Source organism: Opisthocomus hoazin, chromosome Z, assembly GCF_030867145.1.
Source record: "Opisthocomus hoazin isolate bOpiHoa1 chromosome Z, bOpiHoa1.hap1, whole genome shotgun sequence".
NCBI classification, from domain to species: Eukaryota; Metazoa; Chordata; class Aves; order Opisthocomiformes; family Opisthocomidae; genus Opisthocomus; species Opisthocomus hoazin.
The window spans coordinates 10445407-10588329 of record NC_134454.1 but is presented as its reverse complement, the minus strand read 5'-3'; the positions used below and the strand labels follow the sequence as shown (position 1 = coordinate 10588329).

General features: G+C 43.0%; 4 protein-coding genes across 12 annotated transcripts; 2 read left to right on the top strand and 2 right to left on the bottom strand.

Annotated features, from left to right (window-relative positions):
* The first annotated feature begins 50482 nt into the window (after nucleotides 1-50482).
* FAM169A (family with sequence similarity 169 member A) lies at nucleotides 50483-93660 on the top strand. 5 transcript variants are annotated; one of them, XM_075411609.1, is made up of 13 exons: nucleotides 50483-50534; nucleotides 72751-72888; nucleotides 74370-74469; nucleotides 76830-76915; nucleotides 78308-78479; nucleotides 80726-80905; nucleotides 82377-82505; nucleotides 82725-82834; nucleotides 85169-85223; nucleotides 85648-85780; nucleotides 87118-87283; nucleotides 88383-88589; nucleotides 89352-93660. In XM_075411609.1, exons 2-13 carry the CDS (start codon nucleotides 72754-72756, stop codon nucleotides 89895-89897), a joined length of 2019 nt encoding a protein of 672 aa, XP_075267724.1. In that variant the 5' UTR covers nucleotides 50483-50534; nucleotides 72751-72753; the 3' UTR covers nucleotides 89898-93660. The 5 variants fall into 5 exon arrangements, with proteins under 5 accessions (XP_075267724.1, XP_075267722.1, XP_075267725.1 ...); XM_075411607.1 differs by lacking the exon at nucleotides 50483-50534 and adding an exon at nucleotides 50735-50816; XM_075411610.1 differs by lacking the exon at nucleotides 50483-50534 and adding an exon at nucleotides 51304-51374.
* A 2305-nt stretch (nucleotides 93661-95965) lies between these two features.
* NSA2 (NSA2 ribosome biogenesis factor) lies at nucleotides 95966-100310 on the bottom strand. The gene is made up of 6 exons (XM_075411613.1): nucleotides 100124-100310; nucleotides 99709-99896; nucleotides 98736-98886; nucleotides 98214-98393; nucleotides 96889-97081; nucleotides 95966-96246 (listed from the first exon to the last, which is right to left on the bottom strand). Exons 1-6 carry the CDS (start codon nucleotides 100124-100126, stop codon nucleotides 96179-96181), a joined length of 783 nt encoding a protein of 260 aa, XP_075267728.1. The 5' UTR covers nucleotides 100127-100310; the 3' UTR covers nucleotides 95966-96178.
* Nucleotides 100311-100458: 148 nt separating this feature from the next.
* On the top strand, nucleotides 100459-118965 carry GFM2 (GTP dependent ribosome recycling factor mitochondrial 2). Of its 5 annotated transcripts, none has more exons than XM_075446833.1 (21): nucleotides 100459-100602; nucleotides 101017-101249; nucleotides 101921-102005; nucleotides 102963-103008; nucleotides 103985-104082; nucleotides 105165-105290; nucleotides 105574-105662; nucleotides 107022-107110; nucleotides 107360-107420; nucleotides 107516-107701; nucleotides 110487-110567; nucleotides 111323-111471; nucleotides 111985-112125; nucleotides 112207-112306; nucleotides 113106-113295; nucleotides 114610-114686; nucleotides 115191-115329; nucleotides 115457-115642; nucleotides 117030-117145; nucleotides 117402-117584; nucleotides 118045-118965. In XM_075446833.1, exons 2-21 carry the CDS (start codon nucleotides 101106-101108, stop codon nucleotides 118171-118173), a joined length of 2415 nt encoding a protein of 804 aa, XP_075302948.1. In that variant the 5' UTR covers nucleotides 100459-100602; nucleotides 101017-101105; the 3' UTR covers nucleotides 118174-118965. The 5 variants fall into 5 exon arrangements, with proteins under 5 accessions (XP_075302948.1, XP_075302949.1, XP_075302950.1 ...); XM_075446834.1 differs by having other exon boundaries at nucleotides 100994-101249; XM_075446835.1 differs by lacking the exon at nucleotides 100459-100602 and adding an exon at nucleotides 100620-100690.
* Nucleotides 118966-119105: 140 nt separating this feature from the next.
* HEXB (hexosaminidase subunit beta) lies at nucleotides 119106-137381 on the bottom strand. The gene is made up of 14 exons (XM_075446838.1): nucleotides 137050-137381; nucleotides 136802-136953; nucleotides 134062-134127; nucleotides 133248-133294; nucleotides 132923-133033; nucleotides 130483-130584; nucleotides 128753-128882; nucleotides 126767-126947; nucleotides 124887-124973; nucleotides 124218-124290; nucleotides 123402-123576; nucleotides 122493-122583; nucleotides 122175-122279; nucleotides 119106-119295 (listed from the first exon to the last, which is right to left on the bottom strand). The coding sequence occupies exons 1-14, from the start codon at nucleotides 137379-137381 to the stop codon at nucleotides 119232-119234; spliced, it is 1716 nt and encodes a 571-aa protein (XP_075302953.1). The 3' UTR covers nucleotides 119106-119231.
* Between the last annotated feature and the right edge of the window lie 5542 nt (nucleotides 137382-142923).

Below are 142923 nucleotides of genomic sequence, written 5' to 3'. Positions count from 1 at the left end.
CAGCAGGGAAGACAGGCAGGGTGATGTTAATGTTAAGGATGCTGTTCTCTGGAGGGATGTATCTCCTTCTAGCAGTGGATCCTCAAGCAAGTGCCACTGTGCTGCTGTTCCTCTGAGGAGTATAGGGAGGATAGAGGAGACACTGCAAACCTGCAGAGTGGAGAGGGTGCTTCTGCATATTCCCCAAGAGACTTCATGTTGCTCAGCTCCTTTAATGTGTTGCCGACTGCTCACAGCTTCAAATACTTCCCTTTTAGTTCCCTAAATAGATGCAGGTGCTCAAAAGCACATCGGCTATAGCCACAGCATTGCATGATGCAGTCTTCTGTGCTCGGCTAGTGCTTCTCCTTCCAGATGAGTGTGGTTTTTGCTCAGACCTCACAGCAGCACCGGGCAAGGGACTCAGCTGTGTTTTACAGGGTGAAGAGTGTTCTTTAAGACAGTAGAAAAATAGAAGAGAGGAGGCAAAAGGTCTTTGATTTGAACTCAATGAGTTAATTTTATCGCATGTGAATGTTCTACACAGAAGAAGGTGATAAAAAAACTTAGAATCTGGGCAGCAAAGTCACAGATGATCCTGAGTGCTGTCTCCTCTCAGCTGTGCGCATAGCGCTGAAGAGACTTGAGGATGGTGAAGAGACCCTGTCTTGACAGGCAAAAATATTTTATTTTGAAGCCACGTTCAGGTGGATGCACATGACTGAGAACTGTATCTTTTGGGCTATGAAGGCAACGGGGTTGCTTCTGAGCTGTGAGTGACAGGGTCACAGGCTGCATGCTAAGAAGTGGAAGGCTGCTCGAGCCCCTAGATGAGCCCCAGGGATGCTGCGAGCTCAAAGGCTAAAATCTGAAGAAAGAGATAAGGACGGGTGTTTGTGCTGCAGCCTGAGGAGGAAGAATTAATGTAAATATCAGGTACATTTTCAAAAAAATCCCCCAACAGAAAACCCACTTGTGCTTTTTGAATTAACAGCCTCTAGGGGAAAAAAGGAAGTTTGCAAAGGCTGGCTTTTTTGCAGGGTTTCCCTCAAACGGCAGAGCAAATCTGATATGCTGTGGGTGGGGAAAATGAGGGAGGCTGCAAGAGCTGCCAGCTGTAATCAGCTGCCTCTCCTATTTCCTTCTAGTAATTTTTTAGATAGCATTGCTTCTGTGTTACAGAGAATGATCCCTGAGGAAGCCTATTATGAAGGGGGCTCTAACAGTTTAAGGGAAAACAGGAAACTTCCTTTCAGCGAGCAAAATTTTTGCACAGCAGAAAGTTCTGCTGCTCCCCTTGGCTTGGTGGGCTCTGCCAGTTGGCAAGCTGTGACAGGTGCGCAGTGAGCAGGGCATCAGGTGCTCTTCTGTGATGACCATTGTAAGGAGAACTTCAGGTTTCTGCTCCAGCCGGCACTAGGTTCAAAGCAAGTTGTGTTTCTGCAGCAGGATTTTTTGCATCCCGTCACTCGGTGGTGGTGGAATTTAGCAGGGCTGCCTCTGGTTGCTCCCTGTGCCAGAGGCAGCAAGAACAGCATCCCTGTGCAAGCATGTGTATGTGCACATATTTCTGTGTGCATTTATGTAGGTGTACGTGTATAAATACACACTTTTATGCAGATACATACTCTAAATGAAAGGCTTTCCGGATTCACAGGTAATTATGCTGTTGTACCTTTCAAAATGCAAATACTGCAGACAGCATGTACAATTTGTGTCTTCCTCTTTGGCCTCTGCTTAAGGCCTGTCTTCTTGCTCTCTGTACTTAGGTAGACGTTTTTGTGAATACAAAGTGCAGATTAATGACTTCGTCCTGCCAAGTTCCTTCCTGTTTTAGTAACGTGGCCTCTAGCACATTTTATGGTAGTTTGCTCTGATATGAATTAACTCGACCTTTCCACTATTCCCTCAATCCTACTGGCTTTAGATTTGATCTTTGGGATTTCCCTTTGGTGATCCCCAGAGCTCTTCCTGGGAATTTTGCAAATGTGTTAAAAAGAGACGAATGAGGGGTGTGAATTAGGTCACTTTACCCTGACTGTAACAGCAGTATTTGGCCCAGTCACTAGGCAGAGCATATCACTTCATGTCCTTCTAGGTTGTTCCAGTCCAGCACAGCTCAGGGCTTTTGCTGCTCCCCCATCCATCCTTTCAGGATTAAAAATATCTCCATGCCAGAGCTAGGACATGGAAATAACACAGGCTGCATAAAATGCAGGGAGGATTTTCTGGCAGCTGGGAGATCAGCATTCAGAATCTGCTCCTTTGTGCTTCTGCTGGTCACGCACGACCCATATCCACAGTGCTTTGCCCCTGCTCCTCTTTGTTTTGCTCTGGTTTAATGCGTCAAAAATACTCAATTATTTCTTCCCCTTCTTTCTTCACATTTGCTTTTACTGTGTCCCAGATAGCAGAGGCCTAGTTCCTCGTGTCTCTAAAATAAAACATTTCTTCCATGAAGTACTGATCATCTCCTCAGACGATAAAAGTAAATCTCTCAGAACCTTCAAAAGGTTGTCATTACCTGGCACAACATCTATAAGCTCTTGTTGCTGCCTATGTCCCCGTTTCCTAGCAAATGCTTTCCTGCCACAGTGTTTGTTCCTGCCACTCACCCAATATTAGTTTAATGTAAAGTGTTGTGGGTCTTGTGGATGTGAGCAGGCTTTATGTGTGAATTAGCTGAAGAGAAATTGGTGATTCAGATTGTATTTTACAGCAAAGAAATCTACAGTAACTCTTTTCACTCTATTGGACGTGCTGTTTTTCATAGTATGAGAGATAAGAAACTGGCCAAAAGCAGTTAATTCTTCAGAAAAGGATGGGAGGAGCACAAAAATGCAGCTGTTGGATTGTAAGATCATAGATGCATAAATACCTACAAAATACCTTGGAAAATTCATCATCTCCTCATGTGTACGAGAAGGTGAAAGATCACAAAACATTCATTTCAGTGCTTTAAACAGATTTGTTGTTTGGAGTGTGTGCAAGTGTGTATATGGGTAGCAGTAATACTAGGAAGTACGCAGAATAAAGAAGAAACTATTTGATTATAATGCTATTACATATGAGAAAATGTAGAAGAGGAAAATCAATAGATTAGATTATCGATGAGGCATTTGTAGGTCATGTCCTATTAAAAGCCCAGGCTGTCTATTTGACAGAACAGGAAACTTAAGCTGCTGTATGAATGTGAGCAGTTCTGTCCATGGAGATGTAACTACAGGTTGTAATCGATCTGCTGTGAGTAGGGCAGACAAATTGTTTTCCAGGCGTATGTTTTGCAGACCTGTCTGTGAATGTTGCATAGGAAACAATTTTTCCACAGCCCTTTTAGATCTTTACAGAAAAGGATTGTCAGCTATATCAGGCATTTGGAGCTCCATTCTTGGTGCATTCGTTGATGCTGGAGTTTATGCCAGTTGTTTGCAAGACCCAAGAGAGTACTGAAACAAGGTAAGGAAGTAGAAAATTAGGATGTATAATTTATCAGCCTCCAGAACTTGTATATCTGTCTGATTGCATAGTCATAAACTTCCGAAATACATCTTGACTCTTGATTGGGCAGCAAGCTCATTACCATACTCACTCTCAGGCAATTGTCATTGGGAAAAATACTAATTACCTGCAATACTTGAATATGCTAATATTAAGGGCTACAGTTGCAGCGAGCTCCATGCTCAAAGGAGTTCTGCATTTAGCTGCCTCCCTGAGGTCCTGTCTGACTTCTGCTGAAAGCTGTCAGACTAACATAACTGGTGAAAGCAACAAGTACAACAAAATCTGTCTCTCTCGATGACTGTATTCAGCGAGAGGCCACCAAAGTGACCAGACTGTGTCTGCTGGTTGTGACCCTTTGCTGTCAAGCCTCTCCATAGAGTATCACCCCAGTTCACATTTATCATGGTTTTGTAGGAAGCGCACAGCAGGTGGAAATCAGACAGAAAGGGGAGAGAGGATTTTCCACACTTCTGCCTGCGGCTCAGGACACGTGCAAGGACAACATCAGTCAGATGAAGAGGCACTGCAGCACTGGAACCGTGTACTGCATAGCACCACCTGCATCACTGACCCGGGCGTATGAGAAAACAGGGCTAGCTGTAGTCAAGTCAAAGAAAGAAATTACTCAGGGCAGCACAGTGGCAATGGTCTCATTTTACCCTGTGCCAGTCAGTTGGGAAGCTGGGTGGGGGTGCTGCTTCTGCCAAGATAAGGGGTTGAGGCACGCAGAGCTTGCTCCTCCCGGTGGCAGCACACCTCTTCCCAAAATCTCTCGCAGCTGATGGTAAAGGAACATCAAGATTAACTCTCCACAATCCCTTTTCCACTACGTTTTCCCTTATTAGGTGCACAGCAGCATGACTTTGGTCCAGTCCTGGCCCTTCTTGCTGATGTGGCCAGGCAAGCCGTGAGGCAGCTCTGCAGCAAAAATGCACAGCTGAAGCTGCAGCCCTGGTTCTCTCAGGCATGGACTGGGGTAAGTTTGTGGTCTCTGAAGCAAAAAAAAAGAAGTGAAATGTAGCTCTGTTGTGTTTGGACACAACACAGAGTAATTCTGAGACTCTTCTCTCCATCCATGTCACTCCAGGTCAAAGGCAGGCAGAAACATCTTCATAGTTCCTGGGCCACTGAGTTAATCAGAAAGGCTGAATTTACATATTATTATTAATGTTCTATGTTGCTGAAGTGTCCAAAGCACTTTGCAATGCCTGCTGCAATCCAACCGCACAGGCGTTAGCACAGCAGGCTCAAAGCAAGCAGGTAGCCAAGGAGATGGCTGCATCCAGGAAAGCAGGGCCATGTTTGGTTTCGAACTGTCTAGCATGCCCTGTATTACACTGTGGTGCAAAACAGGGCAATCAGCTCTACCATTGCCAAGAAATAAAACCTACCCACCTAACTGGGACCCTTTTGGCTTAGTGACCAAATGAGCCAAATCGAAACACTTGGGATTACTGGATCCTGTTTAGACAGACAGTCTTGGGCAGGCTGGTCTGTCTCTGTGTCTTGTCACTCGCTCTATAGGGAACACAGGCTTTCATTTTAGGATGATGGCTTTACTATATACCTAGAATTAAGGTATGACTTGAGTGCTTCAGGCACGCAGAGTAAGGCCTACCCTGGGATCCAACAGAAAGTTGGTCTCTTCCGGCCGGTGCCCAGACCAAACAAAAATGTGTTTGATGGAGCTTCTGTACTGACTTGTAGAGAAGACAGTGCTCGCTAACAACCAGCAATGAAAGTGAATGAGGAGAGACAGCAATCTGGAATTATTTGGTTTTATTGACAGATATGTCCTGGATACAAAGTAAGTTCCTTCTCAAAGCATTTACAAGTAGCCTTATTTTACCTGCCCTTAGGTGAGAATTGCCACTCAAATACGCTGCAGACTGATATCATCGCAACATGCTTTGTGATCTACAAACACCTGCGGTCCCTTCTCATCAGATCATGCACCAGTTTTGTTATGTATAACCCTAATACTCGGTAGGTCTCGAGAGAGTTTTCCCACTTCTAGTGCTTTACTCTTCACTTTCGTTGCTGGCTTTCTTAGAGTAGTGCAAGACACAGGATCATCTGGCTTGGGCTGATTCTCAGTATTTTCTGCACTGGTTCCAACAAAGTGATACCATTATACAGTGGTCTCCAGTGAGCAGGGCAGAATTTTCTGTTATGAGTGTTATCAACTAGATTCTGGTGAGAAAAACTACGTTAGGGTGATATTTTATTGCTTTTTGTTTTTTTGAATTTCCTGCTTACTGATGATTGAAGTGATAGTTTAACATGTGACCAAGGTGTGGGCAGATCTGTTCAGAAGAGCTGGAGACAGAAAGCAGTTAGAACATGTGCAAGGTAGAAATTGCAGTTGTTATTTCTCAGGAATTAAGGAAGCATATTGCTGTGACTCTAGCTACAAAAGCCACAGAGTTAGATTACATTAAAAGGTTTCGCACCATATAAAACACTGAATTGCTTCTGGAGGGACCTCCTTGGACTAACCGGAGAGCATAATACTCCTTACTTAAGCAGCAGTATTAGTTGCCAAAAATTAAATGGTGTGGCTCTTCTGCTGGCTTCTGCAGCAGCCAGATGGGAACCAGTCATACGTGCTTTGTGAGGCCTGGTGCCCTGGAGCAAATGAGCAAGCATAGCTGTGCCAGCTGCTTACAAGCCATGGAATCCTCCTGCTGCTTCCACCACTTCTTGCCATCCTTTCTGTGGTCCTCCTGCAAAAAGAGATTATAATTTCTTCATGGATGCACTGACAAAACCAGAAGACACCAGACGTCCTAATCTGACGCAGAAGTTCAGGCTCCTCAGCATACAGATATTAATGTATATTAATATCTGTGTCTGATAAATCAGTTTCCAGTGGACCCTGATTAACTATAAGAAAGAGCCTGCCCTACTGCTGAGGCTGCAGGCAGATGTAAGCATTGGACAACATGTAACTTGATTAGGGAATATGATTCACCAAGCAAGTTTCAGGTTTCTGCAGCAATGCAGACAAAATGAAAGCAAACCACCCCCCACCTTCACCCTCAGTTTTCGCCTGCTGGAGAAAGCCGGGTGTGTATCTCTCCCTGAGGGCAACAATGTAAAAAGGAAAGAATTTTCATCATTTGTCAGATTTCCTCTCCTCAGAAGCTGGTTGCTCAGGTCTCTGCTTCCCCCAGGTCTTTCCCAGCCCTGGTGGAGAAGCTGCCCTATGAACTTGTGTGTTTTATGTGGTGTGTTTTGGGATTGACTAATGAAGGTTATTAACTCTGCTGTAATCTGTAAATCCTAGGCAGCTCAGCAGAACAGAACAAAGCTCAGAACTCTACTGGACTGGCATCTCTGTCAGACAAGCAGGGCAAGACGACACCAAGCTTGTATGGGGTTTTTGTCTCTTGCCGTCTTAGCCCACTGGGTCTGACATTCTGCTCAGACAATCACTTTCATTAACTATTGCTGAAAGAACACACGGGAGCCAAGCTTAATATGGCGAACAGCCACTGTAGTTTATTAAGGAGCAGCTCATTTGATAGATGAAATATTTTCCAGCAGTATTATTTTTCTAAGGGGGGAAATACTCAAAGATGTTCACACTTAATTGATCTTGACTTCTTCTAAAAAGACAGTAAGACTTTACTCATGTTTTATCAGCTCTCTTCTTTTTCTCCCTGGCGTCTGTGTCCGTTACCACCAGGAGACAGGCACAGAATTTTCCCAATGCTGAGTACCTCTGCAAATCCTGCTTTTGATCTCCTGTCTCTGGGTAGGGATCTAGGAACCAGATCTTGAACTTTAATTACTGTTACTTTATACATGTTACTTGATCTCTGTGTGCCTCTAGTCTAACTATCTCTATGGCTAAATTAAATGAAAAAAACAGTTCTCATGAAGTACAGCTCCCCACCTGCTTTTCTAACGAACTTCTTGCCTACAGTAAAGCACAGCAGCTGTGGGAGAGAATCAGCTGAAAAGGTAGACATCTGTCACTTGAACTAAAAGAGAGAATCATTAGCTGTGAGTAGCAGGGTGCTATAGCTGCTAAGATCAGGCAAGACAGGGACAAAAGATCAAATACAAAGCCAGGATACAGCACTTGGCAATCAGAAATTTGGTGGTGGTTGTGAGGATTGTGAAGTGGACCTGTTGAGTTTAGTGATGAGGGTTTCATTGAACTTGATGGAAACAACATCTAGAAAACAAGGGCAAGAAGCAAGCAAGAGTACAAAAGTAGTTAAAATCAGCTTTAAAATACACATGAAATTGATTAAATCAAAATTTCCTCTGAAATATTTTCTCCTTGATGACAGGATTGTGAGATTTTGGGGCCCCACTGCAGCAGAGCAGAGCAGCTGTGTGCTCTGCAGCGCCAGCCGGCAATCCCACCCTTGCACAGGCAGCGCCCACAGGTGCCTTGCCCTGATGTGCACTCAGGGCACTTGCCACTTGCCACGGCCAAAGGTTGCAAGGCACTCCAGGCACCTGGCTGCAAAGCTCCTCCATCCCCTATCTCATTTCAGGGATCAACACTCACAAAGAACAGACAGGGACAGAACTGCATCTGTGGGGGAATTCCCTCTCCGTGCAAACATTTGGAGTCTCTTCCTTCAGCTCATTACTCCGAGTTTGGGAAGGGACGCTGCTGATGCCAGGCAAGACAGGGCTTGAGGCAGAAAGACAGACTAAGGCTGTGGCTCTTCTAGGGTGTGGTGCAGAGTGCAGATGGACAAAGCCATAGATATTTATTGTTTGTGTATAAGGAGTCACATCTGAGTCCTAGTACAGAAACGATCCTCTGACTTCAATAGGGTATTGCTGATGTTGCCTTTACAAGCAATGTTTATGTTGGGCTGAGACTTTGTTAACACATGCTTTCAGTTCCAGTGGAAACTTCTGCTTTGCTAAATTACCATCAATATGCAAGAGTGATTTTAACATTAGAGCTTACACGTACTTCCCTTTGAAAGGCATATTTATATTCAGGTGCTGCCACTCACTGCAATTCATTGGAAGAGTCTCTCTAGTTTAGATGAAACACCTGTCTACTTTTTCAGTTCATCTGATATTCACCTGGCATTTCTCAGAGCTCCAAGCTGGGAATTTTTAATTATATATTCCAAATATGAAACCTCAAATGCACATTTTAGAAGGTCAAACTCCACTGGGTTTATTTTTTTTTTAAAGCCAAGCAGTCAGAAAAAGAAGGGATAAGTTACCATTTAGTCTTGTTTGTGGAACAGTAGTGACTGCATAGCCCTCTGGGAGAGATTGACTAAAGAGAAAGATTAAGCCAATGTCTGGAAGGCAGTATTAATTTTAGGAGGGGACTAGCAAAGGAAACTAGAGAAGGGTTGGTACAAAGTCATAATGTGAGATACAGACAAAGCTCTGTGGTCTATATGTGAAGTCTTTTGCTCTTGTCTTAGAAACGAGGATGGGAGATGTCAGCATGCCTGCTTCTTAGTGCAAATGAAAGCAGACAAAGATAGCGCTTGTGATTCTTGAACTGTGAACTGCCTCATTTTCTAATTGCTGGGATTTTTAAATAACTCTAACTCTGCACTGTGCTGTGCTTTATATTAAGAAACTTTTTAAAAAAATTACTTTAGCTATATCTTTTTTCATCTGGGACTCACTATTTTTCCATTTGTTAGAATTAGTTTTTCTTTACATGCAAATTCTATGTTTTGTTTACTCACATATTCCATGTTCCACTGAAACAAAGGAAAACTTCACATGCTTGAAAACTACTTCTGCTGGTGGTAATGAAGCATGCCAATTCCGACTAAGCACGCAGCTGTGGCACTGCTTTCTGCTCTGTGTCTGTTATGTCATACAGGTCTACTCCCCATCCCAAAGCATGCACACAACTTTTCTCTGTGCTATTGGAACCTCCTGCTACCATTTTCCCTCTGCAGGGAAGATCATGTGAAGTTATTCAGCTGGATTTCTTTTTCCTCTCATTTCTGTCTCCTGTGTCACACGCCTGACATGACTATATAGCATGTTGTGAAAAAAATGCGTATGGTCCTCTCGAGGGGTTTGCTCTCTTATATAACACTGTGCTATGTACTGTAAATACATAGATGCTTTTGACCTTATTAGTAGCTTACCCTTGTGTTCAGCCAAATCAAATCCTCCTTAAGCATCTGCTGAAGCGATGCATAAATTGTTAAATATTTGGGTTTCCAAGCATCTTTCCAAATATACTGAATATTTCAGCTGTCTTGTCGTATTATTGCTATTTGCCTTTCATTGGGTTCAGCAGAATGTATTTGGTCCAGATTTACAGCAGCTTAATATTAAAGCATCTCTGTGCCAACACTGTGATTTGCTGACTTTATAAATTATTAAAGCATCTGCGTGCAGGAATATACTTCGGGGAAAGCTTTGCAGGCCTTTGGCATTGGCAATATTACGACACGATTATCTGGGAGCTTTTGGGTACCTTGAGGAACGCAGCTTGCTTGCGGAACACAAATGTGTCCATTAACTGAATTGCAGTGAGCAGAAGCCCTGAAGGATATACAGGAATGGGGTATGGAAACATACTGATGGAGAGAAGTCCAAGAAAGGTTTAGGAGAGAGAGTTGCTACTTCCAGAACCTCTGTTCCAGTGGTGACAGGCTCACTAGAGCCTGCTGCCGTGCCCAGTTGCCTTGGGGCTGCGTGGTCACCGTCAGCAGGGCTAAGGGGAGCGGAGAGCATGAGGGAGGGTTCCACATGAGATGGGGGGTGCTCCCAAAGCACGGAGATGGCTGAAGTGAGGAACGAGATACAGCAGCATTCAGGGGAGGGGACACAAAGGTATTGTAGAAAAAACTAGTCAAAATGTAAGAAGATTTGCTGTTTCATGTAATGGTATACTACTCATATATATAGAGATATATGTTTGTATAACTTGCTGAGCCTTAGTAGCCAACTTCACTGAAGCCTTAGGCTGTGTGTTGTGAATTTGCCAGCTGAATACCATGAACTTTCACTGAAGCCCTGCCAAGCTCAGGGAAGGAAGGCCCCAAGGACTCAGTTGCAGCTAGAAGATAAGGAAGCTCAGTCATCCAGTGACAGCAGCAGGGCCTGTTTGAAGATAAGGGAAGAATCTCCAGCCTGCCCAGAGACAACGGAGGGCCCCAGTGAGGGACAGAAGCCCCCAGACCCAGATAACACCATTGGGTCAGCTGCCGCTTGGACACCACATGGAGAATTCGTGCAGGGCAGGAACTGAGATTGTCAGGCTGTAAGTGCCCAGGGATTTCTTTGTTTGGGGTCCCTCTCCGGAGGCATCCAGCTCGAGCTGTTTTACACCGCTGCACCGCTCAGTCAACTCGTCTGGCATACGTTGTGTCGGAGACTCTGCTTGGGGAAACCTCGGGTCGAGCCTGATGGATGAGGAAGCTCCCGAGGGTCAGTGTGTGTGCGTGGGGGGAGTCGGAAAGGGGCACCCGGCGGCTCGCTGAGAAGGGGTCCCGGTCCCAGCAGAGAAAGTCTCGAGTGGTGTGTGTGAGGACTGCTCGAATGGTGCATGAATGCTCAGGCAGCAGCTTGTCCTCTAACAAAAGGCAGCTCCCTGGCTAAGAGTCACTGTTCTTCGAGCGCTTCTTGGGGTGGTGTAAGGTCTTCAGTTACCTAATTTGCTGTTTGCAGTAGACGTCTGTGGGAGAACGAGTCGGCGGTAGCAGGTAAGCAAAGAGTAAGTCCCCTCGACAGAGCGGCAGCTGTTCTGGAGAGATTTAGATTTAAATCAGCATGGAGCAGCTCACGCCAGGCGGCAACCTGCTGCTGGCCTGGCAGCGGTTTTGCTTTTGCAGTGCCTCCCCAGACGATTTACAGCCAGTGGGGTCCTGCTGTGCCAGGTGTTGTAGATGCCAAAAGAGACCCAGCAGCAGATCTTCAGCTGGGCTGTGGCCAAGCCTTCCAGTTTTAAATAACTGTTTTGTCTGGTAAGGTGTATGGAGGGAATTATAGGCATCTAAGCAAAAACTGATACAGACCTTAAGAGTCAGACTCCAGGCTGGAAATTATTGCACGTTCTATTTTCTGTTTCATATTTTGAAACAAGATCCCATTAGTATAATGATTAAATGCCACATTAGATATTTAACTTCAATATTAAAATTTTAATTCAATCTAGATTAACTATGCAGGCTATTTAATTTCTATATTTAGTGTCTTGCCTCTGCCACATACCCCAGAAGGGGTTGTAGATGCGACGTGCAAGTTAATTTCCATCTTGCTCTCATACAGTTGGACTACATTTTTGAATGATGCTTGTAGTCAAGAAATAAATCAGTGCAATGGAGAGGGAATAGATTTTTCCCTTTTATATTTAAAAAATAATGAAGTTAGATGAGATTTTAATAGAAGAGGCTGAATACCAGGAGGCCTGGAAAAGGGGTATTAGGGGGAGAACATGTCTGTCCACCACAGGGTTATGAAAAAGAAGAAGGAAATGCAAGTGAGAGATAGATAATGTGCAACCAGACAAAAAAAACCTGGAAAGCCAGCCAACTGCAGAGAGGATGTTTTTGTGCTTTGGAGAGAAACATCTCAGTTTAAGTACTATCCAGAGAGTTACGGAAATCCTTCTGAACTGCGTACCGCAGCAGGCTTATCGTCCTATGCCTTTTCGTAGTAAGCCTGTTTTAGTACATCATTTTTGTTGCTCATTTCCTCAAAAGTGATACTGGAAGACACTTCACTACTCAGCTGTTCAAACAATGAGCTCTACTCCTGTGTCCAAAGGGCAGCTACTGGCTCAGTGTGGACCATCACAATAACATTGTGGTGCATTTCGTGGAAAACACTAAAAGGCTGGGTCTCTGCTCAACTTCTTTGTGACTTGAACTAAAGCCTATTGAAGTCACTGAGGGCCTATGATGTCTACAGTAACAGAAACCACAGGCCAGTCTGCCTTCACTTGATTCCTGGGCAGGTAATGGGCAGGAACAAGTAGTCCTGGAAACCATTTTCAGGCACATGAGGGACAAGAACTTCATCATGAGTAGTCAGCATGGATTCACCAAGGGAGGATTCACAAATTGAAACACAGAAGCTTCTGTCTGAACATTAGGAAACACATTTTTACTGTGAGGGTGACTGAGCACTGGCACAGATCGCCCAGAAAGGTTGTGGAGTCTTCGTCCCTGGAGATACTCAAAAGCTGTTTGGATTTGGTCCTGGGCAGCTGGCTCTAGGTGGTCCTGCTTGAGCAGGGGGGTTGGGCAAGATGACCTCAAGAGGTCCGTTCCAACCCCAACCATGCTGTGATTCTATGAATCATGGTATGATCTGTCACAGACAAATGACTTAGCATGTCAGTGTCTCAACTCAAATATTTATTTTCAAAATAAACATATTACCCACTTTGCAGAAGTACTGTATTGGTGCACTGGTGAAGTGTCGTGAGAGTAGGAGTACAAAGTCGCTGATAATAATTTCTGTGCAGCTTTATTAGCACTAAACCAAGATCTCAGTGTGAGAATAAACCCTGCCGACTTTTACACTTCTATGCTTCTGTTCCTTGTAGGCCATCTTTGAGGAGTGTTAGACAGTGTTTGGGACTTTCTGGGAATGGGTATAATGGATGTCTGGCATTCCTTCTGAATGAGTTGTGTCATAAATTTGCCCAAGCTTGTGGGGCACTGTCTTGATGACCCTGACAGTCTCCTCCTGTCTTTTGTTCTTCTGTGGTTTCCCTGAGGAGAAAGCAGAGCTCTTGCACCCCTCCCTCATGATGCCTTTGCATCTCAGCTCAATGTCCTCTGTCGGCAGAGGTGACACGCCCCTTCTGGGAAGCACATCCATAGGTGTGATGCCCAGACAGAATGAACTAGGGGGCAGATATTTTTAGAAATCAGTATTTCAGTGTTCTTCCATAGGACCGGAGGAAATGGTAGGCACTACCATTCAAAGACAAGTCAGAGACAAGGAGCTGGGTATGAGGAGCTGGGAACTACATGTTTAAGTATGTTTGGGGCCTCACCGTTGACCTGACTTTTTCTGATGTCAGCACTACTCCGGACTAAGTGCATTAGTTCACTGTTTCAGACACGGAGAAATTGTGTGCTGGGAGACTTTCAGAAGCATCTGGAGGATTTATGATCAGAACATAAGGTCTCCTGAAAGTCAGTAGGACTTCTGTTCCTAAATCTTTCAACTGGCTTTTAAACTCACTCCTGTAAACTGCAAATGGCCAGGGTAAAAGGAATTAGCTTCTTGGCAGTTGTGTTAGAAGGTCAGCAACTGTGCCACTTAGAGGGAGAAGCTACATTGATCGGTTGCATGCAGAAACCTCTGAATACTTTGAGGCCTTTGCAGCTGTGTTGCTGCAGATTGCATCTCAGGAATTCACTCAGTGCCAACCCACCGACCCTGTTAATTATTCAATAAGTTACATGACTAGCAAGGACCATATTTCTTTGATTGCTGTTACATACGAATTCCCCAAAGTCAGTCTCTGTTGAGACAGAAAAAAGTTACCTGTCTCTTCCCTATGAGTACCTGTGCTATGGTCAGGGCAACACGCATTGTGAGTAAGGCTCGGAGTGGCTACTGTATATCTTGTTAGATGGAGAAACACAGCTTCTCATCTTAGAATTTATCTCCTGGCAACCTCAGATGACTGACTGATCGCAGGTAAGATAATCATACACAACTGCTGGCAATGGTGAAGATCTTGTGTGATTGTGTCAGAACAGCCAACCCAAAATTATTGTGTCTGACGTAGCAAAGGTTAAAGTTGCCTGGCCCAAACCATCTGCCACCAGTTCAAAGCTGCATGGAGGTTTTATTTGATTTGGAGCCACATTTTCCTCTCTATTTGTTTTCTAAATTATTTTCATTCATTCCATTTCTCTTCATCGTAAGTATGACCAGAACTGGCTCTTGAACAGAGACAGTAACTAACTGTGCCTCCTGAGCCCGGATAAATCCAGTGCGATCGCAATGACCTGTGAAATTCAATTGAATAAGAATAAGCTTCATAATCAGTTAAGTCATAATAAAACGTCAGGTCCATTTGAAATAGAGATTATAGTTACTGCAAAATATTTAATAGAGACCTTCCTTTCTTAGTCCTTGGAAATGAACAATTTTGACTATTTCACAAGAACTGTTATTTAGACACTAGGACAGGCAGACCTCTGTTGAGTAATGACTAATGTTTTGAGGACATTGAAAAATTAATTTTGAAATGTAGAGAGGCAGAAGACGAGTCACAAGTCTTTAAAGATCTCATGCCAGTTTTTTAAGGAAATGTACTCTCTTTTCATAAGGAGGTTTCTGTTTGTTGTTTAGAAAAAAAATTCAGCAAAGCTCTGTAATACATCGCGTGAACAGAAATAGATTGGTGTAAACAGATTTGTCTAAAAATTACATCAGGGTAAGGGTTTAACAGCTAACTTGTAACAAGGGCTGAAAGAGGGGGTCAAAGAAATTCGAGGTGTGGAGAGATAAGGGAGGGCTGCCAGCTTGCTCTTACCAGTGAGAACAATCAGCTATTTTAACAATGCAATGTAATCTTTTTCTCTCCTGGATGAATTTTTTATCCCCATTTGTGGGCATCACACTGAGATGGGAAATGTTTTTAAAAAATATGCTGTAATTGAGTGAGGAATTTTTGGTTTGCTAGCTACTTGTGGAACCTTGTATTGCAGAAGAGATCATACTGTAGTAATCTTTCAATCTGTGAATTTGCTTAAAGTCTCTGCTAAGAGGTTGAAAATGAGAGATTAAAAGCAGTCTCCTTTTTCTTGGATCTTCCACAAAATTTCATCTGGTATGGTCACCTGACATAAGTTTTTGCCAAGAAGGTAAAAGACAAAGACAAATTTCTTTAAAGAATTGGTCTGTTTGGAATTTGCATGGCTTGCAGGCATTAGATCAGAAGGCAGGAAATTTGGAATTAGATTTTGGAAGCAGATGCAGTAGAAAATATAGGAAGAGTGAGGAATGTATGTACCACTGTGATATGGCTGACTGTATCTCATAGGTTGTGCCACAGAGCATGGAAGAGATTTTGTGTCTATTTATTTCCATTTGTGTAAGTCAAATCAAAGCCTAAAGGAAAGCATATCTGGGCTTTACACTGTCTTTAATCCTAAAATATCTTGACATATTCCACTTAATATTTTAAGTATTTTTCTAATCCTTTAAGTACTTTTCTAGTATCATTCATACTATATTCCCTATAAAGAAATAGTAAAGTGAAATAGATAACCCAAATGTTAACTTGAAAGAAAGTTGAGATCTCACATTAGCCCAAAATAGGACGAAGTTTATTTGTACAACCATTATATTTAGGATTGGGGCTTTTACCACAATGAAGGTCATTCTTCCTATTGATTCTTTCAGACCAAGGCTTAATGGTTGACTCACAGAATATACAGTAAAGTCTTAAGCACCCTAACAAAAGAATGATGCTTCATTGCTCAAATGAGACTGGTTGCTAGGAACTCTTTAAAGCATCTTAAATATACATCATGATGTTCACAGCTGAAGGTAAATTAATTCTGAGCAGTTCGAAATTCAGTAGCGTTCAGATGCCAAACGATAGTCAAGCATCAGAGATTTCCTCTAGGCTTTGTCTTCTAGGCATTTTCTTCTTGTCTTAGAGGAAAAGCTCTCAGCATAAGTATCTGAAAAAAACATGAAGAATGCTGGCACTGTTCCAACACATTCATCACTGTCCTAATTTGGCAGGGTGGTCTAGGATAGCCTGGGATCTCATGCTCTACAGAAGGGGCACAGCCAGGGTTCCCTCGTGCCCTTGGTCCCCTTTTCATCCCACTGCCTCCATTCCTCCTCACCTGTATACACCCCTTGCCTCCCAATACCTCAGGGCATATACAGTCCCCTCACTTCCTTTAGATGTTTCTGGTACCCAACTTGTATACCCCTCCCATCTGTACAGAGCGTATCCAGTTGCTGACTGCATCTTTAGGGTTAGATTGTGTGGAACAAGAGAACTTGTGACAGCACTTCACTTGTAGCCTGCGCATCTGAATTACCATTGTCTTTTCCAAATACAATGAAACAGGGCTGCCTAATATTCTCAGAGCTAGGGAATCTTCTTCCTGTTCTTATTTTCTGGAGTGTCAGGAAGCCAATTTCACACTTTTTCTCATGGCATCTGACATCACTGCACATTGTAGCAGGTGTATAGAAATACTGGGACGACATGCAGAAAGTACAAAAAAAAAGAAAGAACATTAATTTCCATCAATCTTCATCTATGTTGCATAAACAATGGTAAACTCTGCGGCCTTTGTAGGGATGAAATAAAATAACTTTAAAATGGTGCAGGCATTACTGTTGTATAGTTGAATTTAATGTGTTTGTATCTCCAGGTATCTCTCTGAGAATCCCAGAAAGTCAATTAGTCTCTCTAAGGATGGCCTAACAAGTTTTCAAATAGTTGTATTTGTATGAAGGGATCGCATGAGCAGAGGAATTAGTGAGGACTGGTTTCCCAGTTTCTGTCTCTTTCTCCAGCTCTCCTCATGTCCCCACAATCCTGTCCCCAGGGCAGTGTGAGGTCCTTCCCATGCTCCTAGACTTTCTCACCACCCCCAGCACCTCCATTTTCTCCCAGAGCAGCTTCAGCTTCTTCCCCACTTCCCACTGCACCCCACTGTAACTCCTTCATTTTCTTCTCACGTCCCTTTCTGACTTGCCTATGGCTACTTTGAAAACTGCTGCACAAGTAGACAGTATCTACATACATGACTGATTCAACAGTGCTTTTCTGAGTTCTGTTAATTTTGGGGAAACGTGTAAGAACTTCATAGAGCTATGCCCCTTTTAAATCTTGGATGAAATTGGCATATAGGTTTAAAATAGAGTTAGGAGAGGACGTTAAGGGGACACTGAGGCAAACGGGCTATATGAAGTGGAGGTTTTCAAAAGCACAGGGGAATTTAGGAACATTCTCTGTTTGTAGGGCACAACACATAGAAAGTCCAGACCTTTACTAGATTGAAATGTTGGCTAGGAGGATTATTTCACTTCATATTTAAACATGTTTATTCCAGTGGAAGCAACTTGCATGCACACTGGCAACAAAAGTCTTGCCAGTACAATTTCTTTTATTCAGAAACAATACTGACCCAGGCAATTTTTTATATTTTGCCGTATAAATTTTCTACAGTAGGAGAGCCTACCAGTACCTCTACACCAGTAAATCTTCTCTGGTGTGCGCCTGTGCTCCTGAACTTTTTCAGTATTTCTAGACCATTCCATGCTCCTGTTTTTAGCATCACCCTGGGCCTCTGTGAAAGCGTCGAAGATCAATTGTTGTGGCATCTAAGTTTCATTTTCAAGATGAAGCATTTCAGTGAGATAAGCATTGTATCATATGTAATGATGAGTTTTAAGTAGCAGCAGCTCTCAGATGAGTGTGGGGTATTTATAGAGAACTGATTGCTGGGGAGCTGCTGGGGCTGGAACAAGGGAGGTGGCCAGGAAATTGCTGTCACCTGCCAACGCCCTGCCTTCAAAAATGTCTTCAGTATCACAGTGTCATATGGGGACTCCAGGAGAGATTCCCTGCTCATTAGCATTTGCCTCATAAGGTTAAGCTTGTATCGTACAACTATGGTTATAACAAAAAGTAAGCTCTCTTTTTAACATATTCCATGCCAAATTTAAGACTTAATTTAATTACATATCAGCATACACGCTGAACAAAAAGGCACCTTATGATTTTCAAAGAACTTTTGCAATGTCATTAATTTACAGTTAAACTGATGGCAAAAGTGAGCATTTGGTGCTGTCCTTAAAGCCTCAGATACACCTCCTCACTTGTGGGGGAGGATGTGAAATGCCAGAGGCTGAAGGCCCCCAGGCCATAAGCAGGCATAAGTGTTCCTTTATTGTTGTTATCTTCCAATACAATTTTTTTAAGCCACTCTTCTCATGACCAGGAGGGCCCAGATGGGCATTTGCTCTTGAACCCGCTGGTGGCCACAGCGCTTTGTGTTTGTTCACTCTGTCTTGCTGATGTGTTTGAATGTTGCATGGTGGGTGTGCACGACAGTCCCTTTCATCAAGAGCCGCCCCCCTCCAGTCAGACCGACCAGCTAAACTTCCTTGATACAGAAGAAGCTGTCGAGACCAGACGATCCCTGTTCCTTCATTTTGCACAGTGCCTCTTTCCTGGGGCTAAATGAACAGCTAGCAAGTCTAATGGGAAACTGTAAAAGCTATTAGGTTGCAAGCCAATATCTGATAACGGGAGCAGCAATAGATTATTTATCCTCTGTTGGTTTCAGACTATGTTTGTGGTAGTGTCTTGGCATTGATCTTAGTATGCAGCTGCAAAGTGCATTAGCAAAGACTCCATTGTTTAAACGTCCATTACAGAGCAATGAAACATTTCACCAATTGAGATGCCAATTGCAGATGACACCAAGCTGGGCGGGAGTGTTGATCTGCTCAAGGGTAGGAAGGCTCTGCAGAGGGATCTGGACAGACTGGATCGATGGGCCAAAGCCAACTGTATGAGATTCAACAGGGCCAAGTGCCGGGTCCTGCACTTGGGTCACAACAACTCCACACAGCGCTGCAGGCTTGGGGAGGAGTGGCTGGAAAGCTGACCAGTGGAAAAGGTCCTGGGGGTGCTGGCTGACAGCTGGCTGAATATGAGCCAGCAGTGTGCCCAGGTGGCCAAGAAGGCCAGCGGCATCCTGGCTTGGATCAGGAATGGTGTGGCCAGCAGCAGTAGGGAGGGGATCGTGCCCCTGTACTGGGCACTGGTGAGGCCGCACCTCGAGTGCTGTGTTCAGTTTTGGGCCCCTCACTACAAGAAGGACATTGAGGGGCTGGGGCGTGTCCAGAGAAGGGCAACGAGGCTGGTGAGGGGTCTAGAGAACAAGTCTCACAAGGAGCGGCTGAGGGAACTGGGGCTGTTTAGTCTGGAGAAGAGGAGGCTGAGGGGAGATCTCATCGCTCTCTACAACTACCTGAAAAGAAGTTGTAGTGAGGCAGGTGTTGGTCTCTTCTCCCAGGTAACTAGTGATAGGACAAGAGGCAAGGGCCTCACAAAAGTTGCATCAGGGGAGGTTTAGTTTAGATATTATGAAAATTTTCTTTACTGAAAGAGCAGTCAGGCATTGGAACAGGCTGTCCAGGGAGGTGGTGGAGTCACCATCCCTGGAGGTGTGTAAAAAATGTGTAGATGTGGCACTTTGGGATATGGTTCAGCAGGAATGGTGGTGTTGGGTTGGCGGTTGGACTTGATGATCTTAGAGGTCTTTTCCAACCTATGATTCTATGAATTAATGCAAACCTTGGTCAAAGCATGTCTATTGGAAGAGCCTTGAACAGCCTTGGACCAATTCCTTCCTGGAGGAAGGGATCTGTGCAGCAGAGGGTAGGCAGGTTCATATTAGCTGGAGAATCAGAGCTCAGAGCATAACACTACCCTCCAACAGTGCTTGTGATGCATCTCTTTGAGCTGCATTTGTCCACGTGTGACCTTTTTAGGTTTTCTGCTCTGATGGAGAAAAATACATTTCAATTCTGAACACAGAATCAGCTCAGCTTACCAGAATTTTTTATCAGGACATTATTACTTCCTTTGTATTCCACTAACAACAGCATGACACTTACATGAATAGTTTAGAAGAACGGTTCCTCTAAAAGCCCTTGTGTCCACAAACATCTTCAGACTATTCTGTTTAAAGCTATGCAAAATTTTCAGTCTCTGTGGATACTGTCAATTTATTTTCTGCAAATCAAACACTAGATCCCACGTCCAGGGATTTCTCCACCAGATTAATTTCTCTCTGTCTGTTGAGGTGGCACAGAAGGAAGGATTTTGTCTCTGATAAAATTAAGCACAGGACAACAACTTATTTTTGTAAAGATTTGTAACATTCATTATTTCATTTTTATTGCAACATCTCAAACAATTCTTAGTTATACCACCCGACTAACTAAATCTGATGGGCTGCTCCCCAGTGAAAACCGAGACATCTTAGTCCAGAGAGATATCATAATATATTTGGGTTTGACCACTATTAGCTGTGTTATAGCCGAATGTTACTTATTATGCGTCATAACAGGAGGATTTCTGCCGTCCCCTAGTGGCTAGTTCATTTTCTGAGTTCGGTACCTCCATTACCATTTCTGTCATTTTACCAGAAATTATAAACTGGTTTACAGTTTGATTTACACTAGAGAAAGCACACAAACTCAAAAAACTCAGTAAAAACAGCTTCCAGCATAAAAGCTGACTGCCTAATAAAAGCCTTATGATATAACCAGCAATTGTGTATCTTTAACTTTCCAGCAACATGCCAGAGACTTTGTGGTGCGCTTTCACATAAGCTTATGGTGAAAGATAAAAGTGATGAAACCTAGGAACAGCTAGAGAAAGCAGATTTAGTTTTTATTGAAGCAATTAGTGATGTTTTTGACACTGTGTTGAATTTGCTTAACTTGTTGATAGAGTGAGATACATCAGACAATGTTTTGCAAGGACAGGAGTGGCATGGAGCAACTCATTCTCTTCTGCATCCAGATGTCAAACGCTGCTTGTGCACCCAGACCCCGTAACCATGTGGTTTAAAATCATTTTGCACCAGCAGAGCTGAACAGATGGCAGCACTGCCTGACATGTGGCATGAAGACTGCAGTAACCTCATAATATGAGATTAAACAGAGCTTTATGAGCAAGCCCCATGTCATGTTACTGGTCCCAACCCGTACAACTAGTCCCCCTGCCACTGCAGCGAGAGCAGGCCTCTGCCTGGCTTCAGCAGACTAAAGATGGGGATAACGTGTAAAGTCTGTAAACTGGCTGCAGAACAGAAATGGTTGCGAAAATGTAGTTCATGCATTAAAACTCATTGCAAACCGCTCATGTAGCATGACCAAGTCTTTCTGTAAGACTCTATAGCGTGAATCTAAGAGGAGCATAGCATGCCCTGCCTGTCTTAGCATGTTTTGTCTCCATCAGTTAATTATAAAAATAAAGAATATTCCGCTTAAAGAATTTTTTGTTACTTCTACCCTGCATAAGGATGCTTTGAGGGTCCTCAAATGCATAGCAGGTGTTCTGGCCTCCAGAAATCATCCATAATACTCTGCTACACTTCCTCCAGTCAGGGAATGGTTTACACCACTTGGAATATGCGGTGTTGGAGCTTCAGCTGATAGGAGCAATAGGCTGTCAGAGCCTATTCAGTATTAAGCTTACGGAACAGAGCTCGGAGCCTGCAGTATGGGTCTTTCATGAGCTCTGCTCTGAGAAGCTGGAAGTACACTCAGCGTTGCCAAAGCTCAGCATTTCAATGCAAGCCTGACAATATTTGGTGTTTTTCATGAAGGCTTCACCTCCTGGCATCACACTGCATTTGGCTGCTGGCCAGCACAAGAGACCACTGGTGTCTGTGCTTATGGAACAGAGGGATTCGAGGTGGGGGTGGCTCCACCTTAGTGAGGACTGGTCTGTGCCCAGGAAGACTGGTTGGACTTTGAGTCCCTTGGAACTGCATCTCCCTCCAGGCCATGAAAGGACCTGTTAGCTCAGACTCTGTGCTGGACTCACACTGGTAAGTGTGTCCAAAATTTGGAGCAAGAGGAGAGCGTGCTTTTTTTCTTCTTAACTACTTTGATTGGAATAAACTGCGCTTCAGGGAATGAGGGTGTGTAGGTGGAAAAGCAGAAAGGTGTTTGGTGTGCGAAGGCGTGTGAAGAGTCTGGCTGGCAGCACAGCAGACAGAGCAAACAGACTTCTTCATCAACGACCTGGATGAAGAGTTAGAATGTACCATCAGCAAGTTTGCTGATGACACAAAACTGGGAGGTGTGGTAGATACACCTGAAGGCTGTGCTGCCATTCAGCGTGACCTGGACAGGCTGGAAAGTTGGGCAGAGAGGAACCTGATGAGGTTCAACAAGGGCAAGTGCAGGGTCCTGCACCTGGGGAGGAACAACCCCATGCACCAGTACAGGCTTGGGGCGGACCTGCTGGAGAGCAGCTCTGCGGAGAGGGACCTGGGTGTCCTGGTGGATGACAGGTTGACCATGAGCCAGCAGTGTGCCCTGGCTGCCAAGAAGGCCAATGGTCTCCTGGGGTGCATTAGGAGGAGTGTGGCCAGCAGGTTGAGGGAGGTTCTCCTTCCCCTCTACACTGCCCTAGGGAGGCCTCATCTGGAGTCCTGTGTCCAGTTCTGGGCTCCCCAGTTCAAGAAAGATGAGGAGCTACTGGAGAGTGTCCAGCGGAGGGCTACGAGGATGGTGAGGGGACTGGAACATGTCTCCTATGAGGAGAGGCTGAGGGAGCTGGGCTTGTTCAGCCTGAAGAAGAGAAGGCTGTGAGGGGACCTAATAAATGCTTACAAATATCTGAAGGATGGGTGTCAGGAGGATGGGGCCAAGCTCTTTTCAGTGATGCCCAGAGACAGGACAAGGGGCAATGGGCACAAACTGAAGCACAGGAAGTTCCATCTGAACATGAGGAAGAACTTCTTCCCTCTGAGGGTGACGGAGCACTGGCACAGGCTGCCCAGGGAGGTGGTGGAGTCTCCTTCTCTGGAGATATTCAAGACCCGCCTGGACAAGGTCCTGTGCAGCCTGCTGTAGGTGACCCTGCTTCGGCAGGAGGGTTGGACTAGATGACCCACAGAGGTCCCTTCCAGCCCCGAACATTCAGGGATTCTGTGATTCTGTGAGATGAAAGGTGGAAAATGGAACCAGTTTTGCAGTTTTTGCCTATTTGCTTGGAGCTGCAGCACATGGCATATGAGGAGGGGCTGAGACATTTAGATCTATTCAGCCTGAAGAAGAGCAGGCAAAGGGGACACCTTTTTCCTCTCTTCAGCTACCCTGTGGGACACTATGGAGAAGGCAGAGACAGATTTTTATTTGATGTGCACAGTGATGGGACAAGAGGCAATGGACACAAGTCAGGTACAGGAAATTCTTGTTCGGTATGACAAAAAATTTTCACCACAAGGGTGGTCAAGCGTAGTAACAGGTTGCCTAAAGAGGTTTTAGTCTCCATCCTCGCACATATTCAAAACTTAAATAAGCCTTACACAGCGTAATCTGCTTGGACATACTTTGAGCAAGGGCTGGGCTAGATGACTCTTAGTGGTCCCTCCCAGCTGAAATCTTCATTTTTCTAATATATTTTGCTGTTATTTATCTAGTCAGTATTTCTGGGTCTGGCTTTGAATCTGTATGTGTAAACCCTGACATAGGGAGCTAACAAGCAGGATGCTGTCAGGACATACTAATGATTAACCATCAAAAATACGGATTTTTTCTGGGCTGACCCTGGTTTCGTTCAGATGCACATGTATTCCAATTACAGTAAGGTTAGGGGAGTAGTGGTTACAGTATAGCTGGATTTCTTGAATGAACCTTTTTTGTACAGCTTGCAAATATATGTGTCATACACACTTTGTATTTTCTTGTTCGTAAATCTGCAGCTCATCAAAGTGTTTCCATTACTAGTGGAAAGCTATTTGCTGGAATTTTCAAAGCCACTTAATCATATTCAAGTTGAATGGAAGTTGCACTTGAATCTCTATGAAACTTCACTGAACACAGGGCCAGTTTTGTAAAGAGGTTCTAGCCTGAAGGATAGTACCTGGCATAAAAGACAAGAGGTCTCAAGACCTCCCACATCAGGGGAAGTCCCGTTCATTTCAACGGATATCTTATCTACTTGTTAGACCAATATGTAAATTGGCATAAAATGCCCAGGCAGGAGGGGAAAGGTGGGGGCCATAATTTGGGCAGGCACCATGTCTTTCCAGTTACCTCCACACTGTCTGTGTGCGGAGGGTCCTGAAAAGTTTGTGCAGGTGCAGTTGTTCCTTTTAATGTTGTGCATTGCAATACTGCAGTTGCAGTGCTTGCATATGAATGCTACTTACAATATTTAAAAGAAGTCTGCTGCAGATTCTTTTTCATATAATTCCTGTTTTTGCTGTAGGTTCTTTGACAGAGAGACTAGCTAATTTTTTTTACTATTTCTTAGCGCCAAAAATTAACTTCATGCAGGGTGGCTATAATGTTTTCAGTCTGGTAGCCACATCAATAATAAACAGCTGCTTTAATTTCCCTGTAATGGCACAGAAAAAATCCCAAAAGCTTTGCTCATTTATCCGCTGCTCTGTTGTTGATACAGAGCCAAATGCAGTCCTTATTTTTAAGTCAATGGAGTGACTACATGCATGAATTTAAGCATACTGAACAAATAACACAAAACCATCTCTTATTTTGTTTGCACATCTGCACATGTGTAAGGAGCAATAGAACAGAATAACAGATGCTTCTGTATTCTTTTTTTTCAGTAAGTCTTCAACCAAGCAGTGAAACTATTTTTTTACAACACTAAAACCCAATGCAAGTAATATATTCATAATGGATTTTTATGATCTACTTTTGTATCCCCAATGGCTCATTTGCAGGGCTTAATGCAATTTTCCAAAAGCTGAAAAATTTAATTCAGAGCAGCTTCCTGGTCTAAAATCACATTGGTTCACTAATACGCTGTTTATAGCTTCTTGTTATAGACAAGGCAGTTTTTTGCAGACAAGACCTTTCTCAGTAAGTAAAATATAAACCAGACAAAGATCCCAATTCTTTAGCTGAAATCACCAAGCAAGCGTTTAACCACAACTGCAACAGGCCTCAAGTATATTTTAAAACTAAAGCATATGCTTAAATATTCTCCCAGAGTAAAAAGGCTTTTCTAATTTAGTGCCAAAAAGAGTCAAGAAGGGCTTGTCTACCAAGAAAATGAAGACAAATTTCAACTCACCTAAATTACAACATGTTTACCTCTTTAGTCAGTTTTTGTTTTAATTAGGAGAACATAAGCCAAGAATCTTTGTGATATATACAAGACAAAGAGCAGCAAAAAATATAATGAGCATAACAGAGAAGTGAGCATGAGAACACCAGACCATCTGTGTGTTTATCTCCTCCAAAAATGCTCAGACATGAGGCTTTACACATCCATGAACTACCTGTGCATACTGCAAAATTTTGTTCTAATGCCTGGGCCTGGTGAAATCTCCTTTTCCAAAAACGATGATTTAACCTGTTTTAAAGGTGATCGTGGGTTAAACTTCTCAGACTTTTTGTGAAAAGCAGCTGTTGGTGTTTGATAGTTGTGGAGTTAAAAATTACAGCTTTTCTTTAAACAAAACTAATGTTTGTGACTTTTTATCTTTAGATGAAACTACATACAGTCCATCCTTCAGAGCATGAATACTGCTGGCAAAATAAAGTCCTGGGGCTCTGTTCCCCACCAAATCAAGAATTTGGATCCAATCTTGTCATCTTTACTTGAGCAGTCCAGTGACTTTGATAGGATTGGTACATTATTCAAGCAGATCTTGCAACACCCTAAGATAAAAATTGCTTTTCTTTTTATAGCTGAAAAACCAAGTCTCAGAGAGATCAGAAGGTTTAGGCAGTGCCATCCAAAGCCTAGCTGCCCCCTTGTCTGCTGTCTGAGCCTGTCAGCACCTGAGATTTTGACATTCAAGTTCCTCTGATGCCTGAAGGACTTCTCCCAGGCACATCTAGAAACTCTTGGTTCCCGCTGCTGCATGGATCAGCTTGCACCTCTAGCCTATGCCTGTCTGGATTCACAAACCTGCCATTCCCTCACCCAGCCTTCTTAAGCACAGTCTCTCATGTGTGCCCAGAGACGCCTGCTGCATTAGCTTCCCTGTAAAATGCAGGTTCTTTCTGCTGAAGCAATGGGTGAGGCAACAGGTTTGTCTTCTTCACGGCTTAAAGGCAAGAGGTTTGGCCTCAGTTCCCACATGTGCCTGGCAGCTTTGCTCTAACCACCAAGCCACAGCCTCTTTGACTTGAAGCACAAGTTGGAGAAAATGCCCTAGCTCTCCACATAAAGCCATGTTGCTGGCAGAAAATAAGTAAGAGAGAGAATGATGTAGCCTGAGAGCAGGAGTAGGATTACAGACAGGTGGTTTGGGATATTCTCTGGGAATGGGCATCAATGCTCCAAAGTCTACCTATGCAGTTTTAATAACTGAGTCTCTAACTGCCAGCTGGTTTCCCCAACCTTTATTTTCAGTCTTTGTCACAACTGTTGCTTGATATAAAATGGAATACAAAACCAGCTTTTATACTGAAAAACAGCCTGTAGTAGGTGTCTAGGACACTTTTTAGAGAGATGTGTGGTTTAGCATCCTCAGGCAGAAGTGAGAATAGGACCTCAGTCTTCTGCAGGCTGTAACTTATTAGAGCAGTAGCCATTTGGCATTGAAAGGAAGGGCATCCTGCTCCCAGGAGCTGTGTTGGAGGCACAAGAGTGACCCATAGCACAGCACAGGCAGTGAAGACTCAGTGTGGGCAAGGTTTTGAGATGCACTCTTTTGGATGGCGTCACCCTTTCAGGCTATTTCCAGCAGCTCCCTGCCCAGCACGCTGCCTGTTGTGCTTTCCAGTTGGAAGCTGTTTCTTCCCACAGATGTTTATTTGGGAATTGAACTGGGAACTGAGGATTTCTCTGTAGAGGTGAGTGATTATATCTTTGGTGCTGTGAGACTGAGTGTCCCACTTCTGTTACCGATCTGGGCTTAAATTTCTTGTTTAGAGTAAGGCACAAGGGTTTGATTCTGGAGAAGAAAAGCAAAGAACGAAAATCCCGAGGGTCATCCCCTTAAGCCTCCCTTTCTGGTGGAGGCTCAGAAGTGATCCCCTGCACATGGGTGCAGGAGGTGTCCTCCACCCCAAGCAGGGACCTCTGCAGGCTGATGGCACAGGGGATCTCTTCAGGCGAGTTCGGCAGCGCGGGCCGTTTAACATGCAGTCTTGCAGTTCAGGAACCCAACAAAATTGGTGGTTATTTTAATGATAAACGATGCAAACCCGCAACTTAAAGGGAACAGCAGGCTGTCCTCTGAGCCTGTTCCCTGACAAGCTGCAAAAAGCTTGAGAACAGCACCATCTCCTGGAAATGCCTCACATACCTCTGTTTTTCCAAGGTGGCTGAATGCACTGCTTCCCCTAAAACTACTGTCATTGAAATCGATAGTTTGGTTAACGTGTGCCCTGCTACTACCCAACAGTGGTTTGGCTATGGTATTCCCATGCTTTGGCAATAATTGAACACCACCCATGCATGTTTTTTCCAGTGTACCCCACGTAACAGTGAACCAAACACCACCTGTACAGGGCACTTTTCTCACTGTAAGTTGTCTACCTAGACTTCAGCAAGGCTTTTGACACAGTCTCCCATAACATCCTCCTAGGGAAGCTCAGGAAGTGTGGGCTGGATGAGTGGTCGGTGAGGTGGATTGGGAACTGGCTGAATGGCAGAACTCAGAGGGTTGTCATCAGCGGCGCTGAGTCTAGTTGGAGGCTGGTAACTAGTGGTGTTCCCCGGGGGTCAGCACTGGGCCCAGTCTTGTTTAACTTCATCAACGACCTGGATGAAGAGTTAGAATGTACCATCAGCAAGCTTGCTGATGACACAAAACTGGGAGGAGTGGTGGATACACCAAAAGGCTGTGCTGCCATTCAGCAAGACATGAACAGGCCGGAGAGTTGGGCAGAGAGGAACCTGATGAACTTCAGTAACAGCAAATGCAGGGTCCTGCTCCTGGGGAGGAACAACCACATGCACCAGTACAGGCTTGGGGCGGACCTGCTGGAGAGCAGCTCTGTGGAGAGGGACCTGGGTGTCCTGGTGGACGACAGGGTGACCATGAGCCAGCAGTGTGCCCTGGCTGCCAAGAAGGCCAATGGTCTCCTGGGGTGCATTAGGAGGAGTGTGGCCAGCAGGTTGAGGGAGGTTCTCCTTCCCCTCTACACTGCCCTAGGGAGGCCTCATCTGGAGTACTGTGTCCAGTTCTGGGCTCCCCAGTTCAAGAAAGATGAGGAGCTACTGGAAAGAGTTCATCAGAGGGCTACGAGGATGGTGAGGGGACTGGAACATGTCTCCTATAAGGAGAGGCTGAGGGAGCTGGGCTTGTTTAGCCTGAAGAAGAGAAGGCTGTGAGGGGACCTAATAAATGCTTACAAATATCTGAAGAGTGGGTGTCAGGAGGATGGGGCCAAGCTCTTTTCAGTGGTGCCCAGTGACAGGACAAGGGGCAATGGGCACAAACTGAAGTTCCGTCTGAACATGAGGAAGAACTTCTTCATTCTGAGGGTGACGGAGCCCTGGAACAGGCTTCCCAGGGAGGTGGTGGAGTCTCCTTCTCTGGAGATATTCAAGACCCACCTGGACAAGGTCCTGTGCAGCCTGCTGTAGGTGACCCTGTTTCGGCAGGAGGGTTGGACTAGATGACCCACAGAGGTCCCTTCCAACCCCTAACATTCTGGGGTTCTTTGATTCTGTGGTTCTGTGAAAAGTTGAGGACACACCGTGTTTGCTACAGGGACATGTCAGGGTGCCTCAGAAGGCTAACTGAAACCCTTTGGGCTAGTTAATCTGCAATCCAAGCTCAACTAACTTTTACATTTTCTCTAAAACCTTCATCTGAAAGCTGATTTTTCTCAATATAACAAAGAAAAGAAAATGAAAATCAAGATGTGTTTGGTTTGCATGGCAAGGTTTTGCTAGCAGGAAGGCTGCAGGGGAGGCTTCTGCGAGAAGATGCCAGAAGATCCCCCCATGTCTGATAGGGCCAGAGCCAGCCGGCTCCAAGACAGAACTGCTGCTGGCCAAGGCCAAGGCCAAGCACAGTAACGACAGTGGTAGCGCCACTGGGATTATATAGTTGAGAAAGGGGATAAAAACTTTAGTAAGTGTAGCTGGGAGAGAGGAATGAGCTGATGTGAGAGAAACAACTCTGCAGGCACCAAGGTCAGTGAAGAAGGAGCAGGAGAAGGTGTTGCAGGTGGCAGAGCTGAGATTCCTCTGCAGCCCGTGGAGAAGACCATGGTGAGGCAGGCTGTGCCCCTGCAGCCCATGGAGGCCCATGGTGCAGCACATATCCACCTGTAGCCCAGGGAGGACCCCACGCCAGAGGAGCCCACGCTGGAGCAAGCTCTTGGCAGGACCTGTGAATCAATGGTGAGAGAGGCCCATGCTGGAGCAGGTTTTCTGGCACATGTGTGACCCCGTGAGGGGATCCATGCTGGAGCAGTCTATTCCTGAAGGACTGCACCCCGTGGGAAGGACCCATGCTGGAGCAGGTGAAGAGTGTGAGGAGGAAGGACTGGCAGAGACAACGTGTGATGAACTGATTGCAACCCCATTCCTCAAACCCCTGCACTGCTGTGGGGGAGGAGGTAGAGAAAATGGGGAATGAAGTTGAGCCTGGGGAGAAGGGAAGGGTGGGGGCAAGGTGCCTGTAGTTTTGTTCTTACTTCTCATTATCCTGTTCTGATTTGATTGGTAATAAACTAAATAAATTTCACCAAGATGAGTCTGTTTTGCCCACAACAGTACTTGCTGATTGACCTCTCCCTGTCCTCACCTCCACCGTGAGCCTTTCATCATATCAGCTCTCCGCTGTGCTCTTGAGGAGGGGGAGTGATACAGCAGCTTGGTGGGCACCTGGTGGCTAGCCAAGGTCATACCACCACATTAACAGTTGATGCCACCCCACAGAGATCTCCCAGGATGGTCCCAGTGTAGCATAATACTTCTCATTCCCTTATTGCTTCCTTATATGTGCTGCTCATGTCACAGCCTAGCACAGTACACAGTCAATGCATCGCACTGCTGAACCACCTAACATCCAGAGTCACATTTTTTTCTCTTGGCAGCTTTCTATTACAGCTACAACAGGTTCAATCCAAGCTAAAACTTTAGAGTATTAATCACATCAAATGGCAAAACCATCTAACAATTAACAACAGATTATAACTTCATGTGGTTTGGAGTCTTAGGTGAAGGTAAGCTGGAAACTATAATTGTTTCCTGTTAGGAACAGATTTAGGATTTTAACAAAGTATTTCTCGTCATAAATACAGCCATAATATGTGTTTTCTCTGTCTATTGAAACTGCTGCAAGAACATGCCCATCTTCTATCACAAGAAGAGATTCTTCTTAAGGAACATCAGTGTTCTCTCACTTAAACAGACATGAAAGTAGATAACGTCTACATAGTCATATATTTTAGATAAAGCCTCTGGCAAAGGTTGCCACACCAGTCCTTTATCACATATAAATTATCCTACAAACACATACAAACCTCTTGAAAATTGACTGACAGCCAGTTAATTATTAATTGCATGGGGATAATTTGCATAATACTGATAGAGGAGATTTTAAGAAAAGTGAAACTATAACAAAGAAGCCTTAATATTTTCTAGTTTTTAGTAGTCTTTAGTACTGCAACCTGTATTCCTGCACGCATAGTGATCGAACGATGTAACTGTTACACTAATCCCTGTTTTCTCATTAAGGAGTGTAGTGGAAGGACATGGGCACAAGCTATCACTTAGTCTTTAGACAAAATAATTAAGTGAAACAAAAGTGGTCTTGGTTCCCAGCAAATAATTGGGATAATTGTGGGATAAAAGAGACTCCTACATAATTCCACTCCAGACAGCTTGGCCTTGGGAAGGCAGGTACACCAAGCTACAGAGAGAAGCAGGCACCAAGAGAGCAACAAGACCAAAGCCAAACAACCTGAAGGACATGATGTACGTGATCCTAGAACTGAGTCTGTGCAGAAACAAATGTCAATCAGCGGACACTGTGATGAAGAGGATGGGCCTTCACCTTGGGACCTCCAAAGACCACCCAAAGATGCTAACAGACATGTGTGAAGTACATTTACATATGCTAATTAGTTCTCAGAGAAGTAATGAATATGCTAAGTAGTTCTCAGAAATATAATGACTATTTACACATGTGATTGTATTTAACCTGAAATGACAGGGTGTTTGTTGTGCATGTTTGGAGGAGAGATCCCCCGTGTGCCCGGCGCCGCAATGAAGAATACCTAATTAACAGTATACGTGGTACTGTTAGGTTCTTTTCTACCGGATCGTCAAATCAATACAATTAGGAATGTTATACTTTGCAACATAAAGAATTTTTCTATTGAAATGTAGAGTTGCCCATTATGTTAATATCAAGTGTTGCATTCTGCCTTTTGTATTTATATGACCTTTATTGAGGGCTAGCTAAATGCACACTTGCTCACCAGGTAAGAGTAATTTTCCTGGTAGTAAGCTAATTTGCTACAGCCTTTTCTTTTGCAGTTGTTTTAATCTTTTGATTTACCATCTTTGCCCACTCTTTGAATTGAATACCATCCCTTACACTACCCACTAGACTTTTTAATGCTGGAGACATGACTGAATCTTTTTCTCTCCAGATGAAACCTATCCTGAAGATGAAGCAGCTGGCTGCACCGATAGGAAAAAATATCCTATTCTGTTAGCTTTAATGTATCAACCAGGCTGTGTTTCAGGTATTGTCACACAGATCCACATGTGGGCTTTGCACGGCCCTAAACAGTACCTTGAAAAAACAGAAGATCCTTCTGTATCTTAGGGCCTATCATTAAATACTGCCAGCTCTTTCCTTCTTCTAAAATAGGTGAGAGAAGAGTGCACAATTCCCAACATAACTTTTTTTTCAAGAGCCATTATTGATAAGTGGGTAGTAGATCATTTGGGATCTCAGTTTATACCTACAACTTTAAATTTCATACTGTGATACTCCATCTACTTTCTGTTTCTCATTCTTCTGAGCCTGTGATTCTCAGCCTGACCCTTCCCTTCTGGGGAAGACTTTCACCTGCTGTGTGTTCTTCACATTTCTGTTCTCTTGCATCTGCCCCATGAATCATTACATTACTGAGGACAAGCAAGGGACTTTCAACAAAAGTTGCTTTTGTTTTCTTTCAGGAACAGTGGAAACACTCCTGTTTAACACTCCAGTCACACTCCTTATTTTGTTTTTTTCCCAAGTCAAGGTCAAACTATCTGTCTTTGTTAAATTCAGTCAAAACTAAACCCAAGGTCAATCCGATTTCAACTAACGTTTTCACCGCTGTCAGTCACAGGTGCTACACTTGCTTCTGCTAATAAGCCATGGCTTACAGCATGAAGAATAGGTTGCTTAATAGAACAACATCCTTCATGTTCCAGTGGTGATGAAACTCAACTTGCCACACTTTACAATACGCAGATGCATAGTGGGTCAAACATGGAGTTTAGACAGCTGTTGGTACAGGACAAGAGAACCAAGCTTAGTTTCACTGTAGCAGAAACAAAAATATTTTAAAGGAAATGTATCCAGCTGCTATGCCCAAAGTCTTTCCAGAAATGAGTGCACTTTCTTGAGAAGGCTAAATGTATATTTAATAAGCAAACAAATATACTTATTAAAAAGAGACAAATTGCAGTGCCTGCCTGGCTCCAGAGCATTGTTAAATAGCAGAAAGTGACCTGTGTGGCCTCTGTGCCCTAGCACCCAGACGAAAAAATTGTCCCTCTGACTGTGTCTGCTTTGCATGTCTTCCCATGCAGCATTTGGCACCCTCCTGCCCAAGCATCCTGATGGCAGTGTGCCCAGGTCAGGTTTAGACAAACCTGAAACGGGGATACTAGTCACCTCAACGTGCATCAAGATATTCAGGGAGCTAATGAGTGCTATCACGTGTTGGTAACTTCTTCCATCATTTTTCATCAGCAGCCACTGCGGCTGTCTCTTCTCAATTAGCAACCCAATTAGGGACCTTTCAGTGTGAGTGATGGTGCATGGAGAGAAGTACACTAGAGATTCCTAGAGGCTGAGCAAGCAGAGGGGCATGATGAGTGGTTCTGGCCATTAACGTCTCTGAATTCTCTTGGTTTCATGAACTCTACTGCAGGCTATGTATGGCTGGCTTACTCTGAGATGGGGGAAGCAGGGAGAAAAGCAGAACGAAGGTTGAAGCTACCTCCTTCTTGTATGATCTAAGCAAAGCTAGTTTATCCAAGGGAACTGAGCACTTACACATTCAAGATCTTTCCCTGGAGCTCCCTCCTCTCCCCAGGCAATGCAATGGGGTGGAAGGTGATTGCTCTTCAGACCAGTCTGAAAAAAGATCATCTCGGTGACAAATGTCAAAGTGTCATGGTTTGACCCAATAGTCAGTAACCAAGCACTAAACAGCCGCTGGCTCACCCCTCCCTTTCCCCCTGCAGCAGAATGAGGAGAAATGGACAAAATCTAAAACTTGTGGGTTGAGATAAAGACAGTTTAATTACAACAAAGGAAATACTAATAATGCTATTACTAATAAAGAAGAATATGCAAAACAAACTACATACAATACAATTTTCTCACTGCCCAAAGAGAGAGTCACATCCAGTCTCCAAGCAACAATCACGGAACCTGAAACTCATGGATTTTGTGAATTTTGTGAACTTCCAAAAAAAGACCAAACTCCTGAAAAAGTCTGAAGTCCCAGAAAAGAGAGGATTCAAATTCCAGGAAAAGAGATTCCTCCCCCCTGGCCAACCCCCATTTATAAACTGAGCACAATATCTGTGGTATGGAATATTTCCATTAGCAGCTTGGGCTGGCTGCCTGTCTGTGCTCCCTCCCAGCTCCTGCACACCTGCCCATTAGCCGAATAAGGGAGACTGAAAACTGTCCTTGATTTCACAGCAGCAACTGAAAACATCAGTGTTATCAACATTCTTCTTGTACTAAATCTGAAACACAGCAGCTACTGGCGGGAAAATTAACTCTATCCCAGCCAAAACCAGGGCACTAAGTACACTGTTAAAGCTGGTGGTACAAATGTAGAACAGTCGTTTCTGCTTGTTGGCTGACCCACAGACTGTGAAGCCACAAGGCTGCCGAGTGAGAAACATGAACAGAACAGGCCTATACCCACAGCACCTGCTGGGGATGGGAAGGAGAAAACAGCAGGGGAAATGTGAAAAAGTAATTTCCTCCTTTCTGTGGCACTTTTCATTTCTCTCTGCGTCTCTACATCATTACTTACATACAGTGTAAAGTGACCTGTATAATCCTGGAGGCTGTTCACCATTCACTGTATTTGTTTTGGTTTTGGTACAGAGGACCACAACGGACCACTGTTGCCTTTTCCAGACGTTGATTAACAATTTCAGCTGTGAAACTGGTCAGATTTACATTGCAGGATCCTTCCTCTTCACCAGCCAAGCTGCTCTAGGGGCAGTGGGAGAGGAGATGGTCAGTGCAGGAGTCAGCTGGGAGAGACAGAGAGAGAGCTCTGGTTGGAGGGCACAGTGTGAGCTTCAGTATAAAGGTAAAGAAACTTGTACAGATTTGATGTTTCTTGTTTAGAAGAGATGGACCAGCAAGCTGTGCCTCAGGAAATTCCCCTGAAAGAGGACGAGGAAGGACCTGGGGGTATGGACAGTAGTAGAGGTTCAGACCCAGGCTCTACAGGGCCAAGTAAACCAAAAAGTCCCCCACCTCAAACCAAACCTCCGATGACCTCAGGAAGACCATCCCAGCACAAGGGTCAGGTTTAAGTGTATGTATAAGTATGTGAGGAAGAACTTCTTCCCTCTGAGGGTGACAGAGCACTGGCACAGGCTGCCCAGGGAGGTGGTGGAGTCTCCCTCTCTGGAGATATTCAAGACCCGCCTGGACAAGGTCCTGTGCAGCCTGCTGTAGGTGACCCTGCTTCGGCAGGGGGGTTGGACTAGATGACCCACAGAGGTCCCTTCCAGCCCGGAACATTCTGGGATTCTGTGAAGTATATCTGCATTCACTAACCTGTTGGTAGGTATTAACCCCCTTTGGGTGGACAGGTCAAATGTTTCCTTTTACTCGAAACAGAGGAGCACAGCAAAACCCTCTAGCCTATGGAAATTGTCTGTATCAGATACTTCAGATACTTTTTGCTAAGCCTTCTGTTCATATATTTTGAGATATAGTAGGTACTCTACATAGCACTGAGATGTATATTTCTAGGAAAGAGCTGTTTGATGCAGATGATAACCTGTTCTCTAGATGTTCCTAATGTAGGTGGCACTTGGCTGTCTTTAATGCGGTTAGTGAGGAAAATTACATTTGTTTAGTAAGTTTTCTTCAGAATATTTTACAGTAACAGGAAAAACAGTGTCTGCTTCTCTTCCCCTTTGCATTTTCTTGTTCATCTATGATCCCTTTCTCAGTGCTGGTGCCTTAAGAGCCTGCCATAAGAGACATGAATTTCGAAAGACCCTCTCCTGAAAGAAGACAGTCATATGGCAACAAACTGTTGTGATTATTGCTGTTTTTTAAAAATGAAAGCAATTATTTCCTTGAAGTATTTTCATTAACTCTTCTTGCTCTATACCATTTAGAGTAATTGGCTTCTGAAAATCATGTACAAGCAAGTGAATTGTGTTTTTTTAAATACCATGGGCAGTCTGTAGGCATTCCCTTCTATGCTAACCACTTCTAGCTTGTTACAATCAGTGGAGAGAAGTGGGCAGTTTGTCCCAAAGCAGAATAATACCTGGGTTTCTCCATTGACTGTAAGATGAGTGTATGGGAAGTTATTCATGTATACACCTCTACACAGTAGACACTTAAGGCTAGATGAGATGATTCCACCAAAAAGAGCACTAGGCTGTGTTTACACAATTTAATAGGACTATTTTCTGAAACGTGAATTAACAATGCGAAGTTTGAGCTCCTTTTCATGTGCTTAAGTTTGATATGCAAAATGAGATGGCCTGAATACGCACCTAAATGACTGACTTCACATCACACCAAAAAATGTACCTCCCTGTTCCAAAGCCTAAGTCTACATCTAACACAGCAATGTTCTTTCCCTCCGCATGAGGAATATCACTTCACAAATATAAGTTGTAGGAATCTGAAATACTGGTAAATTAGAGGAAGTGGAGGATATCTTGCTTTCGTACGTTATTACACTACAGGCATTGGTGTATCCTGAAGCTCTGGCAATTTTTTGGGAGCTCAACTGAAGTCAGGAGTGATCAGTGAAGTACTGAAATCAACAAAAACTGTGTGCAGGCATTATGTCGGATTTACTTGTAAGTATTTGAAAGCCTTGGTTTAGATCTCTGTAGTGTTAAAGACAACTTTACTATGATGTTCAAGCCATAAATATCAATTACGATAATATTGACCTACTTTAAAAGATCACGTTTAGACATGGAGTAAAGCAAGGGTAATATTTTGTATTAATACTTACCTTTCATGTTTTTGAATTTAAGGATTAACTTTGGTCAACATTGAACTTCCCAAGTTAAATTTAAGCATATCACAGAGTTTATCAATTATCAGGTGGTAGACATCTGTTTTGTTACACACTTTATTTTAGTTAAGAAAACGATGATTATCTTCTTGAATCAGTTTCTTTAAACAGCCTGCTGTGACTTGAAAGTCACATGACCTCTAGATGCAGTATTAAATGGTAAACTAAAATTTTTAGTTCCTGTGTTTTACACCTGCATTCATTTTACATTCTATGCGGTATCTCAGAAACCTAAAATAGCCTTTGAAAAATCTAAAATCTACAAGCAGAAACAAAGTTTGGCTTTTTTTGGCAACCTTTACAAAAGCTTTCTGGATGTCTCCAGATCTTCCCTGGAAAAAAATGATGGCTGTTTCTTCTTATTAGTTCACTCTGATACCAGTTTGGATGGCTGAATTCTGCCTATCTAAATTCTGCCCTGCAATTCCAGCTGGATAGGACGTTAGACACTTTGTGTCCTAAACTGCTGCTTGTGTTCACGTTGGCCTGATCCTCCAGCTCCAGCAGCAGCAGGATATTGGGCATCCCACTGTGTATTGGTCCCCCTTCAACAGAAATACAATATCAGAGCAGTCTCTTCCTCATTTATTATAGTACACAAGGGTTGTCACAAATTTTTGATGGGACTAATGAGCAGAGTCTTAATTGCAGTGGAACTAGGACAACAACATTTCAATTGCAGCGTAACTGATTGAGGTAAAATGAGGATATTCTCCTCAGGTCATCCTGGGCCCTTTGAAATGATCAGATATGTGGATGCCAATAATTTATAACTGTATCGTGGGGTTGTTTGAGCTGTTCAATCTACGGCAATTCTTTCTGATTTCAAGTATAACCTAACAAGCATAAACAAAAGCAAAAGCTCTAGTGATTTGTTTACTCTTTCTGGAATTGCCAGAGCCTCCAGAGGTACAAGTGATGAGGAATTATTTTTCCCCATTCAGATTTCCAGATTTGGGATTCTTTTTCTTCTGAAATGGAATGAGAAGCCAAACTCCCTCCCAGCCAAAGCATTTTGAGACTGAGGTAACAATTTATTATTATAAACAAATTAAAAACTCTTTGGTTGAAATGAGATTAAACCAATGTTCATACGATGTCAAAACCTTGTAACAGAGAGGACACATCTGGTAATCCAACAAAGGTGAAGTCACCACAGTTCCACACTCCCACGTCCAACCAGGACCAAGGCTGAGCATGTAGTCCCAATAGGCATGCACAGAGACACAGGTATACAATACACATATAAAAATCCACATAGCTAGCCACATGGATAAACACGGACAGAAATCACACCACTCACACAAACATAAGCTGCAGCAACAGCCTTGTCCTGTTCCCTTCTCTGGCTCATCAGAATGAAGGTCTGTCGGTGGGAAACATATCTATACGTATAAACAAAACATGGGGTGCTCCAGTAACTGACTGGGACCCTCACGAACCGGTCCTGGATCCTCAGTTTCCACAGTTGCTAGCACCTGTGCACACGAAAGTCCCCAGTGCCTGCAGCCCCACTCACAGACATAAGCATGCTATGGATCCCCCAGTAAGTGTCACCCGGATTCTCTTGTCTCCAGCTGCCTCACACAGACACATACAGATGCAAACGAGTCTCTCAGTCAACCCCAGCCATCCTTGTCTGGCCTGGATGCCGGATCCCTCCAGTAGCCGGCTCCTTCTATGGGCTCCAGTTCCCTTGCCACCTCTGCTTGCTGTCTAATCCAGCATGATCTTCGTCAGTGCTCACATACTTCCTCGCTGGCACCACGGATGGATGAGCCCCTGTGACTCATGGTCTCTGCTCCAGCTGCAGGCACTCAGACACCCATGTCCACACATGCACACAGAGCAGAGAGTCCCTCACGCAGGAAATTGCTTAGAAAAGGATTTTAGTGAGAAGACAGGACAGACTGTGGTGACCAGTGCACAGTATGGCCAGACAGGCGTGCTGAGCAGCAACATGTTTACATGTCACCACCTCTTTTATTCCCTTATCCCTCTATTCCCCACACTTGTTCCTCCCCAAATCACCTTGATTCCTCGCTTTCCCCACCCTTGGTTTCTCCCCTAAACGTCAACAAGCCTTAAACAATCCCCAGAAGATCTTCTCAGTATCTATGTTGTGTGTTAACCCTGACTGGAAGCTGAGCCCCGCAGAGCTGCTTGCTCACTCCCCCCCATTGGGATGGTGGAGAGAATCGGAAGGGTAAAAGCGAGAAAACTCGTGGGTTGAGATAAGGACAGTTTCATCGGTAGAGCAAAAGCAGCATGCACAAGCAAAGGAAAACAAGGAATTTATTCACTCCTTCCCATCAGCAGGCAGGTGTTCAGACATCTCCAGGAAAGCATAATGATGACTTGGGAAGACAAACGCCACCACTCCAAATGTCCCTCCTTCCTTCTTCTTCTTCCCCCTGCTTTATATGCTGAGCACAACATCATACGGCATGGAATACTCCTGTGGTCAGTTGGGGTCAGCTGTCCCAGTTGTGTCCCCTCCCAGCTTCTTGTGCACCCCCCAGCCTGCTCACTGGTGGGGTGGTCTGAGGAGCAGAAGCGGCCTGGACTCTGTGTAAGCACTGCTCAGCAGTAACTAAAACGTTCCTTTGTTACTAACGCTGTTTTCAGCACAAATCCAAAACACAGGCCCGTACCTGCTACTACGAAGAAATTCAGTAGCGTATCTGTCTTGCTCTGGATCCTGTTTGGAATTTATCTGGGTAATATCTTTCACAGAGGTATTTCGCCTGTTTTGTAACCGGTAGTATGAATTGAAGCAAAATTGAGAAATATCCAGAAAATGACACTTCTCGGCAAAAACAAAAATCTTGCTGAAGAGCCATTACTTTTCTATCCGGATAATACAACTGTTACTTGTACAAAGTGTAGAAGATGAAAAATTAAAAAAATATAGCTCCTGGTCCTGCAGCAATGTATGCAAGTACTTAACTACGTAATACTATTCACTCTGAACAAATAGAATGCTTAACACAGGTAGTAAATCTCTACTTGCTCCTAGTCATCAAGAAAGAAGTTGATTTTGCCCAGCTTGCCATGAATATCGACTACAGAACAAATATCCCTAAAGATTACCCTTGTTTAAGGAAAAAAACTTTAATTCTTTCTCTGTATACAAATTGAGGTTTAGGATTCTTGACCACAGATGTTCTGCAGTTTCTTGCAGACCACTGCTCTCAGAAAGCTTGGCAGGCAGTGAGATTTGCCTTTTCCCAGGTGAGGAAGTTCTATTCAAAATTTCCTTACGAGTTTGTCCTTCAAAAATGAAGACCTGAATTAAAGTTGCAGGTATTATAGCATTTTAAGGTAAGGCATGTTCAGAGTCACCTACCCAGCAGTTTAATTCCATTCTATATTTACATTTGCTCATCCTCTTGAATATTTGATTTTGCAGGGTAAAAATCTCAGACTGCAAATGTGAAAGGATGTGTGTAATTTGAAGAGAAAGGAACATGAAGATATATTTGAGACAGGAATTCAAGTTGTCACCAAGACTGGATCACTGAGGCCACAGTCCCTGCCTACCTGTGAAGATATTACTGCTTCTTGGGAAACTCCACAGGGCACCCCAGGCTGAAGTATCCCTCCAACATTGTGCTTCAGACCCTTCCACACCCTCTAAGCCGACTTAGCAAAAGGCTTGCAAAGGTGTCACAAGTAATGTGCTGCAAAAGCAGTTGCTCTGCAGTATGGGTGAAAGCGTTTAAAAACTGGTGATCCTTGCAAGGAAAAGATGTAGTAACAACAGAATGGTCACTGGACCTCAGAAAAGCAAAGGTCATCAAACTTAGGAAACGGCAGAGAGAAGCTTTTTCGGAGCAATAGCAAGAGGAACAGGCACTGCATTTGGAAAGGAGAAATGCACACCTATACCACAGGAACTAACAGGGCAAGTAGCAGTCCTTAGAAAAGGATCTGAGTATTATAGCACATTGAAAACTGAATATGGGTCAGCAATGGTACATTACTGACAGGGAAGCAATTCTTTCCACAAGACCATAAGGTAATTCAGGTGGGATCTCCAGAGGTCTCTAGTCCAGCCTCCTGTTTGAAGTGAGGTCACCTAGGAGGTCAGACCAGGTTGCTCTGGGCCTTACCCAGTGTCACCATGAAAACGTCCATGCATGGAAACTGCACAGCCTCTCTGGTCAATCTGTTCCAAAGCCTGACTGTCCTTGTCACTAAAAAAATCTTTCCTTATATCCTGTCAGAATCTCTCTTGTTTCCATTTTCCAGGATGCATTAACAGATGTAATGATGACTATAGCAATTATTTTGGTCTGCTTGCACTGGTGGAGTCTCAGTTTTACAGTTTGTAATTTTTATATTTTTTACAGTTTGGTGTACTACACTTAAAGGTATACTGACAAGCTGCAGTGTTGAGAGAAGTACAATAAAATGCAAAAAAAGGATCGGAAACATGATCCTTGAGGCAAGCATGAAACAATGGGGTGGTTAGTGAAGAAAAGAAAAAACAGTATACAGTACTGCACATAAAAATGTTCTCTTGGGCTGTAAGGGGACTGTGATCAATCATGCTCATGGACACAATGACAAGGGACAAAAAATAATTGACTTACATTGATGTAAAGTTTGGTTAGACATCAAAGAAAGTGGTTTTTTTTAAACTAAAAGGCTGCTTTTGTGGATTCTTCTTCACTAGAGGTTAAAAGAGCAAGTATAGACAAGAATCCACCAGAGCTGTGCCTGGGCTTAGTCCTCCCTCAGTGCAAAGAGATGGTCTGGGGGCCCTGCTAGTCCCGTGTTTCTGCAAGAGAGCTTGCTGTTATTACATGGAGAAGAAAATAAAAGATGTAAAAAGTAATACTAGGTTGTCAGACAGCCTCTCTGTCCCTCTGACACCCCTACAAAGGTCTTAAATGCTTATCTCTGTGACCTTACTATTCCTTGTCCATTATCAGACCGGCAGTGGGTTTCTTCATGCCAGCTGGTGATTTTCTGGCCTTTACTGGAACTTTCCCTTCTGCAAAACAGTTTTCCCTACCTATTGTCATCTAAGCACTTCCTCTTCAGAGTGCGTCTGAAGGAGATTCCCCAGGTTTCCAGATACAACTTGAGAAGCTTTTCCTACCATCTCCCCAACAAGTCCTCCCTCTTCTTTCTCACACAGAATACTATTTGATATGAAGACATCAAATTTGTATTCATCCACTTCAGAAACACACTGAGCAGCAGCTGCTCTCCTCACATGGACACTTCCTCTGAAGTGGGATCGCACAGGCACGGTCACAGAGCAGTAAGTGCCAATGCCACCGCTGTCCTGTTCGTCAGGATGTACAGCCACACCCTCCCCAGACACAGGGGAATCAGCATATAGAAACAAGTGGTATGTGGGAAACCGTATTACTTGAGACAGAACAGCACTGTCTCACGACCCTGAAGGGTGAGCGCATCCTGTGCCTCCCTTCTATGTTCTCTTGAGATAAGCTGTTCACACATCCAGCTGCAAAGATCCTGGAAAACAGCAACCGTGAACTGGCATTCACAAAGCCATGAATCCAAAGCTGATTGGCTCTAGTAATGATTATATTAGTATATAAGTTATTCACCTGAGCAATAAAATTATTCTGATCGAGCACAAGATTGGGGTTCATGAAGTCATTCACCACAGTGGTACACAGGGAGAGCTGCAAGTGAATTTCAAAAGCCATTTATGATGTGAATTTTGGGAATAAAAAAGCAGAAAATAATTTTTTTCTGAAAATGTGACTGTCCGGTAGGTGAGGTCACTGCTTTTCAAGTGAACAAACACATGAACAAATAAAGTGGTAAGAACAAATCAGAACTATTATCAAATTTGTGACTGTAGTAATAAATACAAATAGATATCTAAGGATGAAAGAAAGAGTTTGCTGTTTTCAAGTTCTTTGACATTAAAAATGTGTTCAGGTAGAGCAATTCTTTTCACTCCTCCACATTGCAGACATCTGCTTTGCAATGTTCACTTCTACATAGTAAAATTAAGTCTAAGGACAGCAAACTTGCTTTTTTTTTTTTAGTTATCCTTCAGAAATCCTTTAAAAGTTGTCACATACCCACAGGGATACATAACTGTGCTAAAAATGTGTGAAACACTTTTGCCTGCAAAAGCATAGTATAGGCAACATTCCTGTCACATGCACAACACCCTATGGTTCTTCTGGTTGTATTGAAGCAAAAGGTATAAAACCTGTCTGTCTGTGGTCATTTGTGTGGGGCGTTTTCAGACAAAGGCTGTCCTTCCGTTTTCTCCTCTGCACTAAAATGTTAATCCTGCCATAGACGGGGAATGGTCTTATCTATGGCCAGAAGGTGGTTCCTGTTCAGAGAACAGTCTCATGATAAGAAAGGAAACATGAGGATTTATGGGCTGACAGAAGAAGCACGAGGTAACAGCGACACAGTATTGACCAGCCTGACAAGGAGTGGTTCAAGCCCATCAGTGCTCTGCATCTACCCATCTGCTATCAAGTCTTCGCAGCTATCACAGACAAAAAGAGTTTTAAGACAGGATTTGTCTTAGAACAAATTTTAAGCTGTTGAGAGCTGCTTTGGTATTTCTTGAAAAAAATCTCTAAAACACAAGGCAAGTGTGTGTATTTCTACCAGAAGTTAGGGTAAAAGTGCAGCAGAAATTTGCTTTCTTTCCAAAAAATGGAAGGTGAAACCCCCTTGTAATTACCTTATATTCATCATTGGGTAAAGGTATTCTCATGGGTAGTTACTACAGGTTAGTTAAATCAATACCAAGAATTGCTTCACAGTAACTTATTCTTGTCACTACACATGGAGATAAGATAAATTGAGCTTGCTTGCCTTACCTCTTTCTGCTCTTCACCATTTAAGTACTATCTTGTAAATTTGATTTAAGTTTTTCAGTGTAATTTAACTGCAGATTTTTCCATCTGTGTCTTTTCCCTCTTTCTTCCCAAGTGTGCCCTGCGTGGGGCCTCTCTAACTCCTGAAGACTGCGACTCGTGAATGCCTGGTTGACTTTTTGCTGCACAGACCAGATGGAGCTGCGGCAGTATTTCATTTCACACCAGGAAATCTGTGAGGGGCCATAAGCCTTAGGGCTAGCAGGAGCAGTAACTCATAGGGCCAGTAAGAGGACAGAGGCCACAAGGCCAGGTCTCAAATTAACTGCAGAATAAGGGTATTGTAGAGGGTGGTGGGGGGGCAGGCGATATGCATCCTACAGAGGCCAGACTACTGATTGCAGGCAGTCCTAATAGTGGAAGATGTGGAGGGTGAACCAATACAGAATCTACATGTTTGAGCAAGCAAATTTGGGCAGTTTTAGAATGGTAAAGCTGCTTTTCAGGCTTTGTGAAGTATCTTCTCTTGGGTTACTCTGTGATGGCAGAGCCTTTCTAGAGAACTTTCTAGACCTACAATTTCGCATGGCATCTTCTTCAAACACACTTCAAGGTCTCTGCATTACTAATGTCCTTTTGCTGTGAATAGCAGAGCTGACGTGGTTAAAGGCCTGCAGGCTGTATGCACATTAATATGTCTGCCTGTGTGGCAATCACACAGCTGACTGCAACATCAACACGGCGCAAGAGGAGGTCTATGTTGGTGGTTTACTATGCAGTTCCACTTGAATGATGTCAGAAGATCTCTCCACGTATATGATACGATTCCTCAAAACAATGTAAGGAGGAATTATCCAGATTTTATTCTCACCTTCTCTTTTTTTTACGGGAGAAAACTTTCCATCTGGCTCATTTACAGAACCTTTGGTTTATTGATAAATGTCCATTCCGCACTTGGGGACTAAGGAGATTTTTGTCAAGAAATGGAGGATGCAGATTAAAAAAAGTTTATGAAATAACCACTAAATGGTCCAAAAATCTTCATTGCCTGGTAAAACTTACTGTAACCACATAAAACTGTTTTCTTAGCAGAAGACTGAACACGGAGTCTTTGAGAGAGTAGAGGCTATGTAAAATAACACCACAGTGGGAAAACAAAACTCATACAGTACTTGGAGGGGAAAGGGAGATTTCAGGCTATGAAACTGGAAACTGAAAAGGAGGTGTTAAGTTAGGAACTGTTATTTCTGTTACATGCTGTTGGATAATGAAACTTCAGATGACACAGAAAAATCCTTTCGCATGTGGAACAAGCTGACCAAAAAGGGAGATATTTCTAGCTTTACTACAGGAGTAGCAGCAGAGAGAAACAAACTTTGTTACACAGTTATGGATGTATTGGGTTTGTGTGGCAAGGTTTTGGTAGCAGGGAGCTGCAGGGGTGGCTTCTGTCAGAAGATGCCAGAAGCTGCCCCCATATCTGACAGAGCCAATTCTTGCTGGCTCCAAGACGGAACCGGTGATGGCCAAGGCTAAGCCCATCATCAACAGTGGTAGCACCTCTGTGATAACATACTCAAGATGGATGAAAAAAACCTGCACAACAGCAGCAGTTGGTGAAGAAGGAGGCGGAGGAGGTGCTCCAGGCGCTGGAGCAGAGATTCATCTGCAGCCTGTGGTGAAGACCATGGTGAGGCAGGCTGTGCCCCTGCAGCCCATGGAGGTCCACAGTGGAGCAGATATCCACCTGCAGCCTGTGGAGGCCCATCGTGGACCAGATATTTACCCTGTAGCCCGTGGAGGACTTCATGCCTGAGCATGCTGGAGTAGTTTGTGAAGAACTTCAGCCCAGGGGAAGGACCCACATTGGAGAAGTTTGTGGAGGACTATCTCCAGTGGGTAGGACCCCACACTAGAGCAGGGGAAGAGTATGCGGAGGAAGAAGCAGTAGAGACAATGCATGATGAACTGACCGTAACCCCCGTTCCCTGTCCCCTTGCAACACTCAGGGGGAGGAGTTACAGAAGTCAGGGGTGAAGTTGAGCCCAGGGAGGAGGGAGGGGAGAGGGTAAGGTGCTTTTAGATTTGTTTTTATTTCTCATTATCCTACTCTAATTTGGTTGGCAATAAACTAAATTAACTTCCCTGCGTCAAGTCTGTTTTGCCCACGATGGCAACAGCTGAGTGATTTCCCTGTCCTTACCCCAACCCACAAGCCTTGCATTATGTTTGGTCTCCCCTGTCCATTTGAAGAGGGGGAGTGATGGAGTGGCTTGGCCAGCCAAAGCCAACTCACTGCAGCGGAATACAGAGACTTTTGTTAATAAGTCTCATGGATGGACCAAGTATCTGATCAGTAGAGATGACAAGATGACCAGATGACATCACTTTTCCTGGAGGGAACACTGCTCTGCAAATGACGTCAAGGGTGTATTTGTCCGTGGAGGGTGGTGGGAGAGGTTAAAGATGATAAAGCTGGAGGATAGATGTACTTGACATAGTTGCTTGATGTGCTCTACAAGAACCTGTCAGTGAATGGAACTGACAGATTCGTGTTCTTTCTTGACACCTTTCCTTCTTTACACCTGATTTAATAACTCCCTTACGATTGCTCTTTTCTAGAGTGAAAGGAAAGAAATGCAGCACAATGGTCAGTGGCTGTGTCTTGTATGCTTGGTTTGTTATGCTTTGGTCTCTTATGTAAATCTTGCAAAGAGTTGGTTGTCCCTTTTTCTAGATGGGTTAGGCACTCCTGAGTGATTAGCAATAAATGACTAATTCCTTCTTGTCTGCCAAATCTTGCTGGCCATACCTGTGCACTTCAACAGGGGCGTAGCCTCCAGAGTTCCTCCAGCAAGGTCTGTCACCAGTTCTTTACTCATCAAACCCATGTCTCCCACTGGTAAGTCCCAGTACTTTGCCTGTGAAATTCTTGATTTTCTCCAGTGATAAGTCCCAGGATCACTAGCTGTAACATCTCCTAAAGAGTGTATTTCAACGAAATTTTTTATGATGAGGGTGGTGAGACACTGCAACAGGTTGCCCAGGGAAGTTGTGGATACCCCATGATTAGAAGTGCTCAGGGTCAAGTTGGACAGAGCTTTAAGCCGATCTACTGAGAGATGTAGCTGCATAGCATGCTTGTATTTAGCATGCTGCATAGTGTTCTCGTCATTTAGCATATGATAGTCATGAACATAACACCATAAGAATTTGTTACCCTTTTACTCCTTTTTTGGAAAAAACCTTTAATCTAGAAGGTCACCTAGGCAGGCTGTGGGCATCTCACTTTCTGCAGATTTAAGAAAAATCAGCTTAGATAAACATCTCCCTGTCTTGGTCTTGCCTCACTGGAAGACAATTTGGCCAGACAATTTGCTGAGGTTCCTTCCAATCTGACATTTCTTGGAAAGTATCAACTGCTTTAAGATACCAGATAAGAGAAGATACGAAAATACAGGGTAAGATGCTAGATCCTCCTCTTCTATGTTCCTTCCACTTCTGTGTTCTCTCTTTAATGCAAAGGTTTTACAAAAGTATTTAGTTGTGGGAGAATGTCATTTTCCTGTACTACCACGGTTGTGATGGGGTATGGTCTTTGCTGCAAAAATTATCACGGCAACCCAAAATGGCAAAGGAAAGCTAAAGGCCCCCTGTGGCAGGTGGGAATGTGTGTGTGTATAATCTATTGGACATATATTCAGGGGATCATCCCAGTTCTATGTACTGTAATCTACAAGATTCCCCCACTGCATATATTTAATGTTATTGGTGTGAATAGTCTTATTAGTAAGGTTGAACATGCTTTTAAAAATTCACAATGTAAGCACAATATACGAAAGAGGGAATGGGTACACAAACCCACAGCGAGATTAATATGTCTTCCAGAAAAATCACTAGCCATGACCAAGCATCCTTTGTCGAGATTTCTGTGAGCCTCAAAACCTAAGTTAAAGAGAAAGCAGAAAGTGGGTATTTGCAGGTTTTCAACGGAGGTCCTTCCAGATGCGAAAGCTGGCATGAAAGAAGTAATAAGAAAATGAAATGCAGATTATTTCTAAACAATATTGGAGGTGACCCGTGAAGGCAATAATATACTGGAGTATTTCTGTCTGAATTTGTTTTTCTGCCTTAAGATCATATCTGTCTTTATATTTCTTTTCGTAAAAGACTTTATGACCAGGATTTTAATAGCACATCCATATCCTAAGCAAGGAAGAAATGAAATATTTTTATTAAATTAGATTGCGTATGCTAAAGTCTTCTTATCTCCTTTACAATACCTAGTAAATAACCATGACAAAAAATGGATGAAAAATTTTTCACCAAAGAAAGGCCCGAAGGTTCTTGGCCCTTCCATGAAATTGTCAGCAAATACAAAGATAGAAACCCACAGCCAGTTTCTAGGCACTTTCCTTCATTTGCCACAAAAGCAAAAAATACAGGCAGCAAAGTTACTAATTTTACGAATTTTCTGCATGGTTAAATTCTAATCTTTCTATTGTTACTTCAAACAATACTTAACATGTATTGTTTTCTACTACTACATATCTGGATCTATCTGGATTTTGGTAAAGCCTTTGACACGATCCCCCACAACATCCTTCTCTCTAAATTGGAGAGCCATGGATTTGATGGGTGGACCGTTCAGTGGATAAGGAATTGGTTGGATGGTCGCAGCCAAAGGGTAGTGGTCAACGGCTCAATGTCCAGATGGAGACCAGTGACGAGTGGAGTCCCTCAGGGGTCCGTACTGGGTCCGGTGCTGTTCAATATATTTATCAATGACATGGACAGCGACATCGAGTGTACCCTCAGCAAGTTTGCAGATGACACCAAGCTGAGTGGTACGGTCAAGACAGCAGAAGGACGGGATGCCGTCCAGAGGGACCTGGACAAGCTGGAGAGGTGGGCCTGTGTGAACCTCATGAGGTTCAACAAGGCCAAGTGCAAGGTCCTACACCTGGGTCGGGGTAATCCCCGGTACCAGTACAGGCTGGGGGATGAAAGGATCGAGAGCAGCCCTGCTGAGAGGGACTTGGGGGTACTGATAGACGAAAGGCTGGACATGAGCCGGCAATGTGCGCTGGCAGCCCAGAGGGCCAACTGTGTCCTGGGCTGCATCAGGAGAAGCGTGGCCAGCAGGTCGAGGGAGGTGATTCTGCCCCTCTACTCTGCTCTGGTGAGACCTCACCTGGAGTACTGCGTTCAGCTCTGGAGCCCTCAGCTCAAGAAGGACATGGAACTGTTGGAGCGGGTCCAAAGGAGGGCTACAAAAATGGTCCGAGGGCTGGAGCATCTCTCCTATGAGGACAGGCTGAGAGAGTTGGGCTTGTTCAGCTTGGAGAAGAGAAGGCTGCGGGGAGACCTGATTGCAGCCTTTCAGTACTTAAAGGGAGCCTATAGGAAAGATGGGGACAATCTTTCTAGCAGAGACAGCAGTGACAGGACGAGGGGTAATGGTTTTAAACTAAAACAGGGTAGGTTTAGGCTGGATATAAGGAAGAAATTCTTTACAATGAGGGTGGTGAAGCACTGGAACTGGAACTGCCCAGAGAGGCAGTGGAGGCCCCATTCCTGGAAACATTCAAGACCAGGTTGGACAGGGCTCTGAGCAACCTGATCTAGTTAGTGGTGTCCCTGCTTGCTGTGCGGGGGTTGGACTAGATGACCTCTAGGGGTCCCTTCCAACTCAAAACTTTCTATGATTCTGTGATTCTGTATCGCAGAACAATTTTCGCAATATAACACCGTGTAAATAAAATTTTCTGTCTTTCTTCAAAAGGCAAGTGCAAAATATAATCAGTATTACTCTAATTAGAAGAAGTAGATTAAGGTAGCATAAGCCTTGGTCCCACTACGTGGAGCTGTATGAGTTGATCTTTGAGCTCCTAAGACTTCTTGGTAGAGTGTGTTTTAGTATGACCTAAATGATATTCCCATATTGATCCCTTTTTCTGTAGCCAACAGACCTCTGTCAAAGATCAGTCATAAATGGATTTTGAAGGTAATCACTGTATCTAAAAAAGTTCTGTTCACGCCACCTCCCAAAACCCCTCTTGTAATCTGATAGCTTCAGCAGAGTTAGATTATTTTGGACACACACGTAATCATTATTAATGCACCGAACCCCTGCTCCTCTGGCCCCTGGAGCGACAAACCTATCTTTGGCAGGCAGCACTGAGAAGTCCATGGAATGACCGTGGTCCCCGCATCGGCAGTGACCCCATTTTGCGCCCGGTCCCCTCTGTCCCACTGATGTCACCACGGCGGTGCATCCAGCAGTTCCCCAGCTCGGAGCAAAGGATCACATGCCATGAAGCCTGAGCCAAGGGCACCTGCTGCCCTCTCGCAAGAGCTCTTGTTTGATTTTGTTGTTCTTCAGCTCCCCGGCATGCAGGTCTTCTCGGGGGTGGACACTCCGGTGCGTGGCCAGTGGCGGTCAGTGCTGGGTGACAGGAACGGCCACTTTCCTTTGGGAAACGCGCTCCTGCCGGTACTCCAGCTCAGCTGGCCACCCAGTTCGGTGAGCAGGAGTGGCGGTGAAGCCTTGGGCTGCCCCACGGTGTGGGTGGCTGTCGGAGACAGGGTCGCAGCCTGTACTGGCCGCGGCGGTGAGACCACCATTCTTGCAGATTGGTGTTTCACTCCTTGCTTCACACTGAGCTGACCAGTGCCCGGAGACCACGTGTGGCCGTGCTCCTTCCCCCCCTTGCAGCTACCATCGACCCCCAAGTCAGCCCTGGGCTCCCGCCGTGTGCCGGGGCCACAGGACAGGTACCACCACCCTCACCACGGTGAGAGATGGCATAGCTACCACCACCACCACCGAGGCTGACCACGGCATGGCCAGCATCACGGCCACCGAGGCTGACCACGGCATGGCCAGCACCACGGCCACCGAGGCTGACCACGGCATGGCCAGCACCACGGCCACCGAGGCTGACCACGGAGCCGGCGCCGCGGCTGCCGCCACGGCGAGCGCTGGCCCAGGTACCGCGGCAGGCGCCATGGCGGGCGGAGGGCGGCGGCGAAGGTCCCGCCGATCCAGCCGCGGCGGCGGTGAGCGATGGCGCAGCGACCGCGGTGGGAGCCGCGGCGGCGGCAGCCCCGCCATGGCGGGCGGCGGGGGGCCAGAGGCGGCGGCGGCGGCTCGGGGCGTAGCAGCGGGAGTGCGTCAGCGGCGCGGGGCGGGGAGGCCGCCGGGGGAGGTGATATCAGGCGCCGGGCGGCAGGACCGGGCGAAGCCGGAGGTGAGGCGGAGAACGCTGCGAGCGCTGCCGCCGCTGCCTCCATTCATCCCCGCGCCGCCGTCGCCTGCGTCCTCGCCCGCCGCCGGCCGAGGTGAGGCGGGGCGCGAGGGGTGACCCGCCGAGGCGCCCCGCTTCTCGGCGCAGCGCGGCCGGGGGAGCGGGGGAGGGGCGGGGAGGGAGGCAGGCCCTGGCGCCAGGTATCCGCCGGCACCCCCGCCGCGGGGGCAGCGCCCGGCCCCCGCCGCCCTCCGCGGCCGTCGCAGCGCCGGGCGGGCCGGCCTGGCCGCGCCGAGCGGAGCCCGGCCCGGCCCGGCCCGCCGCCGCGGGGGCGGCTTTGTCAGGCGGCGGGGGGCGGCCCGACCCGGCCCGGGCCCGCCGCCGCTCGCCTCGCCCGGCCCGGCCTCGGCGGGTTGCGGGCCGGGGCTTGCCCAATGCCGGGTTTGGTGTGAGTTTTGCCCAGGCCCCTCCGTGTGGGCCAGGGTCCAGCCATCTTTTGTGGGGGGATCTGTTGCAGCTTTGCGGTTGGCGTTCTCGCAGCAGCAGACGCGTGGGATCTGTTACACAGGCGTACACCTCTGCACATCGGTGGGAAGGGAGTCACTGCGGTGCTACAGGAGCTGCCTCCCGCAAAAGATGGCTCTCTGGGCGTGTATGTGCACATACGTGTGGATGCGCACACTTCTGTTTTCGTGTATGCGATGTGCGAGGTTTTTTTAATTTTGTTTTGACGTGTGGTCGATTCTTCCCCCCCAAAGCAAGGGGAAACGTCTTGCCTGGGGTGTCTGTTGGCGTAGCGTTGCTGCCCTGCTTGTGGAGTGTTAAATCCAGCCTGAGAAAGTGGGTTACTCTGGGCGCTAGAGGAAAAGGTTTTACTGGCATTAATGGAAAACCACATATACTAGCACACTGATTTTATGTACGTATTGATGTCATATTTAGGGGAAACCATTGAAGAGTGATCTTTAAGCTCTTCTGGGCTGTGGAGTTTTCGGTATTAATAATGAGAAATTTGAAAGCCTAGTCTGTGGTGTGGAGACTGTCCGGCTGATACTTTTTTTTGTGTGTCCGCGTGTGTGCAGGAGAGAGGAGGGAACTTCTTCTTTCTGCTTAAGTGCAGATACTCGTTTTGTGTGTTGGGCTGCACCATTGGTCATAGTCTGGTATATCACCCACGAGTTTTTAAGAGGAGCAAGTATTGTGGCAGAGTGATTAGTATGATAAAATCAGTGCTGCATCAGTGGAGGACCTATAAAACATTGCTGCAGATCAGAGGGATCGTGGTCTCGCTTCTTCTTCAGACTCTTCCTATAGAAACTGAGTCGGTCTCCACTCCGTTTCCTTAACCACACTGTTGTCCCGAAAAATTGCTCTGGCATCAACACCAGTGCCTTTCCTGTTTGATTGACTTCTGCTTGATTTAGAGACCAAAGAATTTCTCGCTTGTTGTCTTAATGGTGGCGTGTGAGAAAACATTTTACTACCTGTTCCACAGAGAGAAAACGTCAGAGCAGGGAGAGGTTTATACAATAAATGTTTAAATTCAAGTGTTGTTAACCTCACTGATTATCTCAATTTCAACAGTTTTATGAATTAAAAACTGATGAGGAGTCTGATACAGCAGACAGGTGTTTAAGTTGCTTCCCCATTCCCCTTCCTCTAGTCTGATCTTACTTAGCATCTGCTCTGTGTGGAAGCAAATGATGTACAGTGTCTTTCTTTACTGTTGTGAAAGAAGAGTAATTAAAATAGGATTCTGCCTTACTTATCCAATATACTCTCTCCAGCAGTGCGTGATTAAGACACACAGTACCAAATCTTCTTGGAGAGTTTCATAACTAGCTCCTTTACTAAGAGGTGTTACTCTGAGAAATTACTTGGAAAGTATTCTTTTTCTTCTGTATGCATATTAAGGTAGATAACGTCTCCTGACTTTAGTAATTAAAAACGATGGTTTGTTATTTGGGGATTGGTTGGGTTTTTTTTACCCCTATTAGTTTTGCAGAGATAACACAACTCAGAACAGTCTTAAAACCCTCCTTACTTATCCAAACATCGTATCTGTGCAGGACATTTTAAATAGTTGTAATCGCCTGCCTATTAAAGTGCAGAATCTTTGCCAGTGAAAGATGGAAGAAGTTCACTTAAGTGTTAAGGCTGACACTTATTAGTGCTTTTGTTTTCATTTTTAAACGTGAGAAATGGAGATATCTGATACAAAATCACTATGAGAAGAACATGAAATTTGGTAGTGTTAGAGAAACTCATCAGAGCAGAAGAGCCTTTTACTTGCTTACATTCTTGGGTGTAATAAGGCTTGGTTTATCAATCTCTTTTGTACCAATCAATAAATATCCAGTAGCAGTAATCATTTAAAGGTGTTACCAATTACGTTTATAAACTTCAAATACAAGTAGTATTATTAGAGCTGAAGTAATATGTACTTGTGCTTATTTTCACATTGCTATTCCTGAAATATACCTCTCTTCAAGTTAGTAGCTTCTCATTTCCTCACAGATAAATACCTTCCTCCAGGTTGTAACACAGTCATTAATTGTATCAGCTATACATTCCAGAAAGCCATATTCGTCTTTTGATCTGTGAAACGTAAAGTTTGGGGCAGCTGTGGTATAGGTACATGATTTTTTTTTTGGAATTGCTTTCATCAACAAACGGCTCTTGGGTTATCATTTCCAAAACTCTAAAAATGAAAAAATCTTTTTCATGAAATAGAAATGGGTTTAAAAAAAAAAAAATCACGCAAGCAAAATTCACCCCTCCTCTCAAACTTCTCAAACTCTCTGCTTCCAGTTGGTACAGTATGGATTAGACAATCCTGAGTGGAAAAGCCTTCTTTAATGTGTTTCCTCCACTGCATTGTTTTAAATATGCTTGAAATAGCATGTGCAGCATCTTGATAGCTCTTCTCTAGCATGCTTGCAGTTTTGTCTGCTACTGCTGACTTTTTTTTTTTTGAACAATGGGACGTGACAGCATATATTTGTTTAATCATTGTAAATTTAGTTGGTGTTCTCCATTGAGCCTGAGATTTCAAAGAAGCTTTTAAATATCTCACTAAAATGTGTAAAAGAATCCTGTCCCAAAGAGTGACAGGCTTTCAGATCTTCCCTAAAAGCTCACTAAAATTAGTGAGAATTGTCAGGACTACCATATCTCTTTGTCTTCAAAGTTAACTGGAAAACCTGCTAGTGTTTTGCATGACACATCTATATAGTAAGATGATTCCTTGAGTTCAAAATCTAGGAAGATCCAGTTGTCTGAATTGTGTACCAAACAGTGTGCTGTACAGCTATTCAAAATACCGTTTTAGATTTTTGATTTGTTTTTAAGTCTGAATTGTTCCTCTCTTGGTCCTTCATTTTTGTAGTAGCTAACATCTTATTATTACTGTACAATAATACTGTATTCACTGTGTTCACAGTGCCAGTATCTCTCCCTTCTGCTTATGATTAGAATTTATGGGCCAGGATGAATTGAATTCACAGTTACTCCTTCTTCTAGGCTTCGTCAAAACATGTAAGGGTGGCTAAATAGATTTATTGAATTCTGTGGGTCACTGAAGAGGAAGAATAATCTGTACAGGCGTGGTCTCTGTCGAAGCGGTAGCCCTTGAGGCAGTGTGAGGAGGATACGCCCGTTTCAGAAATTCGAGCATAGCAGTGGTTGTGAGCCTGCTGCTGCGCTGGCCTTTCCCCAGCACTGAGTGTTGATGAACTTCGAATGGTGTGGAATGTTGCGTTAACCTTGTCCTGTGTTCAGCTGGAATAGGGTTAATTTTCATGAGGAGCCAGGAAAGGGACACAGCCAGGCCAGCTGACCCAAACTGGCCAAACAAATAGAGCATGTGATACCACGTGCCCTCATGCTCGGGGCTTAAGTGGGGGAGCTGGCTGGGCGGGAGGTTAATCACTGTTCAGGAGTGCACTGGGCATCGGGCAGTGAGAGAATTGCCCTGTGTATTCCTTTGTCTTGTATGTTCTGTTTATCAGTTGTTATCGTTGTCAGTGTTAGCTTCCTTTGCTGTCCTGTCAAACTGCCCTTATCCTGACCCACGAGTTTTGCCTTTTTCTTCCCATTCTCCTCCCCACCCCAGCGGAGGGAGGGGCGATAGAGCAACTTTGTGGTCCTTTGTTGCCAGCTGGGGCTAAACCATGACAGCCCTTTTTGGTGCCCAGCATGGGACATGAAGGGCTGGGATAAGTACGAGGCTGACCAGAGTGTGTTAAAACAACATTGTTATAAATTAGTTGCTGGTCAAAATGTTGATTTCTTTGGTCAGATGGTTGTGGTATGTAAATCCTTACTTGCTGCATGTATTCCCTGTGGTGCTGTTCATCATCTCTGGGAAGATGATCAGGATTACCGTTTTGTTGTACTGTGTAATGTCGACTTACGATATGATAACATCACTGGGCTTAAGGTTAGGCTTGTATTTGTATGTAGCACTGCAGTCATTTCCGTACTCAGGATGCTATCTCTTGGAATTTATTAATAAATTGAACCCACTCTGTGGGGAAGACCGGAGGGGGTACTTTCCCTTACTCTTTCACCCCTTCTCTCTGCTTCAGGCTAGTCATAACAGCTTTTGAGAATTTTGAGTATCTGTGGGATGCTCAAGCTGGCATGCTCCTATTGCTGTGTCTCCTGAATATCTTTCAGGTCTCTCTGTGGTTGAACAACTTGTTAAAAACATCTCCCAGAGATCTGCCCCGAGGCTGGATAGCTATGAGTGGTGGGGTGTGTGGGGTAGCATGGGCAAATGCCTAGGATGGTGGGCATCGCTGGTGTTTTGGAACTTCACCCCTGAACAGGTGCAGAATTCTGACAAACTGGTAGAATATTTGGAAGAAGTGTGCTGCCTGGGAATTCCAGGGAGACTCAAATTATTGCAATGTGTTGGGGTCTGGCCCACTCCTACTGAGCCCTGTTCAACACTGTTCAGTGCTCTAAAGGGGAAGGGGGGGGGGAAAACAAAGCGGCAGGCACCGTGGCTGCCCCAGTGCCCATCATGGGCACAGCAGCTAAACCAGAAAACCAGCCCATGCCAGTATCAGTCATCTCCATGCAGAAAAAGATATAAGCAAAGAAATCAGTTTGCCCCGTAAGGGATGGTGATGAACCAGGGCCATCACAAGTGCAGGAGAAGGAGGCAGAGCCAGAGATCATCACCTGGTCCGTGCCGCTGAGCGAGCCACAAGATATGCAGAAAGATTCCATCCACCACCCAGGCAAGCACATTGTCACCTGGCTGCTGTGGTGCTGGGATAACGGGGCCAGCAGCTTGGAATTAGAGGGCAGGGAAGCCAAGCAGCTGGGATCCCTGGCCAGGGAAGGGGGCAGTGACAAGGCCATTGGAAAAAGGCACAAGCCCTCAGCATCTGGAGGTGACTTCTGTCAGGTGTGAGGGAAAGGTACCTCTTTGGTGAGGATGTTGTATGTTGACCAGGCAGGTGGGCCAATATGGAGAGGGTTATCCAGTACCTGAGAGGATTAGCTGTGCGGGAGCTGATTTACTATGACCCGGATGATGAGCAGTTACCCACAGACCCAGAGGAAGTCCAGTGCAAACGACCTACGTGGAGGAAGTTTGTACGGAGCGCACCATCTTTGTATGCCAGCTCTCCAGTGGTGGATGAAGTGGCTGGATGACTCCAGGAATATGAAAAAAATGTCTCTTCCTCCCTCATCTTGGCTGTGGATAAATTATCCTGGGGGTTCCATCAACTCGAAGAGGATATGTGCTATTCCCCACCTCTACAGACCTGTATCTCAGCTATTAGGAGTAAGCATTCCTCTGTTCGAGAGATGACACAGAGGCTACACACCATGCGGCACGCTATGTCTTTACCTGTGTGACCGCGGAGAGGACATGAGGAAGTGGGATGGGAAACCTACCTCAACCCTAGAGGCACGAGTGTGTGAGTTGCAAGGAAAAACAATCACAAAAGGGGATTCTTCTAGAAAAAATGCCACTCCAGCTTCCATCAGGAAGCTCTCCAGACAGAGCAGAGAGTCTGATCTTACTTTTGATCCTCTGGAAGAGACCTCTAAATCACTTTTACAGGAAGTGAGTAACAAATTCTCTGACCAGGATTAGAGGGGCCCTACCTTCAGCCAGGTGGACGAAAGGGACAACCAGGTTTGTTGGACTGTGTGGTACTGGTGGCCTGGCACATCAGATCTACAAGAGTACAAGGCTCTAGTGGACACCGGTGCACAATGTGCTTTAATGCCATCAGATTACAAAGGGTCAGAATCCATCTGTATTTTTGGAGTGACAGGGGGATCCCAAGAGCTGGCTCTGTTGGAGGCTGAAGTGAGCCTCACTGGGAATGAGTGGCAAAAGCACCCCATAGTGACTGCCCCCAGGGCTGCATCCTTGGAATCATAGAAACATAGGTTGGAAAAGACCTCTAAGATCATCAGTTCCAACCGTCACCCCTCCACCACCATGTCTACTAAACCATATTGCGAAGTGCTGCATCTACACATTTTTTGAACACCTCCAGGGATAGTGACTCAACAACTTCCCTTGGCATAGGCTATCTCAGGGTATTTCAGGGACCCAAAAGAGTACAGGTGGGCTTTTGGTATAGCTGCCTTGGAGATGAAGGAAATTAATCAGCTGTCTGCTTTGCCTGGTCTCCCAGAGGATCCTTCTGTTGTAGGGTTGCTGAGGGTTGAAGAACAGCAGGTGCTGAATGGTACCACAGCAGTGCACCGGTGGTAGTATCGCATCAACCAGGACTCCCTGATTCCCATCCGTAAGCTGATTCGTCAACTGGAGAGTCCAGGAGTGGTCAGCAAAACTCGCTCACCCTTTTATAGTCCCATATGGCCACTGTGAAAATCTAACAGACAGTGGAGACTGACAATAGACTACCGTGGCCTGAATGAAGTCACACCACTGCTGAGTGCTGCCGTGCCAGACATGCTAGAACTTCAGTATCAGCTGGAGTCAAAGGCAGCCAATGGTACGCTACAATTGACATCACTAATGCATTCTTCTCCATCCCTTTGGCAGCAGAGTGCAGGCCACAGTTTGCTTTCACCTGGAGGGGCATCCAGTACACCTGGAATCGACTGCCCCAGGGGTGGAAACACAGTCCCACCATTTGCCATGGACTAATCCAGACTGCACTTACTGAACAGGGTGAGGCTCTGGAACGTCTACGGTACATCGATGACATCGTTGTGTCGACAGAGCAACAGGCGTTTTTGAGAAGGGGAAGAAAATAACCCAAATCCTTCTGAAAGCTGGTTTTGCTAAAAAACTAACGGTCAAGGGACCTGCACAGGATATCCACTTTTTAGCAGTAAAATGGCAGGATGGGCATTGTCAGATCCCAATGGATGTGGTGAACAAAATAGCAGCAGTGTCTCCACCAACCAACAAAATGGAGGCACAAGCCTTCTTAGGTGTTGTGGGTTTTTGGAGGATGCACATCCCAAATTACAGCCAGATTGTAAGTCCTCTGTACCACGTGACCCGGAAGAGGAATGATTTTGAATGGGGCCCTGAGCAACGACAGGCATTTGAACAGATTAAACGGGAGATAGTTCATGCCGTAGCCCTTGGTCCAGTCCGGTCAGGGCAAGATGTTAAAAACGTGCTCTACACCGCAGCCGGGGAGAATGGCCCAACCTGGAGTCTCTGGCAGAAAGCACCAGGGGAGACTCGAGGTCGACCCCTGGGGTTTTGGAGCCGGGGATACAAAGGATCCGAGGCCCGCTATACTCCCACTGAAAAAGAGATTCTAGCAGCATATGAAGGCGTTCGAGCTGCTTCAGAAGTGGTCGGCACTGAAGCACAGCTCCTCCTAGCTCCACGATTGCCGGTCCTGGGCTGGATGTTCAAAGAGAGGGTCCCCTCTACGCATCATGCCACCGATGCTACGTGGAGTAAGTGGGTCGCGCTGATCACCCAGCGCACCCGAATGGGAAACCCCAGTCGCCCAGGAATTCTGGAGGTAATCATGGACTGGCCAGAAGGCAAAGATTTCTGAGAATTTCCAGAGGAGAAGGTGACACATGCTGAAGAGACCCCACTGTATAATAAACTGCTAGAAAATGAGAAGCAATGTGCCCTGTTCACAGATGGCTCCCGTTGCGTTGTGGGGAAGCAGCGGAGGTGGAAGGCTGCTGTATGGAGCCCTACATGACAAGTCACAGAAACTGCTGAGGGAGAAGGTGAGTCCAGCCAGTTTGCAGAGGTGAAAGCCATCCAGCTGGCTTTAGACATTGCCAGTTGAGAGAAGTGGCCAGTGCTCTCTATCTTTACACTGACTCATGGATAGTGGCCAATGCCTTGTGGGGGTGGCTGCAGCAATGAAAGAAGAACAACTGGCAGCGCAGAGGCAAACCCATCTGGGCTGCCCCATTGTCACAAGATATGGCTGCCCGGCTAGAGCAGTTGGCTGTAAAAGTCCGCCACGTGGACGCCCACGTCCCTAAGAGTCGGGCCACTGAGGAGCATCAAGACAACCAGCAGGTGGGTCAGGCTGCCAAGACTGAAGTATCTCAGGTGGATTTGGACTGGAAACATAAGGGTGAACTGTTTATAGCTCGGTGGGCCCATGACACCTCAGGCCACCAAGGAAGAGACGCGACATACAGATGGGCTCGTGACCAAGGGGTGGATTTGACCATGGACACCATTGCACAGGTTATCCATGAATGTGGAACATGTGCTGCGATCAAGCAAGCCAAGCGGGTAAAGCCTCAGTGGTATGGAGGATGATAGCTGAAATATAAATATGGGGAGGCTTGGCAGACTGATTATGTCACACTCCCACAAACCTGTGAAGGCAAGTGCTATGAGCTCACAATGGTGGAAGCAGCCACCAGATGGCTGGAAACCTATTCTGTGCGCCATGCCACCACCCAGAACACCATCCTGGGCGTTGAAAAATAAGTCCTGGGCAGACATGACACCCCAGAAAGAACCGAATCAGACAACAGAAGTTATTTCTGAAACAACCTTGTAGACACCTGGGCCAAAGAGCATGGCATTGAATGGATGTATTACATTCTCTGTCATGCAGCAGTCTCCAGGAAAATTGAACAATGGAATGGACTGTTAAACTACACTGAAAGTAATGGGACGTGGGACTTTAAACACTGTGATACTCATTTAGCAAAAGCCGCCTGGTTAGTGAACACCAGAGGATATACCAATCGAGCTGACCCTGCCCAGTCAAAACTTCCATATACTGTAGGATGAAGTCCCTGTAGTGCACATGCAGAACACGTTAGGGAAGACCGTCTGGGTTAGTCCTGCCTCAGGCAAAGGCAAACGCATCCGCGGGATTGCTTTTGCTCAAGGACCTGGGTGAACTTAGTGGGTGATGCAGCAAGATGGAGAAGTCCAATGTGTACATCAAGGGGGTTTGATTTTGGGTGAGAATAGTCAATAAATTAAATTGTATGGTGTTAATTGCTAAATAACCATGTCACTGTATGTCATCATGACTGCAGTTGTTTTATGTTATGTCAGTGGTGTTACAGTAAGACTCACCCAGATTAATGAAGGATGGGCTTTGATGAAACCGAGCAAAGTGCAGTGGTGATGGAACTGGACCTGACTTCAACAACTGGCACCCAGCAACTTCCATCAAGATTGACATCTTCAACCTGCAGACCATGGGCATGAGCCACACTATATACACCAGTTGCAAGCTCCAGATGCAGCATGCAACCACCCATCACCACACATCATCTCTCCTGCCCTGAAAGACTGGTACAACAGATGAAGCCCAAATTCATGGATTAAATGAACTCAAATGGACGTTTCAGAGGGATGGTCCATAGACTAAGGGAATGATATCTGTATGTATATATTAAAGATGGGAAAAGTCATGGTGATTAAGAGGAAAATGAGGGCCTGGGCATGATGTAAATGGTATAGAATAAGGAGTGGATAATGTCCTGGGTTTGACTGGGATACAGTTAAGTTTCACAAGAAGCCAGGAGGGGACACAGCCAGGCCAGCTGACACAAAGTGACCGAGCAAATGGGATATTTGATATGATGTGACATCATGCTCAGGACTTCGGTGGGGGAGCTGGCCAGGGGAAGGTTATTCGTTGCTCAGGAGCAGGCTGGGCATCGGGCGGTGAGAGAATGGCCCTGTGTATTCCCTTGTTTTGTATTTGTTTTAATCAGTATAATAGTTGTTACTGCTCGATTCCTTTGCTGCTCTGTTACACTCTCCTTATGCCGACCCACAAGTTTTGCCGCCTTCTTCTGATTCTCCTCCCTGTGCTGAAGGAAGGGGTTAAAGGGATTTTAGTAGAAGCAGCCTTGCCTGATAGTTAAGGAATTTAGTAGAAGAAGCACTGCCTGATAGTTGCTGTGCAGAGAACTGACAGTGCTTATTTATTGTGTAAATTGACTGAGGCAGAGTCTTGCATTTCCTTACAAAGGGGGTAGTTCCTGATAGGGGCTGGGGAGTCGCCTAGGACTGGCTAAGACTGACCTTGCAGTTTGGATGGGAGCCAGAAAAGAACTGAGTTTGCGCAGAAACAAAGGTCAATCAGTGGACACCGTGATGAAGTGGATGGACCTTCATCTTGGGACCCCCGAAGACCACCACCAAGAGGCACTGCGCAAGCATGGTTGGGTCATGCATATGTATAGGCGGACTGGGAAATCTGATGAATATGTAATACTTGACTGTATAAATTGAAGAGGCAAGTTACTGTCCAGCGCATGCATGACTTTGGTGGGACTACCCCCCCGTGCCGCCCAGCACCGAATAAACGTACCTACTTTACAGTCTTACAGATTGTGGAGTCTGTTTTCCGCACATCAGTGCTATCGTGGGGAGGAGCGATAGAGCGGCCACACGGTCCTTTGTTGCTGGCCGAGGCTAAACCATGACAAACCCTAACTGGCTTCATACACATAATACACCAGGTGTAAAGATGTGAAATGTGTTTAGGTTAGCAAATATATCTCTAGAAGACCAATCTTTTATCTAGCTCTTTTGCAAGTAGCAAATCCTGCAAATAGAAAGGCTAATTTCAATAGCATTTCTCCCAGCTTTTGTGAAATTAGCCAGCAGTAATCACAACTTTGAGGAATTTGAATGATTTATGAATTGAAAATGATAAAATAGTTGGGGATTTTAACAATAACAATGTAAATGTACAGCACAGACAACTTAAAAGGATGTTAGTGTATTTTATTTTTTTTTTGATACTGCAGCATTGAGAGTTTGTTGTTAACCTTTACTCTGAAGCTGCAGAACAAAGTTTTCTGAAGAATCAGGAGGTAACAACCTGATTCCTGCAACTACAGCTTAATGCTGAACACTATTTTAGGGTTAATATAATGAGTTAAGAATGCTAATAGTGTTCCCATTCTTTATGCAGTGTGGTATGGTGATATGTTCAGAGGTATGATTAACTTTATCTTTGTTCTAAACCCACCCTTAACAAGCAGTTAAAGTCTGCATTTCTAGAGAAAATCAGTTAATGAAGCTGTTTATTTGAAGCTTTTTAACGCATTATTTCATAAATTCAAGTACATCCATAACAATATAGCTTAGGTACTAGGAGGTGCAGCTTATTGCAAACATGTATTACAGTGAGAAGCAGGGGAAGTGAAGTATATTCACAGAACTGTGCGAATTCTTGGAAGGATGTCAGGATGGCTGAAGATGGAAATAAGGACAGGATGACACCAGGGAGGAGGTTGTGTGTGAATTCCTTTCCGCTATGAGAGGCATTCTTGCTGACATTCTCAGACAGAGAACTTCAGTCCTGTGGTAACAAGTTTACTGATAACTCGTGGATGCGTGTTACGAAATGCTTTTTATCATGCAGCTGTGATAGGTTGAACTGAAACACCAGTGGCTGTACCCAAACAATTGTGGGAAATAAAAATGAACCATCTGCAAGTACGAGACTGCTGAAAGTAAAGGCAAACACAGCGCTGCTCAGGAATGTTCTGCCTGCTAAGGAGTTTGCTAAATACTGGTTCTGATGGCAGTAAGTATGGACAGTGGGGAGACGTGATTCTTTTTGGGGAAGGTGGTGTGCCCTGAGCTGCTGCTTATTTGTGTGGGCCCATTGGAAGGCTTAGAGAAGAGGGATGTAAGTAAGTTGATGTCTGAGCAGATTCTTGAGAGCTCTAAGCAATGAAATACTCTTTTGATGTTTTATTCTCCCTTTGTTTTGGGAACAGGACTTCTATGCAAACAAGAAATACCAGACCTTGCTACTTATTTTTTTTTTTTCTAGCTGGAACAGCCTACAGGGTGCCTGCCTCTTTCCTAGCTTCTTAGTCATATTGATGCTATGTTTGAATTTGTGCTTCTTCAACGCTTATTTTTCAGAGGATGGAGTTTTCTTCTAGTTTCGTAGTTTTAGTTCATATGTGCCTTTTTTCCATCCTTCTGAAGATGGGGTGATGAAGACAAACATACTCACTGCTGAGCCTGTCTGTGAGCTAAGTTGGGGTAGTCTGTTTGTGTTGCTTTTGTAAAGGTGAGGAAGTGTTGGTGCTATTTTGTGTGGACATATGGAAATGCTTACACCTACTGTTGTGTTTGTGAGAGTGGTGTCTGTCACCTGGGATGGTAGCTTGGAATAACTCTTCACAAAATGACTGGGCTCAGACTGACTCAGTAATGACTTCTCATCATGTCTGTGGCCCAAGCATGGTATCTGAAAGCCCTGGGTAATTCCTTTGAACGTTGTTCTTGATGTCCATGGTATTCTTGTCATCTGACTTTCACCCTACCTTTCACTTGAGAAAGGCAAGGTAAGGTTCCTTCTCGTTATCTGTGTCTCTAGCTCTTTTGGTGTTCTTTGATCACACCCTGTTTTGATAAGTCCAGAAACTGCATTGCCTGTGAAGTTCATCATTTTGTTGTAGATTGTCAGGCTGTGTGCATCTGAAACAATTTGCAACTGTAGAATACTGAGTACAAACAGCAGGTAAAATTCAGAATTTGCTTTTATTAAACACCATATTCTTAACCATCTGACATCTTCTGAAGAATATTGTGATAATGGTTGGAGATAGCTGCCTAGTCACTTTCTGGAAAAAATGCAATTCTTAATCTACAGTAAGGTTTAAATTCTTACTGCTCCAAATAGCTTATACTTACTGTAGTGCTGATTTCTGGATTCTGATCCTCAAGCTATTCTAAATGGGCTGTTGGCCCGTATAGTCAGACTCTGAAACATCTCAATTCTGGGTGCTTGCTGGTCTGCAAGAAAATTTTAGAGTTGACTGGCAGGGATCTGTTGTTGCAGTCTTGTTTATTTGCTTTCGCTGCTTCACTTCTTACTCCTACTTCTGGGAAGATCCCGTGTTAATTTCTAACCCCCTTTCTACATTTTCCTTTGAATTGCCCACAAAACCAAGGGGATTGCTGCTTTCTTAGTTATAGGTCTCCTGCTGCAAATTACTTTAAAAACAAAACCACCTACAGATAAGTAGTGTTCAAGCTCCTTCTGCATTTTTTAAATTAATTCTTGAATTTCGTGCAGCTCCTCTGCTGCACAGACTTCATGTGGCATAGCTATAGCTCAGGCAACTGTTTTAGTAACTCCGTGGGTATGGAGGGTATGATTGCAAAGCTGAATGACCTGCTGCTCACCGTTAGTAACCATGGTCACCATCACATTTAAATTTGCATGTGGAATATTCTCAGAGCAGCCATAAAGAGAGGTGCTGTTTGGCTGATGAGCAGTAACTCATTAGACTGTACTAACATGCATCTGCAATTGCCTGACCTAATCTGCACAGCTTTGAAGTCCGCCCCAATTGTGGGAATAGGGGAGAGTGCAGCGTGACCAAGAATTTTAAGATGCAAATGCATATATAGGGTTACTGCAAAACCAGTCTCACTGCGGTGTTAGGTTAGTTATGTTAGGCTTGATAGTCTGCCTGCAGTCTAACCAGATTTAGTGGGGTTTTTGCAAGTGTGGTCAAGAGAAGATCTTTCTCTATTGTTCTCATCTCTGAAATCATGAAATGTGTTTGAGATGGCCCTTCCAAACCAAAGGGATAATGTTAGAGGAATGTGTGAAGGTCTGAAAACTGAACAAGTTGCTAAGAAACGTGGGCACCGAGTGGGAGCAGGAGAAGCTGCAGAAAATCAGAGAGGAGGCAGATCTTACTGCCTTGTTGAAGAGACGCCTAGAAAAGCAGGAGGTGAACCTAGGGATGCAGAATTGTGGAAGGTGAGCAGGGGTAAGAGCAGCATGGCTGGCTGTGTTCCAGGTGGCTGGCCAGCTGCTTGAGGAGGGGGCTGAATGTGGGCTACAAGTGCGGAGCTGTAGGAAGGACTTTAAGATCTTTAAGAGCAGATGGTGTGGGGATAAAGTGCAGAAGCAAAATTGGAGGGAGCTGAGGGTGGAGCTGGAGAACTGCAAAACAGCTGCCCTAAACTGCTGAGGCAAGAGAGAAAGAGCAGTGACCAGAAAGGAAAGGTGGGTCATTAAGGCTGTCTGTGTGAGGTTTGGTATTATTTTTTAAGGCACTAAGCAGGCTTGTCTTGTGTAGTGAAGGGGAGCTAGTGGAAAGTGGGAAATTAGAAGAGCGAGTGCTGAGCACAGGAGAAATCAGATGTGTGTCAGAGAGGCTGATCTGGGAAGCAGTAATTCCACTTAGGACTATCTTTCTGTCTTTTAGATGTTCATTATTTTCAAACATAACTGGAATGGATTTAATTTTGTATATGGATATATTCACCTTGAATCTGAGAATTTGAAAGGCAAGGCAAGAAAGGTTTCTTTAAGAAAAACTCACAGTTTAGTTTTATTAATTGTGGCTATTTTGAGTAGTCTCAAACACAGAGTTTTAGCTGAGTTGATCTCTGGCATGGTTTCCTCGTAGGAAACACTTGTGCATATTAATTTCCCAAAATGCTCTACTGAAGAAAGTGCTCTTTAAGAAGCCAGATTATAATCTTATTAAAATGTGAGAATATGTAGAAAAATGAATAGTAGGTTAGTAATTTGTATATGTAAGAACTTAGTCTTTGGTTAAATAGGCTGCCTAATCAAATACCTGATTTTAATCACTTGAGCAAGATGCCAGTGGTGTTACACAGGTGCTTAATCAGGCATATTCTTAAGAACCTTACCTACCTAAGGTGGGTTTGAGAGTGGAATTGCATATGTATTCTCCTAGTATTACTCTGTCACCTCAGTTTTGAAAACTGGTAAGTTTTCTGTCCTGTTTTCACTAAAGCTATGTATTTTTGTAGTTGTTAGCAGAGTTCACGTTTTCTGCAAATCTAACCACCAATTGATTAAAAGTACTCTTCAGTGTCATTGCTTATCCTTTAATTAAGGGTATCTAGTTTTGTGTTAGTATGTTTTGGTTGCGGTTTAGTCTTTTAGAGCTACTAGATGTTAATTTTTTATTACAGGTTACAAATGCTGGTTATGTTTAACTGTAGAATGACCTTTTAGATACCTTTTTTAAGACTGTGTTGTGTTTTAATGAAAATAACATATGTTTTTCAAACTTTTAATTGAAAAGAAATCATTTGCAAATACTGTTTTAATATGGAGGACTTTTTCCTTGTTCATGTTTCATTTGACGAGGGACTGTTTGAACCCAGTCACGTAGACCTTTCAACTATAATTCTTGCTGATCTCCACTGCCATTGTGTTTTATAGCAGGACTGGGGAGTTGGATCCTTTATGTAGATTTCACAAGACAATTAAAGTTAAATTGTGTTGGCTAATTAATGAATGGAAAGGATTGATTGTTTTTGTTTGTTTATTTGCATTCAGACTGACAGCTTTGATTTGTGTCTCTGATAGAAAACCAGAACTGCAGAAGCTGCTTCAAATTACAGCTAATGTGTTTGGCATATTAATCCAGAGCTCTTGGTGGATGTTGACAACAATTTCTAGACCACTGTCTTGTGTTTCCTTAAGAACTTTATATATGGGATTTTATAGGGTATGAGTAGATGTTACATGGGGTTTTATGTTCCTTTCCTCCCACCCCTTCACCTCCAAAAAAAGATTTCTTTTTCTTTTCAGTAAAAAATAAAACCCTAAACCAGAGCAAATTTATTGAGTTGGCAAGAACTTGTATTTAAATTGATGTGTCTGTATTCTCCAAGAACGTGAACAAAAGCCACACTGCAGGAAATAGTATTTATATGACATAGTACTATAGTGCAGATAATGGTTTGAAGATCATTAAGGAATATACAAAACCAAGCTTTTTTAATTAAAACTGAAGAAAACCTAGCTTTAAATATGCAATTATTTGAGTGAGGAGGGTTTGTGTCTTCAGTGTGGCAGATCAAACAGTGTATTATTGTTGCTTCTTCAAACCTGTAAGGTTTTCAAGAAATCCCAATATATATTCTAGTGTTTAAAAAACAACTTCCCCATCCTGAAATGTTTTCCTCTTCCTGCAGTCAACATACGTCACATTACAAATTAAAATGAATAGAGTTTTAGAAAAGAGATTAGGATATTTATAAAACATAAAACCTTGGTTACGGTAGTGGTCTAAATTGCTAATTATGGGAACAGGTTTTTCCAGGTATTTCAAACTGCAAGACCCATAATAAACCAGATAGGTACTTTCTATACGTATTTAAATGGTTAATTATCTTGTCCTAGGTTTAAAATTTAGTTATTTTTACATTAAAAAAGGATGATCAACCTTTTTACTTTTTTAAATGTTTCATGCTGTATGTGGATAGAAACATGAGAAAACAACATTTAAAAACAACGCCTCCCAATTTAAAGTATTTGATGTAGAATAAAGAAGAAACAAAAGCAATGAAAATGTTTTGTGTGTGAGACAGCTGGTAGTCTAAGCAAAGAAACATTTATGTAATATGTCTCTTAGAACTGTTAAGTTCTACTAGTACTATTAGAAGTGGCAGACATGATGCTTTTTTTTTTTTGTAGTTGAAGCTAGAAGACTTTTCTTTTTCTCCCAACTTTTATGTAGTTTCACAGCTTTCGCCAAACCAGCAACTGGACATTGCAAGGTGGGAAACTAACACAGCAAAACAGAAATGATGTTTCTGATGCTCTGATTGAGAAGGTGGTTGCTGGTTTGCTGTATCATCAGATGTGTTTCTGGTGCATGGCACAGGACTTCCGCAGTTCTGACTTGGTTTTTTCTGGAACATCAGCAGCAAGTGTATTTATGGAGATATATATAGTTTGTTATTTAGGTCTCTTCTCGTGATGCTACCCCAGATGTAGTTTGTTGCTAGTCTGGGAGATCATGGTGGGATTATGTTTTTAAAATAGAACTTCGCTGAAGGTGCATGATGATTCATAAGAAATGCATGGCAGTCCTCTAGGAGTTCTGTGATCCGATACTTAAGTACTTGTTTAAACAGATTAAATCTTAGATTAGGCACTACCATGGTTTACTTTTTGCCTGAGTAAGCCAATACTTCATCACAGGAGTGGACCTGGTGTGTGTCCTGCGGGCTGGGGCTGGATTAGTTGCCTTGGTTTAGCAGAAAAATTCTGCAGGTTATAGCTTTAGCAGCTTGTTGTCTATTCTCTAAACTTAAAATTTTAATGAACACCTCCCCCCAATTAAATTATAATTAGTTATTGTTAAATTTAAATCTGAAGATTGTTCACCTGCTATGTACACTGTTGATTTAGTTTTGCACATATTTGTTATACCAGGCATGTTTATGTGTCCCAGTTATTCTATGTTGAAAAGTCCTTGGTGAATTGTGGTGGGTTTTTTTCTCTAAAGGAAGATAAGCTGTGCACTTAAGTTGTGCTGTGTAAGTAATTGTCTACTTCCAGTACTTGTTTTGATTACAGTTTTGGTACAATTTCTATTCAAATATTTTGTGCTTTTGCTATAGTATTTCTCATACTGGTCTCTGAGGTTTTGAAGGTGGGGAGTTCAGGCAGATCAAGTAACATGTCTGTGCTCACAGGAAGTCTGTGCTAGAGCTGGAAATTCATCCTGATTCCTCTAAATCCTTGGCTGGCAGCCTATCCACTTAAACCTTGGTTCCCCTAAGATAAAGGCACCCAAAATGAGTTTTAAGCTGTATTTAAGCCCTCTGACCTGCTGTAGGAAACAATATAGCTTTTGGCTTATTATCTTCCTGCTATTTCATGGCACTCGGTTTTGAGGGTCTGCAAAGGGATGAACAGATCTCTTCATTACAGCTGAAATCCATGTGTGAGCTGGAAGCTGCATATGTCATGTGCGTCTCCTTTAAGTACTTCTCAGATGAAATTGGAGTTGCAACTGTAGTTGTAATTAAATCAATTTGCAATGTTGCCTGCTTATTCTACATGTAAGGTTTTTTTGAACATTAATGCTTATAGTAATAAAGATTTTGTGCATAAGAAACTGCCTCACTTGCACAGAAATGTGCTTACTTATCCTGTTAAATGTGGTTTTTGTTGGTGTTCCTTGAATTGATCTGTGGTACCCTCTGGTGCTGCAGCTGTGCCTAAAAAAGTACGTGCCTTTTCTCATGTAGTAGCTTGCATAATGTTGACAATCACAAAAAGTGATAGAATTCCACATTAAAGCAAATGTTGCTCATGTGAGTTTATGCATATGATCTTTAATGCTATGATGTGAAATGATATGGTTATGAAGAGAGTAAGATTTATTTTCTTTTACTTGAAACATGAAGAGCGTAAGTTGCCTCATTTAAAAAAAAAAATTATCTCCCTCCTCCAAACACATATTTCTAGTACTAATGGTCATAATGAGTTTGGTTGCTTAAGGCTAAATCGCATGTGCTGGGTCAGCCTGACGGCGTGCTGACCAATTGGAGTGGTGCCGCATGAGCAGAGCACGGTCCTGCAACGTGTGACAAGGATTTGACCTGACAGTTTTACAGTCGTGCAGCACATGAAAGCTTAGAGCAACAAAAAAGGGACACGAGGGACTGCGTGGCAGAGGCCAGTGCTGTTCCTGCTGCCTCTGCGGAGAAAAATATGTAATGCTCTTGTCAAGAAAAACTGAAAAGCTATTTTCTCTTTACCTTTTTCTCTCTCCTGCATTACTTGAGACTGGCTGGATGTGGAGCCATCTGTATTTTTACTTTGTGAAAGGCACTGACAAACCAATTGTGGTTTTGTGAGGGAAATATATTAATTTATTACTATCGGAAGCCATTTGGTTTGTCTTTGGTAGGGTGTTTTGACTTTCAAAATGAAGGTACTTTTATGTTGGACTGCTGAACTACTTCCTTATGGTCTGCGGTAGGTCAGCGTGGGACACTCTGCTTTCATCACCTGTTTAATACTTTTAATGTAATTTGATTACTTTCTGTGTGTAGTTGTGGATTTCTTCAGGGAGGTAGTGAACTTGTGCAATATTCCTGATCTCATCAATGCTGAGCCAAATTACATCCCACAAATGTTTGATAGCTTGTCACCTTACATGTCTGATATGCTGCACGGTACAAATGATAGATGGTTATTTAGCAGGGATACTGGGGAGGTTTTCTTTGGTTCAGTCGTCAACATTGCTCTGTATTGTTTGGGGTTTTTTTCTGCATAACCCGTTTTCTTTAAATGATAAAAGATGAAAAGTCAAACGTGACTAATACAAGTGAGATGGGAGTGGATTAAACATATGCTGTATCAAAGTGCTAAGCAGCCCAAAGATCTAAACAGAAACGAGGTGTCTGAATGATTTTGAGAGTAATTCAATGAATGTATGAATTAGCAGAAAAGAGGTTTTTTTGTCTTTTTTGCTTATGGGCATAGATGTGGTGGTTGCTTTTATTGTAATAGTGCTGTAGTGGTTGGAACTTGAATAATCTACTGAATTTTTTATTGCATTTTTCTGCTTTGGTCCTGCATGATTTTATTATTTTAAAAATGTCAGGAATTATTACCTAGAGGCTTTCAGTTATAGCTTGTGGCTTGCTTGTGTCTTTGTCATGTAATAAGGAAAGCTCAGCTCAGTTTGTCTGTTATTCTCAGTTACCCCAGCAGTTAGGTATTTCTTTAATAGTGGAGGGGGGTTTCTCCTTTCTGCTAGCATACAGAAAATTAACTTTTGTGACTTTCATGTGTTTGTATTCCCTTGTATTCCCCTAAGCAGAATTTACCTGTCCTGTTGCATCTAACGGGGTGCTAAAGCCCCATCCTATTGTAGAATCAGTGACAGGCAATCTCACACTTCACCTCTCTTCCTGTTCCTCTTGCAAGATACTTACAGCAAACATGTCCGTTTATGTGTACCACAGTACTGCTGGTGTGTTTCAGAACTGTAATATGGGTGGGTAAACCTTACCTGCTAGACATGAGGAGACCAGCGGTGGGATGAATTGCTTTCCTGGCAGCAGCTCCTCTGGCTGCTGTGCAATGCTCCTGTATTGCTGCTACATCCAAAGGTAGGCATGCCTCACCTTGGGCCCTTGAAGTCCCTTCACTGGTGGACTGGAGGAGCAAATGCAGTTGGCTGGTGTCAGGTGTCTCTTGCCTGTTTCTGCCCTGTTAGCAAGGGCAGCACCTGGAAGGTGGGAAGGAACAGGTGGAGAATTTAGAGATGCAGCTAAGCATCCGAAAAGGGCAGTAAGCAATAGCAGGAGAAATGTGAGAGACTGAAAGAGAAGGCAAGAGAAAATCAAAACAACAGATAAGGGGAAGGAATGAGTTGAATTAGAAAGGAAATTGCTGTGCAGAATGTGTGTCTAGCTAAACAATAGCATTCATGGAAAGCATTAGTTATTTTCGTCAGCAAAAGCATTAAAGCTAGCAGTTGTAAATGCCAATGAAGTGATGTCCAAGTTTATTTTTGAATTTTAACAGAGAAAGTATCTCTTTTATAGAAGAATCAGCCTCATCTATTCAAGCAACTTAATAGTAGTGTATTATTGCTGTTAAAAAGCTTTTGAAATTTAGACTTCTAAATTGCTGCTGGGTGAGTTGTAATAACTTCTTTTGCATTTGATTTACCTGTGTCAGTAGAACACTGAATGGTGGATTAGAGGGAGAGGACTGGAGATAAAGGAGAAAAATAATTGAAGACTAGGATTTAAAGTGGAGACTAGGAATCGTAAATCTCCTATTAAAAGCTTTGTGTTTTTGAGAGTTGGGTGATGAGTTCCTGGTAGCTGAGCAAGACAGATTAAGCAATCCCTGTGTTCCTCCAGAACAGGTTCTCATGAGCTTGTGGTAGCTCATGTTTGTGAGAGTTTGGACTGTAGCCTGAAGGGACCTGAAGGGTCTGTTTCTGTCTGAAGTTTTAGAGACCTTGAAGAGCGCTTGGTGGATTCCAGGAGCTCTTGTTCATCTTGACACTGCTTTGACAAGGAAAATTTGAATCTAAGAGCTTTCAAGGACCTGTGGCCACTATGGTCTTCAGTGCTTTAGCTTTTGTCTTGTCACCTCCTTCAAGTGTCTCTTTAGTCTCTTGTGGGCGCTTCCTTTTAATGAGGTTGTAGCATCTCCTGTTCTCAGTTGAAATACTCTTGGAAACAACGAGCTGGCAGGCACACTAACTGGCCAGTTGAGAGAAATTCTGAAGAGTGCTTTGGTTTCTTCAGAGACAGATTTAAATACAAAGTCTCCAAAATAAATGAACTCCTCTTTCGTGTTATCTTTTGGGCTGTGTACTTATTGTTTGACTGGCCACTTATTGCTTAATCTGCAGCCTCAAAAACATGAGCTGGGAGGGAGATAACGGAGCCTGCCACCTTAAGACAGAATGTGGTCTGTTGTAAATGTGCTGCAAACAGGGGGGGCTTGTATGTTGGAAATCTGCCACGTTTGGGTCTGGGGGCATCTATGGGCTGAATGCATCCTTTTCTGCTTATAAACACAGATCGAGTTTGTGTGTTGTTTTACAGACTGGCTGTTACTAGGTATCATCCTAGTTAAATGCCTGGAGCATTTCTCCTTTCTGGCTTGGATATTAGAGGGCTCTGGAGAGCAGCGGTGGGCGGCGGGGAGGGGCTGTTCAACAGTCTTAGTTACATGTTTAGTAGGAATATGTGATAAACTGCATTTTGTCTCACAAACTACATACAGTAATAATGTTGCTTATTTCTCAAGAGGATGTCATTCCCTGTGGATATCTTGAACAGCTGCAGTCATGAGCAATTGAAGATCTCAGGAGAGAACTACGTGTCTGGCCTTCGGTGTGGGAATCCAAACCATCCCGAATTCTTGTCTCTGCCGGACCACAGCAAAGTAAGAACCTGCAAATACCTTAGTCCCAGTTTTCTTGATACACTTGTAGATTTAAAAGATTTAAAGTATCCAGTGCATAACTATTGAATTACATAACGATTTTAGCAATGCTTTTGTTTTCTCCAAATTCCTGTTTGTGTGTTAAGCTCTACTTTTTTTCATTCTGTAACTGGGTTTAAATCAGGGCATCAGTGACTATTTGCTGCTTCTAGGCAGTGGATCTGTATGCATTAAGTAATTTTTCAAAAACCTTAAATTTCAACTGAAGAGTCAAACTCTTTCCTGAAAAGCACAAACTCACACAGTCACAAAAATCTGTCATCGTAACTAAGGCATTCATGAGTTACAAAAAGAGCCAGTTAGCTTCAGTATCTCAGTCCTTCAGTGTCCTTCGTGGTTAGATTCAATCTCTGATAAGCAAGTTTCACTGATTTCAGAAATGATTCTTTCCTTTTTAGCTGAAAAATTCCCTGCTGTTGTTGGGAGTTGTAGTAGAGGCTGGCTGTGATGCGTCATGTTTTAAGTACTTAAACCTTGCATGATAAGTTGGTCAATGCTGGTTCTGTCTAGATGAACGTTTCTATTAGAACTAGTACCAATAAAAGCAATGGTGTACAGCTTTAATGAAAAGTAAGCTGAGAGGATTCTCTGTGGGAACAAAAGGTCAGTGCTGCAGATTCCTTGGCGGAAGCAGAGTTTTGAGTGCTTTCCTATATTTCTGCAGGTGCTGTCTGCCTAAATAGTTGTTTGTGTTAACACCCTCATTTGCAGCATAGCATATCATAATCTCATTAAATTGGGTAAACTTATATATTTACCACACCATTAATGTCTGTCTGGTTTATATGCATTAAATATTGAAAGCATGTGAATTTAAATATCAAAATACATTTCCACAAAGGTACTCAACTCCTGAAAAGTGGATTGATTTGACCTTTCTCATGTTGTTCCTGAGGGGAAGTGAAGCAGACAATTTTGGAATTTGTAAAATGTGTGCAGTTTAAGGGAAGAACACCATTCTGAATCCAGCCTTCCCACCTTAGCACGTTAGGGCTCGTGTTAACAAAAAACAATTTTGCTGTGCCAGGTTGTTTCTGTGCTTAACTGCCTGCCTCGTTCTTCTGTTGGCCTTGGCAACGTGCGTAGCTGGGACAGTTGAAGTGAACATACTGCTGATTCTTTGCACAACTTCCTTCAGTTGTGCACATAAATGCAAACTGCTGACAGCAGAGAGCTGTGATGGTATAAACGACGGTAGCTAAATCTGGCAGAGCTTGAGAGTCAAAACTCTTTATAGTAGTCTGTCTTTAGGAAGAAATGTCCAAAGTAAGGGCCGGAGTCTGATGCTTATGCTTTACGGTTAACTGTTAAGCACTCAGTTTTCAACATTCATCTTGCTTATGTTGCTAAACATTCTCTGTATATTTTACTAATGTTATTGTAGCAATAGTCTATTGAAGTATTGTACACTCTTGTTTCAGATTCCTATTAAGTTGTCAAGTGTGGGCTTCGTTCCTCTTTATGGTGAAGAGCCGACACACAAAGTTCTTGCTTTGTTTGCACCAGGAGACTCGCTCGCAGGTTTCCCTTTCAGATTTTAATCTCTTGTTACTGTTTCTGTGACAAATACATGTAACCATGCATTTAACATGCTCATTCCATGCTAGTGTAGCTCCTAACTTTGCCACTTTTGGAAATGTTGTTCACTATGTTCTTGTTCCCATACTACTATTTTTGTTGTAGATTTGTATAGACCAATGATAGATCTTTGTACACTAATCAGAGTAGAACTGGACCCATTGAATTCAGAAGATATGTAGCAAAATAACGTGGTGTTTGTCTGAATCCAAGTACAACATAGAATCATAGGTTGGAAAAAACCTCTAAGGTCACGGAGTCCAACCATCCACCAAACACCACCGTTCTTACTAAACCATATCCTCAAGTGCCACATGTGCATGTTTTTTGAACACCTCCAGGGATGGTGTCTCCACCACCTCCCTGGACAGCCTGTTCCAATGCCTGACTGCTCTTTCAGTAAAGAAAATTTTCATAATATCTAAACTAAACCTCCCCTGATGCAACTTTTGTGAGGCCCTTGCCTCTTGTCCTATCACTAGTTACCTGGGAGAAGAGACCAACACCTGCCTCACTACAACTTCTTTTCAGGTAGTTGTAGAGAGCGATGAGATCTCCCCTCAGCCTCCTCTTCTCCAGACTAAACAGCCCCAGCTCCCTCAGCCGCTCCTTGTGAGACTTGTTCTCTAGACCCCTCACCAGCCTCGTTGCCCTTCTCTGGACATGCTCCAGCCCCTCAATGTCCTTCTTGTAGTGAGGGGCCCAAAACTGAACACAGCACTCGAGGTGCAGCCTCACCAGTGCCAAGTACAGTGGCACGATCCCCTCCCTACTGCTGCTGGCCACACCATTCCTGATCCAAGCCAGGATGCCGTTGGCCTTCTTGGCCACCTGGACACACTGCTGGCTCGTGTTCAGCCGGCTGTCAGCCAGCACCCCCAGGTCCTTTTCCACTGGTCAGCTTTCCAGCCACTCCTCCCCAAGCCTGTAGTGTTGCATGGTGGTGTTGTGATCTAAGTGCAGGACCCGGCAATTGGCCTTGTTGAACTTCATACAATTCGCCTTGGCCCATCGATCCGGTGTGTCCGGATCCCTCTGCAGAGCCTTCCTACCCTCGAGCAGATGGACACTCCCACCCAGCTTGGTGTCATCTGCAAACTTACTGAGGGAGCACTCAATCCCCTCATCCAGATCATCGATGAAGATGTTAAACAAGGCCGGACCCAAAACTGAGCCCTGGGGAACATCACTTGTGACCAGCCGGCAGCTGGATTTAACTCCATTCACCACCACTTTCTGCGCTTGGCCATTCAGCCAGTTCTTTATCCAGCGAAGAGTACACCCATCCAAACCATGCGCAGCTAGTTTCTCCAGGAGGATGCTGTGGGGAACAGCATCAAGGCCTTACTGAAGTCCAGGTAGATGACGTCCACAGCCTTACCTTCATCCACTAGGTGGGTCACCTGGTCATAGAAGGAGGTCAGGTTGGTTAAGCAGGACCTGCCTTTCATGAACCTGTGATGGCTGGGCCTGATCCCCCTGGTTGTCCTTCACATACCCTTCACATGTATCTCTTGATATCTTGATGTATGCCTCACCTCTCCAAAAGGAGTTTATTGAGCGTAGAATCCATTAACTTACCCGTGAACTTAGATGCTCTTTATTAGCAGTGATTGATCAGCATCAAGTGCAAATTAGTCTTTAGTTTTAGATCCTAACATAGCTCTGACTAAGATGACATCTTACTGGGTTTAGGTGGTTTTTACTCCCGTTCTCCCTTGCCTTCCAGTCCTGCAGGTTTCCTGCTCTTTCCATTTACTTCAGGTATATGATTGCCAAGTTTGCCACAAATGTCCATAAATCAAACTCTTCCTGATTGCTAATCACCTGGCCAGCATGCTTTTTACGTTTATCTGACTCCCTGAAACTTCAGTATCAATATCTGTTAGCAATAAAAAACTAAAATACATGTATGAATGAGACTCCTCTTGGCAGGCTCAGTTTTTAGTGTAAGGAGGTGCTAGAGCACAGTGATGAGGGGTGGAACTTATGTCTGAAAAACAGTTCCAGTATGTCATATTGCACAAAACCTGTGTTTGGTTTTATTGTTCTCAGTTTTCAAACAAGTTTTGGACTGGGGAGCATTGTGTATTTGGGGAGTGGTGGTGGTGGGGTGGTGGTGTGTATAGCACCACATCTGTTGGGCTAGGGTAGTAAGGCATGCACTGATAATGTGCCAACTTAGAAGATGCTTAACTTGGTTACTACAGTGTTATTCCCAATTGTTTATCAGCTTTAATGAATATGTTTCTTTTGGAATGGTAAGAATCACTAACTTTTTATTTCCCCTTGTTTCTTTCAAGCTGCAGCCCTGTATCTTTCTGACAAGTGGTGGTCAATTGATGACATTGTGAGAACATCTGTCCCTGCTAGACAGGGGCTTCATCAGGTAAGGTGCTCCAACATTCACCTAGCAATTATTCTTACCCTTCAAGATAATGGCAAGTCATGTTAAATAGCTAGTGTGTGAGATGTTAAATGTTTTCATTTCATTCAGAAGTGAGTTGGCTGTTGAAGTTGGAAGGAAGGTCAGTGGGAACAGAGGAATAGGCACTAGGGGGAAGGGAACTTGGTTGTGAAGATAGTGTCTAGAGCAAGAGTGACTCTCATACAGTAGATTCATATGTAAGCTATTTAGATGTTTACGATGTTACGAATTTTTTCTTTGCTCTTTAGAACATCATATGTCTGGTTGTATTGAAACATCTTAGTAGTGGTGCATTGTACAATAGCAGTACCTATTATCAGGAGACTAGTAAGCTAAAAATGTTGTTGGGGACCTGTTTGATAGAGGTGAGTTGGAGCTGGTGGCTTGCAGTGGCAATACATGAGTCTGGGAAAGCAAGTTGCCTGGTATCTGCTTTATTGCTCATCATTGACCTTAGTTACCATTACTGACACCTAGCTAACATGGAGTTTTGGTTTTTTTCCAAAACTGGAAATCCGTTTATTTCCAGGAGTGCAATTTGTATCTGCTTGTGAAATCTGGGCACTCATCTTGGATTTTTGAATTTTTTAATTTACGTTAGAAAATTTGGCAGGTAGCCTTCTTAATGGTAGGATGCTGGTTAAATCGGGAAAGCTGAATCTTTTGCAGGTAGGGTAGCTGAGACTCTGGGCATTGGGAAGAGAGCATGGTTCCTACATTATTCCTTCACAGTGGGTAGGATAGCGGTGAACTTAAGTTTAATGTGTAAAAGGAACTCTGCAGGACAGAGAAAAGGATATGGAGGTCCTAGTTTCATGCCACAGAACCTGTTGTAACTGGTTCTTCCACTGCATCATGTGCTGTTGTCTGCCTTTTTATCAGCAGTGACTGAGTGTGCCAAGTCTTGCTACCCCGTGAGGCTCATCATTTCTCCTTTGTAGGACTTCAGTTACCTGCTAGCCTGGGACGTCTGAGATTGGTGTACTGCTTTTGTGTTTGATGAATATTTCTTAAATCTGAAAACAGTTTTGAGTTAAAATCAAAACATTTCCCTCACGCCGCCCCACTCCCAGCACTGTCTTGGCTCTTACCCATGGGATTAGGAATAACATTGAAGTCATGAAATATGCTCTGTCTATGGTAGTGCTTTATAGTTAACCTATTGCTATGGCTTCCGAGCATCTCCTTGCCCACAAACAAACCCCAGAGCTTCATCCTGCATTAGCACTTAACAGCTTGTCTTGACTCCATCTGTACCTGTGTTAACTGGCAACTTTGAAAAACAAGATCCCTGGTGTGTGGGTATTAACTAATCTGACCACTCTTCTAAAACGTTATTCTGTGTTTCTTTAGGTGAAGTCTGTTGGAGAGAGGGTTGTTCTTTACGTTCTGAATCGAATTATCTATCGGACACGAGAAATGGAAAGAAATGAGATCCCATATCTCTGTCATGGAAGCAATGACTATGCTAAGATCATGTGGAAGAAAGGGGAGGCCATTGGATTCTATTCTGTTAAACCTAAAGGTAAAACACTTGAGTATTGTGGGATTTGGGGGGGTACAGGGGGGAACACAGGGAGCTTATCTGAGGAATATTTTATTTAGTAGACTTTATAAGCCTTACAGGCCTAACGAGTAGTTGTTTTCCTGAAATCATAAGAGGTCACATTGCTGTTAAAAATCTAGCTTAAATGTTTATGTGCTTTAGCAATCTAAGAAAGTTCTTGGATTTCTTCATATTCTACTAAATACATTTAAAACTGTAGAAATGTGGTATACCTGAAAGCTTTTTTCCTTTTTTCTTTTGTCTTCTGTAGATCAGTTGTTTACAGTTGGATTGGGCTGTGCTTCTTTTTGTGGGTTTTTCTTTTTTACTTAGCTCCAGAATGCAGAGATCCTGTGTATTGGAAATGATTCTAGAATCAGATGGCATTATCACTTAAATATTTTGTAGCATGACAGCATAGAAACTTGGCTCACAGGTGTAAGATTCAGCTACACCTGGTGATAACAAAAAGAGATTCCCTTCCACACATGTAGTCCCTCAGAGATTACAACTGAGCTGCCAGGCTTGTGTTGTTAATGTTACAGACTTTCTGTTGGTTTTCTTTTTCTAAAACATTGTAATTTCCCTTTAGTTATTTTGGATTTTACTGTGGGTTTTTTTCTGGATAAAATTTAGTATTTGGTAGGCTGTTTAGCACATTGATAGCACTTTTTAGAATGTCAGTATTTGGATCAAGGAGTAAGTCTGGCTTTTTTGTTTCATCTCGAGGGTTTACTAATTCAGGATTAGTGATAGTACTGGAGGCTTGCTGGAGACTTCCCCCATCTAACATAAATCTATGCCTTTGCAAACTGTTAAAAATAAAGTAGTAAACTGAGTCACTGACCTATTCTGGTCTGACAATCAAGGTAGGAAAGCAACTGGCTGATTTGTTCTGATTATCTTTGTTGTCTTTCTGTGTTTTTTTTTCTTTAAAGAAATTATGTAGTGCAGAATTCGTGCAAGTCTCAGTATTTTTAATGTCAAAATTGCTGTAGTGTGGTGGTCACAAAGTAGTATGTACATAGCAGTAGTTTTTGTTGTGGCCTTATAAAGCTGGAACTTAGAGTAATGATTCTATTTTTAGTCTGGAATGGGGGCACTTCTTTGTGTGGCCCTGGAGTTTTGCTGTACTCGTGCTCACTTGTTATGTTTCTCATGATGCCCTCTGATTCGCTTGTCCTGAGTTAGCAAACGCTGAAGGACACTCTTTCTAGGCATTATCAGTATTCCACCCGTGCTTGATTGTGTGCTGTATTCTCCAAATGAGTAGTCTATGTGGAGAAAGCTCTGGAAACAGATGGTTAGGAAAGAGTGGTGGATCTTGGCTGGTATCCCAAAGGGTACGCAAGTAATGTAACCTGTCTGCCTACGTTTTTCTTGCTTGAAAAACGAGAAGTATATTCATTTGTCTCAAAAGTACAAGGTTGCAAAGACTATGTTGTATAGACAACAGTATGCTTCTCTTTGGGCTTGTTAGAGAAAAGGAAACTTTTTGGCATAGTTCACACTGACTCACAAGATGAGGGCCTGAAAGTGGATTGGATAGTTGATGGCCTGTCTTAATGCCATTATATAGCATCCCTTTGTCACCACTGAGTCCATAGCTACCCTTTGAATCCCCTGATACTAAAGTACCTATGTGTTGTGACAGTCTGTTTCGTCTTTGGTGAATTATGGATAATGTGTTGTTTATGGGAGAATTCCAATGTAAAGTGTCTTAGGATTTTTTGTGGTTTCATTTAAAAAATTGGAATTATTGTTTCAGTCTTCATGTTTGTTCTAAGGAGTGGCATAATCTACATAAAGATGCAATTCAAGAATTTTGTCTCCTTTTCCCTCCTCCCTCTTTCAGCTTCATTTTTATTATAATTTTCCTATGGAGTTGTATAGTGAGATTTCGAAGTGAGCCTTTCCTGTCTATCTGTGCAGCTCTTTTCTTGTACTGCAGACTTTTTCTGACATATTAATCTAGTGATATATCTTGGCAATATTATGAATTTTGCCCCAAAAGACAAGAAATGACTGATAACAATTATTTATTTTTAATGAATGTTATAAATTATTTTTTTGTTTTAAGTAGAATTTTATGTGACTTAAAATTACATATTTTGGAATAATTTTTATAAATTACAGAAGTTTTTATTTGACTGTGCTAAAATTCATGCTGCAGCATGTCAATGCTGGAGTACTGATGGGTATTTTTCCCCCTCCTGTTATTTCAGGAAGTGCGTATGGCTCTCGTGGTGAGCTGAGGTATAAGCTGCCAGTGCTAGACACAATGTTTGTAAGAAAGAAACATCGTGGGAGAGACACTGGTCTGGTGATGTTGGAAGACTATGTGGATTCCTTTACTGAAGACTCTCTCGGCCTTCGATACCCACTGTCACCCTTCATCTACACAGGCAAGCTCTTTGATTTATTCTTCTTATCTTCTTTGTGCTTTCTTTACATGTCTACATGAGTGCTGTCATTCAAGCTCCAGATTTGTGGCTGCCTCCTCAGTTTTTCCATTAAATGTTCTGCTCTTCAGCGAGGGCTAAAAATCCTGAGTTCTTTAAGATGGTGAAGTAGTTCCTGATTAGATTTTTAATCCTCCATGTGAAATTAGATAATGGATCTCTGTTCGCTGCTACTGTGGACTTTACCACTGTGTCACCCCTTAAGCTTCTAGAATTGGCTGAGGAGTTGCTGCGTGGGATCTAATGTATATCTTCTTTGTAGCACCTTTTTCTTGCTCACGCCTAAGCCTCACTGGGTCCTTTAATTCACGCTTTCTCAGAAATTCTGGTCAAATGGACATAATAGGCTGTGTTTTAACTGGGATATAAGAAGGCACAGTTCTAATGTACAAGTGAAACACTTAGGCTCTTCCATTAGGAACCTAGAAGGAATGTTATCTAGGAAATGACATGCATTCTGGGAACAGTGTTGCTTGGGACTATGTTCAGGCAAGAACCACACTTCCTTTGCCCTGTTTGTCAAGGCTTGTCGTACTGTGAGGCCATCTGCCAGGCTTCCTTCAGTGAACATTTTCATCTAGCCTCCTTAACCCCTGGAAGTTTTCTGCTTTTCCAAGTATCGCTGTCTGTTGTTGGATCTGACAAGACCTGATTTGTTAGGCTTCAGCCAGCAAACTGTCTTCAGCAGAATTTAATGACTAATCCATTTCCCTGGTCAAGGAGTGATATGGCAGGGACCTTGTCCACTGAGATTGTGCATCAGTAGTGAATCGGGTCAACAATGGTAGTTTTCGTGGTAGCTAGCACAGAATAATGTCGAAGCATGCCTCACCACATGGATGTTTAGTGTGTGTATTGGGAGAAAAGAGGTGGAGGGTCATCAGAGAAGAAAATATTCCAGAAGTGAACAGTGAGTGGGTGATAAACCATGCAATGGTAACATGTTCACATTCCCAAAAAGTGCTTTTCCGAGTGCCTATAGTAACACTGGGTGACAAGAATCACTGGACTATTTCCTTTGCCTAAGCTCCCTTCCATCCTGGGTTGGGTCTTATGATTGGCAGGGACAGTGATGAGTGAAGTTGTAGAACTCTCAATTGAGTGTTTAGAGAGGAAGAAAATCCCATGCATCTTTGTTGCAGTTTAAGATAATAACGGAAAGTGTTCAAATCTGAAGAAAGGATTTATTGAGGAGGATGAGTGGGGTGAAACAATGTTATGTTTATGTCAGACTTGACTGTTTTGTTGGACAGTCTTTCTGTGGTGGTTTATGTGTCTGATGGAAGATTGAAAATCAACTTGATTTCAGATAAACTTTTAAAACTGAGTTACAGCTGAGTGTATCTAGTGTGTGTGTGTGTATATATATATATATATAATATATAGTACAGTGTTTTTTCTTATGTTTATTCAGCTTGTAAGCAATATCTTGAGAAGTACCCTGAGGATCAGAACCTGTTGTGGGAAGTGCAGGGAGTAGGATATTGGTTCCAGAGAAAATCTATTATCTCTCTATTGCAAAGGGAAAAGTGCAAAATGGCAGGTATGGATGCTTTGGTTTGTTGTTTTCTGACACTTTGTAAAAGTTGAGCAAACACTTGACAAGTACAACAGTGACTTCTGTGAACACTACCCATGAAACTAGCAGAAAGATTTTTAAGTGTCCTGAGATCTGTTGGATCATATTTAGCGTAGTTAATGTCTATATACAAGTACTATAATTTTCTGTTTCTCTGTTTCCTCTTTGAAATCTTAACAACAGAGGCCTCACAGAAAGAAAATAAGAGTTCCCAACCAGAGGATTGTTTTCAGCAGTCTGCAGCAGTGTCTGAAGCAGGTGGACAGAAGACTGAGCTAGAGACACAGCCAAGTGTAGGTACACAGACTGTTACCTCTTTTTTTTTTTTTTTGATGCTTTGTTACTAATAAAACAAAGTATGAGAAGTGCTTTTTGTCCATCTCATTATAAGTGAATTGGGTTGAGTCTGCACTGTATGTGAAAGACAAATGCTTTTGTTATTTTTGGGTGGATGGTATGCATCCCATTGATGTAACAGTGGTGACAAAGCTGGGGTTAAAAATACCAATTCTTTTTTTGCAGGGGGCTGGGGTGTCCCCATGCATTTAGAGGGTCTGTACCACAGCTGATCGGGGTCTATAATTTGAGCTGTTTGCTGGAGGATTAGAGAATGGAGAGTATTTCAGCTGGCTTTGAGATGAAATTGTCTAGAAAGGCTGTTGAACAGTAGAGTCATTGTGAGAGTGGAGAGAAGGAGGAAAAGTGTTTATAGAGGTGCACATTCACATCACAGTTCAATACAATGGAAAATGCTTAGTTTGCATTCGGTTATGCATTGTCTATATAGAAGTACTGCAGCTTGCTTTATATGTATTTGAAACATCAGCTGGATTTCAGCTACATATGGATATGTGGTCATGAATATAATTGTGTCTTTGAATATTGTGAGTGTGTTCCTCTACCTCATTTGTGTTCTGAGGCCACACAGAATGTGCTTGAGAATAACTTGTAGGTCCAAATACAGTGAGGATGGGTTTGTGTGCTTCAGGACTGTCTGTAGTATTGACATGACCATGCTTTCATAAAAGTCAATGCTTTAATTAAAAATAGGAAATAATGGTTGATTCTATACTGTCAGCTATTAATATCAAAACTTTAGATTTGAAATGTAAGTCAAATGTCCTTTTCCCAGTTGAGAAAATTACTATTTCCAAAGCAAAACTGACTGCAAAGTAGTGATGTTTTTAGTGTCTAAATGACCAGAAGCAGCAACTTAGTTGTCTTTCATTTGTAACATTGTCTTGGGCATCAGCACTGAGTTCTAGATTCAGATTCCAATAGTTGGCATACCAGCAAAATGACCTTAAAAACGCATGTCTTGGTTGTAGAGCTGTATGGATATACTCGGAGAAAATAGTAGAGGGGTAGTAGTTCTCATGACTTTTGTTGCTGTGAGTTAAGAGCTCAAGCCCTGTCTCTTGCCTTCTTTCAGAAGAGGATGGCTATAGATACCAAAGTGCTCCAGCTCCTCATAGCTTGGTAGAATTCCTGGCAGCTCTCTTCTTGGCACCTGCACTATCCATTAGCATTTCTGCAATGCTTTGAGAATTGCTGGACTACCAAACAAAGTAAAATACGCCACCTTCCCCCAAACCAGGAAGAAACATCCCCCAGCTTTCATTTTCTCCTTTCACTTAGTGCTCCCTATTTTGTGGGTTTTTTTAATGATAGAATAATTTCTCATTAGTCCACAAATTCTTATGTATTTAAAACTCACTTGAAACTATTTCAAGCAGCAGAATGTAGAGATGGCCACTTTTTGCTGACCTTGTTGGGTAGTACTGGAAGCAAGGCTGGAAACGTGGCAGAACACCTTGATGCTGGTTATTGCCAGTTCTAGATTACTTCCATCAGCTGAGAAAGAGCAATGTGCATCACATTATTTTTATGTGTACAACTTGTACCCACTTCAGAGTATCAAGGGCTCGATCACTGAGTCCTCAACTAACGTGCAGAAAAAAAGGAAGTACTGGGATGGTGAGGAAGAACAAGAGGCAAAAGAGCTCTAGGGAGGGGGAACTCTGACATAAGCAGCCCCTTGTGCTGCCTGTGCATGTAACGTGCATTGCTGCTGAATCACTAAGTTCTGTTTTTTTTCTTACCTAGTCTCTGTTTTTTATATGGGCTGCCATATTCTGTTGCGTGCCGTGATAAAAATAAGACTACAAAATCACATACAAATGTAAAAATAAATCTTTCCTGTTAAATTTTGTCAGCTACTCTAGTGTAGTCCCTTGGGCTTATGCAGAAAAGGGAGACAACAAAAAAAGAGTTCTAGCATTTAATTGTATGGACACCTGTTATAAACTGAATGGTTAGGAAAAAATACTTGTTGGTGCTGTTTATAATGACAGGTTACTTTGAAATCTTATCTTCTATGTTGAAGACAGAAGTAAAATGCAGAAAAAATATTCATCCTTGTAATAATGATAATTTAAAAAAATAACTGAGAGATAAGATACATACATGTATGTATCTTAAATTAAGAACAATTGTAGCTGCTCTTCCATAGGACCACTACTATGAAATAGTGCTTTAGAAAGATGCAACCACAGATAGGGAGATGAAGGTATTTCAATCAATTCAGAAGCTTTTCGAATAACATTAGCTTTGTTTTTGCTTCACAGGCTGACTCTCAAAAAGGTAAAGAATCAACAGATGTTCATGCAAGCACATCTGAAGGTAAAAATAACCTTGATTATCAGTATTGTGATTACTGTGGGTGAATAGATTAGCAGGCTCTCTTGCCGCTTTCAATCTTAGCGTATTCATAAAAAAAACCAAAACAAACAAAACAAAAAAAACACAAAAAACAAACAAACCCAACAAAAAAAAAACACAGTGCCTTCCTCTACAGCGCTGAGGCTTAACTCATAAACCTTTTTAGAGGACTTTGGATAAAATTATTATGAATCTTGGTAAAGATATTATGCATGTGTATTCAGAAAAAAAACCCACAATGAAATGCTCTTTGACTTGCACTCAGTTTCTTTAATCAAGTACTAGGGGGAAAATTATTTGCAGATCTTAGACTGCATTTGTTCACTTGCATTTATTTTGTTGTTGTTTTTTTTTTTTGATTTTTTTTTTTTTTTCCCCCCCAAAGACGCTATCATGGCTTCCACTTCTGTTCGGACACGAAGCAGTCATTTAAAACGTCCCAGGATTGGAAGAAGTAGCCAGAAATCTGAAACTTCCCAAGGAGATGAGGAAAATGCTCTTCATGTCTCAGAAAGCAGGTAGAGGAGCCCATATTTTACTGATTTCTTATTTTGTTGCTTGGGCATTCAGAAATTATATCAGTGTCTCAGTGTGCTGTTTGGTATTTCTCCTCCTTTCTTCATACTTTACTTGCTTGATTTTTAAAATTGCTAAAAATAAAGCCTGATGTGAGAAGGTAAATTGAGACATCACCTGAAGAGTGACTGCACCAAAATGTTGTGTCTCTGGAAGCCTGGCAGATACTGGAAACAACAGTAAGAAAACAGTGAGGGCTAAGGGTGTTCTGCTATAACTGAGTCCGCATGAAGGTAAAAACATCTGTATTCAGGCCAAATGGTGTGGCTTGACACTGCCACAGGGTGAGAAATTCTCTGCCCTGTTACTACTAATAATTGGCTAGTTGGTATGTGAGAGGACTAGCCTGTTACTGCATGTCAGTATTTTGGGCCTTGCAAAATGAAGTCAATGAGGTGCCACTGCTGCTTTGAACAAGCTGTGCGATATGGTGTTTGTGAGCAGAGCTAAGGGGAATCGTGATGGCAACAGGGGAGGATATCGGCTCCTCCATGGTTCTCTCCTTCCATGCGCAACAGCAAATGCAGCAGGGTCTTCTGTCAGGGACCTCCTGCTGTGGAGTGCCTTCATCTCAAGACTGGCACCTGGGATAAAACCCTCCAATACTGCCTTTACTATGAGATCATGAAGCAGCCTCCTGCAAATCTATCGCATGTACTTTTTTATTGCTTGTATCTAATACTTCCAGTTCATCTCAGTTTTATCATCTCAAAAATGAGAACTGAACGATTGAGACCATGTTATACCCATCAGGTGCATCAGAGCTTCATCTTTAGCTATGTGTTGATTTAATCTTCCTTAGCCATGATGTGTTTATTGGCTTGAATTCTCTTCCAGTCATGGTCTTTGTAAGATATTTATATTCAGTGATTACACAAACGTATTTGCTTTTATAACTCCGTAATTTTAAACTGTTTCTACAGTGAGGGTGGAAGAAGTTGCTTCCTTTCTCGCCCCTTTGTGGCTTCCAAATACATTTTCTAAATTTAAAATAACAAACTTGCACAAATTTCTGACTTCTATTCCGATAAAATGGAAGTGAGGTAGACGTCTTCCGTTTCTACCTGCCAAAGCAATTTTTCCTAGTTCATGGGTTTTTTTGCCCTAATGAGGAGTTAGCTATTTTTAGATGTATTTTGTTTTCTGGATTCTTATTTTCTATGGCAAGCATGTGATAACAGTGCTTTATAATTGGTCATAAAATAATTTCCCTGCCAAGATCATGAAAATTATGTATTAATCTAAAGGATTAAAGAATATATCTTAATACCTGCTGCAGGCTGGAACATCCTACCCACACATCTGAAAGCTCTGAAGACTTGGTAGAAGTATCTGAGGAGACTACTGTTGAGAAGGATAAGGAAATGAGTGTTGAAAATGAGGGCCAGTCTGCATCAGAAGTGGAGCTGCATGTATCACCCCCTGAGAATCGGAGTGAGAAGGAGGTGAGCTGGATGTGATAGTGATAGCAGAGAAGTTTGGAATACAATTACAGTTAAATACGGTCCTTGCTGCTTTGACCTCTCTAACTATCAAATCTTTGATTTTCTTAACGATGCTGTGTTGAGAAGTATATCTGAGCAACTAAGGCTAGTACAGAGTTAGTTTCAGGGAATATTCCATTATATGTACTTTGAACAATAGAGTTCATAGGATCTTCAGTAAGATCAAGTTCTAGCTTGTCTACCAACCTGATTTTCTTAACTGATTTCTCCTACTTAGATATTCCAGAGAACTGGAGAAAGGTCAAGATCTGATCAAGTATCTCTAATTAAAAAAAAAGTTTCATTGAAGAAGCCAATAGCTGGTTGGCTCATTTTACTTCATAGAACAGAACAGTAGGGATTGGAAGAGACCTCTGGGGACCATCTAGTCCAGCCCCGCTGCCGAAGCAGGTTCACCTAGAGCAGGCTGCGCAGGACCTCATCCAGGCAGGTTTTTAATATCTCCAGAGAAGGAGACTCCACAGCCCCTCTGGGCATCCTGTTCCAGTGCTCCGTCACCCTCAGAGGGAAGAAGCTCTTCCTCGTGCTCAGATGGAACTTCCTATGCTTCAGTTTGTGCCTGTTATTTCTCCACTTAAAGCTTGCCGGCTTTGAGATTTATATCCAACTTTTATCTACAGCTTGTTAAGATCTTGAGTTTAAATCTGTGAGTACCGTTTGTGCCTAGTGATGCCTCCAGGGTTTGATGCTTTTACTGATCAGTGAGAAAGTGGACCTTGCACTGTGTTGGGTTGAAGGAATGACCGCAGCATGTAGGCTTGTGTGATGCATAAAAACTGCTTGGCTTGGCTCCCAGCAGTGTAAGCTGTGGTCAGAAATTTAATGCAGGTGACAACACTGAGCTAATACGCTGGTTAAGGTGGCTGCTCTTCACTAAGCTCTGCCTTCTTAGTACACATTTCTAGGTACCCAAGCTATCTGGTTCTCACGTTAAGCTGCAGATTTAGATCACAGACACACCCACTAGTGCTGGGGAACAATGGCTGGGCATAATCTTGACTTAGAAATGTGATTTTTTTTTTTTTTTTTTTTTTTTAAGGAAACTCCATCAGAACCTCTTAATGGTGAGGCAGCAGGAGAAACTGGTAAGACCTCACTCATGGCTGAAGAGGAAACAGCAAAGGAAGTTCCAAGTGGTGAACCAAAATCGCAGTCTGAGAGTCAAGGAGAAGAACCCTTAATGCTGTTTGTTCCATTAATGCTTGAGTCTCTGGCAAAACCTTCAGAAGACACTGTATCAGAGAAGGTGAGAGAATGGAAACAGAATGTGAAGTCACCTTTCCTTCAGAGTGTACATATCTGCTGTTTTTTTAAGTAACAAATAGAAAGTAGCCCCTACCATCATACGAAATTCTTGGGAGAAGCAATTACCAAGTCAGATTATGTAAAACCATAAACAGAATTTACAAACATTTGTGGTTTAATATGCAGAAGTGGACCATTATATGCATGTGATACCAAAAATAAATACACTTCTCCAGTTTGCCTTGGCAATAATGAAGCAGCTCCTTCTCACTAAAATATTAGTTGGATGTGAGTGTAAAGCAACGTACTTATTTTGTCTAGTAGTTCTGCCCCGATGAATTGTACAAGCAATTAATTACTGGTAAAATACCTTTCTAGAATACAGGTTTTACTGGATTTTGTTAATAGTCCAAAACTGGATTGTTGTGTGCTAGCAAAATGATAATTGTATATGTCTGAAATAAAAAATGTTTATTCCCCCCCCAGTATTAATTTCAGAATGTTTTTACTGTACCTGAATAATCCTTTGAATAATTTAAATTTGAAAATAGGAGAGCAATTCTGGATATCAAATGCAGTTCACAAAATAGTCTTGTGCAAAAAGGAGAAAAGGACTGGTTTAACTGTACATGTAGTATTAAAAACTGCTGAAAGCCAAAATATCATCTGAGGTTGTTAGCTAGGGGCACTAGTTGTTCAGCCTCTGGTATCTTCAACTAATTGTCCCTTTGGCTGTTTTGGCACCATTCCCCTCCCCTTGCAGGTTTTAAATGCAAATGAATCAGAAGTGCTGACTGGAGAAACTACATCACCAGAGAAAGCGGGCATTGAAGAACAACAAGAATCTGAAAAGGCCACCACTGAAACTGCAGCCACTTTGGCATCGAAGGAAGAGCCCTCTGACAATGGCCTGCCCAACTCTGTGGCAACTGAAGCAGCAGAAGAGTCCATTTCTGAAAACCTATCGCCCAAAACAGCTTCCTTGTTGGAAGATCAGAACGAGGAAGCAGGGCACAACTCGCAGGAGGCCCCTGTATCCTTGAGTCAGAGCTCCTTGACAGTGGTTGAAGTGGAGGGTGTTTCTTTTCAGCAGCCTTCTGGACAGGAAGGACAGAAGAACCAGTCGGAAGAGCACTCAGAAGAATTTGCTGAGCAGTTGGATCAGTACACGCAGACAGCAGCAGAGCGGGCTGCTGACAGCAGCTCTGAGGAAGCAGAAATTGAGGTCCCCATTGTAGATCGGAGAAACTTGCGAAGAAAGGCCAAAGGCTACAAAGGTCCACCCAAGAAAAAAGGAAAGCCAGCTTAAAAATGAAATATTGGTTGTTAATTCATCTATTTATAAGAAATTTATTATTTTGTGTAAAGCACTAGGGTGTAACTAAACCGTATGGGACATGGGACATACCTGTTTAAAATTCTGGGTTGGACTTCCTCTTGAGATTCATCATCTTTCCTCAAGTTTTCTTGAATTTTTAACCACTAGACGTTGAGCTTCATCAGAGTATGAAAGTAAACGGCCAGTCTCCTTTTATAAAGGATACATGCTGAATAAATACAGCTGTGCTAGCAAAGAGAACAGTTTGCGTATTTGAGGTGGCAGTCGTAGAAGAAAAATGCAGTGTGAAATCCTGGCCCTACCAAGCTCCCTTAAATTCCCATAGGTTTCCACGAGACCAGACATCACTAGCATTTTTGTTTAGCAACTTTGTGTTCTCTACTGTGGAGAGAAGCTGAACAAGAAAAATCGTTCTTCACTTCTTCCCACCTCATAGCTTTTCTCAAATGAGATTAAAAGAATGGAAGATTCTGTAATTCTAGGTCTCAAAATACACAAGAAGGTATAACTCAGTAGATCAAAACAACTTAGAAGTATCTGTCTTTCATGAGAGTCACTTGAAACAACTGAGTCAGGAGAAACACTTGTCAGCACAGTATCTGCCACAGCACACTGATAATGAAGTTCTTTATGTGAAGTTTCAGAGATGCCTACGCAGTAAACTACTTGTAGCTTCCAAAGTGAGTATCTCGGTTTTTCCAGAATGTAGGAAGTGCAGACTCCAGTACATATATGGAATAATTTCAACTGCCTTCCTAAGTACTTGGATGTGTTGAGTGGATACTTGGTCACTTGTTACGTTACAGGAAAAGGATATGACAACTTTTGATCTTGGTTTGGTCGGAATGGAAGTGGTGCTTTGCGTTTTCCAAATACTTGGGTGGTGCTGTGGGGTAACTATTGAAATGTGTTTACCAGGTGCATGGCTCTTGTGAGCGCTGGCAGTTCAGGTGGTTGTGACATTCAGGAGTGTGAATATTGTTGGGTGTTTCAGCAAATGCTTGTTGGCCAAACTTCTCTGCCTTTAGGGATTTAGCAGGTGATTGCTTGCAAATACTTCTGATTCCTGCTTTCTTTTTCTAACTTGGGTGTAATCCCTGGGATGATAGCTTCCCAGTTCAAAGCTTTTCTTGAAAGCAGCAACCAAACTTTGCTGTATGCAAACAGAAGTAAAACCAGGCTTTTTGTGCATGTTTCCCTTAAGAAGTTCTCCTGGCAAACCACATATTGAACTTAATTTATCACACATACAGTAAGTTACTCCTTAGTTCGCTATGTGTTTCTTTCAGTAAATGAAGCTCCTCTCATAATGGGTTAAAAACTCAGGAATAAGAAAGAACAACAGTTCTAAGAACACGAAATCACACCACTATTTGTCCTGCTCTATGCCTTTTCTAAGATGAGTGAATTACTCTCCCACAGTGTCTCAAAAACAGGTATCTACAAATTGCTGTTTGGAACTTCTGAGTAAAAGGTTCACTTGAATAGTTGCCATACTGTCTTAACTTTTATCCCTCTATGAAGCTAATGTAAGAATCTGGTTTTGGATTGTCTGTTTATACAGCTTAACTGTATTTATAAGATGTTTTGACTGTATAAGATACATTCATACTATTTCTTTCATCAGTAGTGCCATGCTCCTTTTTAAACTGTTAAGAACAAATTACTGTGGAAAAAAAGCGCAGTTTTAATAAATGTGTATTACCTATTTAGAGTCGGGGGGCATGGGATTACAGAGTTAAGTCTGGGTTTCTTCAGCTATTGCATATAGCTGTAACTTTCTACCAGTGTACATACAGGTACTCCTTATGAACCCCATGACTGATAAATGTTCAAGATCTTCCATGATTGTTTGTAAACATATTCAAGTGAACCTTAAGCATTTCTAAAACTAATCAAGCATTTACTATAAAGCACGAGACAAAACTTCTGTTACCTACCTTCTGTATGGCTTCTCTTTTATTACTAAGATTTACTATGTTTTTAAAAAAAAAAACATGTTGCTGGAAAACACATCATCTGTTGCATTGCTAAGAATTTGGGATTTGTGAGGGCTGGTGGTTTAAAAAAGGTTGCTCATATACAGTATGCTGTGACTCATCTTCCACTTTTAGAGCAAGCTTTAGTGACAATTAATCTGCTAAATCATTCAATTGTTATAAATTCAGTGTATCGATATACTTCAAATTGATCCACTTTCAAAAAGTTAAGGATTCTTTTGCTTATGAAAAGTGAGTCCCAGTTATTTGAATTACTTCTAGCTGTACGTTTATCACTTCTGTTCCCTATGAGGTCAGAAAACAGTGTCTGTGAGAGAGTCATGAAAAGTAAAAGTCAGATGAGTGATATTACCAAGTTGGAACTGATTTTGAGTAGTATCTTTCTTTTAAGACATTTGCATATTGAATACGTAATATTACAACAGGATCATTACATTAGGTCAGTCTTTGTTTTGACTGAGAACAATCAGATTTCTGATTTCATTTCAGTGAGTCAGTTTTAAATACTGAACTTCAATTCACATCTTTAAGTATACTCTTGAGTAGACACCTCTAAATCTGGCGTACCTGCGATAGTAGCTGATGGGCAGGTTGTTACATACAGAATGTGGGCAGTTGGGGTACAATTAGCAATTCTGATAACCAGTACAGTCTTGAAAACTGGACATTGTTCTAATTTTGATCACAGAAGTATATTGAACTGAAGGGTGCAATTTTATTTCTATAACAACTTCTTTGGCATCAGTCGTCTTGCAGTAAATATGGAGTAGCAAAGTCAAAAGACTGACTTTAAATAACAGTTTTTATTGCTGTACTGATTGTCCCATTGGAACAGTAGTTTAATAGTCTATACCTTCTGTTACAGTAATGCAAGGCAACATATCTGACAGCCTTGGGAACACCAGTGTTTCTTTAGGCTTGGACGACTGGTTTTTTTTCACCTGCTAACTGTCTGTCTTAGTACCATCAAACTCTTGAAGAATTTTTAAGATCTTATTGCACCAGCGACCAATGATTGAAACATCATCTTTATACAAGTTTGTACCAAATGCTGTTACAACATGCTGTGGAACTACATGTGTACAGTGAAAGCAAACAGTGTTATTTTTGAACTTTATTTAGTCTAGGAATAAAGTTTGAAGAACATTACTTTGTGACTTCAGCCTTGCACTTAAATGGCAGGTGGTTTTGTATTTGAATCCAGCATTTGTTCAAATGTGTCTTTTGTACTGCTTGTTACTTTTTAACAGGATTTGTTTTGCTTCTCCCATGTTCTCTTGGTCTTTTCATTTCATGCAGAATTCTGTTTTGCTGTTCTCATGTTTTGTGGCCCTTCACATGAAAAAGTGTATTTGATTTCAAAAGTACTTTGAACTTACTTGAAATTATGTCTGATCTTTGTTTGTTGCTTTTTTTCTATACCATTTGTAGATGTCCGTAGTCAAATTGATCATTTACAATGTCATCAACACTACCAAGTTAAACATAGCAACAAATAGGCCTACGTTTCAGCTTCTCTGCTTTAAGTGACTATTCTAAAATTTTATTTCCAAGGGGATACACTTCTGAATTTATTTTCACAAATGTGGTGTTAGATGTTTTCTAAACTAGTGATACCCTGTTTATAAATCTTATGAAAGATGTGTGGCTATTCTAGAGTATTGTACTGAAAGTCTTGTGACAGTGTTAGTTTTTCCTTTCTTAGTAGTCTTGGCTGCTTTTGAAATGTTTTAAAGTAGTAATTAAACTTCTATTTTGTAACTTATTTTTTTTCTTGGCTTTTAGTGTGTGAGTCCTTTCTGCTAGACAGGAGGCATGTTTTGAAGTGGTTCAGTTCACCAGAACTAGCATCATTTTACACTTTGCTACCAAGGGGCTTTAAAAGCTCGAAGATGATGAATTGAAAAACCTTTTTGCAAATAATGAAATATAGGAAATTGTTTTAGCTTATGCATCAGACTTTTATAAAAAAGCTGTAGAATAGGCTGTTCTGAATGTTACAGCATGCATTTTGCTGTTTACATCATGTTGCATAGTTGGTACAAACTTAGCAGTTACTAACAGTTTGCTACAGGCAAGCCAACTGGAAGTCCCGCAGTGCACTCCCTACAGCGTGGTACACTGAAACTTCTGAAGTGCAACAATTGAGTTAGCCAACAAGTAATGCATTTATAGCACAAAATGTAGTAATGTTCTTGAGACAGCTGTAGCAAATTAAGTATTCTGTTCATGTGGTTTGAACAAAACAAAAGGGTAACATGACAAGAACTTCAACAGAGGCTTATCTGTTGTGACAAAACGCCCTCCCTCCAAGCGAATGACTTACTGGTGTGTTCACCCTCACTTTGTTTCAAATCACTTGTCACTACATGAAGAAGTAAAAATCATAAGAAGGTATTAATTCTAGACTGGGGCAATGTGTTAAACTAACAAAATAGCCTGCAAGAGGAGAAGACTTTGGTGTAGTTACAGTACTGTCTCTACCAGATGGTGTAAGAGAAGTTAGAAAGCTGGTACAAAAGCAGCTAGCTTGGCTTCTGGCCAGAGTTCCAGATGTGGAACACAACCTGGTCATGAAGATGTGTAAGGGATTGGAGCAACTGTTGTACAAGAGGCAGAAAGCTGCAGTTATTCAGCCTGGGAAGGAGAAAGCTCAGGAGGATCTTACCTTGTGTACACTGTCTGCTGGGGGAGGGTATAAAGAAGGTGGAGCAAGACTTTTCTCAGTGGTGTCCACTGACAGGACAAGAGGCAGTAGGTACAAACTGGAGCACAGGAAGTTCTATTTAAGCTTAAACCATTTTAAACTCTTAAGAGTGGTCAAACACTGGATCAGGGTGCACCCACGTGGTCTCCATCCTTGGAGGTACTCAGAACCTGACTGCAGTAGTACACCTGGTGTAGATGACTCTGCTTTAAGCAGGGGGCTTGCACCACACTATCTCAAGAGGCCCCTTCCAACCTCAACTACTCTGTGATTGTATGATCTGCTCACCCTGCGTATTATATGTGTGACCACCTCCAGCCTTAAACTTACATTAATGCAAAAAAGCCCCAATGCAAACCTGTTCGCATTCTGGCTTCTGAAATATCTTCGAGTTTTGTTTGAAAGTTTCCCTCTTACAATGCTGAGGGTTAAGAGTGCACTCAAAAACTGGAGAAAGCTTATAAGGAGTTGACTTGGAATCTGTGTTAAAAGCTCCTTGGCTTGAAGTACTGTTTAAGAGTAGGAATACAACACAGTGAGTATGTTTATTTGTAGTGATAGATTATGCTGAGTTTTTTTACCATCAAATTCTGGACTGGAAGATTACTGATGCAGTTATATACAGCATTGCTAAAAGCCCCCAGTTCAGGAGCAGCTTTTGTTTCTCGTGTTTCAAGGATGCAGGCTATATACATATTGATCAGTTGGTGCTTGTGACCTTTAGTCTTTCTTGAATGTTTCTTAAAGCTACCAAAGTAGCTACACATAGTTGCAGCATCAGGGCTATCATGCCATTCTCAAATTTCTCATCTTAAAACTCCTACCACTTCAGAAATTTAAACTTCTGAAACTGTTCTCCTCTTGCCTGGAACCACAGTACTACACTCTCCAACCCTTAAGTCATTCCATTAACACAGTCACGGAGGCAAAGGGCAGAAAGACATGAGGTTATGGGGCAGGGGGCTGGAAATAGCTGCCCTCCTAGTTATCTCCCCCCTGCGTCCTGACGCTTCTAATGAGTTCTCCAGCCCATGCTTCTTTAGGGGCAAGTATGAAACCAGGTGTTTAACGTCTGATGTCATTCTGCAGTATGATTATAGCTGCATTCTTCCAGCTCTTCTGCTTTCCCAGAAGCAGAATACATTTTAGTTACTATGTTCCTCTGTACCTTCAGCTATTACCCTAGGCCATCAGGGGAGCAGTGGCTGTATTTCCCACCACTAGGACTGTGAGCTGAATTAAGTACTTATACAGTGTATCTAAGTCAGGAAACTGCTACTGTAAAAAGACCGGGAATGCTGAGATCATATCCCCACCACATTAGCAAAATGTGAAAATTGAATCGCTTTATTTGGACAGTGTTCAGCTGAGCAAACTTAACAGATGTAAAATCCTGAGCAGTCGTTTCTGGCACATGAAAGTTCCTCATCAGCCTGTGGGGTCAGTGTTCTTGAATGGGTGAACATTCCAGAGATCTTGCAAACTTCTTGAAACTGCACTGATTTTGCAGGAGCCCATGTCCAATGCTTAGTATCAAACACAACTTAAACAAGTAGAACTGCATTAATACAGCCATCATTTTCTGGATTGTTTGTTACTTGTGCATATTTCCCTAAAGAGAAAAGAGAATTAATAAAAGCTTAAAGTAGTTCATATAATAAATTAGAATTTTCTATGTTTGCAAGTTCAATCCACAAGTCTCTTTAAAAAAAGTGTAAGAAATTCTGTTCCAAAACTGAAATGTATTTTGAAATCTAAATCTACTCTCTGCTGAGCTACACACTCAGATTCTCCAAATACTTTATTCAGGCTGTTTTGTTTAGAGTTCTGGGTAGATTTAAACAAGAAAAAAAAAGTAATTCATAGGTTCTGCTACAGTCTAAGTCAAATCTCTCTGTTAAAAGAAGTCAGCTTGATCCTATGAAGATACTTCTACACAGAACTTCCACTGAAAACATAATGCAGTTGTTCATAGTTCACATGGTTAGTAGTACTGCTTGATGTCAGACACAGCCAAGCATGCTGAGTCTTTGTTGTGAACTTCACCTTATTTGATCTCGAAAGTGTGAATGGAAAGCCTAAGATTAAAACTTTAAGCTTGCATTTTTAGAGCTGCCTAGCTTCTGCTACAGCCCAAACCTAACATTTAACAGTGCATCAATTACGACAACTTGTAGTAAGTGGTCTCAACTCTTCATCAGGCAATGAAGACTTGTAAAAGTACTTATGCAGTACAGCTAGTTTAACTACTTACCCCAGATAACTTTTCCCCCTTGTGTCACAAGGCCAAGCTCACTCACGTTCACCTCAATGACGGTACCTTTCGTAATTACACCCAGTGTTGTATACAAAGGAGAAGAGGGATTCTTTTTTACACCAAGGATAGGTAGGCAAAAAGTAGCTTTAAGTTCAGGATGTGTCACATGCGCCTTCTTGAAACGTAAGCCCTGTTGCATAAGGAGCATTAAGGACAAGTTAACATTTGCTTTAAGCCCTCATGACTAATCTAGGTTAACACTTTTCAGCATTATGTCCTCAGCTTTAAATGTTTTGAGAGACTGGGAAGAATAAAACAACCTAGAATACAGAATGTGATCTGCCTACTATAGAATGCCAGATTTGTTTAAATAAATGGGAGTAATCACAAGACAGTTTTCCATGTGTATTTTCAGGATGCCAGTTTTTCCATAGTAGTACAAAAAGAATACACGCTACCTCAGATGGCTTCTTTTCCACAAAGAAATTAGGTGTTTATGGTAATACATTTAACAGTGCTACTGGTTTTTAAGACTAGAAATTTTTCCTTTATTCTTGTAAATCTGAAAAACCTTTCACATACTGTAAAGTATTAAATTCCCATCTCTTACAGCAGTTTCTATCTAGCAGCTTGTGCTTGTTAAATGGTACTTTACAACGAAGTACCATAACCTCTTCTGTGTCAACAAAAATCTGTCCTAGGCTTCTGTCTCAGATGACCGTCAAAATAGTAATGAGGTGTGATCTAACAGGCAGCCTGCCTAGTGATTCTGATTCCTGTGAGGAAACAGGAACAGGTATTTACAGAGACAGTACACTGTCTGAGTGAATCCCGTTGTTCCTCCTGTGCACTGCCAGGCAGCTAGAGCACAGGCACATGCATCCCTTGCAGACGGTCATGACTGTGCTTCGAGCTCACTTAACGAGCCAGATGGAGGGAGTTCTGGAGTCCTAGAACAGAGCTGGCTTCTGCAGCTGACAGAATCAAAGCAGCTTGAAAATGAGGCCTCCAACTTCAAAAGCTATTCGAAGTATCCTTTGCTAAAGACCTTCCCATGCTAATCTGACAGCTCCCAAGAGTTACTGGCATCCTCTGAGTTACGGGTGTAAGAGTAGAGATTCCAATCCAGCATGTGACTGCACGGGCATCTCCCCAGCCTCAGGCTATTCTATGTTTAGATGTCTGCAAGGAAGCTAACAAGAATGTTCTACATCAGCAGTAAAGTGCATTATCATAGAAGAAAGTTTCCTTTCCACAGGAACTCAAAGCAGTAAGTCAAAAGAATTATTACTTAAACATTCTTTAAGGCTCAAGAACATTACCATTGGTCGAATGAATCGTTCGTATTTGGGAGGCTTCCTGGTAAAGCCATCTCCAACAAAACAAACTTTTGTAACCATTCTCTTCCAGGCCTTCCTCTTTCTCTTTCCTGTACGAATTACTTTTAAAACTTCTGTTTCTCCTTGTGCACGGACCTTTGGCACAGGAACCTCCCATTTCCCCTGTAAGGGGAGAGAAAATAAGAAAGTCAATAGTCTTACATGCCGCATTGCTAAATGAAAGGGGACAGCCAAAGCACAAAATAAACCTTCCCTAAAGTGCAGTGGTAGATCATGCTTTTTATATAACTCATAGCTCCTTACTTTAATTAGCATTTAAAGTCATGAAAATCAAGGTATTGCATATGCTTACTTTGTCCTAGATTGCTCGGTTACTCGAGGTTTCAGATTTTGTACAATATTTAGACTTTGTTTGTAGGCTGCAAGGCACCTGAGCATCAGCAACACAACAAGGTCATCGTCAGAAGTAATAATAAGTATCTGAATTTTAACACAGTTACTTACGGCTTTTTCTTTCCTTTTCTGCTTGATCATGTTAGAGAGAACCTTAGCCCGGGACTGGCCCTCTCTGTCCAACAGGTATGCCGGTACAGCTCCTTTAGGTGTTTTTTCATCGTTCTTTTTCTTTGTATTTCTATTTTCATGCATTTTAATGCTGCAAGGAAAGATAACCAGTATTAAGAGCAAAAAAAAAATGAAAAGGCTCATTTTTGGATCACAGGTATATCCTTGAAACTTAGCTTGTGCCTGCTCGAAGTTTTCTTTTAAGCAAAGTATTTGTAAACCAGTACACATTTACATTTAAGGAATAATCCTGAATAATTTTGCAGGTAAACTAGTAATTGCAATTAAAAAAAAAGAAAGACCCACAAACCAGCTGCCAACACCTTTACAAATAGCAGAGGAAAATAACTGTCTGCACTTGGGGAACAACAAAACCAACATAGTGCATAGTGGCTAGGTTCGCAATACAGACTGCTGTGAATAGCTTTGGTTTCAGTGTCTGAACGTAATAGACTAGAAGATGATTCGTGTGGAGTGCAGAAACCAGCATAATGTGAAGTAACAAAACTACATAAGGCATGGAACAACAGACAGGATAGCTGTGGGTTTGAGATTGGCCTAATACAGAAGTCCAGTGTGGTTTGAGACTGGGCTAACTATATCGCTTATGCAAGATGAGCGGGCAGCGGTAGGGGGTAAAAAAAAACACCCACTGTGCTAGCGTAGCAAGAGGCAGCAGCTGATGTTAAAGCCCCGTGTGTTCGTAGTTTTATCATAATTACATTAGATGCTGCTGTTGCTAATTAGCACTGATATTACAGAAAGCTTTCAGGAGCAGAATCGTTAGCATCCACCGAGCAGAGAAGAAGTCGGAAGCGTCTTCACGGCGGCAAAACCCACTCTCCCCCACAACCCGACCGCCGTTTGGAAGCGTAACGTCCCGCCTCATCCCTCGGACGCGGCGGGTACTCACGTCTTCTTCATCTGTATCTTCTCAGCGTGCCGCTGCTTGTGGTAGAGCTTGGCCTTCAGCCCGATCATCTTCTTGGCCCTGCGGGACTGCTCGTGGGCCTCGCGGCCCTCCTTCTTCCGCCGCCGCTCGTGGTAGTCCAGCCGGTACCCATAGCGCTTGCGGTGCAGCTCGATGTACTCGTTCTGCGGCTGCGGGCACAAGGAAGCGCGGTCAGCGGGTACCGAGCGCCGGGCCCGGCGCCGCTGGGACACGCGGCGGGGCCCCGAGCAGGCCGCGGCCCGGACCCGAGCAGGCCGCGGCCCGACGGCGGCACCCTCAGCGCGGGGCGGCGGGGCCCGCTCGGCCGCCTGCGCCCCTCCCTCGTCCCGTCCCGCGCCCCGCGGCCCCCATCCCGCCCCGCCGCCGCGGCTCCCACCATGGCGGCGTCTCCCCGCGCTCCGCCGAGCCCTTTCCCGGCACCAGCCTCCGCAGCGAAAAGGAAGGGCCGCTCCAGAAGCGGCCCCGACTGGAAACGCTCCCCCGCCGCGCTTCGGTTCCTCCTGGCGGAGAGGCGGCGGCCCGCGTCCCCCGAGGGCTGCGCGCCCGCTTGGCAGAGCCGAGAAGGGGGGGAAACGGAGGGGAGAGGCCGGAGCGGAGCTTCTCGCTGCCTGGGTCCGTCAGGCTCGAGGCGGGAGAGCGGAACGCGGGACTGTTGGGTGGCGGGGCCGGTGGGGACGGGAGGAAGGAGCGCGCCTTCCGGCGGTATGGCGGCTGTCCCGGAGGGGGACGGGGCTGGGCCCGCCCTTGTTAGAGCTCCTCGCCCGGCGGCGGAGGGCCCGGCGGGCTGACGGCCCGGCGGCTCGCCGCACGGCAGGCAGGGCGGCGGCGGCCTGAGGAGCGGCGGCGGGGCCCGCGGTGAGGGGGTGGGAGCGAGCCTGGCGGCAGCGTCCCGGCCCTTGGCGTGAGGCCCCACCGGGCCGTACCGCCGCCGGAGCTGGCTCCGGTGCGTCCCCGCCGGCTCGGGAGGGCTCGGCGGCTTGGGCTGCGTGCCGCGGCGCGCCCGGCGGTGCTCGACACCTCGTGGTGTTCGGTGTTCCCGGGTATGTCCGTCCCAGGGGCCGTCCGTGCCCGCCTGCCCCGGGGCCAGAGCAGCAGCCGGTGCTCGGTGCGGTGCCCGTTCTTCTGCTTCACAGCTCGCAGGTTCCTTCGAAGTAAAACAAATACCAATTGCTGTAGCAATTAATAAACAATTAAAAACGAGTATCTTTAGTGTTTGTAGGCACGCGGGTTTTGCTGCTTTTTACAGGCTTAAGAACATTCTTTCTACAGACCTGGCACCGATTTAACCTGCAAAGCAGTAACCTGGAAAGTAGCAACCTGATCCGACGTGAAAAACGGTGAAGTTCAGTGATTGATTTATGTGGAAGCAACCGAGTTACCTGATCACTGTGCTCAACGTTCACTTCTGGCAGGGATCAGCTTTAGAGAAGGGAGCCAGAATGTTGAATATTATGAGGAAATTTTTGGTGAACGCAGTGAAGTCATCGAGTTTATGCAATAAGGTAAACTTTTTCCCAAACTTTGATACTTCCTCTGTGAGCACAAGAAATCGTAGAATGCTTTGGGCTGGAAGGGACCTTTAGAGGTCATCTAGCCCAACCCCCCTATGGTGAGCAGGGACATCTTCAGCTAGACCGGATTGCTCAGAGCCCCGTCCAACCATATTTGGGTTACTCTGAGTGAACTTTTTTTCTTTTTCCTTCTTTCTTTTAAAAATTGTTACTCAGACAGACTGCATGATTTCACACTGGAATTGGACTTGGTGTAAGTCAGAAGGTGGAAGTTGAATTTGTAGTTTTTCTGTAAACTTTTTCAGTTGTCTGTGATTTTGATTGCCTAACGTTTGTCATTGTTAAATTTGTATTATTTACACAAATAATTAGATGCATTTAAAATATTTGGCTACCAACAACGTGTTTTGATGCTGTCATAAATTTTGACTGGAATTCCCAAATAATATTGGAATTGCACTTCGTTTAAACCTCAATGCTACCATCTTCATGCTTCTGCTTCCAAATAGCTGGTATTTTGGGCCTATATAGATATCTAACGGCAGTACCAGTTGCCGTAGATAGTTTTTTTAGTTTAGTTTTCTACAACTGGCAAAAACGTAGCTACAGAGTAATTATTTGTAATGATATATGTTCTATATGATTTTTTTTTTCCTTTCAAGCAGGTGTATTTCAGGAAGACAAAAATGGCAGTCATAAGTGTGACACAGCAAAACTGCGCTCTAAGAAACTACAGTTGTCCACCAGGTATAAGTTTCAATTATTTTCTTAATAGTAAGGGGTACTCTAAAAATGAGTAAGAATACTTTCTGAATTGTGTTCTATTGTATTCTTTGGGTCCTTATTTCTGGAATTTGGTGTATGAATTGTGAACAGAGCAGTTAAAAGGTTCAAGGGCTTGAAAAGAAGTGTTTCATATTGCTGCTTTTTTCTCAGTAGGTGTGTGGTATAAAGCCTTTAGAAAATAAGAAAAAGAAAAGATACAGGTGTATAAGAAGCCGGGTCAGTGGTGAAGTGTGCTGGAACCCCTGTCCAGTTGCCTGAGGTATTAATTGGTTACCAAGTAACTGATGATAGCCAGCACGCTGGACAAGGGGAGAAAGACATGAATGTGGTTGGAAGTTTGAAGTTATAATTAGTGTATTTTCGTTGCAAATTCAGGAGAAAAGCGTGTAAGAAGAATAAGATACTTGGAATACAAAATGTCAGTTAACAGGATTTTTGCTATTTTTTTGAGTAGCTACACTGAGATTGAATGGAAATTGATTGATATAAGGTAGTGTTGGAAGTCAGGGCTGCTTTTTCCATGCTTTTTCTATATCAGGATGGAGAGGGGAAGAAGATATTGGTGGGTAACTAACTTGTTTTTTTAAAAAAAGGAAGTTGTTAATGGATTCAGCACTATGCACCTTAGCAAAAGTCTTCAACTTGCAGTCACGTACCTGAGAAGAAGACTTCCTGTTGGTTGCTGACATCAACACAGCCTGTGCTGCTACGTATCACTGTTTCTGTGTAGTTGTCTGTACCATGTCCTTGCTCTCTACTGTATTTATCAATTTTTAATTAATAAGCTGTTTAGGAATTTTTTTTTAATTAATAAGCTGTTTAGGAATTTTCTTAAGTACATTTAATTTTGTTAAAATCTTTGTAATTTCTGCATTGAGGTCAGTCTTAAAATTATTGTTTTGTTTTGTTTGTCTCCAGGAGATGTTAAGTCTCTGCGCTCTGTCATTAATCCTCATATATCCAGGTACGTCATGCTAGCTTTTTTTTCGATGTAACTGACAATCAGAGCAATTCATGTGATAAAAAATAGTGGGTTGTTGCACATGAACTATGCATGTGACATGTTCTAAGTTAGAGTTAGTGCCTCCTTACTTTACTGTTCTGACACTTCAACAGAGAGCACTTGTTGGTGTCAGAGAGGACTGTCTCTTGTTTACATCATCAGAACCAAAACTGGGCTCTGAAGGAAGCTCCAAATCCACAGTGTTTGCTGGGAGCTGAAGAAAGGGGAAGGGTTGAATTGGCAACTAGACACGGGCCGGACTGTGTACTCTGTGTTAATGGGAGCACTCAGCTGTGTTAGATGCGGGCCTTAGTATGGAGGGCAAGGTAATTAGGGGCTGAGCTGCTGAAGGAACGGCTTGGGGGTGAAGTTCGCTTGGAAGACTACTTCTGTGCTGAGGGTGAATTCATCTAACATTAATGGAGCCTGATCACAAGCCTGTGATGCACAGAGCTAGTGAAGCGGTTTTGGAAGCTGCTGGTGAGGTACTTCAGAAGGGAAGTCTCAGCTGAACAGACTCAAGCACAGCTTTGCAGGAACTTGGATGCTGTATTTGGGGCATAAAGCATATATATGCAACGGATTGTTTTAGGTACCAGGTGTTAGGGGTTGGGGTGGATGAGAGGATGGAGTGGCTGCCTCTGTCTAAGGGGGGGAGGAGGCAAATGGGCGTGGATGAGGCCGAGAAGTGGCCTTTCACTGAACTGAAGTGAGGAAACCTGTTCCAGAACTTGAGTGCTACTGATCTGAAGGAAATTCACCACTCAGTACTAACGTACTTCAGTATCAGAATGTGCACTGGATCAGATATGCAACAGAGGAAAAATGTTACTCATGGGATATGCTAGTCTCAGTGAATATTTAATGTTTATGCAAATAACAGTATCACTGAATAAAAAAATCACCATTGTAAAAGCAATGTTTTTGCTTTATGCAGAATCCGAAACATTGGCATTATGGCCCACATTGATGCGGGGAAAACTACGACAACAGAGAGAATGCTGTATTATTCTGGATACATAAGAACACTTGGAGGTGAGAAATGCTCTTTATATTTCAGTAGCTTTGAGAGATTTAATAGTATACACCAACGTGCAATGCTGTTAGAGGTTGCTGGTAGAACACTTAGTGCAAAGCTGGTTGTTCCAAAGTTGTGCTGCAATGTAGCACAATTTTAATGCACATCCCATTACTTTCCAAGCCAGTTGTAGTTTGGGAGATTGTAGGTTTGTATTTTACTTTTAGTGCATTATGTTTTGTTTAACATTTAATTAGAAGTTCTCCTTGTTTTACTTGTTGCTTATTGGCCATTCCGGTAAAGCTGTTTCTTCAGTTCTCTTTTTGACCTGTAAAGAAACCAGATTAACAAAAAGTAACTATTTCTTTTGAAAGCCACAGCACAGGAACAATTCCTTGCTTCAGAAACTCGCACAGAATTCAAGATTGAAAGTGTCACAGCAGCTGCCATTTGTGCTACTGTTTGACCTTTTAAATTTAATTCCCTGTTCTCTGCAGTGTGTGAGAATGGTAGAAGATGTTAGGCTTGTGGAGTTGTTGAACTTCATGGCCTGCTTGTTTAAGAATGTGGAACTGCTTTTTTTACTAAAAATTACAAAAAATAACACACAAGCCAAACCTAACCTCTTACTTGTTTGTTTTGGATTTTGCTTTTTTTGGTTGTTTGTGTTATTTTTTTTTTTTTTGCTTAAGCTTAGTTTTAACTTAATTACTTTTTAATTACAAAATTTTAAAATGTTGGTCACATTCCGTACAGTGAGTGCAGCCAGGTTTTTAAAAACTGTAGTTTATTCGTGATTTGCTTTAGTTTCTCATGGTGTGACTAGGATTAAGAACATCAGAAAGGTTGTTTGAATTGCTTGTCTTTGACTTACAAAGCATTTGTTCCCTGGTAAGGGAGCCTGGGTAAGTTAGCTGACATTATAATTTTCTGAAAAAGGCTAGTTTTCATATATATATATATACACACACACACACAGAGCTTATACATGTATAAAAGGGACAGTATTTTCAAACCTCTCTCGGCATCTGTACTCAGAGACTATTTCAGCTTTTTAATTATTTGCCTACCCAACTGTAATCCTGCTTCCTGTCCACAGATGTTGATGATGGGGACACGGTCACAGATTTCATGGTACAAGAGCGAGAACGTGGTATTACCATTCAGTCTGCTGCTGTCACGTTTGACTGGAAGGACTACAGAATCAATCTGATTGACACCCCAGGTACTACACTTTAGCAGTACTCACATTATTAGGGGAGACTAGATGAGGTGTGGTGTCATAGAACCTAAGTCTTAGTTTTAAATTTTAAACATTTCCAGATTAAATTGCTCTGTGATTGCAGTGTAACAATCTTGTGTGTTTCAAGGACTGATGGGTGTATTTCTCTGCAAGTGAAAACAAGGTGGTTTCTACATGATAGAAAAAAAAATTAAAAGAAATTGTAATGACCTGTTGATGTTGCCTGTTGGAGTTTTGATGGTATAAAAGGAAGATTGTTTTTTAGGTCACGTGGACTTTACAGTGGAAGTTGAGCGCTGCTTGAGAGTCCTGGATGGCGCAGTAGCTGTGTTTGACGCTTCAGCTGGTGTTGAGGTAAAAATAACTGCTGGATATTTTTTTTTCTTTTTTTTTTGCCTAGTGACTTATATCAGGCTGAAATAATAATAATGCTGCCCAGGGAGGCTGTGGAGTCTCCTTCCCTGGAGATATTCAAGACCCGCCTGGACAAGGTCCTGTGCAGCCTGCTGTAGGTGACCCTGCTTCGGCAGGGGGGTTGGACTGGATGACCCACAGAGGTCCCTTCCAACCCCAAACATCCTGTGATTCTGTGATCTCTTCTGATGCGTTGATCAGCATTCAGTTTCAGGAAGCTAAGCATTTAATTTCAAGTCCTGTAGTGTACAGGAATTTCCATGCTAATAACAGGCAAAGAAGTGGGATTCCCAGTAAAGTCTGGGGGGTTTTGTTGTTCTGTTGCTGTCCTTTACAAATGTTGATTGAGGTGAACGCTTCTGGCTAGCTCCACCAGTGGAAACAAATGCCTATCTGTTCATTTCTCATTTTCTGATTTAATCTAGAAAATGAGTAATGTTCAGCGAGAATTTGTCCCTCCCCAATGGCCTGTTTAACAGCCCTTTGTGGCATAGTGCAGGAAAGGTGGAGGTAGGCTGGAATTTGATTTCATAGCGTGAGATGTTTGAGTAGTTCAATCCTATAGAAGAGTTAGATGATGTGCAATCACCATGTTCCGTGGCATGTACGTTTTTCCTAGATGAGGGGCGAGAGGAGTCCTGATCAGTGTGAGTCACATGATTTAACATGCTATTGGAAAACATTTAGGTGCAATCGTATATGAACCTGAACTAAGTACACAGCCCCCGCCCCCAACAACAAAACAATTAGATCTGCTTGTGGGGTTTTTTTCTAAAACTGTGTAGGAAATTCTTGCATTATTTCCGTGTATTGGTAAGAGACTATTTCTGAATCTGAACTGCTTTTTGTAGATACCTGTTTTAACTTTCAAATAAGAATGTGTATCATAAAAGGCTCAACGGTACACCGATTACTAGCAAAACCACAGTAGTTTTTAGTGTTACATCTGTAGTCACAGAATTGCTTGCCTGCGTGTGCTTAAATGTCTTGGCAATATAGTCTGAAATCTCTGCATTAATGAGTTTTTTCCATATATGTCCCCTGTAATGCTTAGTTTCTCTCCATGTTCCCTTGACCGTAAGCCTGTGTGCCCTTAGTGAAGGACGGGGAATAATGACAGCTGCGAGACGAAATGAGACAAAGCTGCTTGTGGAGTCCGTCTGTGCTGCTGGATACAGGATCGTCGCAGCACATTCAGCACGGTTGCTGTCTGCGCTCTGAACTCAGTCCCTCAGCGGTAGTGGGGAGTGTGTAGTTCAGCTATTGGCACGAATGTTTCCATTTTGTCTTTTGCTTTAGGCCCAGACTCTGACAGTGTGGAGACAAGCGGACAAACATCAGGTACCACGAATTTGCTTTTTGAACAAGATGGACAAAAACAGGGCAAGGTATTTTGACATTTATTTTAATCATTGCTAAAAACCTTGTAAGAGAAAGTATCTAATCAAGTTAAAGTTTTTCTGTTAAGCATAGAGCAAGACAGTTATGTTAATATCTATTTATATATATTTTTGATTATGCAGATGCATATTTTTGTATAGTTTTAGGGGTAATTTTTGCAGTAAATAAGGAATGGTAAACCTGTTTTACTCTATCAGTAAGTGTTGTGTAACTTAAAATTTGTTGTTTTAATATAGTTTCACGTATGCTGTTGAGAGTATCAGACAAAAGTTGAAGACAAAACCTTTGCTTTTACAGGTGAGCTTAGAAATTAAATGTTTATTTGCTTTCTTTTGAATGGAACACCTTTCTTAGTTTTTTGCAGTTGTCTAAAACCTCCACTCTATTTGCAGTTGCCCATTGGGGAAGCCAGGACCTTCAGGGGACTCGTTGATGTTGTGACTAAGGAACAGATACTTTGGAAACCTACTTCTGATTTGGATGATGGAAAAAATTTTGAGCAAAAGCCACTGCTGGAGGCTGATGATCCCAACCTGTTCCAAGAAGTCCAGGATGCCAGAAATACCTTAATAGAACAAGTAAAGTTCTAAAGTAAATACATAATATATTTAAAACTGTTATGTAGAACAGTAGAAAAAACAGGCTGAAAGGGACCTCTGGAGGTGTCTGGTGCAGTGAGTTGCTCAAAGCAGGGCTAACTTCAGCATTAGATCACATCTCTCGGGCCTTGTTCAGTTGAGTTTTCAGGTCTCTAAGGATGGCAGTTACAATCTGTCCAGGCAGCCGGTCCCAGTGCTTTATCATGGTTGTGGTGAAACATGGTTTCTTTTTGTCCGAGGGGAATTTACCATGTTGCAGCCTGTGACAGTGCTACTTTTCCTTTCCCTCTGTACCTCTGAGGAGAATCTGGCTCTGTTTTCCCTGAAGCAGGCCCACCACCACCACCATTTCAAGCAGGGAGAGAAACAGCGTTTGCATCCTGCCTTAGCTTCTCCAAGCTGGACAAACCCATCTCTCTGGGCCTCCAGCTGCGCTCCAGCCACCTTAGTGGTTTTCCACTGGACTTCCCACACTTTGTCAGTCTCTTTTGTGCCTCAGGGGAGCCTAAAAGCAAGGCAGTGTTTTAGATGCAGCTTCACGAGTGCAGGGCAGATGGTACTAACCCCTTCCCCTGATCCTCTGGCTGTGCTCCTGCTGATGCAGCCCGGTGTGCAAGTTAGCCTTTGTCAGTGGAAGCGGGTGCTGCTGACTCATGCTCACTTGTCCAGCAGGACCCACGTGGATTTGTTCTGTCCCAGGTGTGAGACTGTGCATTTGTCCTTACTGAACTAATTTCAGGTTTTCTTCACTTCCTTTCCATCTGTCCAAGATGCTTAATGCACTCTAGAACTGTTAATACGTGATGGCAAGACACGTTGAATATAGAGTTGGACTCCCTGACCGTACAATATATGTGTAAAATGGAAAATACTCTCTGCTTTATAAATAGGAAACTGAAGAAAGCGAGCACTAACTTTAGCATTCAGTTGGCTAACATGGCATCTTGTACTGTCTTAGATGCCAAAAGATACTTGGGGCATTCACACGAGGCCTGGCAGATGTGACCCAGAACCTGCAGGATATCCATACCCTTCTGGAGTGGCAGCTAGAAGATGGATGGGATGTTGCAGGCTGGTTAAAATGACACTAAATGCTGTGCTAGAGGCAGCTGAATCCCACCGTAAATCTTGTTCCAGATACATCCAGAAAGTCTGTGGGAGAGATGAGAAAAGAACAGTATCAATATTTCCTTAAAGTAGATCATCATACTGTGCAGCTAAGAAAGATAGTAGAAACTTGATCTACTTGAAACCAAGTTTTGCACAGCTGATGGTTTAGAAGGAGTAAAGGATGGAAGAATTAATGGAAGTAAAAGAGTGATTTGCCTCTTGAGCAGTGCAGAACGTTTGAAATAGCTTGTCCAGAGTGTTTTTTCTTCTCCTCTCAGCTGGCATTTTAAGGTCTCACATTATTGTGATTTATATAATGGTATAGAAAGAATTGGTTATACTTGAGAAACTCTAAGCAAGTCTTTTCTCAAAGTAAAAAGGGTTTTTTATTACATTTTATTTACTTATGTACACTTAAAAGTATAGTAGTGATTACATTTGAATGCGTGCTTTTATAAGCAAAAATATGGGAAATTAACAACTACATTTATCTTGGATATTGATCCATTTTGATGGAAGGACTGCCCTCTATACGACTTTGAATAACGCTGTGCAAGTGCATAAACAAATGATACTAGGCTTTCAGTTTCCTTCGAAACATCAGAATCTGAGAGATCCGTTTTATATTGCTCTGAGTTCAGTAAAACACATACACAATCTGGTTTTCAATATTTCCAGTTTTTAAATGGGGGTGTTATTACTCAGCCTCTTGTCTTAAGAAATGTACTGTCAGATGGAAAGCTTTGTAAGAACGGTGTTGTGGTTTTTCGTTTGGTCTCGGGGCCCTTCATGAAGCAGGAAGGGGTGGACCAGTAGTGTGATAATTGAGATAACCTTGTGCTCATAAAGTATTTTTGGTATGCTTTCTATCACATTGAACACTCCTTATCAGAAACACTGTAAAATTTAGTAATTCGAATACCAGCCACCTTGCACACTTTGCTTTTACTGAATTAAAGGAATGCTTTCCTTCGTATCTCGTGTTGTAGCTGGATTAGACTTCTAATTTAATTTGATTAATTAATTAATCCTGATTAATTTCAGGATGTGGTCAATTGCCGTTGCAGCCACTAGAGGGGACAAAGTGCCTTTCCTGCAGGCAGGGTGTCCTGGGCCTCTCGCAGTGCAAGGGTGCATGTGAGAGGAGGTTTAAAGAGCAGTTAATTTATTTGTCAAGCTAAGTGGTGCAGTTTGAGAACAGAGATGAGCTCTTGGACTTACAAGCCTTTGACATGAAGAAGGTCAGAATACCCTGAAGGCTTGTCTGTTTTTTCCAGCAGTATATCTGTTGGCTTGCAGAGGTTTCTTGCTGCTTACATCAGACTTAGCCTTGTTTGCAGATCTGAGATACTCTTCACGGATGTCTGTCACTGTATGGCTGCACGCTTTTTCAGTTTCAGGGAGGAGTACAAGCATTCTTTCTCACTGATGTTTTGCCTGACAGCAGCTTTATAAGTTGATTTTTATTTTTTTTCCCCCTGTCCGTTCTTCAAAGCTTCATCTCCGTGATTTTCTGTGGTTTGAGTTCACGATCTCTGATGTCTTTCAAGCCTTTGTTCCTGCTCTGCTTAGCTATATATCCTAAATAACCAAGATTTGTGACTTGTCTGTGAAACTGCTGTATATCAGATAATAAAGAACTATTCTGTTGAAGGTTGCAGATCTGGATGATGAATTTGCTGAACTGGTTCTAGGAGAACATAGTGAAAATTTTGACTTAATACCAGCTGACAAGGTAACATTTACATTTCATTATTTATGAGCAAGTTTTTACTATCTGTTATTACGAAGGGCTGGGTTTTTCTTCCTTTGGCACATGCAGTTTATGATTTTGTAGATGTGCATTTTTTATTAACAAAAAAAATTGCACCAGCTTTTAAAGTGAATTTACAGTACTGTATATTTAGGACAAAGTATATTCATGTTTAGTATGAATTTTGTACAATAATGCACTATGATTCTCAGACATGCTAGGCACAATTTTAAAAGTAGGATATCTTTGTGCAGGAAGGGTTGGGGTTTTTTTTTGTTGTTTTTGTTTTCAGAAAGTTAGGCTGCTGCGAAAGAGTTTAGGGAAAGGTCAGTGGCATTTCCAGGTACGCTTAGCACAGTTTGTCCGAGCTGCCAATTCTTACTAGGAAAAGTAGCATCTCAACCGCTGCAAATTGGTTGGATCTTCAGACACTGCGTGTTGAAAATGGTGAGGTGCAACAATCTGAATTAAAAGGACTGTTAGAACAAGAACGGCTGCAGATCTGCATGAAATGTTCAGAAATCTTAAAAGCGGTATCTTCTGTTTTAGCATCTAAACAGTTGGGTTCACAGTTTGGAGCTCATTAAATGCAGTGAAAGAAGTTTGGAGGAGTGATGTGGTATTTGCAAACACAGTTTTTAACTTTTGGCGATTTGTTAGCAATATCTGATAGCTGGAATGGAATTTAAGGCTAAATTGTGGTTCACATGTTAACAGAAGATAATTCTTTTTTGCAGTTACAGTCTGCTATCCGCAGAGTCACGCTAGCTCAGAAAGCAGTACCTGTGCTCTGTGGCAGTGCACTGAAGAACAAAGGGGTGCAGCCATTACTGGATGCTATTACTATGTATTTGCCCGCACCTAATGAGCGTTCATATGAGTTTCTGTAAGTACAAGGAGAAAAGGAGGGTCAGGGAAAACGAAGAATAAGTAGGGAAGCATAAAAGGAGAAAATGAAAAATGTTAACAGAGCATTCATATCTTTAAAAATGTTTACTGTTTTTAGGTATTGATTAACAATAAAGATGTGCAGACATAAAAATATATGCGAGTACTGAACCTCCTTTGGTCAGTGCTACTGGAGTGGTATCCACTCCAGTTGTCAGAGTTGCACTTTAGCGTTCTAAAGTGTGTTTTTAATCTAAGGATATTGCCACTTTACAAAACTGGGATCTAGGGGTATCTTTAGTATTGGCTGAGTCACGTGACATCTTATGTATCTTACTGGAGCTGGAACTGCTTAGGTTAATATTTTTTGGTATAAATTACGATTTTTAAAAATCTGCCTCTTCATATTGAGAAACATGTTGCTTCTCAAATGGGTGAAAATTTAGGTAAATGTGAGCTTGAGTAGATTAATCCTGCAAGTATGCTTTCTGTTGTGCTTTTTATTTTGCAGACAGTGGTATAAGGATGACCTGTGTGCCCTTACATTTAAAGTTCTCCATGATAAATGTCGTGGACCGCTAGTTTTCGTTCGTGTTTATTCAGGTTCACTGAAACCTCAATCATCAGTATATAACATTAACAAAAGTTGCACGTGAGTAAGACAGAGGTGTGGTTTAATGTAGTGCTGGAATGTCTGTTGAAGTCCTGAGTAATACAAGAATTTCATTTTCAGGGAGAGAATGAGCCGGCTGCTGCTGCCTTTTGCTGATCAGCAAATTGAAATTCCATCACTAATGCCTGGCAACATTGCCCTTACTGTTGGGTTAAAACAGGTAATGGAAAATACTGATTCTGTAAGGGAGCTTCTTTCACCAGGATGCTTTCTACTTATGTGGTATTGTATCTCAGGCGTGTTCTTGATTATTGTGACATATGCAAACTTGCTTTATTTGAACTACGTGTACATGTACTTCCTCCTAAAATGAAATACTACAATGTACGAATGTCAGTAATTGACCTGGGAGATGCAGTGCTGATTATGTGGAAAGGACTGAAAACTGAAGGTGTAGTTTAGTAGCATTCTGAGCTTGTATTTATATTGTAACTCTTAAAATACAGTGTAATGCCATGGAGAGACCTCCTGTGGGGGGGGAGAGTGATGCTCTGCGGTATCCAGAAGCAACAGTGAACTTTCATGCTTGCTTCTGTTAGTTTCCTAATTCAGTGTTTTACTGTTTGAACAGGCTGCATAGGTCTCGTTTGCACAGATTTTCTAAAATGTAACCAACTCTGCTGTGCATAAGCAAATTTTCATTTACCAGTACCGTTTGTTGTGGCTTTATATCTCAACTGGTAAGTTAGATTTAAAATGCAGTGAACTGGACAAAGAAATGTTCAGTTTAAATCTGAGCACAGTTTTGCCTCTTCCAGATCATTTTAGTTATTGGAAGAGAGAAGTTACAGTGTTTGTTTATAAATAAGTAGGTAAGTGGAGTTTAGCACAAGTGGTTTTGAGGAAAATAAATGGTTGGGGTTTGTGGTTTTGGTTTTTTTATTTTTTTATTTATTTTTTTTCATATCCCCTCCTCTCCCTCTCCTGTGTCTTGTGATTCACTGGGTGCTGATCTGTAGAGTGCCACAGGAGATACCATAGTGTCCTCAAAGGCTTCAGCAGCAGCTGCAGCACGCCGAGCTGGAAGGGATGCTGGGGGAGAGAAGAGGTCTACCAGTGACGTCGAGAGCCTTCTGCTGGCAGGCGTGGAGATCCCTGACCCCGTCTTCTTCTGTACAATTGAACCTCCTTCCATGGCCAAACAACAAGGTACAAAGCAGCTACCTACGAGTATGATGAGATAGTCTACAAATGAGACATTCAAGCATAACCATGTTCTGATGTGTAAGGAACAGTGCTCGTCCTCAATCCATGCCCACCTGGTTGATGTGAGTTACACAGATTTATCAGTCAGTGATCTAACAAGTCCTTTTGGTGTTTTGCACAGATGATATATTTTAGATCATGGTTATCAGTATCCTTTGCTGTTACTATGTCAAGCAGTACTACTAGTAGTACATTTCTAGTTTTTGTGTCTAGAAAAGTAGTAGTTCTTCATTTTGAAAGAAGAGATGGAGGCACTCTCATTTCCTGCTGTCATGCATAGTTTTGCTGCAGTCAGACTGGTGTGCTGTACGTAGTATCCTGAGTACAGATAACCTTGAAATAGTTTGGGGTTCTTTTCTCAGTCAGCACTTGCTGTTTTACTCTATGGTGTAAAGTCTTCACTTACCAAGGCTTCTGCGTGTCTAGTTAGGGTTCGCCCATGCAGTGTGACCTGTAATCTTACTGCCTTTTCCCAAGAATCTGCACCAGAGAACGTGGTTATTTTGACTGTTTGTGGAAATACATACTTTACACTCTGTATCTTCACTCCAACAAAGCTGAGCTTGGTTGGGGGTGAAGAGGAGGACGAATAAGTAGCAGTGTAGTACAATGGAATGGAGGATGGTAGAACACGGATTTGGAGCAACATCTGTGCAGGCTGAGCCGCCGGATTGTAAGGTGTTCCTCATTTTGGGGGGTTTGGATGTTTTGCTTTGTGGTATTTTTGGGTTTTGTTTGTTTGCTTTCCAAAGACTGTAAGGTAGATAAATGCAGTCTCAGCTGTCAGTTTATCATTCTGTAGCTGCTTTCCTCAGCAGTTAAGATAATGGGGCATCAGAAAACACAAAAAATTTGAACCTTTTTGTGTTGAACTCATCCTGAAATATTTAGGCAAATCATATAACAGTTATTGGACAATTTTTCCTTATCTCTGAAAAGGCCATCTGGCTCAATAAAGTGCGTACAGGTTCCATTCTGTCTTCATACAAGTAGAAAATACCACTCTGAAAATGGTATTTTTAATAATTAAATAAGCACTCTGCTGCATGCAGTTGACTTGTTGGAAAGAATCAGAACTTGCAAGTTGCTTGTAATTTGAGTTGACTTTGTTTGCCAAAGTCTGTGCTTCTCTAGGGTCCTTTTGATTCCTTCAGAGAATGATATTTTACCTTGTGAGGAAAGTGATGCTTAGACATTCATTGTGCTTCTCAAATTACTGAGGTCTCTTTGGATACAATGTTTGATATTTTTGTACAGACTTGGATAATGCATTGAGCTGCCTTCAGCGTGAAGATCCAAGTTTAAAAGTGAAGCTAGATCCTGACACAGGACAAGTAAGATGAATCTTCTGTTGCTCACCTTATAACTAAGCTTTATTTTAGAACTGTGAAGACCACCCTTCACTTAGTTCATTTACACGATGAGATTTTCCTTGAACAAAAAGGACTCTCTGAATGTTCATATCAGTTATGGACAAAGTTCTGTGCATCAAACTAAAATGGAGCCTTGTGCACTTGTGCTTCACAGAGTAGCAGAAGTCATCCCGTGCTTTGCATGTTTTTGACAGTTCTGTATTTAAAAACGTTTTAATCACATAGTCTTTAAGATAACATAAGATGGCCTTTTTTGTAGTGGTCACAGTAGTGGTAATTGCCCTCTCACTTAGATGGTGGTTATGTCAGCTGACCTAAAGCAGTCCTGTTTGCTCTCCAGGCTCCTTAGGATTTGAGATATTTCTAAGAGACTATTAACAGCATGCAAGTCCTTGCTTAAACAGTTTATATTAAAACCTGAGTTTTGCATTTTTTTCCTCTTCCCTCTTAACTCTCTTCTACTAGACTATTCTTTGTGGCATGGGAGAACTACACATAGAGATCATTCATGACCGAATCAAACGTGAATATGGAATTGAGACTTACTTGGGACCTCTTCAAATAGCATACAGAGAAACCACCTTAAATGCTGCCCAAGCTACAGGTAAAATGAGTGAATGGAAGGAACATGTTGTTTCTGTGTTTTGTAGCTTGATTTACTTTAAATGATCTTATGAGTAACTTTTTTCCCAAGTGGTTGTTTTGCCTTTTTTTTTTTCTTTCCCCTGCAGATGTACTGGACAAAACAGTAGGAGATAAACGACATTTTGTAACTGCAGAGCTAGAGGTGAGGCCCAGGTTAGGGGAGAGAGCAGCAACAAAACCTGTAATTGAGTATGCTGCGAGTGTCATTGAAGTGCTACCCAAAGAACTCCAAGGAGCTGTAGAAAATGGAATCACGAATTCATGCATTCAAGGTAAAGGAAGTGCTATGACAGCTATACTGGTCTAACATGTCTGCAAGAAGCAATTTAATGTGTTTCCAGGAGGAAAAACTTCTTGGTAGCTTGAAAACTAAAAGACAGAACCTATTAACATTAGATGCAAAGAAAATTCTGAAATTTCTTTAACTAAAAAAATTGCCAAACGCTCCTTTCCCTATGCCAGGAATGGAAATCAGGATGCCTTTGGTTTTAAAGCTGATTTCTTCTCAGTCATTTAACAGTGAGCTTAGGGTTCTTTTTTGGTTTGTTTTTTAATCTGGCATAAAGTGTTTATTTGATGACATCATGTAAACCACAGTGATGTGACAGAAGTGGTTTTGGAGACTAACATGTATGTACCACACTTCTATGAGAGTTACTGACCTTTTTTTTTTTGAAATACGTTAAATCATCAAAGTGTATGTAAAAAGCCTTACCTAATTGCAAAGTTTAGGCTTTCTAAAGGACTAAAAGCGTCCTTTATGTTTGATTAAAAATAGGAAGTATTTAATAACTTGTGGCCAAAGAACTCTCCCTTACAGTAAAATTAACAGGCAGTGGATTAATAAATGAGAATTACTCTAGAAGAAGTAGTACGAGGTGTTTTTTCCATGGTGCTTTGTTGAGTTGGAAGGCATCTCTCATCTCTGGCTGTGGAGTGAGTCTTGCCTGGGTGCTTTCTTCATGCTCTTTGAACTGTCCTGTCTCCAAGCTAAAATTCATGCTATTAAGTGTTTTATAAATAAACAAATAGGTCTGGCCATGTCCTCTGTAGCAAAAAAGCAGCTATGTGTTTTTTTTCTCAGATGTGGTTCAGGACTCCCATCCAGTCTAATACAGTTGGTTGGTCTGGTTGAGAGCCCTGGGTCGGAGGGAGGTAACCTACCTAGGACACTAGACTTGGCTTATCCTTCATGGAATTCAGTTAACCCTGCAGTTTTGGCAGTGGGCTTTGCTGTGATCACATTGTGTCGAAAAGGAAAATACAGAAGATATTCTGGCTTCTTGTTAAACAGAAGGTTTCACTGCTTTTTCAGATGAGGTCTTGTTCCAATAGACAAGTTTTAGATAACATGATGTATTAAAAAATACGTTTTGGGGAACAGTTGTATGGATGAGCACACTGGAGACCTGTTTCTGAAAATTATCTGTGCTTTTGGTAAAGAGAGTAAGTCTGCATTGGCAAAGCTAGGTGATGACAAAATCACAAAATGAGGAACAAGACCACTAGTCACGCCCTTGAGGGGCGGACAGGGAAGGAGAGGGGAAAGAGGGAAGTGAGAACCTCCAAATTAATCCTGAAACTTTGCATGTGTCTTAATATTCTGAAAAACTAGCGTGCTTTTTTCTTTTTCTCTCTTTTTTTTTCCCTTCCCCTCAGGACCCTTGCTTGGATTCCCAGTTCAGGATATAGGTGTGACTGTGCAGTCGCTGACGGTGCACCCCGACACCTCCCACACAATGATCTCAGCCTGCGTCTCCCGTTGCATGCAAAAGGTGCGGTGAAACTGTAAGCTGCCATAGAACACAGAGCACGATACGCTACTGGGAAAATTATTATAAGTGTATTGATATCTGGTAATTGCTCTTCTCGGACAGCGTAATGCCCTTGTTGGGGACTTTACAGCTTTTGGAAGTAGAGAATTTGAGAGGCAATGTTAGCTTGAGTTATGTAAGTACTTAACTATGTTATTTTTCTGGGGAAATAAAAAAAAAAAAGGAGTCAACATAACTCTCCTTCCCTTCCATGTAGGCTTTGAAAAAAGCTGGTATACAAATACTGGAGCCCCTGATGAACCTAGAAATCACAGTAAGTGAAGAACATCTCAGCGCAGCACTCGCTGACCTGGCACAGCGGAGAGGCAGTGTTCAGGAAATCCAGAGTCGTCAGGATAACAGAGTTGTGGTTGCTGCTGTTCCACTAGCAGAAATGATGGTATGCAATTATCTTATTATTGGTAAAACACAAATATGGTCTTTTTTTATATGCTTCAGAATCATTAGGCTTCAGTTCACTTTTCCTGTTGTTATGGATTAATAAGTTTGGAATGGATATTTTGTATTGTATTTCAGTTATTGAAGATCTGAAGCAAGCGCCCACAAATCTAGTAGTGTTTTTGTGCCTGATTCGGATTGTTAAACCAGAATGTTTTCAGCTCATAGTAAATACTACTAAAACAGTTTTTGCAGAGAATAGTTTGAAATGCGTATTATTAGGTTGACTCATGCATGTATTGCACTTTTAATACAGCAGTATTGAAAAATTAACTTACAAGTATGTTGCAGTATACTTCTGACTCTGTCTCTCTCTCCCTCTGTGACCTAAGCAGCTTTCTGTGCTAACGTATCTTCCCTTTAACCTACACCGAGTGACATGTGTTCTCCATTTTGTCCAGGGCTACTCGACAGTTTTGCGTTCTCTAACATCAGGCTCAGCAACCTTCACTTTGGAGCTTGCCAGCTACCAAGCCCTGAACAGTCAAGAGCAAAGTGCACTTCTTCAGAGGAGGATGGGGTTGGTGTGATTGCTTTGCTCTGCAGAACAATAAAGACATTTTCTAGCCTCCCTGTTAAATACTTTCAGGAGCCTATTTGTATACATCAGCACGTTCTTCTGGGACCAACTGGTCGTGGTAAATGATGGATCAGCAGCTGTGTGAGCAGACTGTGCCTTTAACTGTCCAAGGGAAGGTTCAAGAGGCACAGCCCTGTAACTGCAAAGCAGCTGAACCAGAGGAGCAGTTACCATTTGCTACTTTGCAAATTCTTATCTTACAGATAGCTGCAGTGAGAAGTGATGCAAATCCTCCTCACAGAAATAAGCACTAAGCGCACCTTAAGGTGCCATTAGGACTGTTTCTTACTTTAGTAAGAAGTCTGAAGTTTATAAATGGAATAACTTTACCATTTTGGCAGTCTGTATCTTGATTTGTTTTCAGCTGAATAAAAGAATATGGTTATGCAGAACTGTAAGAATCAATTTCTGCATTGTCAGAAACAAGTTTGAACCAGAATTCAGGACTGAGTGTAACTTCTGAGTTTGCTTTAGCAAGTAAGTGGAATGGACACTTCTGCAAAGTGAGTAAGATCTGTGCAAAACATACCAGAAAGGCAGAGTTCTCCCAGGAGAGTGCTCCCTCCCTGCAGCCCTGGGGTATGTCAAGGGAGGTTTTTTTTACCTGTAGGAATGAGTGATTTAAGCTGTAATGGTTCTGATTTGCTAAGTGTTACAAGTCAGTTCTGATTTGCAATTATCTGGAAAAGTGGCAAAGGGTAAGATACTTTGAAATAAAAAGATAGTTTGCTCTTTATTTAAATAGTGTGTTATCTTTATTTTCCCTCAAATTCAGAACTTAAGGAAACTGGAATTGATAACTCTATGGTAAGTTTCAGGATCTCACAGCGAAGAATCCCTATTTCTATTGAAAGCTAAACACCATCATTTTTACTCAAACAAGAATATCAAATAACTTTATTTTAAAAATGAAAATTTTAGGTCTTGGTTCACATATCAAACTGCATATACATATATATTCATACCCTAGAGGCACTTGAGGTTGTTGACCAGAAGCCTTTGCAGCAGTTACTGCCCTCTTGCTTCATGGGCACAGTATCCAACAAACACAGGTTCGGCCGCTATGCCACGGCTGTCAAAATAAAATGGAATGTGTATGATTATAATCAAACACCTGGCTGGGTGCAGAGGCAGGAAGAGAGATACTGGCACTGTATATTAGTATTTCAGTAAACAAAACTACTTCTGAGAAATAACAGATGGCTGATTTATGGAGAGACAAATGGCCCTATTTTACAGTTGATTGAACTTCAGTTAAGTGCAGTTCTGTTTCCATCAGATGTAGAGAGGCTGAAAAGCTTAAATTCAGGGGCTAGTTGTGTTGATGTTCTGCAAAATCTATTGCCTTTATTGAAGAGAATAATGTGAAAATATGAATCAGCTGACCTTTGTGTACTCTCCCCCACCCCCAATGTTCCCTTCATATGCAGCTCTAACTCGGTCATTTTTATTCCTTTTTTGGGGGAGCCAGTTTTAGTGAGCAAGACTTTTCCCAGATACACTAACATAAATTATTCTGTTCTCATGTGGCTTTAAAAACAAACCGAAAACGCCTTTAGATGATGATGGTGCAGTAAGATAGTATAAAAAGATGTTTCAAAATTAAAGTAGGTGTAGTCAAAATTCTGCTTCTTGGATATTTTAAGAGCTAGATAGTACTGCTGTAGTGATTCATAGGATAATACATACTGGTGTTTAAACTGCACTTCAGAGCTGCGCTGGAAGAAACTGGATACTGAAACAGCTCAGCTGAACTACTGCTTGCCCCTAAGCAAGAGTTACTCTTAGTTAAAGACAGGGTTGTTGTCCTGGTCTCTGGAATAGACGTCCTCCTGTTTGTCTCTCTTCAGCCATCACCATTTCTTTGCAGTTTGGGCTGCTGTGTCCTGCTGCAGGAAGCTGAATTTAGAGCAAAATAGCAGCTACTGTCTTCATGGTACTGTTTCAGCAGCAGGGGCCTCACCCTTGGACAGGCAGAGCTACATGTTCTTGTAATGACCTTGATCGAGCTGTTACAGAGTTCTACCTAGCCCTTCCCTCACCCCCTGGTAGCCTGCTGCAGAGCCAGCCACAGCTGTTCGACCTGGACAGGCTCCTTGGCCTGCTACAACTGCCAGGGCCTGTACATACCATGTATAAAAATGTTAGCAGGGACAGTGTCCTTTGCCCACACTCTTAAGACTTTACAAGACCATGACTGACTGAATCAGCTTTTTGAGTTTGTACAACACATGAAAGGCAACATAACTGCAGCGCCAAGGAATGCTCATTTCATCAGTGGAAAGGGAATGGTTTCTCTGGTGTTTTTCTCATTCAAAGCAATCATTTTCAGGGGGATGTGTCCTTTTATTAAGGTAGACTGTTTACACTGGTAATTGTTCACCATAAGTTTACATGCCAGCCAAGCAGTTTTAGCACCAAAAAGTAGTTTAAGGAAAAAGCGGGCAACAAGCAGAGGGAGCAGTCCTTAGTCTGCCCCTGCCTTTTGCATCTCTGGCGCTGGCTCTACCAGAGCAGCTGCAGTCACCTGGATCAGCTCCCCGCACAGCAATACAAGTGCCAGCACTAAGCAAGAACATGGAGATGCACCAACAGTTGTCCAGGAATAGCATGGCCTAGTTCTCTGTAAAACCCTAATCCTAGAGGTACAGCCACTGCACACTTCACGGCTCAGTTGTGTCAGTGTTTTCTCTAAGCCACACCAAGAGATGCACCATCCTGTTAAGCGACAGGAGGTAAATTTTTTAAAGCCCTTTAATCTTCTTTTTTTTAACATGTATTCGTTAACCCTCTCTTAATGCATCTATTTTCCTCATGACTGAGATAACACAATTTACCTATTTTCCTATAGCATTATTTAAAGTCAGCTTGAAATAAACCCAGCAAGTCAAAACTTGCGAGTCTTTTTCAGTCACTTTAAATTTAATTAAAGAGCTAGTTTATACTGTAAGCTAAAAGTCAGCGATTCCACCAGATAATCATGCTGAGACATCTACAGGCACGTGAGCAGAGTGCTTGAGTTTTGAGTGCTGACTGTAACTGACATTGTATCTTGTTCTCTGAAAAGCTGATCTGTATCTGCCTTGAAATACTTCTTCACACTGTTGGGATTTTCAGTGATTTGTCATAAACTTTTGTAAAGAAATTAAACGGCATGTTGCATTCTTTCTGCAGTCCAACTTTGCAGCAGTGTTTGGGAAAACCTAAAAGGCTCTCTGACTGTACACTTTTAGAAATGGAGTCACACTTGGACTTAAGACCTGAAAATCACTCATTTCTGCAACTGCGAATATACAAAGACAGCACTAGCAATAATTAACCAGCAACTTGTCTAGGTAGTTTTTAGAAAAGAACTGCAGAGAAGAATATGTTATGAACTGACTTTGTGTGCAGTAGGCATAAATAAAATTCAATTCATCAGGGAATCCTTTTCCACCACTTTCAGTCTTTACACTAAGGCAACACCTGAAACAATAGCTTGCGCAAGCTCACCTCTCATGCAAACATCTCCACTTGATTGCCTGCTGCTGGTCTTTATCATTTATAATAAACAAATAAATAACAAAGCCTTTTTTTAAAAAAGTCTACTTTTTCTCCTGTCTGTGTACTCCTCCCACATACCCTTTAATATCCTTTTTGTCTGAAACAAGTCAACCATTGTGTTGGCTTTTCCTTCAGAGGAAAGACACACATGGATGACGTCTAGTATTTCACTAAAGAAAGTTAATGAGTTCTGAAAGCATTAGTTGCAAAACTATCTAGAACCCCTGTCTTAATATATCTGTTCTTCCTCTCCTATGGATACAAAACCACATGGGGTGCCATCTGCAAAGTGAGATTAGACTGCCAGCTCTCCTCCCTTCATTTCCAGGCCAGCAATTTAGGCCTGCACTTGAACTCCATTGGTCATAAGGCACAAGAACCAAGCTTTGCTAAAGCTACTAATCTTACCGGAGCATGCGGCATCGGTGATTAGTCAGTCTTTTATAGGCATCCTGCAAGTTGGTCACATTCCTGCTGCTCCAGAGCCTTTCCCCTACAGCACTTGCTCGAGGCCTGTAAAGATACGCTGAGTTTTAGCATAGGTATATTCTATAACCAAGAATGGATTAGAGTTTTTAATACCAGGTCTTATATCCAGAAACAACGATTTTTATAGCTGCTCAGGTTCAGTACAGAGCGCTGTTACCACTGACATACAGTCCTGCTGGACTAGTGAATGCTTGTTGCAGCTGGCTTTCTAAAATCTAAAGATAAAGAAGTTCATACCATAATCTTGGTGTGAGGTTAGTTGCATCAACATATTCCCCCCACAGGCAGGCTTCTCCGCCTATTAAAAGCTTCTTCTGCTTTTCAGATCCTGAATTCAAAACACAAAGTTAGAGTTTCTATTTGCCCAGAAGATGGGCATGTATCAAAAATTTCATCTTCCAATACTCGGAGAGAATTGCTGTTTGTTTTATCATGTAAAGCATCTATCCCAAGCACTAACTTCACGCTTTGGTAGTCTTGTTACTGAATGTGAGAACCACCAGGCAATTTGCCCAGAGAACCCCTTTCCCTTCTCTGTCCAAACGGATTTTAACTTTTGTCCTCTGAAGACATTCCTCAGCGTTCTGACATTCTTCGGAGATTTCAGCCCTGATTGGAACTGTTCACACAGAACATTCCTTGAAAAAGGTACAGAAGTCAGGTGTTCTTCCTAATCAGCTCCGAGACCCACCCTGCACAAAATGAAAGCCCCAGGCAGAGCACAACATGTTTGCATCACTTCAGCCCGAGGCAGAGAACATGTCTTTTTACAGAGCAGTCTTAACCCTCTATAAGCTTGCTAAGATACGAATTCAACGTCTGTCTACCAGCAGCCGTTTTGCACAACTCCACCCCTAACGCGGGATGCATCTGTCCACCTAGCCCAGCGCATCCTGTCTCACACAAGCACCATGGCCAGATGCTTGAGGAAGGTTACACTTCCGCGTGAGAAATTGAAAGCTGCACTTTTTTAACTGAGAATTTTCCAGAGTTCTATCTGACACTGAAGTCCTTTGATTGCAGCGTATCTGATCATAGTGACTGCATGAGCTCTCTAAATAGCCTCATTCTTTCCAGTTACACCTTACTGTGAACCAAACACGTTCATGCACAGAATATGCATATTAAACAAAAAAAAAAACAAACCAGGAAAGTTAAGCGGTTCAACACTGTAGTACTTCTTCCAGTCTTGCCCATAACTGATGTAGTCCAAGTACCAGGGAGCTGCCAGGATAGCAGTGAACCCAGCTCCAGTGACACTGCTCAGTTCAAGAGCATAGTTGTTGCCCATCCACACTTCAACTACAGTGTCTGGTTTCAGCTAAAAGGGGGAAAAACAAAAAAAAAATGCCCAAAACATTAAAGACAATCTTAACTGCTGTTATAAGGAAAAAGAATGACGGATTTCAAAACTGGAGGGGGGTATTTTGTTTTGAAAAGGAACATCTTGGGAGCTACCTTTAGTCATTTTCCCCACAGTCTAAAGCCGATCAGCTCTTTGCTGGTTTTAGATAAGAGTTCACACTAGAGTGAAGCCTAGGTTATACTACAGACAGTTAATGCCATAAGAGAGTTCTTACATGCACCAGTTACCTGACCAGCTCTGAAAAGCTAAGCACCTGGTCTTACTAGACCAGACACACAGTTACACATGAAAAAAAGATATGTAAACTCATAGAAACTTCCCTGTCTTTCAATGTGATGCTCTAAAGCATATTTTATTATCTGTGTTCACCTTGAGGAAGCACTTCAGTGCTAGTGTTCCTGTTCCATCTCTTTTACATGTCCAATAAATGATAATTTTAAGGCAGGCCCCACACCTGGGGAGACTTACTAAAGTCAGCAGACTTGCTTTAACTCTTAAGAGACACAACCGTTAACTACTCAATAGTCTACTTTGGAAGCGTCCCACAGTATTATGCTGTTATGCGAGTACCTTATTTATTTATTTTCACATCTTACCTGCGCTTTGTTATCAAACACTTCTTGCCAGACCATGTATCCTTTGTTATAGGAGGAAACAATGTCCAAAATCCTAGAATTTAGAAATAAGACCATGTTTGTGAACTTCAGTGAAATCAGTACAGGCACATGAAGCAGCAACATTTTCCACCCTAAGGCACATCAAGCCTTTCCCAACACTGCATACACAGGGGACCAAGAAAACCAGGTTTTTCTGGTTTTGGCCTTCAGTTCTGTGCCTGATGTTCTCCTATGTACAACAATGTGTGCGGGCAGCATCACCAACTGATGTTCAGAACTACCAGCAACCCATATAGTTGTTTCAATCCATGTTATTTAAGAACTAGAGAAATTAAATGGCTACAAAAACCTTAGGACTCTTCCTCCCCACCCCGTGTACTGACATTACAGCAGATACCTCGTTTAAGATACCCAGCACATTCAGAGTGTGCACAGAACTAGCCGACCTATCCTTGTTGTGTCCCACATTTTAAAGCTGTGAGCTTTACATTCAGTGTATCAAAATAAAAGAAAGTGGGTAGTCCCCAATAAAGGGCAATTTTTGAAAACAATATAGGCTCATCTAAATCAGCTTCAGTATCTGCACCTCAACACCACCCTCAGATAGTGGCTGTGAAAAGCTGAGCAAGAATTAAAAAAACAACCTACTTCTGAATATAGTAAGATTCCAGTTTAGCATAGTCAAAGCCAAATCCTTGCTTCTTCATGAACTCTTTCACTTCAGGGTTAGATTTCCTTAAAGAATAACAACAAAACAGGTTAAAAAAAAAATTGTTTTGTTTTAAACCAGATTTCCCAAGCACTTCCACCACTGCACAGCACGCTAGCTGTTGCCTTAGGTACGCCTGGAGTGTGTAACAGCACAGCAGCAGCAGGCTAACATGATTTAGGTATTTTGAAACAGTTTCATCCTGATTTGAAACAAAGCCAATAGTCCTACTTCTCTGGTAGAACTACTGGAGTCCCTGTTCTGAAGCAGTCTCTGGAAGGCTGCCTCCGGCTCCTAAGAGCTCTGGGGTTCCTGGCTTCTTTGTGACTTTGTGGGAAGGTTGCCAGCAGGTCTGGAAACTGAACAGCCGCAGTACCAGCAGATCTGCAGGAGTGACATCAAGAATTTGGGAAAATACCCCAAAAGCAATCCAATACTTTCGTGATAAAGCATTTGTCAGAAATTTTCTTTCTTTTTAAAAATTAAAGCAAGTCCTGAGCATTCAGATTTGATGTTTCAAGAGAACGCACAAATACTTACTAGATCAATTTGAACACTCATCCAATTAGATCTACTCCAAATTCAGTATAATTAGTTACTCCGGCACAGAGACTCCAAAATATTCAAAATCCACAACCCATTTAAGAACTCTGTTAACACATGCCATACTTTTAATACAAGCACACAAGAGTCAGTACTGTAATAATTAATGTTAGCAGGTTTTCTGGAAGGCAGAACTCAACAGAAAGAACGGTGGAGTCTCCTTCTCTGGAGATACTCAAAACCCGCCTGGACAAGGTCCTGCGCAGCCTGCTGTAGGTGACCCTGCTTTGGCAGGGGGCTTGGACTAGATGATCACCAGAGATCCCTTCCAAGCCCTACCATTCTGTGATTCTGTAACAGCTTTTCCTTCAACACAAAGACTTAAATGTTAATTATCCGATATAGTACTTTTCATAGAATCACAGAATCGTAGAAAGTTTTGAGTCGGAAGGGACCCCTAGAGGTCATCTAGTCCAACCCCCCCGCAGCGAGCAGGGACACCGCTAACTAGATCAGGTTGCTCAGAGCCCTGTCCAACCTGGTCTTGAATGTTTCTAGGCATGGGGCCTCCACTGCCTCTCTGGGCAACCCGTTCCAGTGTTTCACAACCCTCATTGTAAAGAATTTCTTCTTTATATCCAGCCTAAACCTACCCTGTTTTAGTTTAAAGCCATTACCCCTCGTCCTGTCACTGCTGTCTCTGCTAAAAAGATTGTCCCCACCTTTCCTATAGGCTACCTTTAAGTACTGAAAGGCTGCAATCAGGTCTCCCCGCAGCCTCCTTTTCTCCAGGCTGAACAAGCCCAACTCTCTCAGCCTGTCCTCATAGGAGAGATGCTCCAGCCCTCGGATCATTTTTGTAGCCCTCCTTTGGACCCGCTCCAACAGTTCCATGTCCTTCTTGTGCTGAGGGCTCCAGAGCTGAACGCAGTACTCCAGGTGAGGTCTCATCAGAGCAGAGTAGAGGGGCAGAATCACCTCTCTCAACCCGCTGGCCACGCATACTAGTTCTTTTTCCTGCCAGGTTAATTTTCATTTAAAAAATCCTTTAGCGTACCTGAACATTTGTGAAACTACTAGTCAAATCAAAGTTCTGCACAATGTCACTTGCCTGTTGAGGATCACAAATGCTCTGCCTGTAAATAGTTACAGAAGTAGGCGTGGAGATCTTTGGGTTAAGCAGTGAAAAGTGTTTCACACAACTGAGTTCCACAAGTGATGGATTTAGGTAAGTTTAAGAGGCACTAGATATTTTTTCTTTGAAGTGTCACCGTACCAACAATCGAAGTTCACTTCATCTCCTCCCAAATGAATGTATGCATCTGGAAATACACTGCTGATCTCTTTGAAGAATTTAGTCATGAAGTCGTAAGTTGTATTCAAAATGGGATTTACAGGTCCAAAGGACCCAGTTGGCTGTTTTCCACTGTAACAAGGGGTGAGAAGATCTTTCTGACCTAATAGAGACAATTAATAGAGGATATTCAGTTCCATGTTGGTATGCTAACTTTGCTAGCAGGAAGAGGCAGTTACCCATATTAAAAATGTTAATATTTGTGACTTTAGTGCTCATCCATTCTAAGTGTAATCAAACAGAGGCAGGATAAAATAAAACAACTTGCCCAAGGCTGAAGAGCCCTCTAAGTGGAAATCGGGACTCTGACTTGCAGATTTGTGATCTAACACACACCAATTTATGGAACATGTCACTATCCAGCTTCTGGATGACTACTTGAATAAAAAAAGCTTTAACAGATTTAGGGGGGAAGCCAATTAGAAGGAAACCAAACATAATGGGTGTGCTGCAGAGGTCTCTTTTCTCTTTTTATTACTCTGCTTTGTTAACACCTAAGTAGGTTGCAGGTATATGGCTCAAGGTAGATGTCCTACCTCAGTCTGCTAGGCATTTACCTCTGCACAAGAAAGGAAGGCTAGACAGACACCAAAAGTAAGCAGTGGTTCTTGAATCAAGATATCTGTAGCAACATGAGCCACGATAACAAAATAGGAAAAAGTTATTATATGTACATTGGAGATTCCCAAGTCCAGTTTATTTGGTAAGCTGTGGCTGCAGCAGCAGCACCTTCCTACTGTGCATTTCCTACTCCAAGCACATTTCCCCCAAACAGGGCCGTAGTGGTAGATTGCTTCAACTACCCTCCTTGCATGTCTTCCTTGCATGCCTTAAGACTTCTCTCCAGTGTCTCGAATCTGAATACAAACAAAGCATAGCTACCCAGGTTCATATGCAAAGCCAGGACTAGCTCCTGTGCATCACACACAAAAAAGCTATTATACAAGATGCTAACAGGAACAATCGATTCTAGGCAAGGGAGTTGAACTTGCTCTTAAGATGAATGTAGACCACCTCACATATCACTAGGCAAGCCACTGGCTTTTATTAGTGCTGCATAACAGCAAAGACCATGAGATGAAGGATTCAGAAAGAGTGTTTAGCAAATTTAGTTTTTGCCTTCTTCCTTTCCTACTCATTTCAAGTTAGTGAGAAAGAGCTTAGGAAGGAAGTGAGGAAGTGCATCTTCCTAGCAAAGAAGAGCATCTTCCAACATTACGGCCACATTCTCACAGGATGAGCACAAGACTTGCCCTATGGCTAAAACTATGAAGGGCTAGAGAAATCTTTGCTGTTTTCCAGTTTGTCCAAAATCATCTTAGGTTAACCACAGTGAAATTGCAGTCAATGCACCTTGAATTAAGGCACAAGGTTCCCCGGTCCTTGAGTACATGTAAACGCCACCACTCTCGGGATCAGGGCATTCTCTATCAAAAGAAGTATTACTCTGAAATCCAGAAGATACAGAGTGAAGAAGCATCCAGCTTTGCTGTGTTTCGTACACTGGCAGATCACTGCTCTACTAATAGAAACATCGACCACTTTGAAATAACCTTCTCAAAGCAGAAATCTCTATTCTAGAGACAGCAACTCACTATTTCTAGCCACTCCCTTATTACTCTAAACCCAAGAGCACTGGATGAGGGAATAAAAACAACATGAAGTCTAAGGCAGACAGAATATACGTGTGCCTTCACACACACATCCAGCACAGGAAATCTCAACTTTTTCCATTCATTTTAGTTCCTCTAACACGTAAACTTCATGACCATCACTGAGTCTGCCCCCTGCTTACCTCTTATCAAGGGCCTTTCAAAGCACTTTAAAGGCAACTTTTTAACAAGTTCATTTGCTTGCTACACCCTACTTACCACATTCTTGTAACCATTAGTACTTTCTTGGACATACCTTTTCCCCACGACTCTGTGTGTCCTGGGGTATCGAATTCTGGGATCACTCTAATGCCTCTTAACCGGGCATATTCAATCACCAGACGGACGTCAGTAGGAGTATAGATGTGGTTATAGGAGTATGCTCCCTGTAAAGCATACACGTTTACAGACAGTTTACAAAACCTTATACCAGCAGCTCACAAAATTTGGATTAAGGTGTTATAAATTAGACTGGAGAGCAGTTTTACAAGTTGGCCTTCTCTGATTTATCACATGTGCAACTGCACTGACAGAACTTTTCAGCTGACTAGTGGGGGAAAAAAAAACACAACACAAAGTTTTTCCACACTAAGACAAACCTCCTGAGGAGACCGTCCTTTTCTCCTTAGCTCATGGTTACTGAAGAAAACAGAAAAGCTAGTTTCTATTCCATCAGATTTTTGAAAGATATATTTTTCAGTTCTTCTGTACAGAGGCAAGTTAGTTTTCCCCTCCACCTCTGCATTGTTAGTTCTGAAACCTAAGGCCCTTGTTACATGAGAGGCAAGACTAATGGAAAAATTCTGCTAAGTCAGAAAGAACGGTCTTCCTCCAACACCTCTGCCTGTCAGTTTTGATACAATGCCCAAATTTAGCATCGAATCTTGTTGTTTTGTGATGCTCAGTTTGAGCGTTCTGCCACTCCCATACAGCCAACAAACGTGACAAATGACCCAGACTGCTACAGTCTGGTGAAACACATGCTTGCCAAAGAGCTAAACTACAGAAGAAAAGCATCATGACTCCTCATGATTAATAGCACTTTAAGCTTCCATTTATCTGGAAACGGTTCCCACAGCTGAGTTACTCAAAAAACATAATGGTAAACAAGAAGCCTTCCAAAAAGGCAGCTGTTGAGACAAAGCCCTTCTCCCTCTCTCCAGCTGTCAGTGGGAAATAGGACAGAACTCCACAGACATTATGAGGAAAAAGAATCTGACTGCATCATCTGACATCTACAATTTTTGAATTATAAAATCTGCTCAAGCACTGCCTACGTAATTTTCATGAGGGTCAGATTCTAGCAAGCATTTTAAAACAGAATCAAAAATCTTGTGTTTAAGCTCAGTCTACTTAACTGTTCATGCTTGATTTGGCTACTACTATACCATGACTGAGCAAGAGCCTCACGATAGCTTTCCTTAACTAGCAAAATCTGCCGTGAATCAGGAAATAGATACATTGCACTGTATTTGTATTGGAAAACAATCTCTCACTTTTGGACCTCTTATAGGCTTCTTGTGTTTTGTAAAGTTAACTAGATCTCAGACAGGGCAAGAGTACTACTGCAGTGGTTCCAAACTTACTGCTGACAGAACACTCACACATTCGTTTGAGTAGCAGGAAGTCTACCAGCCAAACAAACAGACCAACAGAAATCCAAGCAGAGTTCACCACAAGGGGTTATTTCCACACCAGTACTGCTTGAAGGCCAGCAAACACTGAGGACCACTGTCACCAGCAAATTTGCACAGAAGAGTTAGGAAGGTCATCTACCATGCATCCACCAGGGAAGACTCAAACACAGTCCACACAGACACTCAGGTAGGATCCTAGATGTGGACTTGTTGGTTACTGGTCCTCTGGCACTGTTTCACAATCAGCCAGGGCAGATGTACTCAACCACTGGTCGGCTCTGCATTTTATTTTCATGAAATACGTGCCATATTTCTGCCCTCCCACCCTGCTCCAATGATGTTTACTCACCTTGTCACTTAACTCCGGGAAATAAATACTCTGATAAGGGAATGACTGATCGTCTACTATATGCCAGTGGAGAACATTGAACTTGTTAAAAGCCATGGCATCCTGTAACAAATAATGCAATACAGTCTAGTTAATCACGTCACTGTCACAGAACACCTATGCAAAAAAAAAAAGGTGGTCTTAACCCATAATACCCTGCATGCCTAAAGCAACAAGTAAAAAAAAAAAAGAGGCAAAGAAAAAGCATATCATGTTTCACTGAACCCTAGAAGCAAGCACCAAAATGCACCAGCCTGCCTACACTCCTGCTCCATTCCTCTGCTGTCTTTTTGCACCACTCCTGTCAACAAGCTCTTCAGCTGATCATGCTACACTGGCTGGTAGAATGGGAACTGCTACAAATGCCTATGAACTTCTTCCACTTCAGAACATATCTGCGTAATTCTCTATGCACCATCAGTTATTTCAGCTTACAGAAAAGCTTGTACTTTCCTATCTACACACTCTGGAGTCCAAAACTAAATGGCATGAGAGATTTTCCTATTGTTTAGTACATCCGTACTTGCTAGTGACTTCTGCAGAATTCATTTCAAATGCATGCAAAATAAACCAGGCATTCTTCCGGCAGAAGGTACTGTTCCCCTTCTGTTTTCAGTCATTACAGTGTCAGAACTTCCCTTTTTTTGAACTTGGTTATCTTGAAGATGAATGTTAACAGACTTCTTTTAGAATGACGACTCTGGATGGACAGTTACGCACATATCCTGGGTTATGCAAGTTTGTTAGAGTTACTAGAAGCGTTGTGTGCTGCGAGCAGATGGAGTAAGTGTTCTCTACATTGTTCATGATGAAGTAATTGCAACACAGTTGCTTCCAATTCCTTGGCATAATACAATTATTTCTACCCATCCCCCTTTCTTTTTTCACCAAGCTGTGTTTAAAAGAAGTAACAAAATCGCTTTAGGAACTCCCATCAAATCCAAAGGAATATTTATACTTCTTCCATTCTGCAAATTTATCTCATCTGTTTTATTAGACAGCAGAAGTTTTAATTACTGCATGTCTTCATGCATTTCTATCAAATACCATCTTTCCACACAGAAAATTGTTATCTCCTGACCTTAACCTCAGCCACTCCTTCCTCAAGGACAATGCCCTTCCTGAAAATACAGCACAACAGCTGAACACAAACAAGAAATGCACTTGAACTGCTGCCTTAAGCATCTAATTACTCACGTCAGTGAAGGGATTACTGCTGCTTTTTATTAGGTTAGCCTGGATTCAAGCAGGCACAGAGGTGGGAGGAAAAGCACACTTGTTCTTAAACCAGCAAAATAGCTTAAAATGTAGCTCTGGGAAAGTATTAGCACCACAGACATAATTTAAGACAAGAAAACAGAACAGCAACAGTTTCAGAAACACAAAAATGGTTAGAAGTGCAAGTCTCAAAAGCCACTCTTTGGACATTGTCATCTCTTTTCTAAAAGACACCAAATACTGACACAAGTAACTACTCGTCTTTGAAGCACCCTCGGTTGCAAACAAAACACTACACAAACACCACTTGCTGAACAGGGACTGATCTTCAAGGTAAATACAAGCAGCAAACACCCACGGAGGTGCAAGTTCTGAGCACAGCTCAAGGAAGGCCTCAGAAATGAATACTGGTTTTACCTGCACTCTCTTTCTGCCCATCTTAAGCCTTCTCTGCAAAGTTCTGCAACATGGAAGAAATTTCTAACAGTACTTCATCTTGGAAAAGCAAGACAGAGACAAGAAAGGAAGCTGCATGTTCATCCACTCAAAGGCTCCTCCATTTCAACCCACCAAATAAGCCCTGCTACAAGAATTTCAACAGCAGAAAAGGGGAGAACAAAACAGAAAAACTCACAGCTTTGGCTGCTATAATTACACAAATTTATCACCTTGCCATTAAGGTGTGAGTATTGAGTTGTTCGTGTGCTTACTTCAGCTTTTTGGAAAAGTTGCTCTGTACTACTTAAGTACTGGCTTGCTCTTAGCAGCCTAAGAAAGGACTACCAAAGCCTGATTATTCAACAGACTGGAATTTTCCTGCAACCACTGGCACTGAAGCCAGGACTTGCAAAGACTCCTATGTATTGCTTAGTGACAGTCAGATGTCTCAAGACATGCTTCCAAGAAATGCATGAGCCAGTTTAGGCAACAGGAAATACAGAAAACTCAAGGTACCACAAATCCCAGCTTACTTTACAGCTTTACTAGTCATTCTGTCTACCCACTCAGTTCCTCTCCGGTGCATGTTTCGACCTTCACTTAGCAAAGTTCACCCTGTCCTTTTAGAAGTCAGCCAGAGGAGATGTGTTCTCCTTTCGTAACAGCTCCAGCTGCTACCCACTGCAGAGGCGAAAACACAGCAATAAAAAGCCTTCTTATTAATGGTACAAAACTGTCCACTTACCAGGTTTGTAAGAATAGATTTCAATGGTAAATAATGCCTTGAAGTGTCTAGTAAGATTCCTCTATGAGCAAATCTTGGGAAGTCGTTGATTTCAGATTCATTGACAAGAAACTATGAGAAAAAGATTTAAAAATTAGAAATCTTATTTTATATTCGTCATTTCAAACAGGAAATATTTTTCAGTTTGTGAACAGCTTTCCAGGGATCATTTTCTGAACCAGTACTTAATGAAACCAGTAGGTCTGCTGTTTCTAGAAGAGCATCTAATAAAGAACGTGGTTGTCTTGTTATCAGGACTGTGGTTTTATGTAATAGCTATACTTACGCTTCCATAGTAATCTTCATAAACCAACTGGCTGAAGGTTTCCAAACCTGGAAAAAAATTCGGGACAGGGATCTGGAGTATAAGCTGGTACTTGTCCTTAAAATTTTAGTTAAAACAGGACCATAACTTTTTACAGGTGTTCACATCACTAGAAAGAATGCTTTGTAGCTGAGTTTCTTTATCAGTTTCCTTAATTGCTCAAGCACCACAGCTAAAGATGTTCTGAAGAGAGAACCATTCAAACTCTCCATTATACACAAACACTGAATATTAGCACTACAGCTTAGCTGTACCAAATTAATCCTTGAATGGTACGGAAGTTACTGAGAGTAAGGTAGGAATTTCTGGTGTTGTTATGCATCTACTCCTGTCATTTCTGGAACTGGTGAAGTTTCTCATGGGTATGAAAAATCTACTGATTTAGACTAGCATTCCAGTACTAACACTAACTCAAACTTCAGCATTATGGTCTTCTTGGTCTTGTGTTCAGCATGTTCAGCTATTAGGTGCAGGAGAATAATCTGTTCACACTGTAGATCAGAGAGCTTCTTAGTATCCAGGATTTGTTTGGCTTGGCTGATTTCAGGTACAGCAAGAGGGCACTTAGGTCTGCCACTGGATCCGAGATGCTGAGCCTCTGGACTGAGGGTGTGACCAACGCACATCTGGGTATCCTTCTGGCCTCTACACCCAGGCTTGCTTCCCATTAAGGACTGAATGAGGGCAAGGCTCAGCAGTCAGCTGGTTCTTAGTCTGGCAAGGAGTTTGTATAGGCCCAGAACAAAGAGCTCTACAGCAAAATTTATTGGCTTACCTCTTAAAGCACCCCATACCTCAGCTGCTTTCAGTACAGCCACAGGCTCAGTTACAGTTAAATGATCTAAAGAAAAGAAGAAAAAAAAGTTATTCCTCAAGAAAGAGTGGATTGACAGGACAATGCTAACAGGCATTAAAGAGATTCTTTGTTTTTTTTAATTCTAACCAATGCTGGTTTAAACAGTGATGCTGTGCAGCTATTTTTCATTTATGTGCTCCTGAAATAAATGCAAGCTACTAGCCAGACGGTCAACAGTTACTCAGAAAGGGGATAAACCAAACATGGTGCTTAATAACGGCAATGTTAAACATTGCACGTGGGCCAGAATTCCAATAAAGTTTAAATCAACTTATTTAAAACATATCCAATTATATTTGTGCATTTAAGGTGATACAGGTTGGGTAACGAAGCCAGACCTAACCGCAGAGGTTTACTTCTCCTTTTACACAGATTATGCTTACATATTTTTTTAGAGGTATAGCTTGTCAATTCGTATTGTTATGTGCTTATTACAAAGATCTAACTACAAAGGAAACAAAAAAAAAATTAGCCCCCACCATCTACTGAGCACTTGTACGGGGGCAGGCAGATGAAGTAAGGTAAGTAAAATGAAGACTGGTATTTCAAGGTATCTGTAACAATCCTCTCTTCAGTACTGAATTACAGTACAAAGTACTGAAAAAAAAAAGCTAAAATAATTCTGTTTTTCCATTTAAGATGATTCAGTAAATTTTAGTGAAGAAACAAATATTTTTAAAGTGTTATTTTAAAAAAATCACATACCTAGGTATGTATAAAAATACAGTATATCTATAAATCTATAGATTTATATTATTATTTAAACTTCAAAGCAATAATAAACTGACCAGAGTCGCGCATTTGAAGCGGCGGAGAAAAAATCAGAGGGGTAAATTGCTGTACAATGATTTATTGGATGAAAGCACGGTCACTTCTTCGAGCATTTTTCTAAACTATCAGAGAAAAGCCATTCAGGGACATGAAGAAAGTACATCAAGCTTCCATTTTAACCGAAGCACAGATTGCATACGCTGGAAGTTCTGGGTACCAAAGAGAACTTAGCAGGCTACTACAGTCTCCACGGGTCTTTCTGTGGCAAACTGTAGTTCAGTCAGGGATTTACTTCCAAGACAGCAGGCTTTTTTCTGAACATTTATCATACCTCAAATGAATGCAGAACAACAATTTTTGTGTGGCTGTTTGAAACCTTTTACACCGGCAGGCAAGAAGCCAGCAGGTAGAAGGGCAGACAACTTGTGCTTTGATGACATATCCAATATTCTTGCTATCGGATGGTCACTGACTGATCCATACTATCTCTATTAGGAAAAGGAGCCAAACTGCTCAATCCAGCAAGTGACTAATAACTGCATATTTCAGAATTTGTTCCCTAAACAAGCTATCCCATTAAACGCAGAAAACCAAAACCTCGCTGAAGTCTGCAGAGCTCAGCTTACTACATTAGTCAGACTCTACATTGGCCAGACTCTTTTCAGTGGTGCCCAGTGACAGGACGAGGGGCAACGGGCACAAAGGAAGCTCCAGCTGAACATGAAGAACTACTTCACTGTGAGTGTGACGGAGCACTGGCACAGGCTGCCCAGGGAGGCTGTGGAGTCTCCTTCTCTGGAGATATTCAAGACCCGCCTGGACAAGGTCCTGTGCAGCCTGCTGTAGGTGACCCTGCTTCAGCAGGGGGGTTGGACTGGATGACCCACAGAGGTCCCTTCCGACCCTGAACATTCTGTGACTCTGTGATTAGGAAAACTCCATGTTATTTGTAACAGGAAACTCCTTTCCTGCAGGAGAGGGGAAAACTCTGACTGTTCTGAAGAGGGCAACCTAAAAATCACATGACCTGACAGATTCCTTGACAGAGGAGAAGAACCAGCTTTGGCTAAAATCTGGAGTTCACAAACCAGTTCAAAGTTCAACTAGTACTAAAGCAGCGTAACAACCTGACTGTGGCAGAAAAATTCTAAAGCGTTAGCAATTTTGCTGCTATACCTTATTTGCATGGAAATGTATGATAAACTCGCACTGCTTGGCTACATGTACCCAAAAGACTGAGTAAACTTAACATCAGTACGTTCTATCAGAAGTCGGGTGGGATTAGTCCTGCCGCAGATGTACGACTTCAGATTGAAAGGATCTTTTTCTGAGGATCTGTATCCTGGATACCAAACAACTGCCTTGCCTAGTATAGAAGATTATCTCAAGACAGAACCAGATTAACTGAGTACGTCAAATTCTGTGCTAACCTGCCCGGGCAAAAAGCAATACTATCAACTCATCCTTAATTCTGTTAAGAAACTTCTCTGGTGATAAGGACTTGATTTTAGAGTACTTCTCCACTCTGAGCTTCAGTCGTAGAACTAAAGCAGCATAGCAGAACAAAGCCAATGCAACCACCGTATTTTTAAATCCTTTCTCGTATCTCCTGACACAAAAGAAAGCGGATTTGGAACACTGCAAGATGAGCGACAAGAAGGTCGATGAACGCCTTCTGGTTTTCCTGGGAAAACAGGAACACCCCGCGGGTCAGCCAGCGCGGGCGGCCGCGGCGGGAGGCAGCGATCCCTCAGGACAGCGGCTGACCACCAGAGCCAGCCTCCCCGCAGCACCGCGAGGGGACGACGCCCGGACCGCGCACACCGCTCCCCGCCCTGGGGTCCCGCGGGGGTGCGGGGGGGGGGGTGCGGCGGCCCGCCGTACTCACAGGCCTCGCTGGAGGCGAGGTGCGGGTAGTCGTGACAGCCGGGCTCCCGCGACTCGATCACCACCTGCAGCTCCGACAGCTCCGGCCAGGCGCCGAGCGGCTTGCGGCCCCGCTGCCGCCGGCGGGACTGCCCGAACACGTACCCGTAGTACCTGCCGGGGAAGCAGAGCGGCCGGCGGGGGGGCCCTGGGGTCACCACTCCCGGCCCGGCAGGGACGCCCCGCGCCGCCGGCCCCGCCGCCCCTCACCTGCGGAAGGCGTCCTGCAGCAGGCCGCAGCCCGGCCCCGCCGAGGAGCCGGGGCCGTGCGCCAGCTGGAAGCGGCCGGGGACCAGCTGCAGCCGGCGGGGGGACGCGCGGAGCCACTGCGGCAGGGGCCACAGCGAGTCCCCGGGGGCAGCGCCCGCCGCCGGCTGCCGCTCGGGCTCGGCCCCGGCCGGCGGGGAGCCGCGGCCGAGGCTGGTGCTCACCAGCGCGGCCGACACGAGGAGCAGCCCCGCCAGCCCCATGGCTCTGCCCGCGGCCGCTCCGCCGGCCCGCGGCCGCCGGCTCGGAAGCCGGCCCGGCCCCGCCTCCGCCATCACGGGACCCGCGGGGCCGGGCCTGGGGAGCCCGCCCCGGCGCTCAGCGGCCGCGGCTCCGCGGCTGCGCGGGCGGGGAGCGGAGGGGCTGGTGGTGTTTCTCCTCCCGCTGCCTTCGCGTGGGCCTGGTCGTGGAACCGGTGGGAGGAAGGTGGAGGTGGTGGAGGTGGTGGAGGAGGTGGTGGTGATGGAGGACATTTCGAGCCGTTTAACTTCTGTGTGGAGAGGTCTTTGTTTGGGCTGCGTTTTTGTCGAGGGGGAGCTAACACGTCTCCCCTGCTGCTACGACACAGCTTCATCCTCAGGAGAAGCTAATTCCTAGCAGACTTTCTGCAGGCTGTGTTACAAATCGTGAATAAGCACAAGTCAGAGCTGCGGTGGAGTATTTCGAGCTTTAACCAAACGCTGGCCATTTTGACAGATCCCGGCACAAACCTCGGGAAGCTGCTGTGAAGTGCTCCGAAGGCAAACCAAGCGCTTGAGAGCTGGAAGCCCCAGCGGGGAGGAACTCAGGCTTTAAGCCACCCTGAACAGAATGGTTAGCGCGGACGCCGAGGTGTCACGGCTCTCGCCGGGGCGGATGCACCGGTCAAGCCGGCAGCGATGAGGGAGCGGATGCCTGCGTGCTGTCACTGCGGTGTGACCGAGGAGCTGGTCAGCCACCGCTCCCTCCCCTGCACGGAAGGCTAACGCCGTAGTCGTGTGCTCCAGGTTGCAAAATAGATTCTTAAGCGTTTTTTCTTTTTTAAAAAAACAAAAGAGCATCTCCATAATGAAAGTTACATATGTTTGAAGAGAGCGCAGACATCTTGCCATAGAACTGCCAAGAAGAAACAAGCCGACATGATCTCGCCTCCCTGCAAAGAGTGGCACGCTGGGAAGAGGGGGGATAAACGGCAGGGTGAGGGGAAGGGTGGGACTATGCCAGGCCTGTTCAGACTCTGAACCGCGCCCGAGGGGCAGGAGTCACAAAGCATCCCGGTTTTGTCGTTCGCTGTGCCCATCCGTGCAACTGGCGCGTGAAGGGTTGATGGAACCCGTTCGGTGCAGGCCGTCCAAAGCAGAAGGTTGTTTAATCTTGTCGTGCTCTACGCAAAAAGCAATTCTCTGTTGCGTGACACCAAAGAGGCACGTGGCGCAAACACCCGCGCACCTCCGCTGCTGCCCCCAGCTCGCCGTGAGAGACATGGCAATGGCAGCACGGTCTCTGCTGGCCCTCTCAGAGGCCGTCGTCCCACCGGCTGTCCGAGCAGCAGCGGAGGTTTCAGGTGGCCTGTTACACCCTTCCCTTCGCCTGGTGTGACTGTTTCCTCAGCTGTGCTGACCCAGCTGTAAACTCTGTTCGGGAAGCAGAGGGAAAGGATGAGCAGCTGGAGCTGCTGGGGGGCTGTAAGATACTAAACTATTTACACCTAAGTGTTCACCAGGCTGGCCATCCCAAAGGGCTAGCGGCTAGAGACACGTTGGGCATTTTTGCTTTCAGTTTTGTTTTTGGTGGTTGTAGCTTCCATAAAGCAAGGCTGTTCCACACCAATTACGTACGCCTATTTATTAGTCACCTAATAAATACCTATTTATTTGTTATTGTCACTCTTTAAATAACCTGTTCTGTGCGCAGAAAACTAATGAAATAGATTTTGGGGTTTTTTTTCTTCTCTGGGTAGATTTTATGAAGATCAATAAAGAGAGCAGGTAGTCTTTCCTTGTGTGAGTCCATTGAATATAGTTTCTTTCTTTTACTCAGTTGTATATTGGACAAACTTGTAGGAGCTTTTTATCTCTGAGACACCTACCTCTCTGCAAATTTTGCATGAAATTGGCCATGGGGATTTAAAAGTTATGGGGCGGAAGGGTGGAGTGGACAGACACGAATGTGCTGTCCTCATTTTCTGAGGAAACCTGACTGTAGCATCTTTAATAACAACAAGCAATGTGATTTTGCACTTTTAGACACTGTTACGTCTGAAGCGCTGTAATGTAACCTAGTTTTATATTGCATGTGGGGTCTGATTCTAAGCTCACGGGGAAGAAGTCGAGCATAAGCAGGGAGCCGTAGAATTGAAGAGCGTTTGGCTGTAGGCTGCAGTCCTCTGGTACGTGGGCGCCTTCAGGGGCCTGCTGATTTCAGTGGGGTTTCCACTGAGCATAGCAGACTGATGAAACCGCAGAGCTGAGACTGTAATTGTTTCCAGCATGCGCACAAGGAGAGAAGGCATCAGTGTGATTCATGCTCTTTAAAAAAAAAAATAAAAGCCTTAGTCGCTTCAAGGAGCGTATCGAGGGGAAGCTTAAAAACAGTAAGGAGACTGAGCTAGTACTGCAGGGGTGTGGAATGGAGTCTGAGGTTAGACAGCAACAGGCTGATGAGTGTCTGTGCTAGTCCTCTGTACTTCCTTGGTAGGGAATGAATACAAGATTTGGAAGATTGGATGGATCCCAAGCTCACGCAGTTGGCACTTTCAGTTCCTTAAAAGACAGCTAACAAGGCAGAAAGTAAACACTATGTGTGTGGCATAAATCAGTTGTCCATATGAAGCAACTTCCTTTAGATTAATCTACCAAACACAATCTTTACTCAGAAGGGTACAGGGAAAATGGCGACACTTACATTATTATTAAAGACAAGGAAATTACAGGCTCCGTGGTTAGACCGCAGTCAGACAGCAGGTTTTATTACCTTGTCTCTTACGAACGTCATAACCACAGCCCATGACTATGCAAAGAGCTTCTTTCTGCTTCCCCCTCCCCAAACAAACACGGTATGCCCTCTCTGCCGTGTGAAGGACAAACCCTGGTGTCACTGATGGAAACACATCCACATGCACGGGCAGAACAAATGGTTCCTTATGTTCTCAGGGGACAGCAAGACACCAGTGGAAGTGATGTGTTGTTCCCTGAGATGTTCTCTCTCTTAGATGAGACTAATGTCTGTGGGGAGGCATCTGGGAGATAAGGGCTTTCTTAGTGGAAGTTATTAGTAGAACATGTAAGTGGCGAGATGTAGCATGGTCTTTTCTGTCGCCTGAAGAATATGCACTGTGGGATTTAATTCTTCAGTAACTTTTCTGTCTTTTACAGAATTATTAGTTGTCTCTAACTTGCCTTTTTTATAGAATTAGATATGGATGTTGGCAGTGAGGTCAGATGAGATGCAGCGAACAGAATAAAAGTGGATGAAGCAGGACTCCGGAAAGGAAGGAATCTTTTGCAGCCATCTATAGAAATAAGGAAATCGGGGCGTAACAGTTGGGAGCTGTGATGGAGAAGACACCTCAGCTGAGACATTTTAACCTCATTTGTGTAAGGAGGCTTTGACAATGGAGGTAGATTTCAGGTAAGAGGTACAACTTGTTTTAGATACTCACTACAGTGGGTTAAAGAAGTGTCACTATTTGGGGGAGAATCGTTGTATTTTGTTTGGCTTTCTTTTCAAAATTTATAGGTAAGCTGATACATCAAGTGATAGCTAAGACTTGAACAGATACAGTTATGCTTCCAGACTATACTATGATTCGCAATTGCTGTTTTAAAGTACATGTGAATTGTTTATGACTGTATACCTCTAATTCAGAGAACAAGCTGGGAAAGCAATGAGAGTATTTCTCAAAGGTCACTGTGCTCCAGTGTCAACGCAAAGCCCTGGATGTGGAAATCTGTCACGCTTTATCCTTAGCCGGTTCTGTACGTTTGATGTCGTGCTCCAGAGAGGAATGGATTTTGTTCCTCTTTTATTCTACACCTTTTGCTTAGATTGTAAGCTGTGTAGAACGCGAATGTACTCTTACCTATGCCTATAAAGACTTATACAACTTTATAACTTATACGTACCTAGTCAATGAGTACCAGAGGTACTATTTTGCATTTTTGTGCAAAATTTTTAAAACTCAGAAGTGCAAACACAAATTGTTATTCAGATGAGGAACCTGCATCCCCTGGTTCTGTCAGAGGTGGCTTTTCTGTTCTCTGAGGTAAAAGTTAAGTATCAATTAGTTATAGTCTAACCCTTTCTTCTAGGATGTCTGAAGAAGGGAAAAAAATTGCTACAGTGAAAAATAAAACATGACAGGAATATAGCTGAGCTTGACTTCTACAACAGAATTGTGCAGATCCCTTCACACACACATCCCTGTGTTAAACAGGAGAAAAAACAAATGCAGTTTTGGACATTAGGGAATCTCAAAAGGTTCATCTTGCTAGCCAAAATGGTGGAATAGGGATGGACAGCAGTATCTTTTATAGGAGCAAGTGAAGGTAAAGGTGGCTCTCAGTTCTTCCAGTTCTGCTGTGGCTACAGCAATCACTTCGAAGTGACTGGAGATCTCTCCGCAGTGTTTCCAGGTCTGCAAAGAAATGTACCACATAGTCTCTGCAGTTGACTCACCTTCTTACCTGAGAAATAACAAACTAGCCGAGAGGAAATAGTGACTTATTATCACCGAGTAATATTCTATGGCCACTGTTGTCTGGTCAACACATGGGGATGTTACTGCCCAGTAAACTAGGGTGTGAATTGACACTAGACTGGGAAATCCACACTGGTGTCTCCTGAAGACATGTTTAGAGTATGTTAAAGGCCCATCCATTAATTTTTGAAAGAATTTTAGCACAGCAAGAACCGTGACTTTCCCATTATTTGGAAACCAAGCAGTATTTCATTTGCTGCATTTCCAAGCTAAGCTAAATTCCTGAGTTAACTGAAACTGACTTAAATTACAAGTGAATGTTTTCACTATGGTTGTAAGCAGTTCAGCTGTTCTACTACGTGAGCAGGGGAACATATGCTTTAAGTATGAGTACTACATATCCTTTGCAGATGAGCCTGAATCTTTACATGCAGTAGCTTACTTTCTAGGTACAGGGCATAGGGTACCTCAGCTGAAGGGCTTGCCTGCGAGGAGGTGTTGTGAGTAAGTAAGGTGGGATGATAATTTCATACTGCAAGTTGCTGCTTACATTAATTTCCTACAGGGAAAGGTTGTGAAGATTCCACAGTCTGGAAATGGAATAAACTTCTAGCAGGGAGTCACTTGCTGCACTGTAAATTCGTAACCTAGCTTATACATGGTCGTCCGTATGGTAATTCTATGTCCAGGTTTTGCCAGACACATCTTCTTTTTTATCCTGGCCACCTTGTACAGATTTATTTCTAAGGACACCCTTCATATACCAGGTGTGTCCAAGCACCTATTAGATCTAGAAGGCTGGAAACTCCCAACAGCCTAGAAATCGTGTGTGACTACAGAGTGTTTGAATGATGGGCTTAGGTCCAGGTGACTTCAATTATGTTTGTTGGCTGAGGAGAATTTAAAAATGGAAGAAGATTACACAGGAGCCGTGTGTGAGCTACACACTGAGAATGCTGGTACTGATGTTGACATACGTAAGTAATTAGGGATGACAACTGACCACAACAGGATATTTAACTGATGTAACTTGAGGAAAACTCACAGGCCAAAACTGCTTCAAACAATAGCAAGGACAGTTTGTGAATGGATGTGCATGCCAGACTCATGACTAGTGTAAGTATGTGAACCAGCTACAA

Bases quoted from the DNA above. Each gene is read 5' to 3' on its own strand.
- GFM2 (XM_075446833.1), top strand. From the start codon at position 101,106: ATGTGGAAGCAACCGAGTTACCTGATCACTGTGCTCAACGTTCACTTC. The intron at 107,702-110,486 runs GTAAAGTTCTAA...ATTCTGTTGAAG, and splicing joins GAAATACCTTAATAGAACAA to GTTGCAGATCTGGATGATGA. The intron at 113,296-114,609 runs GTACAAAGCAGC...ATTTTTGTACAG, and splicing joins TTCCATGGCCAAACAACAAG to ACTTGGATAATGCATTGAGC.
- FAM169A (XM_075411609.1), top strand. From the start codon at position 72,754: ATGTCATTCCCTGTGGATATCTTGAACAGCTGCAGTCATGAGCAATTG. The intron at 76,916-78,307 runs GTAAGGTGCTCC...GTGTTTCTTTAG, and splicing joins CTAGACAGGGGCTTCATCAG to GTGAAGTCTGTTGGAGAGAG. The intron at 82,835-85,168 runs GTAGGTACACAG...TTTGCTTCACAG, and splicing joins AGCTAGAGACACAGCCAAGT to GCTGACTCTCAAAAAGGTAA.
- NSA2 (XM_075411613.1), bottom strand. The intron at 98,887-99,708 runs GTGAGTACCCGC...CTTTCCTTGCAG, and splicing joins AAGATACAGATGAAGAAGAC to CATTAAAATGCATGAAAATA. The intron at 96,247-96,888 runs GTAAGTAGTTAA...TTTTCTCTTTAG, and splicing joins AGGGGGAAAAGTTATCTGGG to GGAAATATGCACAAGTAACA.
- HEXB (XM_075446838.1), bottom strand. From the start codon at position 137,381: ATGGCGGAGGCGGGGCCGGGCCGGCTTCCGAGCCGGCGGCCGCGGGCC. The intron at 126,948-128,752 runs GTATGTCCAAGA...TGTCTCTATTAG, and splicing joins CACAGAGTCGTGGGGAAAAG to GTCAGAAAGATCTTCTCACC. The intron at 119,296-122,174 runs GTAAGATTAGTA...TTATTTTGACAG, and splicing joins CACCGATGCCGCATGCTCCG to CCGTGGCATAGCGGCCGAAC.